Raw genomic sequence first — 134,782 nt, forward strand, 5'->3', positions numbered from 1 at the left:
AGGGGAGCATCCCAAATTGCTGTGTGTGCGCGAAGTCTGAGTAATAACAGTCTGTATCTCAGTAGTCAGGAAAAGTGCACAGCAATTGATTTAACTCTTGAAACATTATTCGCAATCAAATGAAGCCTTACGGAAATAAAGTGTGGAAAATGAAGCCGTCAGCAGGCATACAAACTCGGTTGAAAAAAGGAGTGGGATTGTGTTACTTTTTGGAAGAAGACTAAGGGTGTATTCACACCTGCCTTGTTTGGTTCGATTGAATCGAACTCTAGTTCGTTTCCCCCTTTGGTGCGGACCCTTTGGGCAGGTGTGAATACAGCAATCGAACTCGGGTGCGGACCAAACAACCGAACCGAGACCCAGCTGAAGAGGTGGTCTCGGTACGGTTCCAAACGAACTCTGGTACGGTTCGTTTACGGTGTGAACATGAACCGACCCAATTGCAAGAAAGCACTGCGGCTTTGAGTTAACAGGCTTCCGTAGTCGGAGATTTTGGCATAATGGTTTGTGTTATTGTTGTTCAAGTGCGAAAGAGAATTCCATTCTGGCGCGCTGTCTGGCCACACGATACTGTTGCGCGTCTTTCTGCGCGTCGTGTGTGCGTCATTGGAATGGAATGAATGGAGTGTGTGTGTGCATCAGGACATTCACATACAGAGCGCTCTCTTTAGTCTAATCGCGCATATGCAAAAAAAAAGCTTTTGCAGTTCATATAATGTAACGATAGTTACAATACAAGGATGACGCTGCGTTAAACTGGACAAACTTAATCGCAAGTGTTAACATTGACAGCACTTGTTAGCAGTATATACAATAAGAATCTCATTATTTGAATGTGTGAACATAGCCCCACTCTCTATGAATGAAAACTTTATACCTTATCCGTCTTCTGCGCAGTTTCTTCATATTGCGTTTGTACAGAATAACACAATATTAGTAAAATAACAAATATTGCAGTACAAAATATCTCCATGCTGATCCTTTTTTGCACTTCCTGATTTCCCTACTTGAGAATCCTTGTCCAATGAATGGACGACCTTAGCACACGTGTGGTTTTGTTTACAAATTTTGGTTCACTTGCAAAAAGAGCAGTGTGAAAGCGAACCGTACCAAAAAAAAACAAAAAATATAATTATTTGGTCCGGACCAAAGCAAGTGAACTATCGGACTTTCCTGGTGTGAATACACCCTTAATAACATTACCCTTATTCACAGACGAGAGAGGACCTCAACCTGTCATGAGCCTCGAGAGTCCAAAATCAAAGTGGATCTTGATTTGTCAGGGTCTCCCAAATGGAGTTCATGATGGGAATACAATGATTTGGAAAATTGTGACAGAAATGTGAATGATTATTTTTTTATTGTTTAATTGCATTTGAATAAAATAAATATTGTGTGGGTATGGTTAATAAATAAGTGGGTCATAAACGAGCTTAAATGCTGAAAGCGTTATTTCCTGTACAAGACAAAAGCGAAGAGAAGTTTCAATCATGTTCCAATTGTGAAATTGTGATGCGCGTTCCATCTTGCAAGGAAGATAGATGGTGATGTGAGGGCCCTATGATTTCACGATGTGGCAAACACGGACGGAACTTACTGTTTAATGCGAAATTTTACCAAATTTGTCAAATCTTGGATGAATAAATGAAAAGTAGGTCAGTACACTTAAAGGTGCATTGTGTAATATTTAGGAGGATCTGTAGACAGAAAATGCAATATAATATACATAACTATGTTTTCAGTGGTGTATAAAGACCTTAATTAATGAACCGTTATGTTTTTATTACCTTAGAATGAGTAATTTCTATCTACACGCGGGTCCCCTTAGATTGAAATGCGCCATTTTGCGCCGACAAGTTTCTACAGTGGCGTTTTGTCACTATGTTGTTCTTCATGCAAAGAAGCTAGCTAAAACACTGACACATTGATGAAAAAGTAACAATAATATTCACAATAATGTTTTACTGAATAATAAAGTAAACATAATTTCTTAATTTATCTTTGTAAAGAAACCTCATTTCTTAACTGGCTACTCTCTGCTGTCTCAGACGACGACAACGACATCTGTCAGCTACCGTAACTTTTGATGATTGCAATTCGTAACCTCACCACTAGATGCCGCTAAAAATCACACACTGCACCTTTAAATCAAATTGCGATATAGACTAGTGCCTGTGAATATTAAACCGCAAAAAGACCATTTAAATATGAATCCTGCATGTTCTGCATGTCTCTGTGTGAATGAATGGCGCAGACGCGTGGTTTCATTTACCCCCCCCCACCCCACACACACACACACACACACACACACACACACACACACACACGTGACATGACTATGTTGGTATGTGCCATCCATAGTGTTTACACTGCCTCTGCCTTATAAAGATCAAGATTTGGAAGTTCCTAAATGCACAACATCTACAAAGACATACACAGTTATTTGAAATTTCCAAAAGTGTCAATGCAGCTGCTTCACTGAGTTCAATCTCTCCATCGATTACAATGAAATGTTTAAAGAGACACCTCAGAGGAATACCTGACCTTGAATTGAAGCGACAAGTTCAGATCAACTATTGCTTGATTTCCCAAACTCAATGATTGAGGCAGTACAGTAAGAATGTGCAATGCCTTGGTGTTCTTGGTAGTGAATAAACGCAGCCAATGTATCAAGACGCTTCTATTTAGGTAAACATGGGCAAAAATACCTTTTGAAAACCTTTTACAAACAGAACAACAGATGTCACATACAAAGGAAAAAATATTTTGCATTAAGGAAGCCTTTCATTCAAAAGATGGACAAACAGACTACCTCTTCAAGCTAAGCATGAAGACTGAAGTGAGCGAGATGTTTCATCTTGAAAGAGTAGAAGCACTGCTCTTTGTAGCAACCTCTGTGTACAAGAGCTCTTGATGGAAGGCAGAAAAACCCTGAAGAGATTAGAACAACTAATCTTCCGCTGCTACTTCAAAAATGTTGTTTTTCTGGGTCCTTTGATCTCTCATTTACAGATAATTGAATCAATCTACCATTTCTTTATCCTAAGGGGTAAAAGCATTCTAGAGGTGCACTCCCCACCCCTTGCGTCTGTGTAGACTGATTAATACTGGTCTGCGGCAGACTTTCATTAGCATGCATTTCAGATGGGACTCTAGTGGGGACGATGATACACATGCAGGTAATAGATGATCTGTTATGGTATTAGTTTGAATATTCACAATATATTCCACAGCAAGTAAATTAAAAAAAAATACTGCCAGTGCTTAGTGGTGTTAAAGCCACAAAATACAATGCTGACAGTCAGATAGATGGAAGTGCTACAGGTAGTGACACTTTCCCCCTCCCTATGTTTTTTTTCCTCAGATATGTGATAAGATTGGATAGCAGCATGGCACAGGATGGATCACTTGAGCGAGCCGCTGGATAGCAGTGCAAACTGCTAAACCTGTGCAACCCATTTGACTTCTGTGAATGTTCTACTTTTAAGCCCTATATCTCAAACAGCTGGAAAGACTTGACGTTAAAAACAGAGGGGGAAAACTTGACCTTGCTGGCGAATTTTGCAACATCGATACACTGAACTGAATCAACATTGAACTGACTTGAGCTGAATAACGACAGCATTTTCTTCTTTAGAGTTGCTTAAAGGTGAATTGCATCAGTCAAATTATAATTGAATTTGACTCATATTTGATGAAGTTTGCATCATTGATTGTTATTTTCCCATTTATTACAGTAAAGCTGTATTGAAACATTCTGTATTGTAAAAAGCACTATATAAATTTTATAGTGGGAAAAAGATTCTTTAGATTATTAAACCGTTTTAAATGTACATAAAAAAAAGACTTAATTTATGTACAGTAGGCTATATTTTAATGCAACTCCTTTTAATGCAACTCACTGCACCTCCTAATGTGTGAACTAACTAGGATGGGTTAAATGCAAAGGACAAACTCAGACTATGGGTTACCATACTTGTCCATCACGTCATCATTAATATCTCAGATATCCTAAAAACATAACCCAATACGTAATTATGTAAATAAACCAACTCATGCATGTATGCAAATGCGAGCTATCACCAGAGACCACTTTAATCCAAAGAAAACCCCTAGGAGAAAGTATTTTAACATAAAAAAATACAATACATCACACACTAGAATGTTTTCTAGCAGTGACATAACCACCAGAGACAGACCGTTTGGACATCACCTCTCTGACAAAGGCTTCTCTCCAGAAGAACAGCTTGATAATGTTTGTCCAGCACAAGCAATTCAGAAGGGCCTTCCTGATTATAAAGTTTAAATGAAATGCCACACACCCACCTCACCTGTGAATCAGCACCAGGAGAATGAGGCTTACATTCAGGAGAAAAGAATTGTGCTTACCCTGCATGGCTATGTAATTAGTCACAGCCAATCTTATCCCTGGAGGAACTTCAAGAATAAATTAAACAGTCAAAAAGGCAATGCAATTTTTTGTAATCCACAGCTGTGTGGAGAGATAGATTGAGTTAGAAACAGACATAATATCTTGTGGCATGTAGAAAGAATCCATCTAATGGGGTTCGAACCAGGTGAGATTTACTGGCAAATGGCAGATAAACAAAAATACATAAGGGAAACCGGGGTGGAATCATGCAACTCTTTTTGAGAGGTCTGCAAACAGATGAAGAAAAAGTACTCAGAACCTTTAGCCTGAAAAGACAGCCTTGGACAAAAGGTCTGATCAAGCTAACAATCGTGCCAGGGCACGGTACAAGGCAACCGTGCCTAGTGAGAGTACACCCTAAAATAATTCTTAATAGGCTTCAGTGTTATCACTTATCTGAGTCTACACCGGTGAAAACTCCCACTCTTAAATTATAACCATTCATAATTCATCATCTCCTAGATAAAAAAGATTGCTCTCTTCAATGCCATAACCTGTGAAGATAACACAAAGCTAATTGAAGCCCCACAGGCTTGCACATGAAGGATGCAAATCTATCTGCTGGGCTGGCAATCAGCTCAGAACTGATCTGATATTAAACTAGCATGCCATTAATACTTGCACCTCTTGACCCCTGCCATGCAGCAATCCCAGCAGCATCCCTTTTTATTAATAACAAGAGCCATTTAGGCTCAGCATACTGATCTGCTGTTAAAAACTAGAGGAATACGGGATGACCGCCTGTTCGCCTCTGCCTCTTGACTTAGTGAAGTGAGGGCTAAAAGAAGCTCTGCATGGGTACATGAAGCCGACTATTTCAGTGCATCACTCTGGGCTTGTTCTCAGGGTTTCAATCGGTTGGCCCGATCAAAGCTACAACCAAAGTTTTTCAAACACACCAACTTGACAACTAGAGACTGCCAGTAAATGTCATGGTAGCTTGTATGTTGATAAAAACTCTGAGTGATCCAGCGGCCTCAGTCATGTTCATTCGTTGAAACTCTTTTAACACTTACAGCCAATTCTGGATTCATATTATTACTGGTGTTGTTATTGCTATTACTCCTGGAGTCCTCAAGACCATTGGTTTGGAGAAGAGCCCTTCATCTCCTCAAGCATTCCTTGAGTGCTTCCTTCATTGCACGGCTCGTTCAAGCTGTAGAATTCCCTCTATGTTGACATCCCTGTCTGATCTCCCAGCGCTGCACAAGACCTGACTCAGCTCCCTGAAGATTAAACGGACTAAAAAAAAAAATCAGATCCCCAATATTCTGTTCTTTAGTGGAAAGTGACAGTAGACTTGGTGGACTGCACTGCAGTAAAAGCACTTTTGCATTAATAATGCAAATAAAAGGTGCATTTCATGGATAGAACAAGGCTTATATCTAAAATTGACATGACAAAAGCATTCGTGATTATAAAGTTGTGTTGTAAGTTCAGTTAACCAGCCTTTCCAAAGGTCATCTTAAACAACCAGTGAGCGAGTAATGCTATAGGCATGCAATTAAGATAGAGCGAAATTAATACTAGCTTTAGGGAGATGAGGTGAAAGAAAAGAGCCTGGTCATTTGAAGTCATTAATCTAATGGGATTCTGGGTTCTTCACCGGCTCTATTGAAACATAATCTTGTCCCACTTTCAGAGATTTCTTTTTTTTTAACCATAACACCCAAAAAACTCTCAGCATGAGATCCACCCCAGGCCCAACACTCATTTGCAAATTATCTCAGACATTTATAATGTTCTTGGGACAGAACCAAACTCATCTTTAACTCACAATTCAATGCTAATTGGGTGATGGACTTGGGGACAGAGCCAAATGAATTATGGGCATGTATTTGTCCTGTTTTAAATCAGGAGAAGAAAAGAGAAGCTCAAGAGGTATAATGGCTGTAAAAAATCTTGATTTTACACTTATCACACTACTTGATCTGTGAGTCTTCATACCAATATTTACAACATTGCCTCGGGATGAAGAAAATTATTTTATGCTCATTCATAAAAATGTCTCCAAATGACAAGCCAAGGAGCGTGTTAACTTTGAAAGCTACTTGATAAATCAAGTATCACTGAATTACTTAAGGTACTGAGATAAATTTCATTTGTTATCCAATTTCAACGATTGTTAAACATATTTGACAATTCAATATTTAAATAGCAGAACACATGATGCAATAAGTTCAGTGTTAATATATATATGCTTACGCACTAGGGTTATTTGGAAAGCTGATACATACTTAAATGGATTGTAAGATATGCACATTATCTTGTACATTAATTTTTAAATTAAAAATCTTGATAATATCAATGGACACGTTATGGGTCAACAACCCACAAATATATATTTTCTTAACGCAAGATCAAAAGCTGGTCAAAAACATTCAAACATCCTGCCTACATGCAGACAATTTACTAAAAACACCTACATTCTTTAAATACTATAAATTCAAGAGCATATTCTTCTAACTTTCAGCTAGAGTAGCACGCACTGAATTATCGTTTTAAAGAGATTTTCGACAGGAACACAGCTCTGCACTACAGGCTGACACATGAGATATTCTTCTTGACTAACGTATAAAAGAGAACTGAGCATTGAGTGAAGCCCATGCAAAATTCATTACTGCCCAAAACGAGTCTCCATGGCAGAGCTGCTCAGATTTTCCAATGGACTGCGTAAAAGTACCAATGTAGACTCAATCTGCCCATAAAGTCCTACAGAAAAACATGCATTTAAAAGCAACAAGCATCCCGCTTTGTTTTTGTCCCAGCTCTGTAACTTACTCAGCAACCCAAACTTACACACGCTCACACTGTTACTGCACATTAAGACTGTGAACAGAACAGGAAAGCTCTAGGTTGTTTATGTTTAATGATACTACTAATTATTTAAACACTTTCTGGGCGTATAGATGAAAATCACTGACTACACAAAACTTCCACTAAACTAGAAAACTACACCGCGGTTCAAACAGTCTCTTCTATGACTAAACGCAGTTTTTATACAAACAGTAAAGCTTTGAGAGGGCTGAATGTCATTGTTTTAAGATAAAGCCGTGTTTGTGCAAACTAAAAGGAGTTTAAAATAAAAACATTGATAAGGCGCTTCTCTGGTTTTCTTCAGAACGAGGTTAGCGCGGCTAGCCGTAGCATTTCTTCAGTTCTGAAGAGGCAAAACTGCACTTGTTTGGAAGAATACATAAAACATGACTCACCGATACAGTTTTTTTTTTATACAGCTATCCGTAAGCGATCCTCAAAGGTTTACTAAGTTTAAAAAATGAGAGGTGAACTCAAACTCTCGTTGACAGCATCACTCTCTGAACCGCCATCTTCACTCAGCTATGATGCTGCTGCTGGCTCGAGAGACGCTCTACCTACCGAAAACTCTGGAACAAACCAAATCAGTCCGTCAGATGGGGGGAAACCTGCAGAAACTCACAATTTCGCATGGCATTATCTGAAAGTATTGACACAACTGAAGCTTAAGTTGGATGTGTTAAAATCTTTTAACTGGAATTTTAGAGTGCTTAGAGCAATATATACTGGTTAAAACATTTAAAGAAATAAATACTGTGAATTAAAACCCCCGTACTGTAATCAAATTTGAGAGACTTGTTTCCAACAAAGTGCACCTCCGAACAGATTTTTTCAGGTAGGGGTACAAACAAGGACCGGTGTGAGATTATCGTGCATTATCTTGACACATTTGTTTTTAAATACATTCACCTGAACTGTCAGTACAGTGGTTTGAAAACACTGTATTATACACGTTTAGACAAGCATCATTATATTTGTTTATCAATAAGACAAATCATCAAAAAAGTTTAATTTGGCACCACAACTACTTGCGTGATTGAATATGCAAAGCTTTTAAATACCAGCCCATTTATAAAAGAATCGGGATCCCCGATAGACCACAAAATCACCGCAGTGTCAATATTTAACCTTCTAGCGCCCCCAGGCGATTAAAACCCCCACACTTGCAATTAAACGTATTCATGAAACTATTCGTATCATTATCCATATAAACAAAGTAAACATTTTGTTGTTTTTGTTTGTTTTCTTCAAAAAATATTCAGCAAGAACGCATTTAATTAATCAATTTAGTTAAGACATTTATAGTTTTGCAAAAAAAATCTATTTCAAATAAATGCTGTTCTTCAAAGAATCCTAGAAAAATGTGTTAGTTTTCACAACAATGTAAAGCAGCACTACTGCTTTCAACATTGATAACAAGAAATGTTTCTTGAGCACCAAATCAGCATATTAGAATGATTTCTGAGGTATTATATTTCCATTTCCATTTCCAATTCAGCTTTACCATCACAGGAATTTGAATACATTTTAAAACGTATTCAAATAGAAAAGTAATTTTAAATTATAATATTTCACAATATTATTGTTTTTACTGTTTTTAAACCAATAAATGCAGCTTTGGTGAACACGAAAACTTACCAACCCCAAAATTTTGAATGGTACTATTAATAACGGTTAGAACAACAGACACAGATAAACTATTAGTGTTTTGATTTATCTTTATTAAGTAAACTCTACATTTTTAATATTGCTTTGTTCCAATTTAGTTTTTCTCTTTTCCCCCATTTATTCTAAATTACATCCTCTTGCAATCAAAACAGTTTCATATTTATATGTATTTATATAGATTTTTTTTTTTGTTGTTTTTTTCCAACCAAGCTACACTTGAAGAATACAAAAATATCACAGTACATTTTCTACGCAGTTACTCTCTCCACTAGTGAGTTCCAAAGCTGGGGCCGATGCTGGAAACATGGGAATCTGGCAGTGACGTTTATTGACCACTCAATTACGCTAGGCCGAGGGGAGCAGTTAACCTGTTTTAAAATGAGAACAAAACTAGATTTTGTGGTTCGACTAAATCTTGAAATATGAAATTGCAAGGTCTATTAATGGTATGGGAAATTACTTGTCCAATAGCTGGATTTCGGATATAAAAGAAACCAATTTAAATGAAATTTAAACAGGAAGCCTGAATTGTTTTGGACTTAAGTCACCGCTGACATCTAGAATTAAAGCTGTGTAATCTGGTCCAGCCAGACTTCTCTGTTCCAGCACTCAAGCCACCAACATCTGACCGGAAAAAGGAACTCACAGATCAGTCAGTAATAACATTCTTCCATTCCTCATCCTGCTCTCTGCAGACACGCCATACTATACAAAATATTAAAAACAAAAGATAAAACAAAACACTGAAGAATCCTCACCCGTACTTTGATTATTGTTTCATAATAAATGTCTCTTTTATTCTTTTAACAAAGTTTTGTTTTATTTTCCTCATTTTTACACTGCCATCCACTATCCAACGTTGAAATCCTTAATGACCGGTGGAGGCTCTGTTCTCCAGGGTAGAGGAATGTTGCAGTATGAGTCTGACATTTAGTGGTTTTGTTCAAACTTGAACCAAACATCAACATAGCAAGTGAAAACCTTAGTCCCCTTATCAACCACCTAAATGAACTCAGGGGATCACAAAACATACTAATCAGTGAATGAAAGATGTTAGGACACAGATAAAACATAGATCGCCATTAAGTTACTTGACTGAACACACCAAAAAGTAACAAAAGAAAAAAGGGTCAGACACAACACTGGGATCAACAACTCGACGAAGGAGGGACCCACTGACTGAAGTAATTCACTTGCCCCAGTATCTCTGTACCACTTTCTCATGACTTCTGGGCCTGAAGGACTAAATTTTCAGTCATGTGAGTGGTCTTGTACAGGAAGTTGGCATGGCTACACTTCCTATCAAGGGGAACTGTGTGTCGGATTGAGCTGTGTCAGTGGTCTTTTTGGGGGGGGAAATCAGCAGGAGATTGGGTGTCTCGGTCCCCGCTGGTCTCTAGAGCAGTCATGGTGAGAAGGTGGCCATCTCCAACGAGATCCGCTGCCATAGTTCTTTTGTCTGTTTGCCCCTCTTCAGGTTCTGCAGCACATCGTTGAACTGCATCATGCCAACTGGTGTCAGGCAAAACGCCCCGCGGGCACTTCGGATGATGTTCACAAAGTCGTCATAGTCTGCGGGAGTCAGATGGATCAGCCGGTGGTGGATATACTGGAACAAAACATAATTAGAAATTTAAATGAGCAGGGAGGACATGAATTCTGTCCCAAGGTTATTTTATTTTTGCATTTTAATAGTATTTTTACTATTTTCAAATTTAATTTCAGTTTAGTTTTTTTTTGTTTCCAACAAAAGTTTTGTTAGTTATAGTTTAGTTTTTCTATTATTATGAAATGCAGTTAGCAAGCCTTATATAATGTCATCCGTTTCTAAATGTGAAACATACAAAGCTCCTAAGGGGACATAGTGATGAAAAAATATGAGATGGAAGAAGGAAAAATTATATGTTAATGCTTTTGCATGCACTCACAAAATGTTTGCATTCCCCCAAGAAACTGTGAATACATTTATAATTTTACAAAATACATTTTTATTCTTCAAAGAATCCTGAAAAAAAAAAAAAAAAAAAAAAATGTTTGCAGCTCAAGCAGTTTTCAACACTGATAGTAATAATAATAATAATATTAAATGTTTTTGCGAAAAGGTTTGCGTTAGTATGCAGTTTCTCAGGGGAACGCAAAAAGTTGAGATGGAAGGAAAAATTACATTTCAATGCTTTTGTGGTTCCCCAAAAAGTTGTGTTCTGTCGCAAAAGTTTCTTGGAGGAATGCAAAAGTTGAGAGCAAATCAAAGCACTGAAATATAATTTTTGCTCCTCTCTCATATTTCTTCTTTCACCATGTCCACTTAGGGGCCCTGAAGAATCAGGATATTCAACCAGGGAAAAAGGACAGGTTTTAAAAACAGCTTGTTCAATTTTGATTGAAACTTAAAGATTTATTTATTTTTCATTGGAATGATAATTGTAAAAACAAGGAGCTTGTAAGAGATCAGAGATGGATGAGAGCGAATTTAAAGGAAGATAACTCCAGATTAATAAATTAATATTGTAATATTATTTCAGTGTTTGTATTAGCTTGGAGGACAATCAAAAAGTTGCCTCTTTTTTTTTTTTACAAATAAAGGGAATAGATATAGTGTGCAGATTTCCTGTTTATACTCATGCATTGTTGCTAGGTGGATTGTTTGTTTTTTCAATGGTGTAATGGGCTATTTTTCCTAGCAGAAGCATCAAGCTATTCTACTAGATGAAATAATTCAACTAAATTTAAATCAATATTTCATGTTCATTTATTTATTTAGCAAGTAGATAAATACAAGAATATTTCAATAAATAAACTATAAACATAATGCTTCGTTTTGAGGGTTTTGAGTTTATTTTCTAGCTCTAAATGTGTTTACGTATCTTTCAACAGCATTTCATTACTGTCATGCCTTTTGATCTCCCTGTGGTTAAACATGTGCGACATGACAAATTCATAAATATTCCTGCTACTGGATGGCACTAACCTGAACCCGTTTTAATAAAATGTAAACAGGTTATGAAGCATCATGTCCCCGGATGTTTATTGGGACATGTAGCATATGGAGTGCATTTCCCACCAGCGATGTACGAAATGACTCAGTGACAGTCTGGGTAGGTTTCTGCTTGAGTACAGCCTCTCGGTCCCTCATCTTATTCTCCACGCATGGAGAGAGTGGATTAGAGCTGGCACGGTCTCCCTTTCACATTTACCCAACATTCATTTGCAAAGATTTACAGTGGCAGACATATGGTAGTGTCCCTTGATCTGGGCATTTTAAAATATAAGGCCATGAGAGCGCAATAGCCACTTACGTAGACAACCACGTTGTTTGCCCATGCAACAACTTGAAACCTCTTTGAAATGGCAAAATAAAGACTCTGAGCCTGCTAGCAGGTTACTGCAAGAGCATGTCTGTGTGTGAGAGGGAGAGATAGCATGGGTGCGCTGCTCCTCTAGGAAGCAGCTCTTGGCTTTGGGCTGTCACAGTGTGTTTGATGCTCTCTCATCAGTATGCTCCATCCCGTGAACAGACTCAGGCTTCCCTCTCTAGCTTTAACACTCCAGAATTGTTCATGCACAATTTATATTCAGTGTGGGCGACAATGCCATCACAATCCAGCCTTGGCGCCACTCGAATGCTCTAAAACCCTACTTAAATTCTCTACTTGAAACTAGAAACTAAGTCTAACTAATATAAAAACGAACTTTGAGATGGTTGCACCACATTCAATACAAATGTCAGCTGTAATGGATCAGCTTGTGTTGGAGTGTAATTTTAACCACTTCTGTCAGCGCAAGAATATAAGTTCCTGGATTATCATCATCATCATCAGGGTACAGACTTATTTCAAGATTTCATCCTATTAGGGATGTTATTAGTAATAATGTCAGTGTGATTAGTTCCCCAGGCTGAATCTTAGGGATTTGTGAATCTGTACCTGTAAGTAGGCCTGCTGGCAGCGCTGCACGAGCTGGTGGAAGGCAGGGGTGCGGAGGTGTGCGTGGATATGTGCAGGGTTTAACCTCTGCAGAGCCTCCATAATGATCTCCTGCAGGACAAACGGACTAAGAACACCTTTCGCTGCCCCCACACAAAACTGGTACACGTGGTTCACACCTGAGGAGAGAGGAAGAGGGAGGAGGATAAGGAAACATTCTGAAACTGAATGAATCTCTAATACATTGCATTTAAAAAAAATTAAATTGTCATCATTTACTCGCCCTCATGTCGTTCCAAACCTGTAAGACTTTCGTTCATCTTCAGAACACAAATTAAGATTTTTTTTATGAAATCCGAGAGATTTCTCTCCCTCTATTGACAGCTATGCAACTACCACTTTGACGCTTCAAAAAGTTCATAAACAGATCATAAAACTAACCCATAATAATTGAGTGGTTTAGTCCAAATTATCACAGAAATCTCCCAAATTATATAAAAAATATCTTCATTTCTGTACAGAAGATGATCAAAAAGGGATGATCTTGCAGGTTTGGAACAACATGAGGGTGAGTAAATGACAGAATTTTTTTGTTTGAATTAACCCTTTAAAGTGGCCCTATTAGGGGCCGTTCACATATCACTTCTAAAAACGCGCGGAAGGAGTTCCTTCTTTCCAAAGCGCTTGCGCCCCCGTTGCGTCTGTTGGTGCTATGCAACCACGAACTGCGATCTCCACAACGACGAAGTAGTTTCAGTAATGGATTTCCACCACCGAAAAACGCTTGTTGCAGCTCTGCTACAAGATTTATTTACAGAGAAAAAACAAAAACGTAGTGTTTGGGTGCACCCCATACTTCATGTTGACTGAGCTCTCAATGATGTTAGGGAAAGGGTGAAGTGCAGCTGATTGGTTGCTTCATCACATGACCTGCTGTGCGCTTGTGGCATTCTGACAAGTTGTCACTCTTAAATTTCGTTGCGCCTGTAAATCTCGAGCGCGTCACACCACGTACATTTGAAATAGCGAACTTGAGCGTGCAAAAGACGCGATATGTGAACGGCCCCTTATGCCATTTTAAAGGTTCCTAATTTTGGTTTTCATGCATCAAGATAAAAAAAAAACGTGAATTGTCTCATAATCAGTGTTGGGAAAGTTCACTTTCTACATGAACTAGTTCAAAGTTCAGTTCACACATTTTAAAATGAACTAGTTCAGTTCATAGTTCATACTTCAAAATTTTGAACTAAGTTCACAGTTCCAAAAAATGAACTAGTTCATAGTTCTTTTTTTCCATATGTTGCTGCGAGCTATTTATTTTGTTTTAAATTATTGCCACAGCCCATACAACCACAGACAGCAATTATTTTATCGGCGGGCAAAGTTTGCACAGAAATGTAAGATTTTTCCTCACTGACCTTGTCATAAAACTTGTTTAAATGATCATACAACGCCTCCTCGATGCTTTGTCGACCTCATGCTGCTTTTAGTTTTGATGACGCATGTGGCGGCCGCGGTGCAACACTGGTGGCTTGGGTTGCCAGATTGGGTGTTTTTTTCGCTACATATTAAGGCCCGTTTACGGTGTGTTTTAGCCGGGTTTTGGTCTGGAGGGCTCTATAGAAATCTGGCACCCTATTGAACTAAGTTACTGAGAGAGCGTGCGTTCACAGACACCAGAATGAACGAGTTCACAGTATCGTTCATCAGGCAGTAAATACAGTACGTTCAGTTCACGTTCGCCCAAAATATGAACGAGTTCATGAACTATCGTTCAATGAACGCGTTCAGGCACAACAGTGCTCATAATATACATTGCACATCACCTAATTTCAAAAAAAGTCTGAAAATGATTAGTTCGAAGATTCAAGGCTTGTTCGACTTCATGCAGCTCTGCGCAGACCGATCGGCGGCAGACTTGAAGCAGTGCATGCCGGTTAGAAATTTTGTCCGACTTGATACAACGCCGACGCCACGTGACTGTGACGTATGCCATCAAAGTACCGCGAGAGCGATTCGAGAGTAGCCGGAGAACTCAGCCAGCGCAGCTTCTGAAGAGCGGCTGCTCTGGGCTGCACGAGCTCTGATGACGACACAGCTGTTCCACGATTGGCCGGATTCACCGCATGACAACGATCACGTGCATTTCGTGTTTATTCGGAGGAATTATACAAATCAGTTTTTTTATAACAGTAAACACTCTTTTCATGTAGTCGCGATGTATTGTGTTATGTTTATCAAAATAAAACTGATTAAAAAACGTTGATTCCACTTCATTGATAGTAGCTGTAGGCTTATGTTGAACTTTATTCTTGTTCAAACAAACGCTGTATGAAGCAGTTCATAAAGTATTGAATGAAAATGGCTCTGAAACATCTGTGTATTTGGCAAATATCGCATTTATTTCACTTCAGCTGTGCTAAAGTATACAAACACCACGTGAGCGGTCACTACAGGAACCAGAAAGTGTCCGACTTCACGTCTCCATTTGCAGCTCCTCCCCGCGGCTACTCTCGCCGATCAGTTACATCCAGCCGCAGCCGATGTCGAACACACCTGCAGTCTCTCTAAACTCCTCCTTTCTGTGAGCCTAGTCTGCTTTGATTGGTCTAACGGCCCAGTCTGTTGTGATTGGTCTCTACCGCTTACAGCGCATGTTGGAAACCAAAACGCCTATTACCATATTTTAATTTCAGCTCCGGAGGCTTCTTCAGCACTTGTATACACAAGTAATACGAACTATGGCATTGGGTTTTCCATATCAATTCCAGCACGAGACCTCATTCTTTTGAAGTGCGTGCAAAATGGATTTGCAGCGCTGAAAACAGTCTCGACATGTTGACAACACAAGCCAAACTTTTCTAGGCCTCAGCTAAAACAACAGTGTTCGAGGTCGGATCAAAGTAGACCTTGTTTGTGGGCAGCCAATGAAGACCATAGGCTGGTATTATGCACATTTTTTTACATTGTTATGGATGATGTAATTGCTGACAACACATTTCAGGAGTTCAGATCAATGTCAATAACAACCATTTCAAACAACCATTTCAATAAGCCAACTTCATCGCACCTTTCTGGTTATGTCTAGCTCATCAGTGCATTGCTTTGCTTGTTCTGTTTTTTCCATAAAATAAAATCCAATGAGCCTACAAGTCCCAGACTGAATATGTTGGGATCACAGCTATAGCATCACAGCTCCATAAGTTATCAAAAAAGATAATTTGCATGAATAACTTATTTAATAAATCAAACCCAGATGGGAGGCTTTACAGAGGTCAAGTAATTTTTATTCTTTGTGTGGTGAAATTTAGTGAAATATCACCCACAAGTAAAACACAATCGGTAGAACTGTTAACGCAAACAACTTTGGAAGACTGCATCTTTAGATTATGTCCATAAATTGTGAGGAAAGCGGTTTTATAACTGAACTTATATTTTGTTGCATTTTTGTTGCATTATGTCTGCATTTCCTGTGCACCATTTCCTGGTCCCAAAGTTTTTACTATGAAGGGCCAAAAACTTGCATCATATATCTAACTATATAATAATAATAATCTCTACCTTTCAATGCAAAAATATGTTCAAACAAAAAGATACATTAGAAATAAAGATGTGCTTCAACTTAATTACACTAAGGCTTGTTATTCAGTTTTCTTAGAACTGTAAGCATTACCAAAAATATGCCATTGAATATTCTAATCAATTAACAGCCCTCTATTTTGACTTGCCAAGCTGCATTTCAAGTGTGCTCACATTTAGTATTAAAAAGTCCTTATAATTCAAAATTCCCTATAAATTAATAATTCCCTTTAGGCTAAATTGGCCTGTTTCCCTTACATCTATTGGTGGAGAATGTGGGCAGTTTAATCTAAATTGTAAGTGTATACTAAGTCATTTATCTTTTCCATTGTTGTGGATGATATAGATGTGACGTATGTAGCGCATGGCTTGATTGAATGTATGAATGAATGAATTAATGCAGAGAAAGCTGTTACTCTAATCTAGTCTGCCTCCCTATTTTTAAACTGCAGTAAATTAAGATCTGATCTTAATTTAAGATCTCACACTATACGATAAGGTAAGAATTGAGCATGTTCCTCAATTTCTAGAATGCCTTGTTTATAGCTAAACTGATGCCATTGCATGTTCAGTGTCATTCAAATAGCTATCAGTCACAGAGACCTGAACGAAATTAAGCTGCAGTAATAAAAATTCCTCTGTAAGGATGAATATTCTCCTCACAGAGCGGTAAGATTGAGTGTGTTCCTCGATCTATTTCTAAAGGCCTTATTTATTCATAGCAAGATTGTTTGTCAGTGCGTGTACCATTTCAATTAATGTGCTATATCCTCCCTGTGTTAAACAGCTAAATGCTTGCCTTTGTGAGAGCTTGTGCAACACTGCTTGTCCGAGTGTGATTTGAAGGGGAGTGATTTAAATCTTGATCAAGTAAAGCTTAACATTGCAACTGTGAATCAACAGTGAAGAAACCCTGTTGTTTTACTTGCCCAGAGAAACTTGCACAGAGAGACAATCCGCCGAGATCGCTGTTCCATCAATTACAGCGCAAAACTGTTGTTTGCTTAAAGGGTTAGTTCACCCAAAAATGACAATTCTGTCAGTAATTACTCACCCTCATGTTGTTCCAACCCCGTAAGACTTTCGTTCATCTTCGGAACAGAAATAAAGATATTTTGGATTAAATCTGAGAGCTGTCTCACTCCTCCATAGGCTTCTATTGTAATTGAAATTTGCCGGCCCAGAAAGTAAATAAAAACATTGTTAAAATAATCCAAGTGACTACAGTGGCTCAACCTTAAGTTTATCAAGCGACGAGAATACTTTTTGTGCGCAAAAAAAACAAAAATAACGACTTTATTCAACTATTTGTTTTCTTCTATGTGGGCCTCAAAGTGAGTTCACATAGTGTAACAGCGCAGCGCTACGTCAGAACGTGGGCTCACTATTGGCCGACGCTGGTCATGAGTGTGATGCTGGCCAATAGTGAGCCTACGTTTGCCGGGGACACTAGCGTTTGCTAGTTTGCCGGGGACACTTAACTACTAGATAAAACATTTTAAGACTGAACTGAACACACTTACAGACCGTTTCCAATGACTGGAGCAGATTTTAAACACCGACTGTAAACACCAACTATAAGCAACAGTTTCTGACACAGCGCATTTGGGCATGATCAGTCGTAAGTATCAAATTACATTCGTAATCGGCCTTACAGTCGTTAAAGGACAACTCCGGCGCAAAATGAACCTCGGGTGTAATAACACATTGGTACAGACTAAATCGTTCCCTGAGATTTGTTTTCATGATAATCGAATATAAAGAGTTTTATCTCTAAAAACAGTTTAGCTTATAACGCTAGTATATTGGCCATCGAGTAAGCAAAAAGAGATCGCTAGTTAATACCATTAACAAGGCTCCAATTAGCCCCACACTAACACGGCAGCATAATGAGTGTCCTTGCATGCAAACCGAAGCATTGAGAACTTTGTAAGTGTATAGACAGTTTAATAAGAAGATACTTTACACAGACAGTACAGTTAGCGCATACAGACAGCAGCCATCTTGGAAAACAGTCTCGATCAATCGAACCACGAAGGTGAGCGAACAGTACGTGTAGATATTGAAGATAAGATAAATTATATTTATTTTTTTATTTTCTCTGTTGCGTTCAGTGCTTCTCTTATGCGCTCAGTGCTTTCTTCCGGAAACAACGGACCATATGAGATTCCAAGTCACAGTTCAGCTCACGTATCACCGTGTTCATGGTTTGACTGATCGAGACTGTTTTCCAAGATGGCTGCTGTCTGTATGCGCTAACTGTACTGTCTGTGTAAAGTATCTTCTTATTAAACTGTCTATACACTTACACGAACACTTACCGTGTTCGTGGTTTGACTGATCGAGACTGTTTTCCAAGATGGCTGCTGTCTGTATGCGCTAACTGTACTGTCTGTGTAAAGTATCTTCTTATTAAACTGTCTATACACTTACAAAGTTCTCAATGCTTCGGTTTGCATGTAAGGACACTCATTATGCTGCCGTGTTAGTGTGGGGCTAATTTGAGCCTTGTTAATGGTATTAACTAGCGATCTCTTTTTGCTTACTCGATGCCCAATATACTAGCGTTATAAGCTAAACTGTTTTTAGAGATAAAACTCTTTACATTCGATTATCATGAAAACAAATCTCAGGGAACGATTTAGTCTGTACCAATGTGTTATTACACCCGAGGTTCATTTTGCACCGGAGTTGTCCTTTAAGTGTGTCCCTAGCTTTAACTGACTCGTCCGGGTGAACTGTGCACGTGCAGTGTATAGACGCCATATTATAAACAAACCTTACAGTGTTCCTAAGCTAACCGAAGCAGTTGTGTTTACATTGAAGTCATTTCAAGTTATCATTATTTCTAAATGTATCTTTTAGATCTAAATCACCTTAGGATGAATAAGTCTTGAACTTTGAAAGTTTAAGTAAACTTATTCTACCAAACTTTTTCCTATCACCCTATTAACATTTTTTTTTTAGATTCACAGTTAGTTCTGGCATTTAGAACTGTCATCTAGCTTTAGCATGTCATTAACTATTCTCTGAAGCAGGGGAGTCTTATGAGAAGCCAGGTTATCCCGGTATATTTTTCTGTTGATATGAAAAATCGTGTACATTTAGGAATATAGCAGGTGAATTATGTATATGATGTATATTACGATGTTGATTAACTATATGGCTTTCTCCACTGACATTAAGTTGTTCAAAGCATTTCTAAGGTTACTGATTTTTAGAGGGCAGACTGAGATGGTAAACGGGAACATGGTTTGTGTAACAATAGCAACACATTATTAGCTGTTTGATAACGTAGTCAAGCCAAAGGCTAATAATAGCAATTACCATTACGTGTCCGATGTTGTAGAGATAGATACATAAAACGCATTAACATTCTGATACATCGAATTTGTAGACGACTCAGTATAATTCACTCTTCCACTTCTTCTGAATCAGTTTCTGGTTCAAACATATATGGCTAAATAAAACCAGTACCACTTGCCATTGTGCAGCGTTTACTACAGTAAAGTTGACCGAGTGGATCTCTGAGCTGGTGTGAGTGAATTATTATTTTATAGGCATGAAGAAATGTTTTTCACAGGAAAAATGTTTAAATTTGTCATTTTGGTGATCGAAGATCTTTAACAGAGACAAATGTTGAGCATTCAAAAGCATCCCTGGTAAGTGGTCCAACTGAAGATGTTTGGTGTCAATCCAGATCACATCACTAGCCAACCTGTCTACACTGAGGCCAAGACTTAGTCATCACCACACTTCACTAGTGTACAATCACTGAAACAACACTTAGCTGTTCCCCTGCCTAAGGGGAAGATGTGGATGTCTAGCTCAGAAGCATTACAGACTGCCTCAGACAAAAGACAATTGAACTGTTATTATTTTTAATAATAATCATAATTTTGAGAAGATTCCTGACACATGATTCAAGCCAGAACCACAACCATGTGGAGCTAGTCAAGAACACCAGTTATCTAAGCCATGCCTTCCCAGCGCAGCTGAAATTAAGCAACAAGCATATCACCCACCTTCAAGAGGAGCTGACATGTGCCAAGAGCCGCATAGACAAGCTGCAAGCAAGAAATGAAACTCCAGGACGACTTCAAGCATCAGATCACTGAGTTCCTGAGAGAGCTGATGCACACTCAACGCTGCACAGACTAGCTTGAAATGCCCGACAAAGTGGAGCAAGAAACAAGTTTTGAAGTTTCAAGAAGCTCTTACAGTCGCTGAACGTGACAAACAAGAATTCAAGACTGTCCAGAAGCACCTGGTAAACCAACTCCAGTCTGCTGAATGAAAGCCAAAGCTGATGTTAAAGACAAGAACTCTAAAATCAATGCTCTGGAAGACCCCCTGGAAAGGTACTAGGGGTAGGGCTGCACAATTATGGCCAAAATGATAATCACAATCATTATTTTGATCAATATCGAGATCACGATTAATTATCCCGATTATTTGTTGATTTTAGCCAAAACAAATTTTGTCGTCACATAGGCTAATTATAACTGCTTTCACATCCATATTGTACTACATTCCTGCTAATGTACAAATATGTGCATCAAAATAAAATAGGTCCTCTTATTCACCAAAATTCAGTGCATCTCCTTAAAGAATAAATAAAAATAAATAAAACAATAAATAAAATGTAGCAAAACTTCAACAGGGCACTATTTTCCATTTTAGCCTACATTGTGTAAATATATTTTAGGAAGCAAAATATAAACTTGAATTGTACCTGCATAATGGATATGAATAAAAGTCAAAATATACAATCAATAAAAAACAAATATTCCATAACAGAATGTAACCCAAATGAGAACATTTCAAGGCAGAACTATGCACTATGGGAGCCATTGTTATTTGATGCTTAAGAAACGTAAAACCTGGTTGTGGTACAGAGTCAGTGATTAGTTGTGAAATCTTACTGCATAAATTGAATCTTATTTAATCCTCCATATGAAAGTTTATGTGCTCAAATTATTTCTATTTATTAAACAATAGTTCAAAACATGACGTTTGTAGTACTGATTATTGGAGTCCATTAAATCGAACTTCCATGCCTCTTATATAGTAATTATATATTACTATGTATGTAGTAGGCCATGTACCAATTTACTAATGCTCAGACACACTCAGTTTCTCTCGTGCACTGTCGTGCGCAGACACACTCTGTCTCTCTCGCAGAGTTCGCTTCGCTTTTGTCCAATCCGGCGCCTCATAGTCTACATCTAGAAACTAAGCTGCGCGGTGCAGGGAACAACTCTGATTGGCTCATGGACGCATGTGATCAGACAGTGGTTTACGGAGCGCTAGATTGGCTTTGCAAAAAACAACTTTGATACGGAGCGTTCTGTTAATTGTGCAGCCCTAACTAGGGGTGCAACGGATCGCAGTTGATCCGGGATCCGTACGGACCACTCCCCACGGTTCGGGACGCATGTGATTCACGGATTAATGGCTAAATTTAACCATCATAGAGTGAAAGTTTATAATTTGGAAGCGTTTTGTATTGCCAATTTACACATTCAAACAATTTTAAACACGGAAGAAGAGGCAAAAATCGGGATCGCATATATAGTAATTATTGCAAATCGCAGAGAGGCGTGTTTCAGATTTTCAGAACACCGAATTGATTCCTCTTTCGTGTTTCCTTGCCCTTGAACGGACACATACACACAAAATTATGTCTAAACACCCGTCTCGGTAAGTATTCTCTCGGATATGTCATAAGTGAACAGTTGAGAAAGAAACAGGATGTTTGTCCGTTTTTTTTTCAGTCTGTGCATTCTGTCTTAAAGTGACAGCAAACACCTAATATTCCTACTGTTGTCTCGGTGTCATTAATGTCATTAAAACAACAAAATACAGCTTTAACAAAGATTAAACTATTTAATTTAAATGCCACTGCCACTGTTCCGCTTAATCTGAAAGTATTAACCCCATAACCCCAATCCTTAAGAAGCCAGGCCTCGACAACGCCACTCACAGCAATTATAGACCAATATCAAATCTCGCTTTCGTTGGCAAGCTACTTGAGAAGGTAGTTGTGGCACAACTGCAATCACACTTAGACAAACATAATCTCTTTGAACCCCTTCAATCTGGTTTCCGTAAATATCACAGCACAGAAACAGCTCTTCTAAAAGTACTAAATGACCTCCTCCTGGCTTCTGATTCAGGTGCACATAGTATCCTGGTTCTCCTTGACCTCAGTGCAGCATTTGACACTGTGTGCCACTCTACACTTCTCACGATTGTCTGCAATAGGCATCGCGGGTGCGGCACTTCAGTGGCTGACCTCGTATCTATTTGATAGACAACAATTTGTTAAGATAGGTAACAATCGCTCACGCTCTGTTCCTGTTTCTCATGGTGTGCCCCAAGGCTCTGTACTTGGCCCGGTTCTATTTCTAATCTACTTGCTACCGTTAGACCAGATCATCAGACAGCATGGTCTCAATTTTCATAGCTATGCTGATGATATTCAAATCTACTTCACGATCAATCCGAACTCATCTTTTCCACCCTCTTCAGTTATCTCCTGCCTTCACGAACTTAAAACATGGATGTCCTCTAACTTTTTACAGCTTAATGCTGGTAAAACCGAAATCCTGTTGATTAACCCTAGATCACAGAGCTCACCCAGACATGACATTTTTATTGATATAGATGGTATTGAGATTAGGCCTTCAAAAACTGTACGGAATCTGGGAGTTTTGTTCGACCCCACGCTCTGCTTTCACTCACACATTAGTCAGACTGTCAAATCATGCTTTTTTCACCTGCGGAATATTGTTCGTATTCGCCCCTCTCTTACCTTTATAGATGCGGAAACTGTTATTCATGCTTTTATCACTTCCAGATTGGACTTCTGTCATTCATTATACAGCGGATTACCCACCAAGCAATACACCGCCTTCAAATGGTTCAAAACTCTGCTGCACGTGCCCTCACATAAAATAAAAAATCTGCCCACATCACTCCTATCCTTCACCAACTGCAATGGCTTTAGAGCTGTCGCGATAACCGCAATATTGCGGTACCGCGCTACTGACAGGCCAACCGCAGAGGAATGCAAGTAACCGCAGCAACCGCCAAACTGCGTTTTCTTTTTTCATAAGGCCACCCTTCGTAGTTCGTACCATGTGTATTGAATGTTAAATAAGTTAATAATGATAACAAGACTGTTTATCATGGTGATTTGTACAGAGGCTTCGTGGATTTGGACTTAAGCCTAAACAGACAGAATGAGATCGCCTGAGCGCGTGCGATTACCTGCGACTGTCTTTGAAGTCAAATCATGTATATTTGTGAAAAGGTTGCCGTTTCCAAGGAAAGCGAAATATTTGTCGTATCATCCTTTTAACGTGTAAGGGTATTTACCATGAGCGCTGGCCAGCATTACACAGCGCGAGGAAGCCGTGGGGGGGAAAGCAGCGAGTCACGCATTGGTCTCTATTAAGTGAAGCATTGCTTCAGCTTTGCCCAAAAGTGAAGCAATGCTGGCCAGCTGAGCCTTGAAAAGTGGAGCTCAAAGTTAAAAAAAATAATTAACGCCTTGTTTCATTACATCTATCATTTAAGGAATCAGCTTTTTTTAACGTTTTCGTTGAATGAACGGTTTAATGGCTCACTCAGTCTATGACTCAAAGACAGTCCGTTGGCATAACAATGTAACTGCGCGCTGAGTGACAGTCTTTCAATGCGCAGAGACGCTGTTTAGTTTCGGTTACATTGGTTACATTGTTTTTGTGTATGCTGACCACATCATAACACGTATTTATAGCAACAAATAAATATAAATAAATAAATGGTGGTAATACCGCATATCGCGCTATTGAGCCACTCAAAATTACCGCAAGGGAAATTCCTTCACCGCGACAGCCCTAACTGGCTTCCTGTCATAAACCGCATCCAATTTAAACTGTTAGTTCTAGTATATAAAGCTGTACACGGCCCGGCACCCAAATACCTTGTTGATTTGGTACAGCCATATGTTTCAACTCGGGCCCTTAGGTCTAGCACTGAAAACCTACTCGTGGTACCCTGGGTCAGACTCTCCACGGTGGGCGGTAGGGCTTTTAGTGTTGTTGGCCCTAAGCTGTGGAATAACCTGCCCCCAAATCTTCGTGCGACCGACAACATCCGGACCTTCAAAAAACAACTTAAAACTCATATCTTCAAGCTTGCCAAATAAATCAGTATCCTCATCACTGCTTTCTCTGTTCTTCACTTTTCCAGCTCTATTTGCTACATTCTTCGCCGTAATTGTATATTTTGATAAATAATACAATATGTCTTTCTTTGATTCATGTCAATCAGTGTATGCTTGTTTCCATCTGTTTTGTCTCTCATAAGCAGATGGCCTTTGTATTTGTTTGCTTGTTGTTTGTTTGCTATTTGTATTACATTGTGAAGAGACCTTGGGTTCTTGAAAGGCGCTATAGAAAATAAACATAATATTATTATTAATTTCTACAGTGAACAAAAAGTGTTATTTTACATTTAGGCTTAATTATTAATTTCTGTACCTGAATACTATTCTTAGACTTTGTCTTTGTTATTTAGTATTCATCTCTGCTTGTAATTTTGGTATTTGTTCTTATTTTATTACTGACTGCGGACTTGTTTTTAATAATGTTTGAACTTCATCAGTTAGGCTAGAAGTTTTTTTGATGTGGTATCGAAGAACTTCAAGTGAGCTTTAAGTAATAAATGAAAAGCAAAGTTACATTGATTGATACGTTGATGTTCTCTTTGTTTTCTGTTGTCTTATTTACACTAAATGGATAGTTCCCCCCAAAATGAAAAGTGGCAGCATGTTTACTATTAGGCTACTGTCGCTTTAAGACCTGGACACATCTAATATACAGGAATGACACGCACTCGATTTTCTCTCAAATGTTTGCTTTCACTTTAGACATAACCAACTGTGTTTATGTAAATCTTGTGTGTGCGCAATAAGACTCGAAAGATAACTTAGTCCAGTAACCAGGCGCTGTTTGACAGGCTTTTAGTGCCTGTGCGCTTCGGGTGTATGCATTCAGAAAAGCACATGTTAGAACAGCGCATCAGAACGCGAATGAAATGTTTATCCGGCAAAGCACATGCAAATAATGAACTTTTGTGAATTGCGGTGTCCCATGAGTGTCACTCTACCTCTGCGTTAACAAGTGATGTGAATGTATGTTGCGTCGTGAGATGGAGGCACCAGAACTGCAACTGATAGAATGCACTGTAGCACGATACTACGATATTTTTTCAAAAGCAAATCGTGGAGACATTTTAATCGCCCACGATCAAAAATCGTGATATCGCACACCCCTAGTCCACAGACAACCTGTACATACTAAGTCAAACTATCAGCTACTAAGCGAGACACTGCTTAAAGAGTTTACAGGCATGGAGTCTAAAAATGTACTGTTAACTGTCTAAAAAAAAAAAAAAAAAAAAAGGTCGACAAGAAACTCACATTCTCCATCTTTATTAGTTATGGTCTTTTTTTAACAGTTTTGTCTTGCGTAACTAAATTGAACAGTTAAACAAAGAAGGTAAACTGTATACGAAAGAGTATCATAGCGTTTGCTTTTACAGATATTATTAGTAACAGAAAGGCAAACACTATTCATACGTTCTCATTTACCTTCAGCATTCAGCAAATGTGAATTTATATAATTTAAACAAATCTTTGAATATCTAATAAACATTTAATTTCACAAACCTTGCAGGCTTATTGGAATTTAGTAGTCAGATCTTCTGAAGTGCACATTTGTAGCCTGCCCGTTTGAATTGAATGCGGACAGGAGAGTTCAGCTTCACTGGAGACGCACGCACAAACTGTGAACCCTTGATTTCAAACTATGCTGCGCTATATTTAGTAGCCCGCTATGCCATATTCATGTCATTTTCACTCTGCTGTATGTAATATTAGTGATACCTTGTCTATATGAAAATAATATGATTGTGCACAAACTTAGATTACCGAGTGCCCTATTAGTTACAGTGTTTCCTTTTTATAAAAAAAAATTCAAAATGTCTTTATTTGTGAAAAATACTGTAATATGATTGCAGAATCAAGAAGTTGCAATTTAAAGTCTGTTTAATTTAGAGAATTATATATTTTTAATTCAATTTCAAATTATGCATTTAAATATGAATTAAAATATATAGGCTTTATATATAAACCAGGACCCCGCAAAGCGTATCTTAGAGAGTGCAAATTAGTGCCTGCCTGGCGGAAAAAATACGTTTTAAACGTGCTCATATTTGAGAGAATGTAGTTAATATTTACGTTATTAATGATTTATCATATCCATCCATGACCCACCTGCAATTAATCAGAATATGTTTTTATAACTTGACCCGCCCGATCTGCGGATTATCCGCAGCTCCCGCGGATTTAACCGCGATCCGCGCATCAGTAATACCATGCTCTTTAAATAATCAGCATCGGCCATTAAAAAACTAATATCGGTCAACCACTAGTTTAATGACTATATTGACAACTGATTGTTTAATGCAGTACTGTGTTTTAAATTGTGCAAATAGATAAGTCCATATGCTTGTTCCAGTCTGGATATTCTCGATAGTATATCTCAAAATTGGGAAGATCGCGATTCAAATCATAGATTGTGATTGTTTGTTATAAGATCATGATATTAAATTTGGGGAAGATCGCCCACCCCTACACCTACCACACCAACTGCTGGGAAAAGTCAGGGGACGAGCCATACTTCAAGAAACCCAAAAGACAACTGGAAAAACCTAGCTGGACATCCAAAGGCGATCAACCAATGCATTCAAAAGCATCCAATGTGGGTAATCGATGACGAAACCTACCTAGACACCATTCAGTTAAGCACAGCACTGATGCCCAAGAACAAGAAAATATATAATAAAAGACATGGAACCACTAATGAGGCAACTGAAAGTTTTAAATCAAAAACAAGCTAAACATGGATGAGCACAAAGATGAGTAATGCTCGTTATGACTAGCGATGGAACGGCCAATGATCATCTGGTAAACCTTCATAATGAAGATGATTGTTTCACCTGTTCTACAACAACACATAACAAAGGTGTCTCTCACAGCCAACCACCAACGAAAACCCAGAGGTACCAGAGAAACCCATCCTGGTCACGCATCACTCACAAAGAAACCACTAAATGAGCCCCAAACTCAAGAACCATGTTTATGCAACAGTAACCACAATAAGAACAGAAGGTCAGAAAGTCTGCCACCACCAGAAGGCATCAGAAGAGGAATGCTATGTAGGAGACAAAGTTTTGCACTACAGCTCTACACAGCCATGCCAAAATACCCCCCACTGTCTGCCAAATAACTTCCTGCCTTACAGGACTGACTCCCGTCAGATCATGGATGATCCCTTGTTCAAGGCAAAGATGAAAAAAACCCATCGAAACTAAACCGGGAATCACATGGGTCAAACCTTCAAGAAAAGTGGGGATCAACACAGACTGAAACAGATCTGACCATACATCCATCAGATCATGGATGATCCCTTGTCCAAGGCAAAGATGCAAAAAGTCAAATCGAAACTCACCTGGGAATAAACATGGGTCAAACCTACAAGAAAAGTGGGGATCAACACAGACTGAAACAGATCCTACACTACACTACACTACACTACACTACACTACACTACACTACACTACACTACACTACACTACACTACACTACACTACACTACACTACACTACACTACACTACACTACACTACACTACACTACACTACACTACACTACACTACACTACACTACACTACACTACCATGGAAAACATTCAACAAACATGTTCTTCCCACAGGTAGAAACTAGCTTCAGAAAGGAAACATGTAACTATCCACCCAACAAGTAAAACACCTAACATTAAGCTTTGGTACATGACACCTTAGCTGTGCAACTGTAGTTGTAAGCCATACCAAAAAACACTCAACTGATTTGTTTTGTTTTCGTCTCTTCCTTTATTAGGTAAAATGGCTGTCTACCCCATAAGGGTCAAGGTAATGATATTAAGATTGACGCACCACACCTAATATCTGTAATATCCTAATATCCACCTTAAAATCGAATGTGAGAGAGAGAGAGCTCCATGCACATCCACATTTTTACCACAAATGATGTCACCAGAAAATGAGGTAAACTGTCTCAACCTAGAAAATTTCTCCCAAGACACCATTGCATGAAAAGACCTCCTGCAAATCAACGAACCTGAAAACCAAGGACGCCAACAAATTGCTAACAAATAGTGCTACCGTGCTAATAAATAGAGTTTTCACTATAGTTTGGATATTAATATCTGCTACAGAGTTTATAGTTACGGCCAATTCAAATGAACACTGGATGATTCTTTGTTCGGCTGTAAAAAAATAAGTAATTCTTTCAAAATTCCCTATAAATTATTAATAATCCTTTGAGCTAAATTGACCTGTTTCCAAGCACACAGACTGTTTATATACTAATTTAGCAAAAACATTTTAAGTATTTAACCCAGAATATCCTTTTAAAGGAAGCTTGTGGAGGTCCATGTCATTACCTTCTGATAAGGATACACATCTCAGAGGGGACCATTAGCAATACAAGAATACAAACAAGCCATTTCATAAGATGCCTAACCAAAACATGGCATATTTTCTACTTCTACATTCTCAATTGTAATATTTAATCCCATTAAAACTGGCAACATGCGTGCAATCAGCATGGGATAAAGCTCAGAGTAAGAGGACAGACATCAGGATGTCAATAACTCTGCTGGAGAGTCACCTCTTGTCAGCTGAAGGCAAGGTAAACTGCCAACATATAATTTACAGTCTATTTTTAGCTATTATAGCAGGTAACAGGAAATAAAATGGGATTTTAGAAAACTTGTCTTTCCTAAAAGCCGTATTGCAAAGATAAATGGGCATACCAAGACGTGCAGCCAGGCCCAACAGCCATTTGACGTCTTCTGTGTACGGGGGGCTACGGGAAAAGTTGTTCGGATGATCGTTGTGGGCCCTTCTTCCCAACATCTCCAAGGCCAGCATACCTAAATAAGGACAGGAACATTTCGCCATCAACACTCTGTACTGTACGACACTGTACTGATCAAGAATTGAATTGACACATGCACCCAAACATCCTAATCTCCAGGACTTATGAGTACTGATAGAACGGAAATCATGCCTTAATTAATATTTCTCACTGTGAGAGTTCTTTGTGAGTCCTGCAACATGGACACAACCGACCTCTCCCTCACCTCTCTTGATAATTAATCACCACAATTCAGGACCAGATGGATCCTAATGGGTGCAAAACAGCAACATAAGGACAGGCAAGCCATGCCCTAATGGATCTATGTAATTAGAAATCAGGCGTCCTTACCGACTCTGTAGGCCGAGTGGAGGTAGTGCAGGCCCTGCTGGCTGATTGGTTGACTGTGCTGCTCGTCTTCCACAGGGAATGGTGCACTGACCAGCGAGGCGGGCTGGGACGAGAGTCCTGGAAGAGAAGTCCCCTGAATGGCCTGGATGGTGGCGCCTGAGTGTACTCCTGCTGCTGGGCAAAAAAGGGGAGAGGATGTTCAGGGGTGTCTATGAATTTGCAAACTGTCCAATGCCTTCCCAACAATTTCTGGTAAACTGGTAAGAACTGTTATGAACTTTTGTCTGCACTGAGTTTAAGGTGCACTAAATAACTATGCTTAAACTAAATAACTCAACTATGGTCTATGCTTTCAAGATGGCGCCATTCAGTTGTTTTACTGTTTTTGTTAGTTTGTCCTGTTTTTTGTTTTTCTTATACAATCAGTTTCACCAGGGATGAACTGCTGAACATTCGGCAGGACACACAACCCAATCTTCTACAGGTTTTCGATTATTCTGACGTTTTGCTGAACATTGTAGTTTGAGGAGCAGCAGCGCTGCCCAAGCACTCTAGGACGCACAAGCATGAGCCATAAATCTAGTCAAACTCAGACATCGCGGCTTTAGAACCACGCTGCCTAGTATGCATCTGGCACTTCTCTCCTGAATCAAATAAGGACTTTTAAAACTCTGCAGCTCTGTGTTTCACAGAAACGTGGCTGAATGGAGCCATTCCGTTTTTCTCTTTCATCCTCATAAGTGTTTACATTCCATAGCAAGTGCATGTGAGTGCAGCACTGCAAAAGCTGGCTGATCAGATCACAGAGCAGTAACACCCAGACTCTCTTATTATTAATCTTGGTGACTTTAATCAAGCAAACCTCACCCTTGAACTGCCAAAATACAGACAACACATTACATGCCCTACCAGAGAAAAAAATATTTTGGACCACTGCTACACCACAATAAAGGATGCACATCGGTCCATCCCTAGAGTAGCTTTAGGACTCTCGATCACTGTCTGGTTCATCTTATACCGACCTACAGGCAGAAACTGAAATCAGCTAAACCTATAATAAAGGACTGTTAAAGGATGGACTAAAAAAAGCAGAGCCTGCTTCAACTGCACTGATTGGACTGTTTTTGAAGCTACTGCCACTGATTTGGAAAACTCACAGATTATGTCCAAAACCATACATCAGTTTCTGTGAGGATATGTGCATTCCTACCAGGACTTATTTAACATACAACAATGCCAAACCATGGTTCTCAGCGAAACTCCGACAGCTTCGCCAGGCCTAAGTTGATGCCTGTATGAATGGGGAAAAAATCATGCCATCCCCCAATTCTGTAAGGAATCATTCAGGCCGACAACCTGAATGATTTCTACAGCAGATTTGAAAATCAAAGTCTCACACCCCACACCCATTTTGACAGTCTCTCTGCACAACAATCAACACATCCAGTAACCCCACTCTCCCCTCTTCTGCACTTCAGATCAGTGAAGACTCGGGTCGGGAAACAGGGAAAGCACCAGGCCCAGGCGGTGTCTCACCAGCCTGTGCTGTCCAGCTGGCCTTCATCTTCTCTCAGATCTTCAACAGATCACTGGAGGAAGTCCCTTCCTGCTTCAAATGCTCCACCATCATCCCCATCCCCCCCAAAAAACGAATTCACTACAGACCTGTCGCTCTCACGTCTGTGGTCAAAGTCGATTGAAAGACTGGTGTTGGCACACCTGAAGGAAATCACAGGATTCCCTTATTTAGCAAACAGGTCAGAGGATAATGCACTCAACATGGGACTGCATCACATCCTGCAACATCTGGACAAACCAGGGACTTATGCAAGGATCCTGTTTGTGTATCTCATCTTGGCCTTCAACACCATCATCCCAGCAGTCCTTCAGACTAAGTTAACCCAGCTCTCTGTTCCTAGCTCTATTTGTCAGTGGATCACCAGCTTTCTGACAGATAGGCATCAGCTAGTCAGGCTGGGGAAATTCACATCCAACACCTGCACAATCAGCACAGAGGCTGTACTTCCTTCACCAGCTAGTTCAACCTGCCACCGGTGCTGCTGATGCAGTTTAACTCAGCTGTCATTGAGTCTGTCCTCTGCACTTCCATAACTGTCTGGTTTGGCCCTCAGCTACAAAATCAGACACCAGAAGATGTACTCATCCAGAGTGAGGAAAAGGGCTCAGAAAATCACTCTGGATCCCTCACATCCAAGTCACTTTCTCTTTAAACTGTTGCCGTCCAGTCGGCGCTACAGAGCGCTGAGCGCCAGAACAGCCAGGCTACATCATGAACATGTATAGGGTATACATACAGTTCCACTAGCCCGAACTGAATTTAGAAAACAAGCTTTTCGGTATGCGGCACCCAGTGATTGGAACTTTTTACAAAATGGAAGAAACAATTTGTAAAAAAAACAAAAAAAACAAATTGATGTGTTTTTAATGTTTTTTGTTTTGTTTTGTTTTTTGATAATGTTGTAATGCTCATCTTGGCCAGGTCAATTCTGTAAAAGAGATTTAAATCTCAGAAAGTTTTATCTGGTTAAACAAAAGGGCAAATAAATGAACAGTTAAATGCACCCACTGGGCAATGATAAATATGTGCGCAATACCACTTATATTTATTTTGAAAATTAACCTACCTCTGATTCCATTCCCCGTTAATTCTATTCTATTCTGTTATATATAGCACACCTGACCTGTACATAATTTTTCTATTTTTGTTTATTTATATATTATACTGTATGTATGTATATATATATATAGGCTAGCCTACTTCGTGATAATATTCAGCAAAACAGCTCCCTGGTCATGTTATGTAAATAGCCTAAATCATACGTTATACGTTTATTTTTTTAACATTTTGAATTTTTACCTCAGTATGTTTCTTCTGTGAGATTATTGTGTGCTGTTGCGCTCATTTGTTTTGATTTCTCTACGAAAGAAAGTCTCTCTCACAAGAAGACGACAACTCACTACTCGTACCAGCTCGCTCAGCGCTCAAGGCGCCCCCGCCCGATCGTGATATTACTGACAAATTGCTCATGTTTCTTATTTGTAATTTGCTTTAGTTAAAATTGTCTTCAAGCTACATTAATAAAATGTAATTTTGTACATGTAATATTTGTCACCCATGATTAAATAATATTGATAGACATCTCTCAATTACATCCATTTTTGATTCAGGGAGGCACAATCCAATTCTAAAGTGATTCCTGGTGCATTAAAATGTTTTCTTACGGACTATTCTGTCATGTAAAAACAATTTTGTCTCTTGTCTTGTCCTGTGACAGAAGGCTTTTTATGCTCTAATTCAGAGGAAATTAGTAAATCCACACTAAATCAACTTTTTCTCTGTCGGTGTTGTTGCTGAAGAACACTGAGGCCATTTACATTCCTTATAAATGAGCTATGAACAAAACAAAATATCCATAAAATTGAATAAATTATTCTTCAAGATCAGCAACATTCACACTTGTATGAACTTCATGACACTTGTTTGCAGCACGCAAGATGTGAACTGCCACTCTCTGGTAATGCAGTGAGCAGTAATAGTGACATGATGCAAGCAAAATTGTTAAGGCTAACTGTAAAAGGCTAAGCGAACTAGATAGTAAATGAGTGTCTAACCAATTGTTTCAAAATACCATAATTTTTTGCGTTCCCATTTGCTCCAATGAGATGGCCTTAAATAGTCATTTTATTCTATGTAAGTGCAAATCATTTTAAATGCAGATATTAAATCTGACGAAAGTAGTGTTCATTTCTTGCAAATTGCTGTATATTGTAAAACTGCATTTATTCAGAATTATTTTAAATAACATTAGATATTATGCCGAAAGTTGTGTTCATGTTAAGATGGAATTGAGCTTCTACAACCAAATTGTCCTCACCTGCCACAGTAGTGCTAAGAGGCAGGGCTGCCTCTGCAGTATGGTATGGGTGGACAGCAATCTGAGTCATGGACGGCACTGGAACGCCAGGGAAAGTGACAGCGGTTGCTGCCATAGGAGGATGAGGGCCAGTGGCCACAGAGAATGGGTACTGAGCACCAATAAAAGCAGGGTGCATTCCCTGAGAAGACAAACAGATGCTCTTAAAACCAGCTTGATACGCCTTCCTCGAGTCATATACCTGCCATTGAAAAATTAAAACCACAAAATTAAGTTAAACCAAGAACATAGCTGTAAAGATCATTATACATGTATAAACAAACTGGTATGAGTCTCTCCATTTATATTCTGCCAGGAATGTCATGCTATGCATCAATGACTGCCAAGTAAGCGTCTGCATTAGAGCTTAAATTTAGAATTAATTACCTTTAGTTAAATGCAGACAAATAATACTACAGATTGAAATAAAAATCAATCTGTAGTATTAACACAGGTAATTGAAACCCATAATCATTTCAATAGGAAATGAACAGCGCTCATACCTGTGGGTAGGCTGTCCCAGAGACGGGGAAGACGGCAGGACGGGGGACATGCTGAAGCGGGTGGCCCAGGTACTGCGGGGTGCAGACGGTGGGCAGATGGGTTTGGATGGTGGTGTAGGGATGCAGACCTGCCGTGTGTGCCATGGCTGAGCCCGGCAGCGCATGTGACTGGTATATGGTGGAGCCGACGGAAATGACAGGTACTACGGCGGCTGCCGTCACTGTCGTAGTTACAGCCGAGACACCTGATGAATCCAAGACTCCGGTGTTATCCAGGATACTGCAGCCTCCCTCGGGTGCCGTTCTCCTTGCTCCACCGTTGGCCCCGCAGCGGCCGGAACCCTCTCGTTGGGCCCCTGAACCACCACCCACTGTTTGCTCGTACAGCCAATACCACTGGTGAGCCACCTCGAACAAGACCTCAGGATATACACCGCCTCCCTTTGCAGCCTCCTCAACAGCCATGCAAGCTTTCTCTAGCATCACATTATCCTGAAGAGAGAACAATGCAGAAAAGTGTTGTTTAAAAGCAACAAGCAGATGACTTTTAGAACATTAGATTAAAAATGGATTGTGATCCAGTGGCTATGTATAATGAATGTGGTCTGTGCTGGACAATACCTGCTCCTTGCACTGCACTAGAGCTCTCTGAATCTCGTTGGGGTTCAGGGCATGAGCGTGAGGCAGGCAGCTCAAGGCCAGCTCTGCCGCAGCACGCACCATGTTGGGATCACGTGCTCTTGATGCGCGGTCTGCGAGTGACGCCACCTCCGGAGGAGTAAGGTGCCCGTCCCAGCATTCCACCAGAATGTTGAGGGCAGCACTTCCAATCTCCATGGCCTGGCCTGTGCAAACACGACAGAAGAATTCAAAATCAAACAAAAGGCAGGTTTGCCCACCCATTTGTTAGAATACTCTTGTATTAACTTCATATCCATCCATATCTATCTACTTATTAGAGCTGCACGATTAATTGTTAAAAAGATCCTGATCTCAATTCAAACACTAGAGCTGTGTTTGATTCATCGATACAACGATGTAGTGTCATCACATGGTACTTGGCGATACGAGTATCAATACAGCTGCTTCTGTATCCATTCTGCAGCATGTGCGCAGCAGTGGGCCACGCTTAATTTGAATACAAGAACAGAGTTTTAAACGGCGTGGTAATTTCCTGAAATTAATGAATATAATATAATATAATATAATATAATATATAGGTTAGAACAAGGTTTTAATCTGGCGATCAGAGGAACATAACTGGGGTTGCCTGATATTAAGAGACGTAATCCCCGAGCTTCAAAATCTTCTAAATGTTTTACTTATTTTTCTTAACCTGGTAACCATGTGTACACACTCTGTCTCTGGATAAAAGTGCTGGCTTTCTGAAAACACCGGTAAACTTGCAGTTTAGCAATCTGCAGTTCGATATTCTATTCACAGAAAAGTGTAATACATCAAGTCTGTGTTCATTTATGGGCCTGAGAGAGAGAGAAAGATTGTACATGTATGAATTACCTTGTTCCTCTATTAACAGTGAAGCGCCGGTGAGTTTAAAAAAACGCTTTGAAAACTTCAAAAAGTGCTTCAAAAACAGTGAAGTTACGAACTGCTTGCTGAGAAAGATAATGTAGCTCTTCAGTGCTGAAGCTATTTTATCAATAAAAATTGCAGAGCAGCGTTGAGAAGTTTCTGTGTTGCTGAATGTTTCTGTGCACGCACCGCTCGCGATCTGTCCGAATGTGTGCTTGTGAGCTACAGTGAAGAAAGCGCATTACAGACTGCTTCTAATTTTTCGGAGAGTGTGTTAATTAGTGCAATGATAACCTATCAGCAATGTAAAGATGATTTTATTAAAATATTAGAATGAGTAGGCTACATTACAATATAAATTTATTAGAACGAGTACATTTTTATTTGTGCTTAAAAAACAAGAAAAACTATCAGAATATTGTACGTGGTGGGGAGTGCCCAATGTTAACATGAAACTTACTCCAATACCTATATTGTTATACAGTGCTAGAGAGGCCCTTCACAATGCAGAGGGCAAATGTTCGGTCTTCAAGCTATCAGTTTGCAATGGCCCTATAGTATGCAGTTTAATAAACAGCTGTTATACAAAATTCTCCTGAGGTGAAATTTAGTGCAGACCCGTATTGTGATGTATATCGTAACGTGGCATCTGTATTGTTATATGCATCGCATTGTGACTTTGTTGCTGATACACAGCCCTATCAAACACCCACATGATCTTATTCCTAAATGACAACTATTCGCCTGTGTCTATTAAACCTTTGACAAAATCACACCGGAACATTCAAATCTGCATTGGTGCTGCCGCTGACCCGGAGAGAACAGATGTCATGCATAGGCATGAAACAGCTTCACAAACATCCATCCATATCTACCTATCTATATCCATCAATCCATACATGAGCCTGGAAGATTAATATACTCTAGTATACGTAGTACTATAGTTCTCCATACTGAATTGATACTCTAAAGCCAAGGATATGAATTTTAAAGATTACATTCGCATTTCAAGTGGACAATAAATCATTTTGAAGTTTGTGATCCCTGAAGATTACACAATTATCTCTCACCTGTAATCCAGGATACATGTGAGGAATACGTCCTTGACAGCCAGTTAGGAGACACAAAATTATGGAGGCCGAGGGCATACAGGCCAATCTCAAAGGCACACAGATGCAGGTTGCGGTGAGGCCCCTGGTGGCCTCCACTGGCAGAGGGTTGAGTGAAAATGGAGGTGGAGCTGTTTCCTCCAGCTTTAATCAGCACAGTCTTGGCCAGCTCAAAGTAAAAATGGGCAGCTGCCTCAGATGGCTGGTTGGGCACGTGTGGAGCATGGCATTCAGGCCGGCGGCCTTTATACCTATAAAGAGAGAAAGAGACAGTGTGTGTCATAAACAGCAGATTTAGAGGATCAGAGAATCTGTTCTGATTTTGAACTGAAACAACTTAGTCAATGAACAGGTACTGAAGTAGTTGTGTTTGTTAAGGGCTTAAAAGAGATGCCGATGGACAAGCACCAAAAACCGAGACCAAACCCACATAAGGGGAAATGAGGGCAAAAAGACAGGTTCGTCTCACCTGCTGGTGTCAGTACTCTTGGCTCTGGCTCCTCCTCCAGCTCTGCGTGAGCCACTGGATGACGATGAGCCAAGTGAATCAGATGAAGAGCTGCTAATGCTATCACTGTCCTGGCCTCTCCCCCAGGAAGCAGCTGTCCAACCCCCTCGAAGTGGGCGTCGACTGAGAGTAGGAGAGCTGTCTGAGGTGGTCTCTGGAGCGCTGCTGTCAATGCTTGCCATGCCTGAGAAAACATGTCAGAAAGAACACCTTTTTACACTCAAAATTCTTTATGCATAGTTAAAAATAATAACTTTAATTAATATATGCAAATTAATATATTATATTTGGAAATATACAATTTTTTACAAATAATTAGTGCTGGGCAACGATGAAAAAATTTAAGCGCGATTAATCGCATGATTTTCTTGCGATTAATCGCATTGTTACGCGCAAAATTGAATAATGAATTCTAAAGTAGTGTATTGCGCACTTTTGATTTAAATGTACTGCTACAAAAGTGCAATAACATGTGGTTTGCAAAAACTTTAAACAAATAAGGTGCTTTTATACCAGCAGTATTCCCTTTACACAGTATCAATAAAATATTTCTTGTAAATCTCAACTTAAACATTAATGTAATCAAATCAAATATTTAAACAAAGCTATCTTTTATCTAGCTTGTTAAAAGAGTCCAGTTTTCTTTTTCTTTTTTTTCTCAACAGGTATCTTGTAACAGGGAGCAGCAGAAACAGTCTATGTAGTCAAAGGGTCATGATTACTACAGATCGAGTCGAGTCAGTCGACCAACGTTACTTCTCTGATAGCAGCTTAGGTTTGGTCATGGCATGCCATGGTTTCCCACGAAAGATTAGATTAAACAATGGTAAAGCCCAATTTATACTTCTGCATCGAACTCACGCCGCAGCTGTGTAGCGCGCGTACCCTGACGTGCATCTCTCCAAAAATGTAACGTCAATTCTACGCGTACCGCAAGCGCTGTGATTGCTAGAACCGCTCCCCGGGTTTCACACTCTCCCTCTGCATGTGTAATTGAGCGTCAACGCGGACAACGACGCAGATATATAAATGAAAACCAACGCGTAGTCTATAGCGTAGAGGCTCCGGCGTAGGTCCGACGCAGAAGTATAAATCAGCCTAGAGTGAGGTGAAGTGGTCGAGCACAGGTGCAGCGACAAGCGGGGGCGTTCCTGTGAAACTGTTGCAGTCATGCTCGCCTCACGCAAGCGCCCGCGCGTTGCCGAAGTTGAATTGTCTAACAACTTTTTGTACACGACGCGCAGCACAAATCATTGGAAGAGAGACTGATCCTCGGCCCGCTGTTTGTGAGTTTCCAGAATCTAAATAGTTATCAGGACATCAACAGGAGGGAATTCACATGGCAGAGCATCCCCGCTAAACTAAACGCAGGCCTATCAGGTAAAGTTATGTATAATTTTAATTTAAGTTAAAAAGGCTACAGCTGCGTAGCGCACAGAAGCCGTTGCCATGGTTACTATCCATAGAGCGCCTGTCATTCACTCGCGGAGCGCTGTCTCCCTTTCTGTTCACCTGAGAGAACCTGCCAAAGCCCCTCCACTGCTTGTTTGTGTGGGTTATTTGCTGGCTGACCAACATCCCACCCCTCCTGTGATCATGGTTTGACTGTAGCCCTATGTGTATTCAGAGCCAGTGAGCAACGGACTTTCAAAATAATAATAATTAAAAACTGCGTTAACGCGCGATAAAAAAATTGTCGGCATTAATTAATAAATACGTTAACGCGATAATAACGCGTTAACTTGCCCAGCACTACAAATAATATATTATTAAATAACTATTTAAAAAAAGTGTGTGAATAATGGGTGAATTGATCATCTTTGCAGTGATCTGTGCACTTCATTTTTATGTCACGAGAGGTCATAGGTGCTGCATCAAATAAACTCTTCTGTCTAATTAACAAACACACTGTCTCCTACCAGTGTGTTTCTTTTTCTGTCGTACAGGTGATCCCCAGCAGCGTGTGCCGTATGCCCCGCGGCCCCCCAGTGCCAGACGACTGGGCACTGTGCCTTCAGGCTTGAAGGGTGCAGCTTCGCTTTGCTGCTCACAGGAGGTCGACTGCGCACCCTCTGCAAAAAAAGAAAGAGGGATAAAACTTCTTTTTTTTAACTAGGTCACTTCAAACTCCACAGGGACCCAAGACGATAATATTTAAGCAATGAATTTCCTTCTGAAATCGAAGTGTCTACCCATGACACTTTGTGGATGTAGTTCACCTTGATCTCTGTTGTCAGAGATGCCCTCTCCCGTTGCTGTGCTCTGAACTCCGCCAGCCGCTAAACCTCCCTGCTGCCCTGCCGCTCCCCCGCCGGTCACGCCCTGCACAGCAGCTGATGTTGCTGAAGGGGTGTGCTTTGACACTCCCCCCACGGCTCCGCTGGCACCATGGGTGGCGTGTTTGGATGGGCTCTTTTGGCTGCTGGTAGCTGGTTTGCTAGAGTAAAATGAGCTCAGAGTCTGAGGCTTATGGGTCTGGCTCTCACGGTCAAGGAGTTTGTCCAGAATCTACACAAAGATGAAATCAGAAATGAATACAAGACATTTACTGCATTTCACACGATATCTTGGCTTATGCTTCATTACAAACATTTTATTTGAGAGACTAAGGCCTTGTTTACATCTGGTATTAAAGGGATAGTTCACCCAAAAATGAAAATTAAGTCATTAATTACTCACCCTCATGCTGTACCAACCCCGTAAGACCTTCGTTCATCTTCGGAACACAAATTAAGATATTTTTTATTAAATCTGAGAGGTGGATCACTCCTCCATAGACTGTGTAGTAGAAGAAGAACGTCAGTTCTCACGCATGCTTCCAGGAAATCTCTTGAACTCTCGTCTCAGGCCCACAAGGAAGCAATGGAATAGTCGAATAAAGTCGTTATTTTTGGGGGTTTTCCGCACAAAAAGTATTCTCGTCGCTTGATAAACTTATAGTTGAGCCACTGTAGGCACATGAAATATTTAAACATTTTCTTCAATGACTTTCTGGGCCGTCAAGTTGCACTCCCTTAGGAAGCCTATGTAGCAGTGATCCAGCTCTCAGATTTAATCAAAAATATCTTAATTTGTGTTCCGAACATGAACGAAGGTCTTACGGGGTTGGTACAGCATGAGGGTGAGTAATTAATGACTTAATTTTCATTTTTGGGTGAACTATCCCTTTAAGATGCGTTTTGGTTGATTGGATCACAAACTTGTCCACTTTCAACCACTTCCAGAGGTTGTTGAAAATGCATTTGAGCAGATGGCTTTCGTAGTGTAAAAACTGATGTCGTCAGATGTGTTCGAACAGCCACAAAACTAGAGCTGGGTTTCGATTCAAATTTCAAGAATCGATTCGATTCGATTCCGATTCTCAAGATCTTGAATCGATTATCATTATTCGATTCGATCCGATCGTACCGATTTTCGAGATTTAGATCAGTGTTTTTGTTTTTTTCCAGCTGTTACCTGAATTACAGGACTGTAGTTATGCAACATATTGATACTATTAGGCTATTATAGACATTTAACTGCTTGTTTTGAACTTCATGCATGTGTATTGAATGTTAAACAAGTTCATAATGATAACAAACAAGAATGTTTATCGTGGTGATTTGTAGCCTACAGAGGCTTCGCACAGACAGTGAATGAGAGAGATCGGCAGAGCGCGTGCGGATTACCTGCGTCTGTCTTTGAAGTCATATGCATTCGTGAAAAAGGTTGCCGTGTCAAAGGAAAGCGAAATATTTGTTGTATCATCCTTTTAACGTTCACGTCACGGGTATTTACCATAAATGCGCGTCAGGAGCAGCGCTGGTCACCATTCCACAGCGCGAGGAAGCCGCGGGGAAATAAAATCAGCGAGTCACGCATTGAATCAATGCCATATTGGTCTCTAATAAGTGAAGCATCAGCTTCAGCGTTACCCATGCGACGCATTGCTGCTCAGCTGAGCCTTGAAAAGTGGAACTCAAAGTTAAAAATAATTAACACCTTGTTTCATTACATCTCTTTTAATGAATCAGCTTTTTTGAACGTGTTCGTTGAATGAACGAATGACTCACTCAAAGCCCGTTGTTGTAACAGTGTGCGCGCTGAGTGAAAGCCTTTCAATGCGCATACAGGGATCTCCCAGTCGCGGCAAGTTAAAGTTCACGGGGAAAATGTAAGCCTATTATTAAATCAATCCTCTGAGTTACCTTCTTTAGAGATCTTTAGAAATTAATATGAAAATCGATTCAGAATTGGTGAATCGATTTTTTCAACACAGCCCTACACAAAACATAGCCTACTCTCCACCTACTGACTTAATGAGTAAACATTATGGGAAGTGCACTAGCCAGAAGGGATTCAAACTTTGTTGGCTCGAGACCCAGGTTTGGTTTGAAGATGAAAAACATACCAAGCACAATATTCTCTCAATTATTTCTGATTCTAAGTTAAACCACTTTAGGATTTAATAAAGACTCTTCGAAATTATTTAGCAAGCAATGACGGAGGAACAATCACAGCAGTGTGTGTGTCTAATTATTCCCATATTAATAATCCTCATACATTTGCCAATTATACACATTTGTAAATAAACCCCCCATTAGTAACTTTTAGCTTTGTAGTCAATTAATTTAAGAACTTGCAATTTTAACATTATAATTGTTGTGGTAAGCTTAGAATTGAACTAAAAGTTCAATTCCTTGTGAAGGTGAAATTAGCAACCTTAAAAACACTATGTTTCCAATCATTAGGGGCCTGTTTAAATCTGGTCACTTCATGCGTTTTTACTGATCAGATAGCTATCTGATTTATCAAAGTGATTCCATTTACATCTGGTCATATAAATGTGTTTTCGCAAAACTGATATAAATCCGATCTTCAATTCCTGCGCTATATGCAGATTTAATGGAGTTCACGTCACAGAAAGCAAAAGATATGAGCTGGAATTTATTGATCATCAGCTAATTTCAAAATCAAAGACTGCAATAGGAAAACGGCAACAGCACTGGTAAGATCATTTAGTTTCTTTACTTTTAATGAAGATCATTGTGTGTTAAGCGTCTGCGACTGACTTTCACTTTGATTTGCGATAGTTTGCACGTTGGCTTGATGAAAAGAGTAAACAGCCCCATATAGAGCATTATGTGTTTTGCATTTACATGCATTAATTCATGCATGTCTAAAACAAACTCATTGTGTTTGAATACTAATGTCTGGTTGAAGTTATGCAGGCTATCAACTAAGAAAGCAATATGGAATGACAAAATCACAACTGAAACTTTACAATGCCACCACAGATACATTTATACAACTTATCAAACTAAACTATTTTAGAAGATGTATTGAGCATACATAGTTATTTAAAAAGAAGCTTAACTTAATTCAACGCTGAAAAGCAATTACGTTATCGAAAACAGTTTCTGTGATCCGTGGAGGGTGCACTAATATTTTCAGTGGCGCTTTAACACGAAACTTGTGAATATTCATGTAATCTCCGCCCAGTATCACCAAAATGTCAGACACCATATATTTTAAAACACTGGTTCTGAGCAGCGGTTTCTGCGCAAAGAGTTTAACAATGCTCACAATGCGGATCAAAGATAATTTACGGGCTGGAGTAAGCGTGTTTTCAAGTTTTTATGGACATATTTCATATACTCTAGTGCTCTAAACATGAACCAGCACTGTGTATGCGCATATATTTAATCACGTCTTCTTCAAATGAAATATATGTGCAAATAAGGTATTTATTCAATGTTATCCACATTATATTTCATCAGCAATAGCATTTTTAACTTTTGTAATGATACGTTTGGTCATTGACTTTTAAATGCATCATTATGCAAATTACAAAGACACGAGGAGAGTTCTCAGCATGAGAACCCACAAGTTCTCAGCATCAAGACCCATGACTGGCAGACCAACGTACTATTACATTTCTCTGAAATGGTAGGAAATTAAATTAAATTGAATGTGGAGGATTTTAACTGTGACAAGATGACTGACAGGGCAGTTTTAACGGTGACAGGATAACTCCAAAAGACTTGCCTTTTTAAGCTTGCTTTGGTCATCTTTATAGGTAATCATCAGTGCTAGAGCCAAGTCTCCTTTTTCTCTCCGTGTGCCTTCACATAGCAGAGGATGCTCTGCCTCACTGACCGTTGTCTTCATACCTGATAGAAAAAAAAAAGTTAAAGAAAAGGAGAGACAATTGAAACACAGAATGAAAGAATATCTTCGACAAAACTGCTGGTTGGTTTTTTTTTTTTTTTTCACATAAATTGACTCTCACCAAGAGCTGCAACAGCAGCCTCAAATCCCAGCTCCTCATCACCAGGCATTTCATTGTTACGGTTCCGGCTAGGAGGTCGAGAGCCCGTGGGAGAGACCACTGCAAGAGGCAAGTGATAAGAAAAAAAATATGAAAAATGAGCATGGGGATTTGGGGGCTTTTAAAGAGCATTTTTAAAACTGTTGGATAAGGTCGGTGTGACTTACCAGGGGTGCAGAGCACGTCAAATATGAAGCTTGCCAGCATGAGAGGCAGAACCGGACGATAGTCGCAGAAGTTTCCATCACGGAGCTGCTCTGCTCTGTCCCTTATGGAAGTCATTTCTACAAGACCCAGAGGAATCTTCTTCAGGAGAGCCACTACCTCGGACTCCTGATATGCCAGCTTCACCTAACACAAGAGCACAGTAGTTTAGAATTCTGGGACAAAAAAACACTCCACTGCACATCTTTGAAATCAGGCATGTGACGGCCCATGGGTTTCTTGTTTCTGTCAGGATGTTTGGGTGTGTCTTTGTGTTTGCAGGGTGAACTTCCTGGTGGAGTGGAGCTGAGGCCATCACGCAGATCGGAGTCAGCTGGCCACTGTCTCTAGATGGCATAAAACCCGCCCCTTCCTGATTGTCGCGGGCTGGACTGTTTGTTCTGTTGCTTGTCCCCAGCATGGCGTTCCCTTTTGTTTTTGTTGTGTTCCGTTTGTTTGAATAACTGGCATTATTGCCATATATATATACTCTTTTCTAATGATTTATTATTTGTTAAGTTAATCTATACTTTTGTTAATAAATATTCTTTTTTTGGTATTCCCTTGAGTGTGGTTTCCTCTATTTGTTGTGGCTTTTGAGCTGGGCCATAACAAATTGGGGGCTCGTCCAACTTGGAAATTATGCTGTTAACAGGGTGTAATTTATGTACGTTTTTTTCGGGGTTTCTTTGGGCCGTTAAAACGGTGAGTAGGAGCGCGTTTTTGTAAATTAGTGCCTTGACTGGATGTCTAACTGCGGGAAGAGGACGCGCTAAATGTGGGTTTTCCCAGCTGGTGACGTCTAGTCTGGAATTTTTTTGGGGGGAAACCGGCGTAAGGGAATTAACCAGGTGATGGAGTCGTTGGTGCAAGTTTTTTCTGTCTGCAGAATAGTCCCGGGACAAGGAAGGTAAGTGTTGACCTTTTCTTTTGCGCAAATGTGTAAATTGAGCTAGTTCCCCTGTAGGTATAGCGCATGTTCCTCTTTAGGATTCGTGTGCATCTGAATGTAGTCCGGGGTGAAAGTGGTTGGAGCGGTTGTCTCGGGAGCACGTCCGTTGTTGTGGCGAAGTTGCCAGCTTGCTGGTCGCTTAACCAAACTTCTGGGTTTTAGTGCATAAATACCTGCCACAAGGAACCCCTGAAGACTAGGGTTGAGTTATGTAGATTGGGTTAGGTAGTTTAGAGGGGACGCTCAGTTTATGAGGTTACTTTGGTTTGTGTTGCGCATTAGTTAGGTCAATACTATACGTTCTTTTGTTTACCGGGGACTGATTGCTGTATTGTTCAGGTGTTAATCATGGCAGGTATCGATGATTTTATTGCTGTTCCCTCGGATGAATTTTTGGATCAGTGTACTAGGGATCAGTTGTTAAAGATAGCTGATCATTATAAAATCAGTGTGGGCGACAGGAGGTTAAAAGAAAATGTTAGATCTATTATACGGGCACATTTGTATGACATGGATGTTTTAACGCCTGTACGAAAAGCACATAGTCCTAGTGAGTTGGCTTTGGATGAGTTTTCTCAGAATGTATCTCCTGGTGTAGCTTTAAATTTCGAACAGCAAAAAGAAATATTCTCCCTTGAGTGTGGTTTCCTCTATTTGTTGTGGCTTTTGAGCTGGGCCATAACAGGCATCAAAACATTACAATGTATTTTTAGTTTGTGGTTTGTTATATTGTGTGTTAATAGAAGTGCTCAAATCTCTGGATTTTGTGTACACCTCGTTAAATTATATTACTTAGCATTATTTTTTATATTTATGCATGAATACATACATTTTAATATGAGGAGCTCTTTTCCAAAACGCTATAAATCCATTTCAATAGTTTTCAGGAAAATTACATTTTTTACCTAGACCTGCACATTTTGTGAATATTCAATATATCCTGTAAAAATGTTTTTTTTTGCTCAGTTTGAACATGTTGAACAATGATTATTAAATCGATGATAAATTCAAAGTTAAATTTTTTTTTTAAACGCTATAAATCCATCATTTTTTCCCCAAAAATGGATGGTTTGTCTTTTAAAAACAAAACAAAAAAATAACAACAACACGTTCAAGACGTTTGTAAAGTTTTTGTCATTAAAACGCTCTTGTATGTAGGACTAATTTCTTGCGCATCTAATCCCATGCCTCCGTTGCTAATTCCAAAACGTCATTTTAGAGTTAGTAACGGAGGATTGAGCCACTGATAGCAGACTAAATGCTGGACACACTTAACGACTGGCTGAAACACTCTCTGACTGTTTCCATCGGCTGCAGCAGATTTTACACACCGACTGTGAACACAGACTGAACGTGCTGAACACGCGTTTGGGCATGATCAATCATAACAAAGTATCAAATTACATTCATAACCGCCCTTACAATAAGTGTGTCCTCGGCTTTATGCAGTTATTAATGCAGTTATTAGAGAGAGAGAGAGAGAGAGAGAGAGAGAGAGAGAGAGAGAGAGAGAGAGAGAGAGAGAGAGAGAGAGAGAGAGAGAGAGAGAGAGAGAGAGAGAGAGAGAGAGAGAGAGAGGCATGTGCGTCAATATTATTATTTATTAATTAACTCAATTCGTTTTAATTAGTTCGTTCATGTTTTTTTTTTTCTTCTAATATTGACAGTAGACTAGCCTAATAAATGAAACACAAAGTCCTATTAACAAGTATAGGCCTATCAATAATTATTTATTTGTTATAGCCTATTATCTGCATTAATTACGAAAACCCGTGCAGCAGGACTATCAATGTATTTGGCCTATATTCGGTTTAATTTGATTGATTATAGATAGGACTATATACTTTATTTATTAAAATTAAACTGCATGTTTCCATTGATTGTGAAGTTAGACATCGAAAATGGCAGATCAAGCGCATGGGCTACATGTTTTTTCTTGTTATGAATTGTATTATATTTTCCGTTATGACAGTTGACTACGCGAAGTGATAGGGAACGGTAATATCGTCAAGACCTGCCTGGAACTACTTTAGTCGTGCGTTTCCCTGAAAATAATTGCACACCTTAGAACGTTCCTCAACCAATCAGATTCAAGCATTCAACTGCCCTGTAGTATAATATAAATTAAATAAGTGCAAATGCATGAAATAAATAAAAGCCAAACAAAATAAAACTAAATAGTAAAACTAAATAGTAAAAATACAATAAATATTTCCAATGTCATGTTCCAATATTGTCCACCACATAAAACAAATAATTTAAAGATAACACGCATACAAATACCAGTCCTTAAAGGAGAACTCCGGCGCAAAATGAACCTTTGGTCTAATTACACATTGTTACCTAGTCAACCGTTATCTGAGATTTGTTTTCATGATTATCGAATGTAAATAGTTTTATCTCTACAAACAGTTTAGCCTATAAAGCTAGTATAACGCTAGTATATTGGGCATAGTGTAATGACAAATAAAAATCGCTTGTTAATACCACTAACAAGGCTCAAAATAGCCCCACACTAACACGGTAGCATAATGAGGGTCCCTACCTTCAAACCGAAGCATTGAGAACTTTGTCAGTGTCCAGACAGTTTAATAAGAAGATATTTTAAACATACAGTCAACTTCGCGTATACAGGCAGGAGCCATCTTTGAAATACAGCCCTTACCAGTCGATCTACGAACGCCGATCCAAGCCTGCTGTTCGAGCTCACCTTATCACAACTTATAGCTCGTTCACATTCTCACCAGCGCACTTGGATCGGCGTTCGTAGATCGACTGGTAAAGGCTGTATTTCAAAGATGGCTTCTGCCTGTATACACGAAGTTGACTGTATGTTTAAAATATCTTCTTATTAAACTGTCTGTACACTTACAAAGTTCTCAATGCTTCGGTTTGAAGGTAGGGACCCTCATTATGCTACCGTGTTAGTGTGGGTCTATTTTCAGCCTTGTTAGTGGTATTAACAAGCGATTTTTATTTGTCATTACACTATGCCCAATATACTAGCGTTATACTAGCTTTATAGGCTAAACTGTTTTTAGAGATAAAACTATTTACATTCGATAATCATGAAAACAAATCTCAGATAACGGTTGACTAGGTAACAATGTGTAATTAGACCAAAGGTTCATTTTGCGCCGGAGTTCTCCTTTAAATACAACGTTAAAAATGCATTCAAATCATTTAGTAACACATTTAGGCTAATAGTCATTCAGTGCCGAACCTGAAAAAAGCAATGATAGTAATAACAATATTCAGGTGTTGTAGACATTAAATAAGTGCATTTAGTTTCATATTTGTTAAAATATTATGATGTTATTTTTTTCCCCATCTATGTTGATTATGAAAAGTGAACAGCATGAGTAAGATAGGATGCGCAATATATCGATAGACATGGTCAGACATGATTTTGGTCACTTAATTAAGTTTTGTTTTGTAGAAAGCTTTTCTTTAAAGTGAATTTGTATAAATTGTATCTTAATTTTAATAAAAAAAATGTCATCAACCAATTGCCTGGATTTAATAAATAAGAAGCAAATATACTATATAATCATGACATGGAGGCTCGGGCGCGGTCACTTGCATTGCACGTGAACTGGAGCGCATCTCATCATAAATTAAACGAAACTCAGGGTATGCCTCACAGACATGAGAAATATATCTATATAGAAAGCTTGTAATGTCTTTAAACAAAACAATTAAAAATGAAAATAAATAGGATACTCTCTGATTATGTAATCCATTACATGCATTTCTCCCTATAGGCGTGTTCACACAGAGACATGTTGGATTGCGTAGAACGCTCACCGAATTCTGATTTGTCGAGAGGATGTATCGCGTTTAGGCTAAAAATAGGTTATCTCGGTTTGGAAAGGAACTGCATCTTGCAGTACATTTTAAACAAGGAAATATAGTGATTTGGCATGAAACGTTGATGGAACAGTGAATTGGTTCAGTACACAGCAAAATGACATGACAAACTTTTTTTTTTTAAATGGCGTTTATCGCGTTTTGGAAAAGAGCTCTTCATATAATATAAAACATGTAAATAATTTTATACCACTAAAATACAATAAAGTTAGAATAAAATAAAAACTGATATTACACTTCAAAACCAGACACATCCCTAACCACAAACTATACTGTCTACTAGCAGATCATCAGATTTATGAGATTGACATCTGCTTTACCTCCAGAGCTTTAGTAGAAGCAGGAGGTCTCTGCAGCTCCAGGGAAAACATGCCAGTGTTGAAGGCCAGGTTATGGAGCTCCAGCCTCTCACTCAACACAGTCAGCAGAAAGGCTACTTTAGACAGGGTGTTAGTGGCCACCTGCGTCTGTTTACTGGTCGACACCTTGCTCTTTTTACCCTAAACAAGACAAGGAGATAACCATTTTCAAAGGTGAGCACCGGTATGATTGTATGTCACAGCTGAAACCTCTGGGAAATGAAAAAGACTATTTCGGTACCTTTGTCTGTGGCTGCTCCACCTTCAGGTCAGGCGGATTAGACAGAAGATCTCGAGCAAGTTCAACAGCCAGTCGGCAAGCATCATTACTGTAGCCGTGAGCATAGAGAGCCTCAGCACAGGCAAACAGTACCTGCAACACACCATTATACATTTGAAAACCGTTTAAAGTTCTGTGCAATTCAATTGAAAATTTTTAATTGTGGTCAAGCCATGAAACTATTTTGCAACATTTTCATCATATAATTATAAAGCAGACAGTTCCAGTACTTGATTATGATTGGCTGTGCTGCCTTTAGAGCCATTGTGAAATACTCTATAAACATACACGTGTGACCTCATTAAATCAGTATTACTGCAGCATTGCATCTGTGTGTTCCATGGCAACCATTCTACTAAACACTGCTGAAGAACTACATTGCTTGATGGAAGGATTATTATTTGTTCATAAATTATTCATTGTTTTTCTTGCCGTTTAAAAAAAAAATTTATTAAACCATGCCATTTGTGTGCATGTGTGTATATATACACACAACCCGGCCCAAAAAAAAAGTCACTGTTTGGGTTTAAAAAGGCAAATGCTTAAGAGTCTATGTTTGGATTATTATTGCAGTGATTATTGAGTTTCTAGCATGTTATATGTGTGGCAACAGTTCTTCTAACCCTAATTGATGGAGTGTGTAGCTTTTAATTTCTGTAGGCCATATTCCAGGATTAATACACAAGGAGTCTGACAACAGCCGGTATGATCTGATCTCACCACCATCAAGTCTGTCTGTGATTACATGAATAAACAGAAAAAACTGAGGCAGACTAAATCCAGAAGAACGGCGGCAACATCTGCAAGATGCATGAAGAAACCTACCTACAAAGCTACAGTACTGTGAAAAGTTTTAGACACGTGTAAAAATACTGTAAAGTCAGGATGCTTTCTAAAATAATGGCATAAACCGATTTTATTTATCAATTAACTTCTAACTAAGTTAATCAAATCAATATTTGGTGTGACCACCCTTTGCGTTTAAAACAGCTTTTGTCTTAGCTACACTTTATTGTAGTTTTTAAGGTAGCTTTGTAGGTAGGTTACTTCAACCATCTTGGAGATGTTGCCACAGTTCTTCTGGATTTCTTCATGTAATCACAGAGAGACTCGATGGTGGTGAGATCAGATCATACCGGCTGTTGTCAGACTCCTTGTGCATGCAAAAAACTCACTGGATTATTACAATAATGGCAAAACAAAATTTTGAACGGAAGCTTTTCTAACAGAAGCTATTAGAAGATGCACGGTCACATTTAGCTCTTGTTCAGTGTTAATTTGGAACGCTACTTTTAGGCAGTGCTCCAGTACTTTACAAGGGGGGGGAAATTCACCTCCATCCTGCCCTCCTGTTCCAGAGGTTTAATCCCAGCAAAGATGTCTGGCTCTTCCTCATGGTTGCCGTCTGCAACCCCTCTATCCGCTCCCTCTTCTGAGGCAGCGCTAAGATAGTAGGCTTGATAGTCATCTTCACCCACAGCATCTGCCCCTGCTGCTGCCTCAGCCGCCTGAGGTCCTGGGGCCCCTGAAGCTCCACTTCCATCTCCCTCTCTGCGGCCCCGCTGAGCCTGGCTGGGGAGCGCCGCACAGGGCAGAGCATCGTCTACAGGGTCCTCATCTCCTCCGGTTTCATCCAGGTCTGCCTCCACCTCCACCTCCACCTCTTTCTCCATAGCTACCACTACTGGGGTTGCAATGGAGCTCTCCTTTGAAAAGCAGGCATGGGCATCAGCAGCAGAGGGCATGGCAGCATGTGCCACATGTTTCGTCTCAAAAGCACGCTCTTTTGAAACGTTACCGCTGGTGTATTTGAGTGGCTCACGGAGCAACGGGCTGGGTGAAGGCAGCATCTCGGGAGGAGGAGGAAGGAAATCGAAGGTGTTGCAGGCCTCTGCCCCGAGCGCCAGGCTGGAGCCATCATCCAGACTCAGCTCTGCCATGTCAGGCTCTAGAGAGCTGTCCTCACTGCTGGTTCGCCGCTTTGCGCCAGGGTGTTTCCCACTGACACCACTCGAACTTCCACACGAGCCCTTGTTGCTCTGCGTTAGCTTGGCCTTACTACCAGCTGATGGAGAGGAGCTGTTGGCTTTATACATGCCTTTACCTCCCTCCTGAAGTGAGAGAGAGACCCTGCCACCCAGACAAACCAGAACGCCTCCGCTGTTCACGCCAGACACTCCTTTCCTCTTGCTCACAATGGTCTCCTTAGGGCGGACAGCCACCTCCTGCTGGGGAAGATGTGAGTTACTCCTTGACTTGTGTTCAGAGGAAGAACCTTCTGAGGAGCCACCACGAGTGCCATCTCCTGATTCCCCACCAGTCCCAGCTTTAATGCCCCGCTGCTGCTGCATTGCCCTGGCCCAACAAAAGGAAGCGTTTTTCTTATCTGCGCTGCAATAGGTGATGCCAGGTAAAGGGTAGGCCACTTCCCAGTTGAAGTAGCAGCATTCAACAGCTGGTTTGAAGCCCTGGAAGAGTTTGTCCAGAGACTTGCGGTGCTGCCCTCGTTTCACGATCTCTATTACCTTCAGGTGCCACTGCTTCAGCTGGGCGGCAAGCTCCAAGCGCCTGAGGAGTCGCAAAAGGTGAAAAACATTACCTTACCTAATTTATGAAAAATACAGCCACAAATCTTTGAGCAATTCTAGATCAACATCACAACAAATGAGAATCACTAGTACTTTAGAGCTTAACCAGCTATACAAAATTGCTCACCTCTGGGGACTCATGGTAGGGTCTAACACTGCCAGTCTCCATAAGACAACCATCTCATCACACATACTGGCACATGCATGTGCAGCGACCTCTGTCTGCCCATTACTTCGACCTGTGTGCCCGCTGGCACTGCTGTGAGAGGCGGATGTCCTCACACTGTACCACCAACCAATGATCTTGAAGAACAAAAAGAGCAATAGAGTATCATTAGAATAAAAAAAATATTATTTAAGTGTTGAGTTTAAAATGCACCTCCAATCCAATATTAATACAGTCAACAACTACATATTTAATTTCCTTCTGAAATAAAATAAAATGGTTTGAATGCAGGCACAAATGTGACAAGTGTTTTCAACAGGATGATGCAATTTTTTACACTTGAAACAGTCACCCTGAGGTGTGAAGTGTGGCCGAGTCAGGTTTGGTACCTGTTCATGGGTGAGACACTGTTCGGTGAGTATCTCTAACAGAGGTGCAGCGTTGCTGTCTCTCCTCTTAAACATCTCTCTGACAATGGACAGAAGGTTCCAGATGCCCTCTGGCTCTCTACCTCGCAGGGGCCTCAGCAGACAAGCCCATTCAGCAGCTGCCGGAGGCTCGGTGGACGACAGGTACATGGAGTTCACATCACTAAGAACAACAAGGGACAAAATAGAACAGTTATGTTTGTGGCCCTTGTAATATACTAAGACGGTCTATATAAAAATATGTTTTGATCATTATTAAAATACAAATCAATATTGGATCAAACAAGTCTCACAAAGTAGGCTAGTTTTAAATACATAAATATAGTCTTGAGATAAGGGACAAAACATGTCATACACACAAAAGCCCTATTTATGCTATTATGGAGCGACGATAGTGGAGATCGAGAGAGGACAGGCCTGGACTTTTGTGTTGAGGTTTTTATGTTTTATTATGTGAGAGCAGTCGTCCGTGAGGGGCTGCTGTCTTTTACTTTCGTTTTGTTGTTGATTTATTTTATGTCATTAAAGTCTTTAAATGTTCTCAAATTCAACTGAAAATGCAACTTTTAATGACTTCTGCAGTCTCAAAATGATTCAACTCCCTGAATAGAATCCCTCACAATAGCACAAATCTGCAAAACAGGTGTCGTCTCATGCAAACCTGATGCAACTAATCAAGGGCTTCATTAGTTGCCCCAGGTGTGCTTGAGCCAAAACACATGAAATGCCTGAACTGACTAGGTTAAGTGTCACGTTTGACTGCATGTTAGAAATATGGCTGGTCAACATGCATAAGAATGGTCCAAAATGTTAAGAGAAGATATCATCGCCCTTCACAAACAAGAAACAGGATAAAAAAAGATAGCGAAGGCACTAAATGTTCCTAGAGACACCATTGGAAGCATAGCTTGCAAGTCCAAAATGAAAGGAACAGTGGTTACACTACCTGGACGGGGTATCAAGCTATCAACGGCTGCAACCATGCCGATCTAAGGCGGCATGTTCAGAAAAACCCTAGAGTGATTGCAAAAGACCAGCAGCAAGACTTGGTGGTAACAGGCATAAATCTTGGCATTTTTTATGTATTTATTAAGGCAGCTACAACTAAGGGGAAAAAAACTAAATTGCTCCACTGTACAACGTGGTTAAGGCAGAAAAATATTCAGTTTTGTCAATTCCGTCAGATGTCAACTCCACCAGGTTTTATGGAGTTGACAAGTGCTCACAAAACTTTTTTCTTTTTTTTCATATGGGGATTTATTCTAATATTGTTTCATGATTTTATTTACATATATATTTGGCCTGATATACATGCCTTATATAAACAGCATCTTTACATCTACTGTCACCATGAAATCAAAATTGATGATACTTATTTTTTTATGGAATATTGCCGTTCTTATAAATAATTCTGTACACATCTTTTTTTTTTACTTTCTTTTTTTACAACCTGTCACTCACATGAGATCACAGCAATAGCAAATGGACTGACGTAATGGACTTCATAGAGATTGAACTTGTCCAATGGCATTTCTCACTGTTTAAGCCATGCAAGTCAGGCACAAATAAAATGTACGTAATCGATGCGTTTTAAAGACAGGCTACAGATTCTTTGGATCCACAATGGGAACATTTCTGTTGCTGGAACCTAAAATAAGCTTCTTGTATTCTGTGAGCTACTGAAGACCCATAATGAGACATACTGCACTGCTAAAAAAAAGAAAAACAAACCACTGGAAGGATTGTTTTATTAATTTAAATATTAGTGTAAAAATTAGTTAGTTGTCTTAATTTGTTGTCTTGTCAATCAGTTGTTGTAAACTTCAGTTGAACCTTTGTCAACTCCCTCAGTATTTAACACTGTCAGATGAAGGTTTCTGATCATTTTTAAGAAATATTTTATTCTTTTTCCATTTATTGTGTTAAAATATTAAAACATCAACTGAACTACATGATATAATGTCTGATTTACTTAAGAAAATTGGTTATATACGTTTAAAATTTAAAAGGAGGGTAGAGAATTAAGGAATTTAACCCATTAATTTTTTTTAGAAAATGTATTTTTTCCACTTAGCTCCTTTACTGAACACCATTATTACATAATTGATGACTTTACATCTTTTTGGATGGATCAAATTAAAATAGCATGATTTTTAATGCGTCTGACGGAGTTGACAAATTAAGTTATAAAGTGAATAAATGTACATTTTTAGAAAAGGAACATTTTCAGTTCATTAGCTGAGACCTTAGTCTACAAATAAATAATTGTATAATTAATGTATTAATAAATAATAAAAACTAACTTCTAAAACATGTTTTGTCCCTTATCTCAAGAATCAGTGATATATGTACACACTCTAGCTTGTGAGGTATATTCTTTATTCACACAAATAAAATAAAAAATGTCTGAAAAAGTACCCCCAAAACCCATGTATGCCTGTTTGGGAAACACTGGTTTAGAACACAGATGACAACAGTAAACTGTGCAACACTGTAGATAGTACCAGGCTGGTTGCCTTTACCTAAACACAACCGGTGAGGGGCCACAGAACTTGTGCAAGGTCTTCTTTATGTTGTCACTTAGGGTGGACTCATCTAGATACCAGGTGCTCTGGTCAGACGCTGAAGGGCCAGCAGTAGGATCTGTTGAACCAATCGTTAGAAAAGAAAAATGAGGATTTACAAGGTCTGCATATCTTCAGAGAAAATTAGACATTTAGAAATTCATGAATTGTGGTTTGTAGGTCAATGCATACCCGGGGCTCCACACACGGTGTTAATAGCGGTAGACTGGGAGGAAAGAAGCTCATCCAAAAGACGCTGAGCTGTCGGCAAGATCTGCAGATACAAAAGAGCGAATCACAATAAAGCCAGAAATTAATTTAAACATCAGATGAGAAATTATCTGATAAAAGTTTTTTTATTAATATTTAAGCAATAAAAAAATGTGTTTAATATAATGTTATATACAAGTAACAATATTAGATTATGATGGCATAATACATAGTATAAAACAATAAAACATTAGCATTTACCACATAAATATTATTGGTAATAAATGTTTTCTGCCTCATACTGTACCAAGTATTTACAGAACCACACCGTAGTCATGAACACAGAACAATGATACAAACCGAACTGTGATAAATCTGAGCAGTCACAGCCCAATATGGACAATGAGGCCACTGTGTGCACTTCATCACAGTTATTTAGAGCTGTGCAAAGACACTTTAAAGCTCAGAGAAACCACGGGCAACCAGACCATGTCAATTTATAAGAACAAATAAAAAACCGCATGCCTCACCTGCTGTGGGAGTTCACTGATGAGGTATTGTGCAAACTTCTGGAGTTGATCCCGTTGTAACCTGGACAGGGACTCTGACACAGGTGCTCGAAGACACACAGCAGAAGCCTATAGCCAAACACAAATTACTGATATTTGAAGCTGGCAGACATAACTGAAATTAAGCTCCAGTGCTTTAACCTACTCACTAGTGCAAACTAAACCGGGAGCAGGCTGCTCATTAGCAAACACTCTGTGCATTTCTAATGTATCTGGAGGCTTTGATGCCTTCAGGTGGATGTCCCAGTGTGCCGTCACCTGGTACTCCCTTCTGCTCGTGGTGGACACACATGCTGGAGAACCCCTCATTTGCAATTGGCCCATACATAATATATGAGCTCCAGATAGACATGCTTTGAGCCGATCAGATCTAATTCTCTCTTTAGCTCATAGTGAGATTATTAAAGAGAATGCAGAATGTCCCGTGGGGGAAGCATTGTGAACTACTGCAGTGAAATGTGTTGGCTGTGTCTGGGAGTTAGAAGATGGGGAGAGAGGAGGATGGATGAAGGACAGACTTGGAGAACTAAACTGAGGAGGATAGGGAGGACGGAAACGTTTAGGATTCCTGGACAACACGCGCCAGTATGACTGAGTGCCGAATAAGCCATGTGGCTGAGAGTCTAACTATGGGAGACCACATTCTTCCATACACAATATCAGACTGACCCTTCCGCAGACATTTCACACAAAATGTATTCTAACTTAGGGGGTTTTCAATCGTCTTGATTCCAAAGATCCTCATTATGATGATCTTTTTATGAGGGAGCCCCATCCCTCCTAAAATATAAAATGGATATATATATTTTATTCATTAAAACCTATTTATTAAGTGTGAGAAAGATGCTTAAGTTATAATAGTTAAAATTAACCTAAACATAAGGCCTTTTTAACGCCTTCCTGTAGCTCAAAGAGTAGATCATGGCACTAGTAACTCTAGCACTATGGGTTTAAATCCCAGGGAATGCATGAATTTTAAAATAAATAATGTATAGCTTAAATGTAATAAGTTACTGTGGATAAATGCACCTGCAAAAATGGATAAATATAAATAAAAGGCAGCTTTATGTTTTTTATTGTTATTAAAGGGATAGTTTACCCAAAAAAAAAAATTCTATAATTTACTCACTCTTATGTTGTTCCAAACCTGTATGAATTTCATGCTTCAGTTGAACTATAAAAGAAGATATTTTGAAGAATGTGGGTAACCAAAATTGACAGTAGCCATTGACTTCCATAGCATTTTTGGCTACCGTCAACTGTCTTGTTAGCAACATTCTTAAAAATATATTATTTTGTCTTCAGCAGAAGAAAGATACTCAAACAGGCGTGTAACAATATAAGGTGAGTAAATGACAGAATTTTCACTTTTGGATGAACTATCCCTTTTTTTTTTAAGAAAAAAAGAATTTATATTTATATATATATATATATATATATATATATATATATATATATATATATATATATATATATATATATATATATATATATATATATATATGTATATATATATAAATTAGGGGTGGAACGGTACACAGAAGTCACGGTTCGGTTCATACATCACGGTTCGGTACGATTTCGGTACAATGGAGGGAAAAGCAAAACAAAAATGCAGAACGCATTGTATTTTTTAAATAAGTTTTATTAATAAAGGCATAGAACCAGTTTATTTGTAGTGCACTGGCAATAGTTTAATATAATTAGTTTATTAATTAAATTAATAAAAAGACAAAAAGACCTTGCGATATGTTTGGTAATTGTACCTGAATTAATGTAAAATTATTTTGCTATATTTCAGATCAATATATTTGTTTTCCTTAATTTTAATTAACATTATTAATTAACAATGTAACATTATTCTCATCTGAATTATAAATAATTGATTTCTGTATAAAATAATACTACCATTAAAAACACATTCGATTTTCTTTTTTAATCAATGTAGAATGTGCAAGATTAGTGCTCCGAGGACAAGAAATGAAAACCAATGCAATATGATGAATGTCCAAAAGATGGGACTCACAGACTGTTTTGAAATAGAGTTGGATAAATATGTTTTGCTTTTAAAACAGTGTGTGTGTGTGTGTGTGTGTGTGTGTGTGTGTGTGTGTGTGTGTGTGTGTGTGTGTGTGTGTGTGTGTGTGTGTGTGTGATTTTGGTTGGGTGACAGTTGTAGGTTACAGTTTGGCAAGAGATTACAGTGTGACAAAAGCACAATGTTGTGTTTTATTGCTAGTGTACACAAATATAAGTAAACACTTTGCAGGTTTAATGATCTGTATGAACAAAATGACGGAATATGTTTTTTATGTTTCCACTGTTCGATCGCGCCCGCGCCTCTCTCTCTCTCGCGCGCGCGCGCGCGCGCACACACACACACACACACACACACACACACACACGCATTGCAATCTTGACATCGCAGCCTGTTCATTATGCGGTCACACCAAACGCGAATAGAGCGTCAAATTCGCGTCTATCGCGTCTAGTTCGACGCTAGTCCAAAGCGAATAGGACGCGAGTATAAAGCCAACGTTTGAAGTGAACGCGCGTTCAGAGCTAAGCCGATGGTACAGATTATGTGTCCCTAAAGAACCCGCGTATCTAACAGTAGTTCCGCATTACAATAATTAATTTGCACGTGCGTTTTATTTATTTTTATACCGTGTATTCTCCGTGTAAATTCGTGCACCGAACCGTGACGCCCGTACCGTTTCGGTTCAATACGAATACATGTACCGTTCCACCCCTAATATATATATATATATATATATATATATACACACACACTCACCTAAAGGATTATTAGGACCACCATACTAATACTGTGTTTGACCCCCTTTCGCCTTCAGAACTGCCTTAATTCTACGTGGCATTGATTCAACAAGGTGGTGAAAGCATTCTTTAGAAATGTTGGCCCATATTGATAGGACAGCATCTTGCAGTTGATGGACATTTGTGGGATGAACATCCAGGGCACGAAGCTCCCGTTCCACCACATCCCAAAGATGCTCTATTGGGTTGAGATCTGTGTCTGTGTCTCTGTGTGTGTGTCTCTGTGTGTGTGTGTGTGTGTGTGTGTGTGTGTGTGTGTGTGTGTGTGTGTGTGTGTGTGTGTGTGTGTGTGTGTGTGTGTGTGTGTGTGTGCGCGTGTATGTATATATAGTTAATTATTAGTTCATGCTAACTAATGTAGTTAACAAATGTTAACTAATGAACCTTATTGTAAAGTGTTACCCATTGAATAAATATAAATATTAAAATATAAAGCATTTTTTTCAATTTATTGTATTTGTGCGGCAATAAATATTGACTTTAAACAGTTGTACAGAAAGACTAAGGAAACTAAAACAATTTCAAATTTGGTAAATGTATTCTGTAAACTTTTTTTCAGGGACCTCCTCTGCAGATCTCAAACCCCCCATTCAATCTGACTATTATGGCAGTTTACTTCCTTTTCAAATTCAGGTACTGCAAATTTGTAAATGGCTTTGGGTGCTTGCAATATTCAACTTTAAGTAAATCGCAAATGTGAAAGTCACGAAAACTGGCTAAAAGACAGCATTCCAGCAAAAGGTTACCACATAATTACCCTGGTGGTTACTATTCCAAAGCAGTTTAGGGAAAATTGTGTTCATTTTGGTCAAGATAAGGACCCTTTGTAATGTTTTCAAATCAGGTCAGTTGAAATGTTTTTTAATCCTAGTTGAAACCAGCATAATTAGTATGGTGAGGAGATGTATTCATGCAATTTGAGCTGTGAGGACAGTCTGACAGCTAACTACATGGGGAAAAAACACATAAGCCCACTCAAATAGTTAAAGGGCATAGCGATGATGCAGAATGAGAGGTCTAATGACTGACACACAAAGTTTATCACTGGTGCATGCCTGTCTAGCTTCTCTATGTACAATATCATAAGTAATAAGTAATAATATTATAATATCCAGTAATATCAATAACTGTTTGAGTCTGTATCTTTCTTAATGTCATGTTCTGTTTAGGATTTAGAAATTTCTGCAGGAATGCATTATACTTTGTTATACTTTGTGACAATCTTTGAGATACTGTCGAGTAGGTGGGCTAAATGTCAAGCCTGAAGCATTTGAACTTCAGGCTGCAGGCTGTGATGTGAGAAAGTGATAGGTAACCTCATCAGACACCGGGCTCAACACGCAAAGAGGCAAATGAAGGGATTCTGCAGCAAGATATCAAGTCTTAAGTGTCAATGATTTACTGAAATTCCTGTGTGGCTGATAAATGGTCTCATATCATAGCAGAACTAAGAATATACTGTTTATTCAACTCACAATAGCATAATAGACTCTTAAAGCTGTTTGAAACGCACAGGAATGCACAATGATGGTAAATGCATTCAAATGAAACATTCTCAAAGCTTTTTGCCAATAAACGGTTTAAGATAAGAGACACCTACCCTACAAACATGGGCAAGCGTCATGTTGCAAACACTACCTAAAGAGTTTAATTCCTCCATTTTCCTTCACTTTTCCAAAATTACAATATTAAATTCAAATAAACACAATGGATATCTAGCGACAGCTATAAGAAACTAAACAGGGGAATTGTGTATTTGATATGAACAACAAAACCAAACCATGTGAGAAAAGCTTATGCAAAATAAGTTTGTTATAATTTCCCCCAACGGCAGCAAACAGAAGACAAAGCCCACATGCAAATGCTAAACGCCACCCACGGCCCGGGCCGCCAGGTCTATCTGACTGTGGCAGGCCCTGCTAAGGGGGGTGGGATATCACAGCAGTGCAGATCCTTCCCTCCACCCTCCTGACTCCACAGGGAGGCATCAAACCTAATCAAAAGCTTCTCAGTCCTCTCACGCCCACGGTCACTCCGCACAGATAGAAACCAAGAGAAAGTTCGTACATGTGCTGTACGTGAAATCTTCCCCACAGATACGTCCATCTGAAGCAGGCCATTGTGCGTATTAAAATTCCTGTGTATATGTCATTTTGAGAAACAATGAGAACTGTTGCCTTAAGTAGCTTGTTTTCTTTTAATGCATTCATTTCTTCGAACCTTAAGGGACAATCTTAACTATGCTACAAGCTCTGTATTTCACCCTAGATCAAATTCCAGCCTATACAAGGGTAATCTCTGTCATTGCACTTTACTTAAAAAGAAAAAAAAGAAAGAAATATGGAAAACTACGGAGCCCCCCTAGTCCCACTTTGTCAAAAAAAATTATTATAACTATCTCGTGGCCTCAAGATAAGTATCTCGGTTGAGGTATTGAGGTCACGAGATACTATCTTGAGGCCACGAGATACTATCTTGAGGCCACGAGAAAGTTATCTTGAGGCCACGAGATAGTTATCTTGAGGCCACGAGATAGTTATCTTGAGGCCACGAGATAGTTATAATTTTTTTGGACAAAGTGGGACTAGGGGGGCTCCGTAGTTTTCCGTATTTCTTTCTTTTTTTTCTTTTTTTTTTAAGTCTCGTACTATCTCGTAAGAAACTATCTCGAGGCCACGAGATACTATCTCGAGGCCACGAGATACTATCTCGAGGCCACGAGATACTATCTCGAGGCCACGAGATACTATCTCGAGGCCACGAGATACTATCTTGAGGCCACGAGATACTATCTTGAGGCCACGAGATACTATCTTGAGGCCACGAGATACTATCTTGAGGCCACGAGATACTATCTTGAGGCCACGAGATACTATCTTGAGGCCACGAGATACTTATCTTGAGGCCACGAGATACTTATCTTGAGGCCACGAGATACTATCTTGAGGCCACGAGATACTATCTTGAGGCCACGAGATACTATCTTGAGGCCACGAGATACTATCTTGAGGCCACGAGATACTATCTTGAGGCCACGAGTTACTTATCTTGAGGCCACGAGATAGTTATAATACAATTTTTTGACAAAGTGGGACTAGGGGGGCTCCGTAGAAAACAAATATCGGTGTTGGGGCAGAAACCTTGTATATCAATTTCTTGTCTTTTTTTTTTTTTTTTTTTTACAAATCGTTACTTTGGTCACCCTTTCTGTGGGTTTTGCAAATATTTAACCAATGAAAAGTTAAAAAAAAAAGAGCTTGAGACTAAACCTCATAACTCTATTGGATCCTCAAACTGTTGGTCAAACCTCAAAACTCCACCCGCCTCTATCGTGAATAAAGTGCCGTATGACGTTTTCTCTGCTTGTTTGCAATGCAAAGGGAAATAAAGAACTGGTTCTTTTGAATAAGTACAGCATTTTCTTTACTCAAGAAATTATACATATGGATGGACAGACAGACAGATGCTAATGTTTTATGTATTTGAGGAGCAGAGAAGAGTGTCTTAGGCTAGCATTTGTTGTCAAATTATAGTACTGTGCATAGCACTTTGTCTTTGTAACACACAATTTAAGCTTTATTTTGGTAAAATGTTAATATTACAATGACACATGCAAGTGTCTGACCATATTTAAAGCCACAATATCAACTCTGACAACGCAGTGCTTATTTAAAAAAAAAACAAAAAAAAACGTTTTTTCCATTTCCTGAAAAGTAGCGTTTTTGGAGAAACAAAGTTTCCGCCCAACAGCGACGATATACAATGTATTACGTTTCAGATTTGCTGAAAATTACATTTAACATTGATATTAAATAACTGCTTTTAAAAATTAACTTTGAGTGAGCATTAGCATTATCGATGTGTAAAAATAAAGCATGCACAATTAAATATCCTATTAAAAAAAACTCTAATATCATACAATAAATGATACAGATATACTATGTATCCCAAGCGAGAGGACAATGTGTGCATCTACAAACTCTTACATTGTGAATTCTGAAGAGGCAGAGGGCCACAACGTGGGCACACCATTTGGCTCCTGCTCCACAGGTGCAGCTGCAGGAAGTGATGCGGCAGCGGTCAAACATTACAGCCACATTGTAGGCTCCTTTTGATTGGCCAGCCTGGGGCGACACTACTGTGGCACTGAGGTGGAAACCTGTTTAAGGGAACAAAAGCATGTCAGTCTTTGGTAACGCATTTCAACACAAAACTAGTTCACATTCTCCTCACACTCTGGACAAAAATGCCCTTATTATTGGGGAGTTATTTGTTGTAAAATACTGTTTAATATGAAAACTTGTGCTTTGTTTTTAGAAGGATTATTCTGAAAACATCATATTTGCACCTGGTGCAAGGAAGTATTAAAAAAAATTGGGAAACATTAATGTTTAAAAGGCTGAGGGAGTTTGGTGACTGTAAGACTGAATGATAAAACAGCAATTGAACTGTACACAGACCATACAGGAAATGAAAGACATCTGAGATGGAAAGAGAGAAAGATAGAGTCCAAATGTGTGCGTGGAGTGTGTGTGGAGAGTCGAGTGCAGGGGGTTGGTTGAAAGCTTTTACCACTGGACAGCGGCCAGCGCTCCTCTGGCCAGTAAGAGCAGAGGTGGGGGTAGTGGGTGGTTTCAGCTTATAGCTTCGGTTCCAAATTCAACGGGCCTCCTCAAGCCAACTCTACTACACTGCCTCTTTTTTTCTTTCAGTCTACCTGTCGGTGCCAAAAGTACCCCTCTATTCCTTTATTCCTGACCCACATTCTCCTGTCAGCTGTCCCTGATAAAAAACAAAAGCCCCAAAGGTTTCATAATCTGCATTAAAAACTTTGTATAAAACAGGGTCTTTCTTTAATTAAGAGAACAACTGGCTGGACCAATAAGCACATCATAATTGCAAATGTCACAAGGTGGTGTGACGGCCTGCATACTTGTTTGTGTTATGTCTGTGTTTCAGTGGGGCGGGGCTTCAATCCTGAGCGCGGATGGAGGACACCTGCGGTGGGAGTTTCTCTTCCTGATAAAAGCTTCCGGCTCCCTGCCTTCAGGAGGAACGAGCGAGGGGTTCTCCCTCCTGCGTGCTTTTCCCTTTACATGTTTTGTGTTGTTGCCGGCATTTTGTGTTTATTGTGCTTTTTGTTTGGTAAATAAATTGGTCATCTCTTGATTGAGGTTTTGCGTCCCGCTTCTTTGTCACAACCTCGGAGCCGGGCTGTGACAAATGGGGGCTCGTCCGTTTGTTTATTTTCGCTACGTATTAAGTCGTGCAGTGGCGGGACGGTAGGCCTATTTGTGAATGAAGTGTCGCTGGTGTGATGTCATGATTTTGACCGGTGTGCGGGAAATCAAGGTAAGTAGGTTATTTTAAATTGTCATTGTTATCAAAGGGGTGTGTCTCTGGGAGGCTTAGTGGCGTTACCCTTTTGGGTTTCGTCTGGTTGGGTTGTGTAGTGTTGCGGTGAAAGTGGACAGAGCAGTTGTCTCGGGGGCACTACCGTGGATTTAGGAGAGTCGCCAGTTTCTGTTTGCTTTTCCTTGCCATCGGGCTCTGTGCATAATGGAACCACCATAAGTAGCCGCATGAAGACTAGGGTTGAGTGTATGTAGTAAGTTTGGGGTTGAGTTAGTTAGAGGGACACACCTTTTTTTTATGTTGATAGCCTAGTAATGTGGTAATTTGATTTCCATTAGGCTTACGGAGATTTCACGCACGCGGTTAAAATGTCGGCTGTAGAGGAATTTATTGCATCTCCGTCGGAAGAATTATTAGATCTTTGCACAAAAGAGCAGCTGCTTGGAATAGCTGAACATTATGAGATTGATATCAGTAATAATATGCTTAAAGAGCGGCAGAAAGCTATTGTAAGAAGTAGCTTAATAGAAAAGAGAATTCTGGCAGAAAACCCGTCTGTATCGTTACCTTCACTTTCTATGTCGACTTCAAATTTAACATTTGAACAGCAAAAAGAGTTGCTTAGCATGCAAATTGAGCATGAAAGGTTCAAAGTGAAGGTCGAAATAGATAGGGATTTGGCAGTGGAAAAAATGCGACAGGAAACAATGCAGGCAAAGCTTGATTTGGAATTTAGACTTGAAACGGACAGGGAAGGTGCTGCAGCCGGTACAGATGTGTATGCACGGTCAACTTCTTTTTCAAATAGGGGTGTTTCTGGTTTTGATGTCGTAGGACATTTGCGGCTTGTACCGAAATTTTGCGAAAGAGATCCTGATTCTTTTTTTGTACTTTTTGAACGAATTGCCGATGCGTGTAAATGGCCAGATGCGGCCAGAGCGTTAATGCTTCAGACTGTATTGACAGGTAAAGCACAAGAGGCGTATTCGTCGTTAACTGTGGAGGATAGTCAGGATTATGTGGAAGTCAAGGCAGCAGTATTGAAAGCCTATGAACGTGTTCCAGAATTTTACAGGCAGCAATTTAGAACTTGGAAGAAAAGTGAGAAACAGAGTTATCTGGAGTTTGCTCGTGATTTACAAATGCATTTTTCCCGTTGGTGTTCTGCTGCCGAAGTCAGTGATTTTGAGGGGTTGTACAATTTAATTGTTTTGGAACAATTTAAAAATTCGGTTTCCAGTCACGTTGCAGTCTATGTTAGTGAACAAAAAGCACCAACTGCAACCAAGGCGGCAATGCTTGCAGACGATTATGTGTTAATGCACAAACGCATTTTTGATCAGTACGAGTCCCAGCCAAATTACAGTTTGCCAAATGTTAATGTGTCGGACGAGATTGGGTCGCGCAAGAGTAGAGGATTCCAGTCAGAAAATAGAAATAATAGTTTGCGTGACTCAGATAAATTTTGTCAATATTGCCATAGACGGGGTCATTGGAAAGCTGACTGTTATGTACTTAAATCTAAGCCGACATTTGTTTCAGGTGCTTCGGCTAAAGGTACGGGTTTAGCGGCCCCTGTGCGTTCGTGTGACTCAAGTTCGTCTGATGGGAATACTTTTGGACAAACTAAAACTTTGTGTTCTGCAGTGCTGAATTCGTACCAGCCTTTTGTTAGAACAGGGTTTGTGTCTTTGTTAGGCAGTGGGGTAAAAGTGCCTGTCAAAATTTTAAGAGACACAGGAGCATTTGATTCCTTTATTCTGGCCGATGTGTTGCCCTTTTCTCGGGAGTCAGAATTGGGTAGCTTAGTGCCAGTTCGGGGAATGGGGTTAAATGTTTTGCATGTGCCACTGCATAAAGTGATGCTTGAATGTGATCTGTTTCAGGGTGAGGCCGCACTGGCGGTGCGTCCGGCGTTGCCGATTGAAGGAGTCACCGTTATTCTTGGTAACAAACTAGCAGGTGATCGGATTTGGCCCGATATCCCACCGTTGGGGGCGGTGGAGGAAAAACATTGGTTAGGTCAGGAGCTGGATGAAGGCAGGTTGGATTTTCCTGAAGTTTTTACGGCTTGTGCGGTAACGCGTGCTATGTCGCGCGTAAAAATTGATGAGGAATCTACCGCACTGTCTTGTGCGAATAAGCCTTTGAAAAGAATGTACTTGCCTTTGGCTGATTTCCCTTTGTCTGTATCTTGCAGTGAGTTGGTCTCAGAGCAACAGGGGGATTCCTCTTTATCTGAGCTGTTTCAGCACGTGAAGCCCGACGCTGAGATAGAGGATAGTGTCAGTGGATATTTTCTCCAGAACTCATTGTTAGTGAGAAAGTGGGTGGATCATAAAGGTAAAGTCCTTGGGGAACCGCTTCTTCAGGTTGTGCTGCCATTAAGATTTCGTGAGGCGGTTTTGAAGGTGGCACATAATGAATCTGGGCATGCGGGCGTTAATAAAACTTATGACAGAGTGTTGAGACATTTTTTTTGGCCTCGTGTAAAAAAAGATGTTTCCGCCTATATTAAAACTTGTCATACGTGTCAGCTTACCGATAAACCGAATCAGACGTTAAAACCTGCTCCGTTATTTCCTATTCCTGCAGTAGGCCAGCCGTTTGAACATCTTATAATTGACTGCGTAGGTCCTTTGCCTAGATCGAAATCGGGGGCAAATTATTTACTAACAGTGATGTGTCAGAGTACCCGTTATCCTGCGGCATATCCTTTACGCACGATAACTACTAGGTCTGTGGTTCGTGCACTTTCTCAGTTTATTTCGATTTTCGGCATTCCAAGGGTAGTTCAATCAGATCAAGGATCTAATTTCTCCTCCCATATGTTCAGTCAGGTTTTAAAACAACTTCGTGTTCGTCATGTTCAAGCCTCGGCCTATCATGCGCAGAGTCAGGGGGCGTTAGAACGTTTCCATCAAACGTTAAAATCCCTGTTACGAGCGTATTGCACTGAATTAGGTGGGGACTGGGAGGAAGGTCTTTCCTGGTTAATGCTTTCAGCTAGAGAAGTTACACAGGAGAGCTTGGGGTTTTCCCCGAATGAGCTTGTGTTTGCGCATAAAGTGCGGGGTCCCTTAGGAGCATTGGCAGATGGTTGGAAGGATGTTGAACCTCCTGTAAACTTGATAGATTTTGTTAATGGGTTTCGACATCGCCTTTATACAGCTGGGATGTTAGCGAAAACAAATTTGGCGTCATCTCAGGAGAAAATGAAATCGTGGTATGATCGGCATGCTGAGTTACGCACGTTTAGCCGGGGGGACCAGGTGTTGGCTCTGTTTCCGGTAATTAGTTCTCCATTTCAGGCAAAGTTTGCAGGACCTTATACGATTGTAAAGCAGGTGTCAGAGCAAAATTACATTATTGCAACTCCGGAGCGTAGGAAAAGTACACAGCTTTGTCATGTGAATTTACTAAAGCCATATTTTACTAGTGTACCTCAGCCTTCTGCGTGTAGTGGTCCTCATACAGTAGTTCAAGCTCAGGCGACATGTGTCGCGGTCTCTACAGGTCCAGTTAAAACTGACGGTAGAGACATTGAGGAAACATTGGATGAGGTAGAAGAAATGTCTATAGGTGGTTTTAATAACTCACAGACTTTGGCTGAACTGGAGAAGTTGTTTGCTCATTTGCCGGCGGCACGTGCGGAGCAGTTGACAGAATTAATTAATTGTTTTTCTTGTTTATTTTCTGATTCACCGACGTGCACTCATCTGATAGAACATGACATTGAGGTGGACGCTGAGAAGCCAATAAAGCAGAGATTCTATCGGGTAAATATGGACAAACAAAAGCAAATGGAGGAACAGTTAAAATATATGTTGGAAAATAACATTGCTGAACCTAGTTTTTCTAGCTGGGCTTCTCCCTGTATACTTGTTCCTAAAACGGATGGTACTATGCGTTTTTGCACTGATTTCCGTAAAGTTAATTCTGTTACCAAGCCGGACTCGTTTCCCCTCCCGAGAATGGATGACTGCATCGATCAGGTGGGTGCTGCGAAATTTGTCAGTAAGTTTGATCTCCTTAAAGGCTACTGGCAGGTGCCCTTGTCTAGACGTGCTCGTGAGATTGCTGCGTTTATTACCCCAAAGGGCTTATATTCGTATAAGGTAATGCCGTTTGGGCTTCGTAATTCACCTGCGACCTTTCAGCGTCTCATGAATCACGTTGTAGGTGACATGCAGGGTTGCGCTGTATATCTTGACGATGTAGTCATTTATTCAAACACCTGGGATAGTCACTTGGAACGTATGCGGGAATTGTTTACTCGTTTGGCGGAGGCAAAGCTCACGGTCAATCTCGCAAAGTGTGAGTTTGCGAGGGCGACCGTGACTTATCTTGGCCGAGTAGTTGGGCAGGGGCAGGTGCGTCCGGTGAATGCAAAAATTCAGGCGGTGGAGCAGTTTCCAGTTCCAACAACTAAAAAAGAGCTGATGCGTTTTCTGGGGCTGGTAGGTTATTACAGAGCATTCTGTAGAAACTTTTCTAGCGTTGTAGCACCTCTCACTGATTTGTTGAGGGATAAAGTCAACTTTTTCTGGTCCTCTGTTTGTCAAAGTGCCTTCCAACATGTCAAAACGCTCTTATGTACCGCTCCAGTGTTAGCGGCGCCACGTTTAGACAGATCGTTTAAATTGTATGTGGATGCAAGCCAGGTAGGGGCTGGGGTCCTCATGCAAGAGGATGACTGTGGTATTGAGAGGCCGGTTAGTTTCTTTTCAAAGAAATTTAATCGTTACCAGGGGAATTATTCTGTGATCGAAAAGGAGACGCTTGCTCTGATTTTGGCTCTAAAACATTTTGATGTTTATGTTAGTGGTAGTGCTCCTGTGGTGGTCTTTACCGATCATAATCCGTTGACTTTCTTAAATTCTTTACAGTGTCCGAACCAAAGATTGATTCGATGGTCATTGTTTTTGCAGTCCTATTGCTTGGACGTTCGCTATGTGAAGGGAGTGGACAATATAATTGCGGACGCGCTGTCTAGGGCGCCGCTAGGGTAATTGTTTGGTACTTATAGTCGTTTGCCTCTTCTGGATTCTTTAAATTGCCTTTTAGGTATATCGACTGCTGAACCAGAAGTGGGACTGAAAGATGCGGATGATTGGAATAGTAATGGCTAGTTAAGTATTCATTTATTTATCCTGGAATGTTGGTAGGGGGTGGGATAATTGTTTTGAGTTTAAGTGGGAGTAATATTTATTGTTGTCGGGTTTCCTTCTGGGGTTCCCCTTTTTATGGGGGGGGAGTGTGACGGCCTGCATACTTGTTTGTGTTATGTCTGTGTTTCAGTGGGGCGGGGCTTCAATCCTGAGCGCGGATGGAGGACACCTGCGGTGGGAGTTTCTCTTCCTGATAAAAGCTTCCGGCTCCCTGCCTTCAGGAGGAACGAGCGAGGGGTTCTCCCTCCTGCGTGCTTTTCCCTTTACATGTTTTGTGTTGTTGCCGGCATTTTGTGTTTATTGTGCTTTTTGTTTGGTAAATAAATTGGTCATCTCTTGATTGAGGTTTTGCGTCCCGCTTCTTTGTCACAACCTCGGAGCCGGGCTGTGACAGTTGTCATTAGTTACACATCATTAAAGAATATAATGTTAGTATTAGTGATATTGTTACAGTCATGGTAAACCGAATCTCTGATTAAACTGATAATTTACCTCACATGAACCACATATTAAGTGATTGAATGGGTCTAGCTGACTCATATCCCAGTGGGCAATGCAGAAATGTTTGTTGAATAGACTAATAGGTCAGTAACAACCAAGAAGTTTGGGCATGACATGAGGGCATTGGGCATGAGGTTAAACACAGTGCAATGGGAAGAGTTTTGGAAACACTTCCCTTTTAGGTGCAGCTGTTCTATGTCAGACCGCTCTGGCTACACTTTGGTGGAGTGACTGAAAACGTTTGATTAGGTCTTGACGGGCAGTTAGGAGGTCAGTGTGGTGGGTTGTCACTGATTGGCCAGGGCAGTTACAGGATTTTTTTATGGTATTTTCAGAATCATATAATTGATAATAAATCCCCCTAACAATCTGCTACCACACTGTAAACAAAAAAGCAGTGAGCGAAACTCGCATAAATCAGAAGAACCAAACACACAGAGGGGTCAAAATGCAACTAAAAACCTAAAGTATGCTTCTGAGGAACAAGCTAGTTGGGTTTTTCCCTCTAGAAAGTTACGATGTTTAAACAGCAAGATCACTATATTAAAGCTACGGACACATTGGTAACTCTTTAAAATAAGGTTTCATTAGTTAACGTGAAATGAGAATAAACAAGACTTCTACAGCATTTATTAATCAAAATGATTTATAATTTCAACATTTACTAATAAATTATTAAAATCAATAGTTGTGGTTGTTAACATTAGTTAAATGCACTGTGAACTAACATGAACAAACATTGACTGTATTTTTATTAACTAACATTTACAAAGATTTATAAATACTGTAACAAATGTTTGTTCATTGTTAGTTCATGTTAGTTAATACATTAACTAATGTTAACCAATGAAACCTTATTGTAAAGTGTTACCGACACAACTTACTTGGAAGTATCTGACTCATTATTAATTACACATTTCTAACCTTGAGCCCCCCCAAAATGGATAAGTTTGCATTGACAAATTTGAAAATTTCAAGTTAAACTGTGCAAACTTTCCTAGTTAAAGATGGCAACACATCTAACTCCACCACGTCCGTGTTTTTATAAGGTGACCAATATATTGCAATATAAAATGTAACTGCTTTGTCTCAATGTTCATTATCAAACAAACGCAGATCTCAAAATTACCTATACCTACTGATATACATAACCGTTCAAAAGGTTTGGGTCAATATGATTTTTTTTTTATATGGAAATGTGCACTTTTATTCAGCAAGCATGGATTAAATAGAGATTTATAATATTACAAAATATTTCTACTTCAAATAAATGCTGTTCTTTTTTACTTTTTATTAATCAAAGAATCCTGTAAAAATGTATCAGTTTCCACAAAAATATTGAAGCAGCACAGAAAAGTTATCGGAGCACCAAATCAGTATAAGAATGATTTCTGAAGGATCTTGTGACACCGAAGACTAAAGTAATGGCTGCTAAAAAAAAAAATCACCTTTGCCCTCACATGAATAAATTGCATTTTAAAATATATTTTTTAATATTTCACAGTATTACTGTATTTTGATCAAATAAATACAGCCTTGGTGAGCATAAGAGACTTCTTTCAAAAATTCATTTGATTTATCACTAATCCTGAAAGAGTTTAAAGGTTTGTTTTAGCCTTTTGAAAAGTTGTCTGAATTCTACGGGCAGTCTAAACACTGTGAATCAGGCAGGCAGACCCCTGAAGGGTGTGTGTGTGTGCGTGTGCAAAGGCTAGGTCAGATTTGGGCCAGCTGCATCATGATTTCCCTCTGCTGCTGTATGGCCCACTGCCTCCAACAACAGCATTCATTCACACAGCCTGAACCACTTACACATACACTCAGCCTTATGTCCCATGCCTCTGGTTCTCTCTCAGGCTATTTGAAGACTTGGCATTGAACATGTACAGAGCCAAAGATGACTCTAAACACAAGGATGGCTTATTTAGGGTGCGATTTTAAGATTTGTATCCTATAAAAAACATTTAAGATATACACTCACCGGCCACTTTATTAGGTACACCTGTCCAACTGCTCGTTAACACTTAATTTCTAAGCAGCCAATCACATGGCGGCAACTCAGTGCATTTAGGCATGTAGACATGGTCAAGACAATCTCCTGCAGTTCAAACCGAGCATCAGTATGGGGAAGAAAGGTGATTTGAGTGACTTTGAACGTGGCATGATTGTTGGTGCCAGAAGGGCTGGTCTGAGTATTTCAGAAACTGCTAATCTACTGGGATTTTCACGCACAACCATCTCTAGGGTTTACAGAGAATGGTCCGAAAAAGAAAAAACATCCAGTGAGCGGCAGTTCTGTGGGCGGAAATGCCTTGTTGATGCCAGAGGTCAGAGGAGAATGGCCAGACTGGTTCGAGCTGATAGAAGGGCAACAGTGACTGAAATAACCACTCGTTACAACCGAGGTATGCAGCAAAGCATTTGTGAAGCCACAACACGCACAACCTTGAGGCGGATGGGCTACAACAGCAGAAGACTCCACCAGGTACCACTCATCTCCACTACAAATAGGAAAAAGAGGCTACAATTTGCAAGAGCTCACCAAAATTGAACAGTTGAAGACTGGAAAAATGTTGCCTGGTCTGATGAGTCTCGATTTCTGTTGAGACATTCAGATGTTAGAGTCAGAATTTGGCGTAAACAGAATGAGAACATGGATCCATCATGCCTTGTTACCACTGTGCAGGCTGGTGGTGGTGTAATGGTGTGGGGGATGTTTTCCTGGCACACTTTAGGCCCCTTAGTGCCAATTGGGCATCGTTTAAATGCCACGGCCTACCTGAGCATTGTTTCTGACCATGTCCATCCCTTTATGGCCACCATGTACCCATCCTCTGATGGCTACTTCCACCATGTCACAAAGCTCTAATCATTTCAAATTGGTTTCTTGAACATGACAATGAGTTCACTGTACTAAAATGGCCTCCACAGTCACCAGATCTCAACCCAATAGAGCATCTTTGGGATGTGGTGGAACGGGAGATTCGCATCATGGATGTGCAGCCGACAAATCTGCGGCAACTGTGTGATGCCATGATGTCAATATGGACCAAACTCCCTGAGGAATGCTTCCAGCACCTTGTTGAATCTATGCCACGAAGAATTGAGGCAGTTCTGAAGGCAAAAGGGGGTCCAACCCGTTACTAGCATGGGGTACCTAATAAAGTGGCCGGTGAGTGTATGTGAGAAGTGTTCAGTGCAGCAAAGCAATTCACCTAAAGCCACTTTCCGAACATTTTGGTCAAAAACCCACCACTCGTGACACAATAAATACTTAAATGTCTTTGATTTCTCACCTATCTGCAGAGGGTCTTTAACAGCTCTCACTCTATAGAGCTGCTCACCACGCTGGAACTCATCAGGGCTGCCATTGGCCAAACAAGAGTATAATCTGCACAAACAGAAAGGAGAAGGAAATTAAACCGAGCATTCAGCAGGTCATACTCTATATCTTAATAGGCATTCTGGTAATCTGGTTAAGCATAAAGGTAAAGCACAAGTATTTAAAATAATACACTGCCCGGTCAAATGCTTAAGAGTCTATGACTGGATCATTATTGCAGTGAATATTATGTTTTTAGCTTGTTATATGTTTGGCAACAGTTCTTCTAACACTATTTGATGGAGTGTTTAGCTTTTCATTTCTTAAACAACCATGTAGGAAGACATATCATGGCCATATTCCAGGATGACAAAGCCAATATTCATCAGGCTCAAATTGTGAAAGTATGGTTTGGAGGGAGCATGAAGAATCATTTTCACACATGAATTGGCACCTCTGAGCCCAGACCTCAAATTCTTTGAAAGTATTTGGGATGTATTGGAGCAGACTTTACAGAGTGCATGACTCTTCTTGCGTTGTCAATACAAGATCTTGACCAAAAATTGATGCACCTCTTAATGGAAATAAATGTTGTGATGTTATTTCCATAGACTCTTAATCATTTGCCTATTTAAATCCAAACAGTGACTTTTTTTGGACCGGCCAGTGTTTATTAGCAGTTACAAGGTCTGTGGGCTTTTACCTGATGTCCTCTTCGTTCTCTGGAAAGCTCCAGTAGGCAATCCGCAATTGGAGCTGCTCAGGAACGGGAGGATAGACCTTTTCCACCACTTCGAACGGAATATGGAATGCCACCTGCTTGGCTGATAGCTCCACCAGAGGGATGACTTGTCCATCTAAGAAAGGAAGTGACATCTGAGTTACAGTTTCTGCTTCAGATAAACTACATACTCAAAAAATTAATGACATCGATGGCTATTTAGCAGCAATCTGAAGGCCTGTTCACACAAAGACAAATATTCAGTGTGAAAGTTCTGTGCAATAAAAATTTTAATTTGAAAGAACAGCTGTTAAAGCGTCTGTTCAGACCGACACAAACAGCCACACACGTTTAATTCAGTGCTACTTGCCATTTATTTGTAATAATTAGTGAAATTTACTAGCAATTTCTGAGTGAAAATAGTTTCAAAGTAGGCTAAATCCTACACCAATTTTTTTTGTGTGTGGTCACATGCGTAGAGCTGTTGCTGTTATGTAAAACTATGATTTGGTGGTGGTCACGAAAAGAATATTTTGCTAAGCGACAGTGAATAGCTGAGGATGAACCCAGAACCAGACCAATCTGACCAAATTCTCATGCCGAACATTCGTGTTGGCATGAACAGGCCTTGAGACGGCTAGATCAGTAGGTTGATAAAATCACTACATTCCGGTCACAGCCACTCTGCATTAAACAATCAAAACTACTTGGCATCTCTGTCGAATAGTTGAACAATAGTCACACAGATGGCTGCAGTTCAAATGACTTATTTTGAAATGGAGTGAACAGGACTGAGAAGTGAGGTTCAAGACCTCAGGCAACCTATTTTGTTCCTAAACCAGACGGTTCATATACACTCAACAAGGCTAAATAGAGAGAAAACTGGAGAGTTGCCAACAGGGACTAAATGCTGTCCGCTGAGAAAGGGTGGGGGGTATCCTGCAGGGTCCTGGTTTCAAGTCACTAATTTCCTCCAGACAATGATAAGAGTCGCCAGGCATTAATAATGAAAAATACTCAGACTAAAAAAAACACTCCTTTAAGAGCAACTGAATATCTGTGCCTACAGCCTAAAGTGAACTCAACCACAGGTTTCAGAGGCAGCACATATAATAAAACTTTTCTTATATTGAGCTGCAAGGCAGTAGTGACATACTTATCTCATAAGATAATAGCAAGATCCATCTGAAATAAACACCAACATCAGGTCATTATCATAACAGAGCTTTAGGCAATGGCACTGTAATCCACTGTACTCGGTCACCTTAGAGCCGCATCTCACATTACATTCACACAGACAATGCACTGGTTTGCTGTCACTATACAACTGCCACATGAAGCCAAAGCATGCTACTACATTTTTTTTTTTAAATGTAATATATTGTAACCACTGCATGTTGTGCCTGAAAATAACATTTAGACCTGATTATACTAGTATAAATGGTACAAAAGCCTCAACTGTCTTACTGTTTTTATATAAGGGTTACTACATAATAAAAACATTAAGGACACAAACTTGCACTAAATAACTTGTAAATTAAGTGCATTAATCGATTTTTCTGTGACTCTTCTGTGGTTACATGTAGAAAGTAAATCTTTTTGAGTGAGTCATTAAATCATTCAGTAAACTGATTTGTTCAAAAACACTGATTCATTCAAGAAACTTCACAAAACAAAACAAGTGAAGTTACCCTATTTAAGGGTGTCCCACTGGGTCATCAAAGTTCTACCCAAACGTCTTCATGCCCACTTGAAAACTTGGGCCAAATACTGAACATATTTGATAAGCAGACAAATGCAAATATCACAATTTTGGGCCTATGAGTAAATCATTGAATCATTCATTCAACCAATTCATTCCAACAAGCTGATTCATTCAGGAATGAAATAAGTGATTGTCTTTGTGTTTTTGAACGAATCAGCAGATTGACAGATTCAATGACTTGCTCAGATTCATTCTGGAATGTAGAATTCATTCTGGAGCAAAAGTAGTGAACTGGCAGTAGTGTAACCTACAATGTAAGTTATTTACAGTAATCTAAACCAGTGGTTCTCAACTCCAGTCCTCGGGACCCACTGCTCTGCATATTGTGTATGTCTCCCTTATTTAACACACCTGATTCAGATCCTCAGCTCGTTAGGATAGACTCTATGGCTGCGTTTACAGGTCGCATGTTAATGCCAAGTGTAAACGCAGCCATACTGCGTTTACACTTGGCATTAACATGCGACCTGTATCTGGATATTGTCCACATACACATTGAAAAGACAAGTGTAAACGCACATATGATCGGAATGTTATCCGATCAGCGTGTCCCGGTTCGGAGGTAGTCGAGGACGCATTGTGATCAGATCTCAGTGTAATGTAAACGCAATCCAGCCATCGTGTCTGCATTCACAGGTGAACGTAATTTAAATCCCCGCCTAGTCTCCCCGCGTGACTGTCAGAAAGTAATGGCCAGACGCAGTTTAGACACGAAATTAAACTTATTTGAACAATAAACGTCAATCTTTAAAACAGTTTATTTATGTGTGTCATTTTTCATTTTAATTGTGCAACATTATCTGAACGAGGCGATCGCCTGTACACTCACAGTCAGTCATGAGATCTTAATGAAGAGCTGCACTTGCCAGAGGAATAATCGGAATCGGAATTTTTTAATGTTTTAAATGTTGAATGTTTTTATTGTTTCAGCATGTTTAGCAATCTCCCATTTCTGTCAATATAGTCATTGCACGCAACCTTAAACCCAGATGATCGATGATGTGACTTGTTTAACATGATCAACCCAGTTATTTTTGTAAGATCAACTCTGGAAGTATTCCTTCTTTCAAAAAATATAATTTGATCTAATTAATGGAGATTGCATATGAAAGTAAAGTTAGTGAGTGAAAGCAATTGGGATGTTGTTTAACTTGTATCATCTTATACTATTAATCTGGTGTCGTGCCACAGACCTGATTTAAATATTATGCGGGAAACGGAAATCCGATCGGTTATCCAGATACAGAGGCTGCTTAATGTGAACAAATATAAACGCACCATGTCCTGATTGGCTAATGATCCGATCTGCTTGATGAAGTGTAAACGCAGCCTTTGAACTGAACTGAGTGTGTCAGATAAGAGAGACATATAAAATATGCAGAGCAGCGGGTCCCGAGGACTGGAGTTGAGAACCACTGATCTAAACGAATGCATTCTAAAAAGGAAACAAGCTCCTCAATTTCAAAGGTTTTCTAACACAGGAATCATTTATCTGATTCCTCGTGAAGGAAAATCAGCAGGACTGTCCATTTCCACAAAGTGTGACCATGTTATTAAAAAAGGGCCAAGTTACACTCACAGTTTTATCTAGGGTTAAATCAATCACCCTTAACCAAAAAGCACAACTGTCAATGTCAAGTACTGTCAAAAATGATGCTATGATATTACCTTCAGGAAAAAAAGAGGATGCAAAATTATTGACAACATGCAACTTAACATTTTACCATTACTCTGTCTACCTACAACCTGGTGTTTCGGCTATTAAGCAAAGCACTGAAACGTGTCATGGTCAAATAGAAGCAAACCAAACCATTACCAGCCACCCACATAATCTAAAACCAACCGCCAAAAGATGAAACGCTAAACTACTTTGGAGATGAATTACCCAGACCACAAGTAGATACAAGAATACATTATAGACAGACAGTGGGAGTCATAGAGACAACAACTTCACAGGGGACAGGTGACTCATTAAAGGTGCTGCCAACAAACAGCTGCTCAGCAACAATGTGAATAAGTGTGAGCGAGATCCCAATGAATCAGGTGGCAACCTCATAGCCAATCTTGTCTGACTTAACCATGGTGACCAACAGAAAAGGAGTTAACACAGGCTACGAGACAGCTTTGTCTTTTGTGAGGCAGTGAATAGGTGAGACAGTCTCTCATGAGCAGTCTGCCGTCTCACTGCTCCAAACCCTACCGCCTGCTGCCCAACAACCAGAGAACAAAGACACCCAGCTCACAGAGTGCTATATAAACAGCTACGTCTGAGTGATTGTGTTCCCTCAGTTCCAGTGCCAAGAAAACGGGCACGTGATATACCTCTGATTTACTTTTAGAACAGATTATGATAAAACAGGGGGATTTGGTGTCTAATACTGGGCTGTGCAAGATCAGCAGCATTATGCAGATTGATCAAATGTGGCTTTTTTTGTTTAACCACAATCCTCTGCTCTGAGGCAGTGACCTGCACAAGACAAAGATCTTTTTACAGCCCTCTGCTGCTCAACTCCACCCAACCCCCCACAACACTCACTCACTCTCAATCTAAACACCACACAGGCCTTCCTTTCCAAACCCCCTTAACTTATCCAACAAATGCTACATGCTCCACTCACAGATCTGCACCAGTCCAGCACAGATCTCTCCCTTCACGACTGACAACTCTCAGGACACATGCACAGCATGGGGCGCTTGGTGGGATGGAGTTTCAGCAGTTTAAAGAATTTGCAGTAATACAGAGTGACTGACCAAATGCAACTCAAAGTTGTTTCAAACATGATTTTAACACATCACAGTTGTGCTGCAATATCAAAGATCTAGATTTACTGCTAGAAAAATAAGCTATGGGATACTGTAAAACATTTGTATAGAGACAAATCTGAGTTAAACCAGAAATAAAAAGAAATGCATAAATTCATAACAATTGGACATTGCTTTTTCTAGTCAATATAATAAAGGGACAGTTCATCCAAATATAAATTGTCATCTTTTACTTACCCTCATGTTGTTTCAAGCCTGTATGACTTTCTTCTGCGGAACACAAAAGAAGATATTTTGAAGAATGTTGGGGTTCAAACAACCCATTGACTTTCATGGTATGGGGGAAAAAATACATTTTTGAAAATATCTTATTTTAGTTCACAAAACAACTTAAGTCATACAGGGTTGGAAAGACATCAGGATGAGCAAATGACTTTTTTTTTTTTGGGGGGGGGGGGGGGGGACTATCCCTTTTAAAGGGTTAGTTTAACCAAAAACGAAAATTCTGTCATCATTTACTCACCCTCATGTCGTTCCAAAACTGTAAGACTTTCGTTCATCTTCGGATCTCAAATATATTTTTAATGATGATTTCTGTCCCTCTATTGAGAGCTACGCAACTACCACTTTGACGCTTCAAAATGTTCATAGAGAGAGTTTGCAAAACTAATCTATATTAATTGAGTGGTTTAGTCCAAATTTTCTGAAGAGACACAATGGCTTTATACACTAAACAGATTTATTCTGTTTAGTGTATAAACACATTTAACACATAAACACATTCATCAACGCACACATCTAACATAAACGGAAGCTCAAGCATGTCCTAATGAGGCACATTCTCGTGTTACGCAGCACGTTTGAGCTTCCATAAGTGGTTTGTTCTTCTCACGCATCAAGCAGGTTAGTTGAAATTCTGTTTATGTTTGCTGATCAATGTTTATATGTGAACAAAAGCCTAAATTCAATCTGTTCATCATATAAAGTGATCGTGTCTCTTCAGAAAATTTGGACTAAACCACTCAATTCATATGAATTAGTTTTACAATCGCTTTGTGAACATTTTGAAGCATCCAAATAGTAGTTGTGTAGATGTCAATGAACAAACAGAAATGTCTCAGATTTGATTAAAAATATCTTCAGTTGGGTTACAAAGATGAACGACAGTCTTACAGGTTTGGGACAACATTTGAGCGCAAGTAAATGACAATTTTCATTTGTGGGTGAACTATCCCTTTAAGTTTACTATTGTCCTCTGACATTTAACTTACCTGTGATCTTCAAGTCAAATTTCACTCACATTGAAAACAATTAAAAATACAAGATTTTTTTAGGACTCCTTTTAAGAAATTATAACAGAAAAAAACACATTGAATATTGCTGTAAAAATACAAATTTAGTAAATAAAATGTTTAAAGACTTAATTTTTTTTTCTGCTTAATTAAAATCACTTTAGGTATTTAATAATATCTTATATATTATTTTTGTTATAAAAAACTGCTGTATTACTCTGTAATTTGTTAACAGATGATCTGCATCTTAAAGAAACATTTTTACATGCATATTTAATTCACAAATAAATCTCCATAGTGTCTGAAAGTCACTATGGTCTCACTTTGCAAAATCATTGCAACAAATCAATTCATCTCAACATGCAAAACAATGTGCTGTGGTACTACAGGTGTATGAAAGTAGTGTAGTGGCTTTAGTTGCTATGCTATAAGATGAAAGATAAAATTATATCAGAGGAGCATTTTACCTCACTGCACCCTATCATAGAGAACAGTATTTATATTTGATTAATATATTTAAGATGCTAAACATGTTACAAGCCAACGTTTAAATAAGGCCATAACTGACCTTCAAAAAAATAAATTTAACACAAAGATGGGAAACTTACTATAATAATATACAAAATGTATTCTTATATTCTTGACAATGCCTAACTCCACTAGTGATATTTAATGTGTATTCTTTATCAAAAAATTAGTCACAAATATCTCCAAGACATACAAAGGTTAATTAAATTGTCCAAATAGGGCCATGTTTGGAGGCAGTTTCACTTGTTAGTTCTGAACATGCAGGTCACGTGACAGTCTTACTCTTATCCATAAGTTAAGAATACATCCTAAGGTCAAAAGTGCAGCCATGCCAAGGAACGGTGTGCTCACGTTACAATGACAGCACATAAAGCATTTCACAGCACACAAAGACAATATTCCATTACCTTTAATCTTCACAGTGGGTGAATTTGGGCCGGCAGACTGTTTCCTCCATCCTCTCCAGTTCTGGCAGAGGCTTTCCGCCTCTGATATGAATGAGCACAGGGAGTCCTCCTCAAAACGGTCCGAATCTTCAAAGGAGAACCTCTCTCCGTCTTCCCACTCAGCGAACATCAGTTCCATCACATCCGCTGTGTGGAGACCTGAAAGCTCCAAATGAACGTGCCTCTGAGCTTCTGTTGTTTTGAGAAAGTGACACTCGCTCAGGGGGAGGGGAAACTCACACTCAACCCAAACACCCTGCGAAGTCCCTCAAGAAAGCCTGTGTTTCTTAAAAATGTAGGCTATATATAGGTTGTCAGATGGAGCACTTGCACATCACTGCGGTGCAGTTAAGTGGAGTTAATCCATGCTTTTAGACCCCAGTTGCTGGAGACGCTTAGGGGTCTTGTTCTTGAAAAAAGTGACAACCCATAGCTAAAGATTTAATAAACCAATATACGTATGACTTTTCCCCATATATAAGTGGTGTCTTACATCGTCAAGTGTTATGTATTACTCCAGATATGTATTACTGTACCTTTGTCGAGGTTTAAATCTTATGAAATAAGATTTTAAAATCAATAAGCCCCTCTTTAGTGTAGTATTCAAACTACATAGCAAATAATGTTATTTGACAGCATGAACTGTAGTGACTCACTTACATGTTAGCAGAGTTCTTGTCGTTTTAGCAAGCAGGAGTTCTTTTCACTCAAATGTTAATTTAAACCCCCTCTCCTCTGTGCGTCCTATCAGCTGAGCCTCGAGTCCCACAACAGCTCTACGGCTAACAAAACAAGAGAGCGGTGAAGAAAAACAGGTCCCCAAGTACACCTAGTGACCCTTTGCAGGGATATTTCTCTTAAATAAGGCCATATCACCGTAGTAAACCTGTGTTAACCCAAAACAACCCAGGTACGGTTGTTTTTATTTCGATCGAGGTAGCTCTGCTAACTCCGATAGGCTAACGTTAGTCGATTAGCCTGCTAGCGTCCCCGCTAACCCGAAATCCCAAACACTTCAAAAACTGTCAAAATAAGCGCTGACACGACCTGTGCTTATTTGTCCCTACACATAATCAGACGGAATAACACTGTTTTAATGTTTTGGCACAAAAGCCTTGGTCCCTAATCCGAGTCTTGTCGATCCACTGATTAACGTTACCCAAAACAAACGACCGGTCAGTGCTTTTATCTCAGCATTTTGCCTCAACGTGGGTTTAAAAAAAAATCAGACAACTAAAATTCAGATTTGACCCCTCGACCGAGACAGATGTCCATCTGTGGAAAACACATTTGTCTTTATGCCACTTCTAGCTGCCTCATATGTCTTCTCCTTTGTGTGTAAAAGCTTGTCATTCGCTTGTCTGCATGTGCCACCGGCCGGTTCTTTTCTAGTCCTCCGTTTCAAAGCAGCCAGTGCTCTCTGGATCCAAAATGTCTTTAAAAGCTGACAATTTGGAGTCGAGATCCCCCTGTTCTTTCTGTCCTGTCCCCCTCTCCTCTGCTCTGCTCGGGAAGATGAAGATGGCTCTCCAGCATCAGCTGATCCGCACTTCCGCTCCACATTAAAGCCAGACAAACACTAGTCTCTCATTACAGAATTTAGCATTGCATAATAAATTATACGGCAGTTATTTGTTCGTTAGTATGTAAGTTTAACACTAAATCATAAATCATTTATAATGCATTTCAACTGTTTGGTTTACCTTAATTATTCAGTATCAACAAATGAATAGGCTAGTATTGTGCAACAGATTGTCATGGTCCGATTGTGTCAGTCTTGGACTGAGCGATTTAGGACATGAGCTTACATTCAAAATCAAATACATTTATAACAATGAACGAAAGCTTGATAGTGACTTTGGTAGAGCTTCTTTTAGCAATGCACAATTCATTTTGCTGTGTTGGTATCACACAAATAGTGGATTTTTATCATTTTCAGAGCCAGTAGCCCATCCATTCCAGCTTAATTTGTGGATTTTGGTGCCACCCAAATTGCAGGATAATATGATTACAATTTACAACATACTACAAGTCCACTGATGTTTTTTATTATAATATTTTTTTATACAAAAATTAGGCTGCTTAGGCTTTTTAAAATGAATAAAGCGTGGCAGCATGTAACAGACAAATAATTCTGATTCTATTATATTTATCTTGAAATAAGCAATTGTTTGACTCTTTTAAAATTAGGTGACATTATTAAGATAAGTCATACTATCTTTATTTTACAAAGGATTGTGACATTTACCTTTATTACAAAGGATTTTATTATTTGATGTCTAAAGTAATGGACATTGGGTTTCAATATTTCTTCAAAACTGCTGGAAGTAATATTAGATTTTTTTTAAATTATTATTAAAATTAAGTCAGATTATCTTCAGACTATGATTAATAAAGGTTGCCAACTATATTCTATTCTTAAAACCATTTAGAAGTATGCTGGAAAACGGTTTGTTCTTTTGAATATTTTGTTTTGTTTTTGTTAGTTATTCAGTAATTTCTTTCAAGATAAAACAACTTAATCTACAACAAATTTATATACATATACTTATTTGGATGTTGCAGAATCAATGTTTATTGAAATAGACTTTGATAATAAATATTTTAATGACTCATTTATTTCATTCATTATCATTTCTAGTAGAAATAAAGCATGATCATATTGTTGTGTTCCTGCAACATAGGGTGTGAAAGAGTTAATTTCACCATTAACAATTATAATACATATTCAAAACCCTTTCATATAGAAGAAGAAGAAGTTTTATTTATATAGCGCCTTTCTGTAGCTCAAGGTCGCTTTACATTGTACATTACAATACATTTACACACCCGCACACATATTACAATAAGGACACATATAGTCATCCAAAATACATTTTAAATAGATATGTTTTTAGCTGAGTCTTGAATGTAGCCACAGATGAGATATTTCGAAGTGTAAGGGGTAGTGAATTCCATAATTTAGGAGCATTAACACTAAATGACCTTCCACCTACAGTAGACAACCGGAAATGAGGGATGGACAATAACCCAAGTTCAGCTGAAGGGACCGGGCAGGGCGTTAAGAGTAAAGTAGATCAGACAGATATGGAGGTGCAAGACCATGTAATGCCTTAAACGTAGAAGTAATACCTTAAAGTGAATACGTGATGCCACGGGTAGCCAGTGAAGGTCATGAAGCAGAGGAGTAATGTGAGCAGAACGCCTGGTGGAGGTGAGAACTCTTGCTGCTGAGTTTTGAACATACTGCAATCTTGCAATAAGTTTTTTGGACAGGCCAAGAAATAGAGCTTTGCAATAATCCGACGTGATGTGTTTAATGCATGAATTAAGGTTTCAGCATCCTCTAAAGTGAGAGAAGATCGAAGATACGTGCATTACGAAGATGGAAAAAAGAGTTTTTAACAAGAGAAGAAATATGAGAGCCAAAATATAGAGTTGAGTCGATTAAGACACCAAGGTTACTAATAGATGACGAAGGCTTAACATGAACTCCATCAATATCAAAGGACAGGCCCATCCTTTTGATGAGGCAGCAGAGCCAATCACTAATATCTCAGTTTTTTTTATTATTTAATTTGAGGAAATTCAGGTACATCCAATGCTTGATGTCTCTGATACATGCAGTGAGTGAGTCAGGCAGGGATGGCCTATCGGATCTGGTGGTAAATTTGAATATCATCAGCATAGCAATGAAATTGAAGTTCATGCCTGCGTATGATGTCACCAAGTGGATATATATAGATGATGAACAATAGTGGGCCAAGAACTGAACCTTGAGGAACACCCTGTGTAAGCAAAGCAGTGGCAGATTTATACCCTTATGGTGATATAGTACTTTCTGTCGCTGATGTAAGAAATGAGTCAGGAAATGATGCCAGTGATGCCGATATCAGAAAGCCGAGAGATCAGTATTTCATGGAAGACTATGTCAAATGCAGCGCTTAGATTGAGAAGCATAAAGATGTTTTTTAACCCTGAATCCACGGACAAAAGAATGTCGTTAACCACCTGAAGAAGAGCCGTTTCAGTGCTATGAGATGGGCGAAATCCTGACTGAAAAGGTTAAAAAAGACCATCTAATTATGATCGCAATTGCGAAGCCACAACCTTTTCAAGGATTTTGCTTAAGAATGTTAAATTAGATATTGGCCTGTAATTGCCCATGTTTAGATGGTCAAGGCATATTTTTTAAGAATGGGGGTCACCACAGCCATTAATAATTCTGCTGGGACAATGGCGGAAGCCAAACTACAGTTTATCATATGTGTTGTGAAGGGTGCAACCTCGAGGACACACATCTTAAGCAAAACAGTAGGTGTAGGATCAAGCCGGCAGGATGTGGAATTATAATGTTTATTTTTTAATCAGCCTGTTCCAATGTTAATGCAGTCAATGTAAATTTTAAACATTTAATATAAACACAATTTAAGATACATTATTAATATCATGATGCCTTAACATTACACTATGCATTTTGATTTGCTTGTTTTTGCTTTCCCATCATCATTCTCAGAACAAGAAAATAAAGTGCAGAGAAGGACATGCATTTAAATCTGTTTAACCCATTGTTTCAATGTTATGTTTGGTACATTTGGTGTCTAATCATTTGAATATTCACAGTTTTTCTAAATTTGGCATACTAACCTATAAATATTTACATAATTACATCAAAGTTTCTGTTTGGGATTGATGAAAAACATACTGTTCATAAAGTATCAAGAACCAAAACATCTAAATAATTTTAACAGTGGACTACATGGAATTGTACTTTAGGTATGCTTTGCCATTAAACTTGAATAATTACAAAAGTGGTCTTCTCCATCTCTCTTTCTGTCTATGCCGATTTCAGCAATTCTTGAGAAACAATGAATTTGTACACCTATATCTTTTTATGTAAATAAATACAAAAACCTGAACACTGCAGGAAGCAAATGTAACAACATCACTCAAGCCCCTTTAACACAACTTCCATGTAATATAATGACTGACATAATTTACTTTTCAGCTGCAGATTCTGACCATATGTGAAATAAATATGAAAAAAGATAGTTTTAGGTTTTAAAGTGTGTTTCCCTGGATATTAGTCTTTTGTATTGTAATTTTTACCTAATATAACATACTACAAAGCCCCTAAGGCTAAGGTGGTGAAAAAAATATGAGATAGGAGGAATAATTATATGTCAATACATTTAAATTCGCTCACAACACTTTTGGGTTCGTTTGCAAAAGTATTGCGTTTCCCCGAGAAACTTTGCGTTTTCCACCCACATCATAGTATTTACAGCACCTGTTTTGTACAAATGCAAAAGTTTTTCAAGTGAACGCAAAAGCATTTATATAGTTCTTTGCTATATATCATCTCATATTTTGTTAATCACCATGTCGCCAAGTCATCCAGCCGATTAACAGTCCAATGCTTCATTTCACTGATATCTCTTCAGTAGGGGCTTTTGAAAAATGTTATATGTATAAATAAACTGACACAGTTTTTTTTGCATCCCACCTGAAAAACTCAATAATGATAGTCGTACCCTATACCTTCAATAAGAGTACAAATAACCAACATACATGTGGAATGTTGATAAATCTTTACATATATATGCATGGTGCTCCTTACCTTAATGAACTCCAGCTCAACAAAATATGTTTAAGTGCAATATGTGAACTGACTTAAGAATCCAGAAAAGCCAGACTAGAACACAGACCTCCCACAGATGCTCCACTTTGTTGGCATGCAGATTAGTGCAAAATGACATATTTACAAAGGCTTATCTGTCAAAGACCTTTCAGTCCTGGAAAACTCCACTCACTTAATGCAGCTGTCCCTCAAAAACATACATTTGTGGCTTTACGTTCTTGTGCATGTTCACGAACGTTTCAAGTGTACAGAAATGGAACTGAAATGGTATGTGGTAAAATGTGCAACGCAAAAACCGGAATCAAACCTGCTTTAAACCTAATGGTCAGCTGGTGATCCCTTCCTACATAATATATATTTATACAATGCAATAAGTGGCTTTAATGCCAACACTGTAACATCACGCTTTGGCAGGGCTGTGGGTGACTTTCTCAATCCACTTCAGGAACCGGCCGACCCGTGTGTATACACCAGGATAGGTGGGGTCGCCACAACCATGACCCCAGGAGATGATTCCTGTGAGCATCCAGTGCCCACCATCGCCCTGGCACACCAGGGGACCCCCACTGTCACCCTGACAACTGTCCACACGCCGATGGTTCGACAAACTCCCGGCACACAACATGCGGCTGGTGAAGCGACTGCCGTAGCGTTTTTTACACTTCCAAGAGGGCAGTAATGGAACCCAGGCTTGCAGTAGTGTTCGGGAATACTCAGAGTCTAATACAAGAAGAGAAAAAATAAGCATCTCCAAACCTTAAAAAAAAAAAACATTTCAATGTATGTAAATAAATAAAATATACAGTACTATTCAAAGGTTTGGGGTCAGTAAGATGTACTACTTTTACATTCTTTTATTTAGCAAGGACGCATTAAATTGATTAAAAGTGACAGTAAATACATTTATGCCTACTAGTTCTGTCATGAAACTATAGATGGCGCAGGCTGATGGGTCCTTAACGCAAGCTGATGATATTTACAGCATTAAGTACTTGGCACAAGCTGATTGGTTCATGTCGCATCTGCACTGCAGCCAATAAGCTTGCTGCTCAACATTTAAATGGCATTTAAAGTTTGTCTAAAACTCTCCACCTTCCCCAGCTCCACCTGTATAGATCTGCTATGGGTACTTGATATGTGCTATTTGTGCAGCAGAAGTATGTCTTACATTCTCAGCAGTGTGTCGTGTATATATTGGCAGTAGCAAGTTCCTTTACTTGCTCTGCAGCAGCAATAATCAACAGCAGCAATTCAGCAGCAGCAGCGTAGCAGATTTATTCCGCCAAGACCAAATACATTAACATTGTCATATCCATTACCATGCTAAAAATCTTTTGAGAGTTGTCATGATAGAAATAATGTTACAAAAGATTTTCCTTTTGAAAGACTGTTCTTTTGAGCTTTCTATTCAGCAAAAAATTCAGGAAAAAAATGCATCACGGTTTCCAACAAAAATATTAAGCCGTTTTTAACTGTTTTCAACATCGATAATAATTAGAAATATTTGTTGAGCAGCAAATCAGCATATTAGAATGATTTCCGATGGATCATGTGACACTGACACTGAAGATTGGAGCAATGGCTGCTGAAAATTAATTTCAGTTTCAGTTTCGATTTAATTTCAAATCCTATTACATTTTTAAAATATATATTAAAATAGAAAAATGTTTTTTATATTTGACAATATTTTACTGTATATTTTATTTAGCCTAAAAAATGCAGTCTTGGTGGGCATAAGACATAAAAATAAATAAAAAAAGTCTTACCAACCCCAAACTTTTGAATGTTACTGTATTTTAATTGTCATATTATAATATTTACACATGTAAATATTTGTTTGCAAAAATAGTTTTTTATCTAAATTTTCCTTATTCTATTTAATATAGCCTACTGTTTATAAATAATTCATATTCATATTGTTTTTTTACCCAGCATTATTAGCATAGGTCTTCGATTCTAAAGAAAGCAATTACTCATCATCTGTGTGTTCAAATCACTTTGCATATGTTTAAGTTTGCAGTACCTGTAATTCCCCAGCCGGTAATAACACAGGCGATGGGCCTCTTGCCGCTCTTGTTGCTGTGAGCCGGAAGGCAAACTGCATTAGTGTGCGGGTTAAAGGCCACACAGTTCCCATCTGTCCCCTTCAACTTCAGTAAGGCAATATCATACTCCCAGCCCTGGCTGTTATACTTCCTGTGGATTACGATGCGCTCAGGAGAGAGAGTGCGCTCAAAGTCGTCCCTCTCCTCTGTGTGGTAGTCGCCGAGCCGCAGCACGTAACGGGAGGGGTCAGAACCAAACCTGAAAAAAGAGATGTTCATGCACAGCATGTTTATTTATTGCCAATATGTCATGAATGGCATCAATTGTTACAGTGTAAAGTGGTTATCATTCTATGGAGAGCCACTAGATGTCAGTAGAGTCTCTCTCTCACCTCTTGAAGCAATGAGCTGCAGTAATGACCCAACAGGAATTGATGAGAGTCGCCCCACAAAGTGGATGTGTGCCTTTCGATTGAGACCTCAGCCACAAAGATACTTGCCACGGCCAGTCCCCACTACATGACAGTTACACATGGTTAAAAACACATGTGCCAAGAAAAGTACTCTTTGTGTTCATGTTGGTTTCATATGGTTAACACTTTGACACCATTTATAAAAATGTAAATTAAAATTGAAATTGAATGTGGTGTAATCACCAAAACAAAACATTTTCAGTGACCTTGAACTTACAATTGTACGCATCTTAATCATTGTTTTTAAAGTTTAATATATATACGGTATATATTGATCACAAATTAAGTAAAACAGTAACATTTTGAAATACGAAATTTAAAATAACTGATTTATATTTTACATATATTTTGGCAAAGCTGAATTATCAGCATCATTACTCCAGTCTTCAGTGTCACATGATCCTTCTAACAGAATCATTCTAACATGCTGATTTGTTACAAACATTTCTTTATATTGTCAATGTTGAAAACACTGCTGCTTAATATTTTTGCGGAAACTGTGATAATTTTTTCAGGATTCTTTTTAATGAATAGACAGTTCAAAAGAACAGCATTTATTTGACAGAAATCTTTTGTAACATTATAAATGTCTTTACTGTCACTTTTGATTTTTAATAAATAAAAGTAAACTTTTTAAAGGTAGTGTACTTTGAATTAATTATTAGATAAGGACCAAAGAATTACACCATTTTAGAACAGCCAGAATCCACCTTCATTTTCATGATATGGAAAAGAGTGGGCAGCACATTCTTCAAAATCTCTTCTTTTTTTTGTTCCAGGGAAGAAATACAGGTTTGGAAGTACATGAGGGTGGGTAAATGATGAAAGAATTAAAAATGTTGGTGACCTATACCTTTAAATCTAAAACAGATTTGCTGTTTAATATCAAACACATGATTATACAGTAAATTTAGTCACTTTCATGTAACTGTAAATATACAAGCATTATATGTTGTTCTCTAGTGACCACAGTGCAATATAAGACAATAACAATGGCAGCTGGCCAATAAACAATAAATACAGAGATTCATAAAAACAATGCAGATGTTACAATGTTAGCAAATAATATGAAGCCAGACGTCCATTACCGTAGAGACTTGTCTCCTCCAATGATCCTTCTCCTGCGCCTCTGTGTGTTGGGTCTCAAACCACATTCCTGTTTGCTCATGCCGCTGTACTTTACAGGTTCAGTGGTGTAATCACAGATGACCCCTGCGTCCTCACTGTTCCTGCAATCATGGCCGTCCGGGCCTACAGCTGAACACTCACCCAACGAAGCCTCTGTTCCAACGCACTTTACGTTATCCAGATGGATGGGTCCCTGGCCCTCGCCGAAATAAGCCATGGAGCGGGCCTTCGAGACCCCACTGATATTGAAAAGGGGAAAGAGGAACAAGTAAGTGTCTGAAGATTTTGAGATGATCTTTGATCACATGAAACATGCTTACATGAATCCTAGCTGTCTGCAGACCACTCCAGCATTGATGTCATTCCAACCGTCATCACACACGCTGCCCCACTGGCCATTAATAAACACCTCTACGCGGCCCTCCTTACGGCTCTCACCATCCACCAGCCTCACCAGGGGACCTGGAACCACAGCATAGCTAGAAACAGCACAGAAAATATGGGCCTCTATAGACTTGAACAAGCGGTGAATATGTGAGAATAAAATGAATATATAATTAGTTACAATGTAAATCCATTCTTGATGTTATGCAAAATCATATCCCCCACGTGGGGTACAAAGCCATTTCATTGGCTAAGAATGTTTTTACGGGCACTCTTGTTATACAGCCCTACAATATGGTGTCAATATGGTGCCTGAAATGACAGAAAATAGCTTTTTTTTAATAATTCTTTTAAAATCACATTATGTTAACGAAGATTTGATGTCAGAGCAACAAATCACTTTCTGATGATTTCAATATTTTTTACTCCATGTTCTAACCATGTTCTTCAAGATACAATGTTTTTTTATAAGCATATATAAATATGCAAACATGCCATATTATAAAATATGATATTTCCTAGTAGCCTATCCAATTTGGTTTGGAGGGCTCTTAAAAGTGTAAAATGTTTCTTCTTGTGTAACATCTGGTTAGGATTTTATGTTACTCTTGATGACGATAAAGCTAATAAAAGTGTTTACATGGAGTTTACGCACCTGCGGCAGGAGCCACTTCAGGAATTTCATTGTTATGTCCTTCTCTTTCACAGCGTATGCCCACATCTTCACTGTGGGAGCAATCATGCTGCCCCCACTGACCATGAGCACAGTCCAGCAGAGAGCTCTCGCCCCCTTCACATTTCACCTCATCCAGCAAGATCAACCCTGTACCCTCCCCATACATCCCATCTGGAGCCACCTCAGCACGCCCTCTGTTGGACAAATAGCGGTATTGCAGCAACAGATCAGACGGCTAAATGAGAACACTTAGACCAGGGATGGGCAACTTCAGTCCTGGAGGGCCACTGTCCTACAGAGTTTAGCTTCAACCCTAATTAAACACACCTGAACAAGCTAATCAAGGTCTTCAGGATTACTAGAAAGTTACAGGCAGGTGATTTTTTCAGGGTTGGAGCTAAACTCTGTAGGACAGTGGCCCTCCAGGACTGAAGTTGCCCATCCCTGACTTAGACAGTCATACATTCCTGGTTTCCTGAGACCTAAAGATCTCAAATCAAACTTGAAAACATCTAATATGCAAAAATGTGCTGCTTTTAGTTACTTCAAAGTAGCACATCATATGCTTACATACATTTACATTAGGAATATGTTATCAATCAGCTTACCGATAACCCAGCTGTCGACATACCACCTGGGCGTGACGTCCAGTCCAGTTGTCATCACATACGGTGCCCCATTCTCCAGCGTAATAAACCTCAAGGCGTCCTTCCCATGGGCTATCAGCTCCTACTAGACGCAACACTCCATCTACATCAGCATTAGCATGGATATGTTTAATCTATGCACTTATACAGACAGATGAAATGGTGATAAAAGTAAAAGGGGCAGGACTTTTGGTCCCTATAGTACTTTCAATGTGTTATCATACGGGCAGGGATGTTGTCTGACACAGTTCATGTCATCTTCACCTGTAAATGGGTTACAAGACACTCCAGCGTCCTCCATGTGGTCACAGTTGTGCCGGCCCCAGGGCGCATGAGGACATTCCTCAAGAGACAGTTCATTTCCTGTGCAGTGCACGCCATCCAGTACGATAGGCCCAGTGCCCTGCCCAAAGTGTGCCCATGTCCACGCCTTTGGTACACCACTAAAAATAAACAAATGCCTGTGATTCTTTCCTATGCCAAAACAGTCAAGAAACACATTCCTTTTCAAAAGTTTGGGGTCAGTACTTTTTTTTTTTTAATGAATACATTAAATCAATCAAAAATGACAGTAAAGACATTTAAATTTCACAAAATAAAAGTATTTCAAAATTTTGTTTGAACTTTCTATTCATCAAAGAATCCTGAAAAAAATGTATCATGGTTTCCACAAGAACATTGAGCAGCAAAACTGTTTTCAACATTGATAATAATAAGAAATTGGGTACCAAATCAGAATGATTTTTAAATGATCATGCGACACTGAAAACTGGAGTAACCACCAAGTTCCCCCATTCACACAAAGAACAATAACTATAAAGACAACTATAACAAAACCTTGTTCTGTTTATTATGCACATGCTGCAGTTTTATTGTCTGACGCTTTAAATCCTCAAGCTCTTTAAAGCGTGATGGATTCTGATTGGCTTGAAAAAATCTATATTGTTATAGTTATAGTGTGGGCTCTGCTATTATTTGATTTTTAAAACTTTACATTTATTATCGTTATAGTTCTTGTCCTTTGTGTGAACGGGCCTTAATGGATGCTCAAAATTCAGCTTTGCCAGCCAAGAATAAATTAAACTATAAGTATATTACAATAAATAATAGTTACTTAAAGTCTAATACTATTACAATTCTATGACACAATTGTTGTAATTTTGATTAAATAAATGCAGCATTGGTGAAAGAAAAGATACAGAGGTACCATAGTTCAGTTACATAACTTTGTATTGATACTTACAGTGCATAGGCATTCAAGATAATCATTATTGATGTATATAATGTACAATAAGAGGATAGTGAGAAGTGTAGTAGAAAGTGAACACAGCAAAGTATTTGAGTCTGTGTGTGCGTGTGTATAGAAAACAGAACAGAAAAAAATGTGTTAGATGGATAGTGAAGGGTAAAATCAGTTGCTTTCGATCCCACTGCAGATTCATGGAGTGAATCCCTGCACCCCATCAATCATTCATACACTCCTTCCATTCATCTATATTAATAAAGTTCACTCACTGTGCTAGCGCGTAAAAAAGGACTGTCCTTTTAAGCAGCACTCAGACTTGTGCATGACATCATCAGTGTCTCCCAGCTCAAAGCAAAAAATTATTTATAAATATTATCTAAACAGAAAAGAGCTCAGTAAAATCCTGATGATGTCCTTACTTTCAAAAGCTTTCATGCAACATTAGAAGAACTTGCAATATATCCTCGTACTCACGCTTTTAAAATAAGGTTGTTGATTTTTTCAAATGGAAAGCAACAAGGCAGATCGTGGAAATTTCTTTGTTTGTTTTTTATTTTTTACTAAATTAATTTTTTAGGGCTGTCAAAGTTAACATGTTAACTTAAGATATTTAACAATTATATTTTCCTTTTTATCTACGGTATGAAGGTATGAGGTATAGGTTTAAAGGTATGAAGTCAAAGTCAAAGTATCTTTATTTGTCTCCCCAAGGAGAAATTAGTTTTGGATAGAGAGATTGCTACATGAAGATTTCAACAAAGACAAAGCACAGGTATAGGGTTAAAACAGTTAAAAAAAAAAAAAAAAAAAAAATACAATCCAATCTCTGTCAACTTAATAGAAAATAAATATTTTCCAGATAATATTATATTTTATTTTAATATATATATATAAATGATTTAATTGGAAGTATTATATTTAAGTTGTATTTCTTAAAAAAAAAACACTCAGTATAGTACAAATGGGATTTTATTCATGAAGTCATATTTGGGGGCATCAAAAAGGATACAAATGATGACATATTACTTACCCCAACCCCAACTGTCTGCAAACCACTTCAGCATCAATATCATCCCATTGGTCATCACAGATAGTACCCCACCTCCCATTATGGTACACCTCCACACGCCCCTCAAAATCCTCAAGGCCTCCCACGAGCCTCAGGGGGGCACCATTACCTAAGCAAAACGATCAACCGATAATTCATTTACTGCAGCAGAGAATGATTAGGACAAAATAATCAGTGAAACATTTCACACTATCTTGAGAGCAGAAGCTTAAAACTATGATGCTATATGCATCAGTAGAGGTACTTTAACAAGATATATGTCTCCCACATATGGCATAATGCTTAGTAGCATGTATGTGTGCGTGATACATGATGGGGATGTGTAAGAACCCTTGGCAAAGCCTCAGAGATCTCAGATTGCTTTCTCCTTCCTAATGTTTCTGTGTGAATAATTCACAGCTCTCGCTAAATATACCTGACCTTGTTCTAGCAAACTGTCCCATTACAACAGGCACACGGTTTATGACTCTGCTTCTGTCTGTCATGAATTCTGTCTTCATTTAGCTCCACAGAAGGCCTTTCCACACTAAAACACTGATGCAAATATATCTTACAGGAGTATGATCAGCAGATCCAGGAAGCTCAGCTATTGCTTTATGAACTGTGAATCTGAGAAATTTAATTGACAGCATGTGACAAAGATAATGTTTCCTAACTTGCATTTGTTCTCTCTCTATATCTACATCTATATAGGCCCTATATATCTATATCTATGTCTATACGTACATCTATATTTATATACCTTTCAAAAGTTGAAGTAAATTAAAGTGAAAGAAAATGAATACTTTTTTTCATGCATTAAATGGATCAAATTTGAAAGTATATACAGAATACCCCACTCAAATGAAAAAAAACGAACTTACCCTCTGGAACAGCACACACCACTCCGGCCTCATTGCCATGGTTACAGTCGCCGGAGACATATTTCCGGCTCCGGCACTTCAGCAGAGAATCTTCATTGCCATGGCAGCCAAGACGTTCAAAGTGGAAGAGACCAGATCCAGGTCCAAAGTAAGAGTGCCGAAGCGCAGTGCCGATTTCACTGTTGGGGAGTTAGCAGGTAATTAAATGAGAGCACATACTGAGCGTTAATCAGTACAGAGCCTCTAGCTGATAATGAATAGAGTTTGCAGCTTATACCCGAGCCTCAGTTGTCTACAGATCACACTGGCATCTCGATCAGTCAGGTGAATGTCACACACTGCTCCCCAACGGCCATTCAGGTAAACCTCAAGACGTCCACTTTTATTAGACGAAGCCCCCACCAACCGAGCCTCACCTGGAGAAATAGGTGCAGAATCTAACACATTCAGAGATTTTGATATGTAACAAAACATTTAACTTTCCCTTGAATATCTATATAGTTTGGTCAATAATAAAATAAAGTCAATTATAATAATAATTTTAATAATAATAAGTAATACAATTAAGTTGTTTCTCTGATGTCAGTTAATGGTCACATGGCATGCAGGTAAACAAATAAAATATTGAATCTTTCTTAGTAAGTGTTTTATTTTTATTGATTTATTTGAATCCTACATTTTTATGATTTAATTACTTAATATCTTTTCATTAAACTCACAAACCCCCTGCAGTTCCTTCAAGAAACCCAGTTTGGGAAACCCTGACGTGATGTAATATGTAATGCACTTCATATTGTTGATAAAGAATTGAATATATTTTCTTTCTCTCTGTATTTTTATATCAATATGGTACAAGATTATCACGTTCAGTTCAATGTGACAATGTGAAATCTTTGTGTTTGTGTGGACTATTTGCCTGTTTCCCGGTCTGGATTATCTGTGTTTTTGTCTTTTTGGTCCTTTTGGTCACTTGGATTCTCTCTCTACCTCGCCCCTACGCACCCGTTACTATATATATATATATATATATGCTTATCAAATGCTTATTATGTTTTGAGAAATCCAATTCTCCATTTCCTTATTGTTGCAGATACTGTCTTCTTTCTATTCAGTGGAGAGCAGACATCCTGAAATATAATTAGCTTTTACCTCCGTGTCTTCTTTCTCCTTGACTAGAGGACAACTTAAGTAAAAGTGGCACAGCTTACCCCACTATCACCCATTTACATCTACAGACTCTGTGAATCAACTCTCTATAATTAGTACAGAATGATCACATTAGAGACACTGTGTCTTGCTAATTATCATCTTGCTGCCACACGCCATGCTCACAGACATGAATTTAAATACACACTAATTGTTTGAGTCTGTAACCGTGTTTAATGTTATTACACTGAAAAGAAAAGGAGGAGAAAGGCAGACAGAAATAATCAGGACTAATCAGGCTCAGGACTGAACCTCAGACACAGGCAGGTGATGATGACAGACCAGCACAAAGAGATCCAGAGAGGCAGTGAACAGACACTTTCTGAATAGGAGTAATAGAGTAACAAATACACACGAGGGACGTGAGTCTGATTGATTATTAGACAATAAATGCATAGACAGGGGAAGATGAATAGAGTATAATAAAAAGAGAGGACAGAGAGAATCCTTGACTGTTGGCTGTGTGCTGACTGCCATAATAAACGTCACTCGATTTCTGTACAACAACACCTACGCTAATATGACAGCTATGACACAAATACTCACCAGGACACATTCACTTAATAAACACACACAGCACGGTATAGTAAGAACTTTTCAATGTCAAATGTAGCAAGACTAGAGCCACCTGCAACAAGCCCCAAATGTTCTTTTATTTTCGGCATTTTTTAATATTCTAGTTGTTTCTCTTATTTACTGTATGTATGTACAGCAGCTATTTGAATTGTGATGACAACTGATTTAATATGGAATGAGTGTATTCCAATAATCCATTTGTATGTAAAGGACTCAAAAAGGAAACTTAGATACAAATTAGCTGGTGCTTCAATCTCTATGTACAATGCATTTTGTTTATGCTTTTGTTTTAAACCTTTTAAACCTAAAATAAATAAATAAACCTGTAAATTAATGAATATATAAATAAACATGTAAATAAACCTATACATACATACATACATACAGTTAGGCACGTGTTGATCATAACGGTAATTAATTTGAGAATAATAAAGATGAATCAGAATTAGCTCACACGTTTGTCAGATATACCAGTCTGTGGGTACACTTTAATATGTCTAGAACATATGTGCATAATTTACCTAATTATAACTTAGCTGGTCAAAGTATATCTCTGATGTCTAAAATGTTCCATGGGAAAGTCATGCTAGACTGATATAATATCTGTAACGATAACCAGCCTGCTCTACATTTTGAAGAAACAACCTGATTAAACATTTTTGCATAGTAACACTTATCATTTTCAAGCTTCCGATCAGAAATAGTTTTGCACATGTGTTGGTTGGTTTGTAAATGGCTTTTGTCACTTTTACACTAGGGTCTGTCCACACAAAATGTTTTTTTGCATTCCACTGCTCTGCTTTTCCATTGTTTTTCTATCTAAACATGCGCTGGATTGACATGTTTGACCGTTGCACTCCTGTCTTCTGAAAACACATTGCTCAAGTTAAATGAAGTTCAACTTTTAAAAATGCATCTCAAGAGCATGATTTTTTTTACATTCCACTGACCTGCGTCTCGCTTTTTTTTTCTTTTTTTTTGCGTGAATGGTCCCTTACTCTTCCTCAAAACTCAAGGTACAAAAATATATTAAAAAAACAATAAAGCTTTTGTTTAAAAAAAACAACAACAACAAGGAATGCTCACCCTGGTGGCAGTCGCAGTAGGCCCATCCGATTGCTCCTGACTTCTGCCTGAAAAAGCACCAGGGGTTGGATGCACGGTCAGGATTTCTACAGTGGTTGTGGTCACCCAGCCCACGATCAGGGTACTGCAGCATGTAGTCGGGAAAGTCAGTCCATTTTAGACAGGAAGAGCCAGAGTCTGTCTGAGACACAGATCCATTGTAATAACCCAGCTCAGTGAAGCCCTCAGAGCAGGACAGAGGTCCTATGGGAAACATGCACACAATTTAAAGTTAAATTCAACATTCAAACTTGAATAATGCCATTGATGGAGCATAAAATAATATTTTAATGCAGTGGCAAATAAAGCTCAACTCATTTTAAAATCCTTGGCATGAAAAAAATGTGCATGACCTAAATTGATAGGACCTTGTGTTATGTCAAAGCAGCAGTGTTGCAAACCTAAGGTGGTCTTATTAGCTTTCTTATCTTGTAACTTTTTTTCTATGAGTGAAAACCCCTACAGTCCTTCTTCTGGGTGCAGAGGGTGAGGAACAGCAGTGTGAGATACTAATGATGGCTTACAGCTCTGCTGGAACAGCAAGACCTGTGAGGACCCACTATGAGGAGTCACAGATTCAGACCTTACATGCCCTGTAGTGATGTGTTATACAATGTGTGTGTGTGTGTGTGTGTGTGTGTGTGTGTGTGTGCAACTGTGCTTGCTTGCATCAGTTAGTCACAATCAGGAACCTTCTTTTTCCAAAAGATTCTAATCAAAACCATTAAAGTAAAAACAAATATTGAGCATTGTTGTGATCAAATTATGTGATCTATTCTAGACAAGTCTCATGTGAGAGAGCATTCTCTAAAATATTTACTGTGTAGCAGGCAGCCAGAAACAACAATTTAATTTCATGCTTTAGTGTGGGTTGTTAAATTAATTTGTGAGCATTTAAACAATCATTTAATACAGCAATCCATAATTTATTAGTTATCTTAAGCAGTTCCCTATTCGCTGCCGGTCTGTTCTCTAATGCTTTTCTGGAAATGTGACTAGAATGGGAGAAAGTCCTGGGCTTTGTGCCCACAGTCCAAATGCAAGCTTAACTAGAGTCTTGACGTATTTTCAGAAAAGAGACAGACGTTAAATCCACCCACCACAAGAGAAGGATGTTTAAAAAGTAGTAGTCACTTCATTGGGTGCTTTGGGGCATAACACATATCATTTCAGATTATATCAAACATTTGTTTAGGCAAGTAACAATAGTTTCACTAAAGGGAAACTTATCCACTACAAATAAATGTCAGAATCGTTTGGAAGCTTGTTTTCGCCACAGAATAAAACATTGTAAAAGATAATTGCAACTATTTATATCACAATTTTACATCTCCGAAGATATAAAGTCAGAATTGCATGATATAAAAGTCGCAATTGAGTGTTATAAAGTGAGAATTGCAAGATATAAACACAATTGTGAGATATAATTCTGACTTATATATTATAATTATAATTCCGTTTATATATCACAATTGCGACTTTATTTCATGCAATTCTGACTTTATATCTCCCAATTGCGTGTTATAAAGTCAGAATTGCGAGATATAAACATGCAATTCTGAGAAAAAAAGTCAGAATTGCGAGTTTATTTCTCGCAATTGCGACTTTATATCACGAGATTCTGACTTTATAACACACAATTGCGACTTTATATCATACAATTTTGAAATTGTCAGAATTGCGACATGTAAAATCGCAATTGTGAGAAAAAAAGTTAGAATTGTGAGATACAAAGTCACAATTAACTTTTTTATTTTTTATTCTGTGGTGGAAACAAGCTTCCATAGAATCGAACAGTTCTGAAAAAAAAAAAAAAAAACTCCTGAGAATTTATGGTCCTGTTGTGCAGGATCAAACAGAGGACATTGTGCCCTAGTCTCTCTTTAGAAGCAGGTGCTAAACCCTTAGGGAGAGAGAGAGATGAGACAATCTCATACTCTGAGTATTATGGGCCAAAACGCTAGCAGACGTTACGCCAGAAAAGTATTTACACCTGTATGCGTATACAAATCTACACCCAGCGGACACATAGCCTAACCCTGCTGCTTGTGTAGATTACTTTAGACTATTGAGCTGAGACAAGTGCACTTAAAGACTGATGGCCAAGATAAGCATATTAGAGCTAAAGCATCACTGAAACTTTATTACGTCGTCCTCTTCTAACATTATTCCAAATATAACTGTAAACAAAGTACTGAAAAAACCTCACACAGTATCATTCCATATCTTATTAAAAACATGTTTCATCAGGGAACAGTATTAGATTTCCAATGTGAGCCATTTTTAAACGTCCAGTCCATCCATTATGATTATCTCAATTTAGGCAGAGGCAACAGAGGATGACATGGCTATCTGACATCTCACCGAACAAAAAAAAAAACTTTCCATAATCTAATGATAAAATATTGATAATTATTTGTTTGATGTTATGGCTGCTGATAAACATGTAATGCAATATAATATAATGAAATGTAATTAATATAATTTAATATAACCATTATCAATTTAATATCTATACATTCATACATTCATTTGATAATGGTTATATTATATTAAATTATATATATATATATATATACTGTATATACCAGATATATAACCAATAAATGAAAAAAATATAATATCAGTCAATAACTGGTACCAATATACAGGTCCTTCTCAAAAAATTAGCATATTGTGATAAAGTTCATTATTTTCCATAATGTAATGATAAAAATTAAACTTTCATATATTTTAGATTCATTGCACACCAACTGAAATATTTCAGGTCTTTTATTGTTTTAATACTGATGATTTTGGCATACAGCTCATGAAAACCCAAAATTCCTGTCTCAAAAAGGAATCACAAAAAATTCCTGTCTAGCATATTTCATCCGACCAATAAAAGAAGTGTTTTTAATACAAAAAAAAGAGTCAACCTTCAAATAATTATGTTCAGTTATGCACTCAATAGTCAATACTTGGTCGGGAATCCTTTTGCAGAAATGACTGCTTCAATGCGGCGTGGCATGGAGGCAATCAGCCTGTGGCACTGCTGAGGTGTTATGGAGGCCCAGGATGCTTCGATAGCGGCTTTAAGCTCATCCAGAGTGTTGGGTCTTGCGTCTCTCAACTTTCTCTTCACAATATCCCACAGATTCTCTATGGGGTTCAGGTCAGGAGAGTTGGCAGGCCAATTGAGCACAGTAATACCATGGTCAGTAAACTATTTACCAGTGGTTTTGGCACTGTGAGCAGGTGCCAGGTCGTGCTGAAAAATGAAATCTTCATCTCCATAAAGCTTTTCAGCAGATGGAAGCATGAAGTGCTCCAAAATCTCCTGTAAGCTAGCTGCATTGACCCTGCCCTTGATAAAACACAGTGCACCAACACCAGCAGCTGACATGGCACCCCAGACCATCACTGACTGTGGGTACTTGACACTGGACTTCAGGCATTTTGGCATTTCCTTCTCCCCAGTCTTCCTCCAGACTCTGGCACCTTGATTTTCGAATGACATGCAAAACTGAGCAACAGTCCAGTGCTGCTTCTCTGTAGCCCAGGTCAGGCGCTCTTGCCGCTGTTTCTGGTTCAAAAGTGGCTTGACCTGGGGAATGCGGCACCTGTAGCCCATTTCCTGCAAACGCCTGTGCACGGTGGCTCTGGATGTTTCTACTCCAGACTCAGTCCACTGCTTCCGCAGGTCCCCCAAGGTCTGGAATCGGTCCTTCTCTACAATCTTCCTCAGGGTCCGGTCACCTCTTCTCGTTGTGCAGCGTTTTTTGCCACACTTTTTCCTTCCCACAGACTTCCCTGAGGTGCCTTGATACAGCACTCTGGGAACAGCCTATTTGTTCAGAAATTTCTTACTGTCTTACCCTCTTGCTTGAGGGTGTCAATGATGGCCTTCTGGACAGCAGTCAGGTCGGCAGTCTTACCCATGATTGCGGTTTTGAGTAATGAAACAGGCTGAGAGTTTTTAAAAGCCTCAGGAATCTTTTGCAGGTGTTTAGAGTTAATTAGTTGATTCAGATGATTAGGTTAATAGCTTGTTTAGAGACCCTTTTCATGATATGCTAATTTTTTGAGACAGGAATTTTGGGTTTTCATGAGCTGTATGCCAAAATCATCAGTATTAAAACAATAAAAGACCTGAAATATTTCAGTTGGTGTGCAATGAATCTAAAATATATGAAAGTTTCATTTTTATCATTACATTATGGAAAATAATGAACTTTATCACAATATGCAAATTTTTTGAGAAGGACCTGTATAATGTGCATTTCAGTATCATAAATATGTGCATTGCAAGTCGATGATAAAACACCATACACTGTGTTATATAGTACAGTATATGAGCAAAAAAATTTATCTATGGAAAAGAGATTTGATTGTTGATGTTTCCAATTTAAAAATATTTTTGACATTATAAATATGTGCACATTGGCCGGTTAATAGTTCAAGAGTCTGAAATCTTTTCTTGAACACACTCACGTCTCGTCTCGTGAGAGCTCAGGTTCCACGCTGTATGTCGGTCTGTACATACAGTAAAGCAATTTGCTGAAATAGCATCAGGGTTGAGTTCCAGTCATATTTATCATGGTGTTACAGTTATAGAGCACGATAAAGACCACCAACAAGACTCCTGGTGGTATCATAAGAGACTAAATATAAGTGGTTTAACAGCAGAGGCTGCTGGCCTGTGTAAAATAAGTCTACAGATGAGGCAATCATAGAGGAATCTCACACTGCCCCAGCATGAACTGGGAGTAGGTTGACGGTTCTGTGGAAGGTTGAGTATATTTCAGCATCCTGCCCTAGGGATGTCAGCGCACAAACCTGTCCAGACTTGGAAGGCAAGGAAAGCAATAAAGTTCACAGAATATGAATATGACACGTGTAATATGCAAAAACAGTGGGACATTCAGTCTCAAATTAGCGACTCCTCAAAGCCCATTAATGCCACAGTTGCTTCAAATCCATTCACTGTCATCAGTAAGTGTTTGTGCTTTACTCATATTACAAGCACATTGAATATTGTGTTTCTCTCCATGGCAATCTTGTCTGAGAAGCGATTGTTGTGGTTGAGTATTTCTTTAACTCTGCCGTAGGGAAACATCGACAAATTTATCTCTTGGCAGTCAAGTATTTTTGCATCGGTTAATGTTGTATTGCAGTGCCAAGCAGGGATGTGGTTCTTGGCACTGAAAGAGATGCTCTTTACGAGAACAAAATACAGTGACATTTCAGCTGCAACCAATGAGTGTGTGCCTGAATTAGGTGGCATAATTTAATTTCCCAAGCAAATGTTCTCACAAACAAAAATTTAACCTTTAAGAAATAGTGAAAAATATAGACTTGTAAATGCATGTGAGTGCCTACCTGAGCTCTGCAGGGTATTTAGGTACACAACGCTCTGTCTTGCCTATGAAGACAAAACAACAACAGTAAGTTTACTTCTTTCTTTCAATAGAAAAATAAAAAGTAACAAGGACATGTAGTTTTTTTGGACATGTTCTGTACCATATTCTTTGAATTACCTTGCGAAATGAATGGGTAATCATTTGGTATTCATTTTGGTATTGGTATTTTGTTTAATATATTCAAAAGTATCATGGTATTCCAATCTGATACCTTCACGGTACCACACTCTTAAAAATAAAGGGGGGTTTGATGCGATGCCATAGATAGAAGAACCATTTTTTGGTTCTCAAAAAACCTTTCAGTGAAGAGTTCTTAAAATAGCCTCTTTTTTTTTCTTAGATCATTTTAATAATCTAAAGGACTTTTCCACTAAAAATAACCTTTTGTGCAATGGAAATGTGCCTTGGATGTTAAAGATCTTCATGGAACCATAGATGTCAATAAAAAAAAACTTTTTTTTATGTGCATGACACTTTTATAAGGACATGATCAATAAATGAAGTGAATAATAATAATGCTAGACATGAATTAAGACTTGAACACATACAGCCTTATTTGTAGTTTATATAATTGTATTTGTTTTGTTTGAGTTATGTGTTGTTTTGATCCCAAAAACCAGCTGCCAGCCTTAGTCAGAGGTTTTCTTTTCACCCTAGAGGAAGGCTATTAAAGGTATCCGTTGCTTTACGACAGGAAAATGTCACAAAGACATGAGTTAATAGTGTGGAGCAGTTATGCTTTAGCAGTACTTCAGCTGAGATCAAAGAACACTTTCATGGCCATCAAGCTGCTACTGTGTGAGCTGGGTGATGAAGGGAATGAGCATCACACTTTAGTTTTCTCTCATCCTCATTCCTCACTAAACTGCAAGCAAACGATGGGACAGGACGCTTGCAGTAGAGGGTGTAAGTACAAATAAGATGCAAGTTTCTCAAACCTTCAGACTTGAGGAACAACTAGACAAAAAATAACAGCAAGCATACGGTAACTGTCCTATTGTCCTAAGAAACTGTTTTGTCTCAAGATGCACACCAGTATTTTTTCTAAGGCATGTTTACAAAAGCTATTTAAATGTTCTAATTAAACTAAGGCCTAATCCTGGCTTGGTCAAAGCCCTGTCTAGGCCTTCATATAAAATATTAAACAGTAAACATATATAACTGAACATTTGCTCTAAATGTTTTAGTTTAGATGTTCTTGAAAATGCCGCAATGCCTGACTCCAATACCAAAACCTAAATGACCCGAAGACAATAGAAGGGTTAAGCTTTGGTTGTGTGATGTGCTCAGCTTGCACAGGATATGTACAGCTTAAGTATATTCTCCCAAGTAATTATGTTCTGTTTTTATTATTATGTTCATGAATGTTTTGTTTATTCATATATCCCTGGTTAAACATCTTAACAGTGTGGCTTTCAAGTATGTTGACTGGTTTTAGTGAAGTTTTTGACACTTTTCAGCTTGTCAGGCCACAGCAGACCAGCTGAAGATCATCTTAAACCATCTGAAACCAGCAAACCCACTTAGACTGGTTTAATGTTTTATTTTACAGTTGTATTTTATTTCATGTTACATTTGTTACATGTAGGCTACTTACTGTAGAAATAGCAGTAAATTATGCATAATTGCATGCAACTAACTCTAAATCAAACTCTATTCCTAACTCTATAGCAAGTGCATGGTGTTCATTAATATCCCCAGTAATTAAATGTAGGCTATACTTAAACTGTAACAAGAACATATTAAAATAGTTTTTTTTTTAATTAAGTAGGGACATTATGATAATAAAAAAAACAATATAGGCCTAAACAAAATAAAAACTTATAACGCAACATATTATGGAAACAAATGGCATAAGGGACGTGTATAGCCTATGCATGCACGGCTGTCGTTATCTCGTGTTTGTTATTTAGATACTTTAAATAGATTAAATGTATTCGGGGCAAAGTACACCTCAGCTACAAAAAAAAACGAACAAAGACTGCATAATTCCTTCTGTAACAATCACACACTTTCACGTGATAGCTACACGGCGTTAATGTCACAGTGACGACGTCAAAAAGAGTCATAATAATATGCAGGATCAAAATTGTAAACCTTTCGGGTGTCGACTTCCATTCTAACTACTTATTTAACAGAAGAAAAATGTACAATCTCATTTTACAGACTAGTAAAAAAAAAAACATTACTGTACACGTATTTAGGCTAGCCTGAAAAACAGCTTTTTGTCGCCGTCTGAACTCCTCTCTACTAAAACTAAAGGAACGCGTCAATAAATAAATCACAGTCAGTTTGACTGTTTGTGAGCTGACTAAGAACTTATTAGTCATAGCAAACTGAGTTTACATACCTCGCCGTAGACACCGACAGAGAAGCGAAATACAACAGCGATAGAGAGGATCCCAGTGATATCCATCCTGTCATTGACCATACATCCAGCACAACTGTCCCATCATCGCTCTCCGCGGGCATACAGGGAAAGTGGGACGCCTTCCCGCCTCAAAATGTTTATAAATGTATGTTCCAGAAGAAGAAACATTGAAAATGATCAGATAGAACAAAACAATATTGTGTAAACTTCTAAAAGTCCACCGACACGACTGTCACCCCTCCCGTGTGTAGGTCTGACTGAGGTTTGCGTTCACTGAGGTGAAGAAAGAAGACGCCGCTCCTGCAGCCTTCAGTACTAGCCTACAGATGATTATAGGACATAAACATTTATGGAGCACAGTGCAGTGAGGCTATGGCAAGCCGTTTTAACAATTATTCCTATTAGCCTACTAGTACTTGGCTTTAATTAGTAATCCAATGGTGACTATCTTTCGCAATTTCACTAGAAACTAATCAGTAGACCTGCTTGCCAATAGGCCTCGCTGACTTTTATTTGGTAGACAAAGATTAAATAAATTAAATAATATATAAAATATTTAAATTGCTTTGCTGTGATTTAATAAACAAATAACATTGATAGATTATGCTAAACAACTTGAGCACCATATGGAAGAAAAGATATGTCGATATAATCAAGCTTCTGTCTCATCGTGACTTAGTTTAAAAGATTGTCAGTCTACTTGTGACAAAGTATTAATGACACTTTAATGAGAAAGAAAAATCTCTTGACAGTTACAGGACCAACCTGATCTCGTGAGAAAATATAGGCCTAACTATTTTATGAGGCGGCGATTTCATATGAATTTCATACACTGTAAAAAAAATAAAACTAAAAAAAGCCATGAAATTTAGGGTAAAAACCCACAACAGCTCTTGCCAGAAACTTAGGCTACAGTAAAAAATATTGTAGCAACAGATTTAACTTAAATTTACAGTAAATTTACCAACCTATAATAATATCTGTTTTGTGCCTTTGTACACTGACAGCAACAAAACCAGGTGGTGATGAGAAATTCACACGATGAATCAAAGATCATCACAAGCTGAGAAAGTAAATACTAATAGTCTATATAAAAGGCACACAGTGTCATTCACACGAATAGTAAACACCATCATGCACATATGACACTAAAGAAATGGAATAAACATTAATGTAACATAAAAACCTAATGTACTGATTGGAAAAAACTAAGAAGAATAGTTCTACATCATCAAATGTATGAAAATACATCAAATGTGAAGTGTCACGTATGGAATTCTGGCAATGTCAATTTACATTTCTTTTCCTATCTTTTACTATTAAAATCACATTTTTTTTACAGTGTACATTGCGATTCATACAGAAATGTAAGATTTTTAGAAAAAAGTATCATCAGTGGGACTTAAGCAGATTGTACAAAAATGTAACCAGATTGTACAAATTTATCCTAATTAGCCTGCACCAATTCACCAAACCGTAAAATCATTACAGGATATATTTTCATTCAGGAAATTTAAACCATGTTCATATATAAAAATATTCAAGTTATCTGCATAGAATGTGTTTTTGGAATGGATTTTTGAATAAGTCAGCAGACCCTTGAACAGCACCCCCGAAAATGCGCCTAAAGGTTAAAAACAGAAAACACAGGCCTTTTGCGGTCACATGGCAAATATGAAACAGACAGACAAGGAATTCCTGTTCTTTTCCATAACTCCTGAAGCCTTCTTAACAAAGGGCAAAGGGCTTGTGTTGATAAGGTGGCTATTATTAACCACTTGGAAAAAATGATCTTTTAAATCTCCTGGGTTTTAAATATATTAAAAACAAGAGCCTCAATACACACAGGTGGTTGAGCTCCCCATGTCTTGCATTGTTCACCTGTGTACGCAAGCACTTGAATAGACCTCATTCCACATTGTTCACCATTCATACAGCTTCAATAGAAGTTAGCAATACCTGAATCACTTACTCATAATTGAATAAAGATCAAAGGCTCCCTTTAACCACACCACAATAACACATGTTATTCATATTCTACTATACTTAAATTCATTCATCTGTAGGACCAGTTTACTTGTGTCGGGATTTAAGTTGGTCTTTTACACATACAGATAAAATAACATTTGTTTCTTGCCAAACACTAAAATTACATCATTACTTAAAATGTAAGTATTTGTACATTTGATCAAAGCTAAAAAAAAACAAAAGTCATTTTATCAGGTATCAATGAGCTAAAAAACAAAACAAAAAACAAATGATAATAGTTGGTTTGCTCTTATCTGATGCCCAGAGGTGTGGCTGCATTGCTTGGCATTCTGCCACACTCTGTTCTGAGGGTTTTAATCTGGTTTATACTTAAGGAACTGGAGACTGCATGGATTACTGTATATAACATCAAATGCCTAGTAAATTTAACAGGTTGAGGTAATCATTACTTTGTACTATTTCAAATAAAATCTGAGGGGCATTTACATTGGTAACACCATTCTGCAGAGCTGTAGCTGTTTCAGTCTTAGATCTAAATGTATTTTGGGCTGTTCATTGTTGCTTGATTAAAGTTCGTCCAGTTGACAGCTGTTCAACAGCAGCAGATTTACAATGCCGTGATTGAGTAAGGTTTAGTCTAACAGCAGACAGCATTTCCTTTGGGGTCTAAACACATTACGCTGCAGACAACTGTAGATAATCAGTCCAAGGAAATGGTGGGCAGTGTTATCACAGGATGGCCATGGTTAAATTGGCTAAACCAATTCATGGTCACAAAGTTGAACAAAGTTTAAAATCAATCAAAACATGAAATCTATCATTTGAATAGAAAGTGAATTATTTTTTAGTTAATACGTTTACAAATGAGTTACTTCAATCTTTATTGCAGAGCTTTAATGGTCAAAACCAATACACTTTGTCATGGCATGCAATGTAACATGATCCGGCACTGAGTACTTCTCCCTTGATCTCCATTTTCTGATAATTGAAAATGGCTGAGACTAATTATGTTGTGGACAGCACGAAACAGGAAGAAAAATTGTAAAACAAATAAATCTTCTGGTTTCACAGGTCACAGCTCAGTTATGCAGGGGAGATTTCAAAAAGCAATACCAAAAAGCAATACAATAACATTCAGATTATCTGAGGAAGTAATGTTGGTATGGTCAAACATTAATAACACAAATTACTCAGAAAAATAATTAAAGGGGGCATTTCACCCAAAAAAATTAAAAGTCTATCAACATTTACTCACCCTCATACCAAACCTGTACGACTTTCTTCTGTTGTGCACAAAAGATGACATGAGGGTCAGTAAATGGAGACAGATTTGCATTTTTGGTTGAACTATCCCTTTAAGTATGTGAAGAGAACTGAGCTTCTTCTTTTGTACTGTTAAAATGGGACGACCTAGTGCAGTGAGTAAAATGTAGTAATCACCAAAAGTACCTTCAAAACCTTATGAATGCAGCCCATTTGCTTGGCGAGCATCCCAGTGACAGCTTCATTGCCGTTTTTTAGAAAACCTTTCCACACCCCGTTCTCATCAAATGGCTGGCACAGTAATGCACTCAGACTAAAGTCCCCATCTATACAGCTCAGATAATAAAAGTGTCAATTCTGTGACTAATCTGTGTTACTGGTCCTAAATCTCACTGGCCAGGTTGGGAAATCGTTTTAATAAGTTGTTGGCTTCCTTAGGCAAAAGTCGACCCTGAGTTCCCTGCTGTCCTTTGGCCTTGGTCTGCGCCTGTAAGAAACGAAATTAGAAAATGTTAATAAAATAAAATAAAAAGGACTATTGCATGCATTTTAATGACTATTCCTCCTCAACAAAGGCTTTAAGATAATTAATTCTAGCTAACATTCAAGCTGTAGATTAGAGGGTAGATGCTAGCAGAAATATTATCTCGCTAGATGCGTGAGGACGCCAAAAACACGGAAACGAGCAAGGTAAAAAAAACAAACCCTAAAGGTCTAGCAGGAAACTGCATGAAAACTGGGAAACGTGTTCGCCATGACCAGGAAATGGCAGAGAAAATCTAGTTCTTCGTTCATCCCAATTAGCCATTCCCATATATTCATCAAAACCATGTTAATTCAGGCCATTAAATTGTTGTCAGCTATCAGTAGGGTGTTTTACGGAGGATTTCCTGAGGATTGTGAGTTACATGCCTGCAATACCTTTTCAACACATGTGTAGAAGGATGAGACTTCTTTAGAGCAGAGTGCATTGTTAAAGTCGTTCTGTTTCCAGCAAACCATCAGCAACGACATCTCCGTAACGCAGGTGGCCTCTGTAACAAAGAGATTATATCACCATGTAAGGGTTGTTTAGCAAAACAATGCATTACAACAGGCCTTCGATGTTGCCTTAAAAAAGGGCCAACTACCAACACGTGTATTTCCTGTCCCATTTAGGAAAGCAAAAATAATTTTTAGTGCATGCATGTCATTTTGGTTTAGCCAATCAGATCATGTTTTTTTTAATATGGAGACTGAGTGAGACCAAGTTACTTATAATTGCTAAATGTATATGCTTAGAAAGATTTAAAGGGGTCCTATTATGCCCTTTTACGAAGTCTTGATTTTGTTTTTGGGGTGTACTTGAATATATTTCATGCGTGATTGTTAAAAAAAAAACGCATTATTTTTCACATATTTTACATTATTACAGCTCCTCTCTCCCCAGTCTGGTTGAATGCGCTGTTTTCGATGAAGCCCCTCCTTACGAAATCCGAAATGTGCTGTGATTGGTTAGCTGGGCCAGTGTGTTGTGATTGGCAGTGCGTGTTCGCGAAATGTCACACCCCTTTCTAACCGCGAGCTCTACTCAGATGTAAATATTAACGATGGGGTCAATTTCAAAACATTTCAAGCTCTATTCAGACCCTGACAATGTTAATGAACAACATGATTGTGCTGAACGGATTTCAAAACAATTTCACAGGACGTTTCAGAGTGGTATGTTTTTTTGTGTCATTTTCTTATAGATACAATGTTATCCACCATTTAATAATTTTTGTCGGAAAACTATGTTAATACAAACAGTAATCGATCACAAAATCATGGATAATTTTCCTAAGAGGTGGTGAACAGTCTTAAAAAAGCTAAAGTAAACACTACATCAATACTGTAACGTTAGTTAGCACTCTAGCGGAGGCAAAGCATTGCCCTTCGTCTACATCATAGCTATCATAGCAACTACAAAAAGCTTTTAATTGGAACTGTTAATAGAAAAACACAACTACAAATAATAATACAAGTTGTGATCCATACACAACAGATTGTCCCAACAAAATGTTTGTTGGAACTTGGGATAGTCTGCATTGTACTCTCTTCTGGAGGCTGTTCTCCATAAAATGAGCAGAGCACAGAAAAATGTTATGGTTATAATGTTCAGGAAAAGTGTTAAAAATAAATTAACCTCTCTAAGTTCGTCAGCCTTAGGACAAACTTTTTCCGGGGTGTAAAAAACAGCGACAAAACTCTTCCTCTTCTCTAAAGCAGGCAGCCCAACATGGCCTCACGTCACCACCTTTGTTGCGTGTTTCTGGTGGCAGGGTTTATGTAAATTTTAGGGTTTGTGATGTCACCAACCCAGGAAGAAGTTTGTTGTGGTCCCTACCAGCTATTTGTTGTAGTCCTTAAAAAGCGATTTGTGTAAAGGAAAATATCTCCCTATGCATTGAACTTTGAGCGTCGTAACTTTGCAGATGTTTTTATGCTCAAACAGCAACATTACACACTAACTAAACACTTACTAAAGTTTATTAAATAATCCAGGACCCCTTTAAATGATACAAAACACTTTTTACTTGAACTACAGCTGATTTAAGTTGATATTAAAATATTTAATGATTCATATTAAGTAAATGTATGAATAACTTCTATATTTTTATTCATATTTTAAGATGAACATCTGGACTCAAAACTACTGGACTGAACTGAAACTTTATTTCTTAATCACCATTATTACCATACAACATTATATACTGCCCCCACAATTAAAACTACAGAGCTTTTATAATTAAACTAAGCATTTAAATATCTTACTATGACATATTGGGAGATATAGCGTGACACAACTGATATTTATATACATTTTATGAAAGTAGTCTGCTACACTCACTGCTATACAAAATATTGTTGATATGGGATATTTTTTTCCCTCTTCAAACGTGTGCTCCATATTCTCACTATCACTATATGGGAGATAAAGTCTGATGTATCAAATATGATACAAGATAGTAGCCTACACATAAGTTATGCAAACTTGTTTTAAAATATTTTGTATAAAGGGTAAATAACTGTTCCATTTAAAAAAATAGATTATTATTTTTATTATTTCATATGTATTTACAAGTATTATTCACAACAAGTATTAACTTCGACAAAGGATAAATGAATAACGTTTCATGCAAGCGAATAAACAAAACGCGAGAAGATGACCGTCATATCCGTTTAGAGCACATCCATTGAACTAATGGACTAACAGAATTAGACTAACATGGATCTAAGAGGATCTTTATGTACACATGTTAAATGAAAAAGTCCTAACCTCCTTTCTTCGGCTTGCGGTTAGCGACCTCATTCTTAAGAGCCAGAGGTTTGACGGCTTTCATTGCGGGTTTCCCATTCTGCCTGCTCAACAGTCTAGCAACCTTCTCTTGAATCGCAGATCCACTCATGGCCGTTCTATAATGTCTCCTCTCAAAACGGTTAAAACGTTAAATTCAAAATAAGACTGAAATGTAGCCTATCAATATAACAGTACTAATGATAAACTTAAATGCCGACTACTTCTTACTTTTCGTCCTTACTGTCTATGTGTGTAAGTCGCCATTTTGTGTCGGAAAGCGTTCTCGACTTGTTTTCATGGTTACCGCTGCTGACACTGTCGTAAAAGTATCATGAGCTTCTTTTCATGGCTGTCATATGGCTGTCATACAACCACAGATTGTTCACTGTTCAGACATTATTTGGATGGACATAAAGTTATGTCAACCGCGAAAATAATAAATTAATTTAATAAATAAAATTCAAATATTATGAGCAATTTTTATTGGGAGCAATTTATATCTGTTGATTTTTGTAACATTTGAAAAACTAATTTAATCAATACACTAATCCATGGCAAATTACACTGGGGAATGCAGGTAAGTGGTGAAATCTAGTGCAATTTAGAGTTGTTTCTAAGGTGTTCTGGCTTGTTCACCTGGAATTTGGATTAGGGTTCAACCTGGGTTCAACCCATGAATCGAAGTAATTAAATTTAAGGATTAACTCTCCTTTTAACAAGAACTGGACATGTGCTTAATTGTAAACATCAGGACAGGATGCCTTTAGGTGAGGCAGGTTTTCCAATAAAAGTTTTACTCAGGATATAATTACTTATGACAGCAGGGTCCTGTGAGAGCACAAGACAACCCAACAAACTTGATTTTTACTTTTAAATGACTAAGTTAAACCCTAGTGTTCTTAATATAACAATAGTTATATCTTTAAATTCCCAGTACTCTCTAATCAACAATTAAATCAATTTCAAATAAGTACTTTTTAAACAAAATCCCTATTTCTCTATTTTCTCTATTTAAGACAAACCAAAGTTTTCCTTTCATGCCCAGAAAACAGGGCATTCAGATTTTATATTAAGTTGATTCAGAAACGTTTTCACATGGATTTGACCTAATGTAACACCACAAAAATGCTTCCTGATCCTGTTAATTGCGACTTACATGAAAAGTACTTCACTCTCAATTAATGAGGCCTATCAAACAGAAACTCCCTTCATATGCAGCTTATAAACATGCAGAGACAAAGTTTCAGTGACCATGTTGTTTTTTGCTCTTCCTTGCAGTAAAATCAGACCACAATGGTTTTTTTTTTTTTTTTTGGATTGGCTAACTATAAATCATGCCATCGTGGAGAGATTAGATACGATTTGTGTGGCAAGGTTTCTATCCAAATGTAAATAATTCAGATTACATTGAATATGAAGATATAAGGCAAATATTTTCTCACTAATTTGTTTTTTTGTTTTAACTAAATCTATTTGGATAATTTTTCACCTGTCTTTCCCCACCACGTTTCCTTCAGGGTACTTAAACAGACGATGAACTGGTCCATGCATTCCATTAAATGGCAGCTTGTACTCAGATCTGTTCTGGTATTCAGACTGTGTCTCTGCTTGTTTGTATCAGGGCTACCTACTACTAGTTTTCAGCCAGCTGGAACAACTATCAGAACCATAAACCAGTTATTAAAATTTTTGCACATACACTTATTGGGAAGTATTTCTGGAATGTTCAGAACTGTTTATAAGTAAATTCCATTTCAGAATTTCATATTAGCAAAGTTTAACTCCATGGTAAGTTACAAATGATGAGCTAAAGACAAGTTAAAACATGCGTGGACTGTAGAAAATGAGTTATCATTTAACATTTTTATTAAATCAAATTGCAGCGCAGTGCATGTAAGTGTAGCTCCAAGCTGATTTCAGCCGTAATGTTTTTTTGTCTGTATCGGGTTTTCATGTGCCAGCAGAATAGGTTGACATGGACAATACATAAGAAACAAAGACTGCCCCTCCATGAACTCTGACCTCTCCTGCTCCTGTTTGCTTGGCTGAGCTAAATTCAATGGCCTTACACAGTTTTTCCAATGAAGTTTTTTCTTCTTCTTTTTGGTGAGGTTGGGTTTTCTCTGCTCTCAATTATAAATCATTCCCCGAAACAATCTATTTCAAACTTCATTCAACAAGCCTGACAACGTAGCTTTTTTCTTTCTTAGAACTATAGCTATTGGACGAGTTGGTTTTGTATCAGGACTTTAGTGCCTTTTGCTCTTTAAGGAAAATCCCTCTCATCGAATTGCCTTTAGAAAAAGTTAGTGAGTTAGTCTATAAATGTATGATGTGGAAGAAGTATTTTTTTGCACCATGAAATACTTTTGTAAAATCTAAACTGTAAATGTACAAATGGGGCCCTTTTAAAACTAAAAGGATAATCTGTGACCACATGAATCTGTTTTCAAATTTCCATTTGAATCTTTCTCTACTTGTCTCAACCAAGAATTCAATTTAAACATTTGTCTCACATTACCATGTTTCCCTTTCTATTTTCCTCTTTTTAGTCAGCTGTGCTTGCCCAACGAGTTGCATACACTGAACAAACATACCAGACCAACTGAGGTCATGACATTCTGCTCGCTCATTGTTGCACTGAGTATTTGTGCCGGTACCTACTGCTTGGTAAGGTGACCCTGTAACCTGTAAGAATGCAGCTAGATCTCCTTTGAGACCCAGCTCTTTCATCACATGATCCCACCAAAAATCTTAACTACCACATTAGTTATAACATATTGGCATGTTTGAAGAAGGACTCTTGTGATTCTTTAATCCAAGCCTATGAGTCAAGTCAAAGTGATAATGTAACACATTTTTCTCATATATCCAGTGATAATATGAAAAAGAATATCAAGGTTACTGTGGGATTCTTGCTATTAAAGTTTCATGGCTATAATTCGATAATAATCCCTCACTCTAATTTTAGAATGAGTTTAATGGTTGTCAGCGGCTGTGCAACGTGATGAAGAATGGAATTAGGCTTAATATAATATCATTAAACTCTGCATAACTTACAGTCAGGGGAAAAGGAATTAACAAACACTTTAAGGCTTAAGTTTCATTTGCCCATAGAGGAATAAAGCGAAGTTAAGTAATCATTTTCTACTTTATAGAATTTTGATTTAAAAAAACTGTGACCCACGTGTAATAGTTTACTAAATAAGTCTGATAATATTTTTATCTGTCTTTCTCCTAATTATTTCCTGATTTATTTCAATTTCTCTTAGTTAATGTGCCAGGTTCCTGTGACCGTTATGCTCAGTTTTGGTTTCATTTTCATTGTGATTCAGTTTTGCCTGCCTTAGTTAAACTTAAATAAACTATTATTTTGATCTTCGTCATCCTTCTTCATCTTCGGACCCATAGCGTGACAGTTCCTCCAGCCTGCTGTTAATTCTTAATTTATTATAATCAGATTTTATATATTTATCCCTACCTTTTTTTAGTCAAATGGGTTTCATAAATATAGTCTTCTATAGTCAATGTTATGATAATGGGAGACATCCCCGGGGGAGTAGAAGCCTCCTGACTGTGTGAATATGATGAATTTTTGATGAGATGTCATGGTGAGGGCCTTTTTCCTCAGATGGCACATAGTGGCACAGACACGGGGGTTCTCTGTCCAGACCCCCTGTAGAACACATGACACCCCATCTGCCAAAAACAGGACATTCAGAGGCTCATAGACATGCACTCAAACACGATATGAAAACTGCATGTGAACACACTGATATTACTCAAATACACTAAATAAAGAGGGCTGTTTAGCATCTCTGAGATATTAATTCAACTTTCTCTCTTGCAAATGTGTGTTCTTATTGTCCCTATGATTCATTAATTTAATTATCCCCTGCATTTAATTTCACACTTGAACAGTAAACAGACTTTGTGAGACAATATGTGGCTGAGAAGATATTGAGGGTTTGTCCATGGGGAATAGACAAAAATGACAAAGGACAAAAGCGTGTCTGTGTTAGTAATAGATAGAGAGAGAGAAACAGAAAGGAGAGACAGTCTGGTCTCTCTGAGGACTGTCTGGAATTGTGAATTGATTAATGCAAGGCAGATCCATTAGCTAATGAAGTCTGTCTGGTCAACAGTGCATTCTGTAGAGCAATTACTTCACCTCTGTCATGCATCTTTTAACTTTGTTCCTTCATGGTATTGTATCAGTGATTGGTATTATTTATTTGTTTTAATTAATTATTTAATTATTGCTATTGGATATCATTATGGCCAAAAGCCTGTAATATGTAAGACTTTACATGAACTTCTAATATTATGAGAAGAGAAAGCAGGTTGATGCAAATGTGTTTATAAATGTGACATTAAATATCACATACGTAAATATAGCAAACTTCTGTAAATGGGGTGTCAGCCGTTCAAGGATGGCTGTAATTGTGTTCCCCACATGATTGCTTTAATTTTGTACTATGATGATAGTCTGATGATGGGTAACTTAAGTGTTGTTGTGATGTATTAGTTTGTGTAAATTTTGTTAGAGGAAGAACTTTTTGACCTTTTCTTCTATATATCTCTATATTTCTATACTTCTATATTTATATACATTACTACATTTTTATGTTTTTAAAACAGGTCTCTTCTGCTCACCAAGGCTGGATTTATTTGATCAAAACACAGTAAAGACAGTTATCTTGTGAAATATTATTACAATTTAAAATAACTTTTCTTTTTAAATATATTTTTATTTTAAAATGTATTTTATTCTATGGCAAAGCTGATTTTTCAACAGCCATTACTCCAGCCTTTAGAAATCATTCTAATATAATGATTTGCTGCTCAATAAACATTTCTTGTTATTAGCAAGGCTGAAAACAGTTGTGCTTAACATTTTTGTGGAAACTGATTACTTTTTTGAAATCTTTAATGAATAGAAAGTTCAAAGGAACAGCATTTATTTAAAATAGAAAACTGGCCCTAAACTTTAAATGGTTTTATATATACAGTCAATATTCACAATATTGTCCTATGGAGATGTGTTGTTCTTGAACTGGCCAATAGTGGTTAAACAGCACAAGGAGACGAGTGAATGGTCAGAATGGATGTTTATAGTGACATTTGACTTTTTGCCCTAACCCTTGATCTCCTGACTCAGATTTATTAGCAGGAAAGGTCTCAGTAGGAGTGTCAGTAGACCCTTTGTTTAAGCAGATGTGAACCTTATTTTCTGCCGTCATGTTTTGTCTGTTTGGTTTCGGGTTAGAGGCCGAAATAAGAGCAGTATCAAATCATTCACTGGGCACAAACATGTGTCTGTAGAGGCCTTTGACACTAATGATATTCCAGTGCATTGAATGCCAACATCATGAGGCCCGAGTTTCATCAATGCATGTTTAGTGAAATAATAATAATTTCAGAAATATATACTATATATAATGTTATAAATATAATTTTTATCATTTAAAACACATGATGTGATATGATTGGCTGAGAGCATTTTCCAGCCATGCATGTTCTGATGCTGCCTTCACGTGCTATCAGAAATTTACTTCCCACTTCTGAAGTCGTGATTACGAGCTCATCCCATTCAGATTTGGACTTGAGAGGGTGTTCATGGCTAAAATGTTTAACTAGGAAACTGGTATTTACGATAATTCCGCTAGCCTTGCACGTGAAGGCAGCATACAGGGATAGCCGCAGGTTAGAGCCGGAATGTTCCTCAATGTTTCTGAATGAAAAATATAACGCGTCAAAATGCATTTAACGCACCTCAGACTGTATACATCATCTTATTGCATGTTTGGTGACGAACAAGATAGGGCAACGACTGACTTCGTGATGAAGTCTATTAGAATAATGCACTGCAGTTATAATGCCCCTAAAATTTAATTAAGTCTTAAGATATGCCCTTGGCCTTGTATGGGGTTTTGTCTTATATAATGATAATATCACACAAGAGTGCTGTTTTCCCGAGTAGGCCTATCTGCACGATTGCAAATGTGATATTGCTTACAATAGTTCAATAAAGTTAATAAGTTAATTTTGTGTTACATTTAGACACTGTTTTATTGTTATATTGTCTTTGCTCAATTTCGCCAACGAAAATAGTCCAAAGAAAGCCACTGCAGAACTGTTGTGCATCTCTTGTGCGAAGTGTGGATCCGTGCACACTGGAGCTGTGTCCCAATTCAGGGGCTGCATCCTCCGAAGGCAGCATTTGAAGGCCGATTGCGTCACAATGGCGCAACGAAGGCTGTCCCAGTCCAAAATTGTCATGAGTTTGGTGGGAATAAAATAAACCACTTAACCCTCTGGGGTTCTTCGTTTTCCAGTCACACTCAGGACCTTCGCGGTCAAAAGTGACCGGACCCCTGAAATCAATGTTTATTTTTTTTCAGTAAAATCAATGAAATTTATTTTTGTTCAATAATATTTTTTCTCTTTTTTGTTGGTGTTTTGAGAGAATTTTATGAAAATAATTAATATTTATGCAATAATTATGATCAATTTTTTCCCATTGAATATAATAGAAAATTTATATATATATATTATTTTTATTATTTTTTAATTATTGCTGTATTTCAGGTTAAAGTGGATCCTTGGCCTATAGAAAACATTTTTTTAAATCACATTGGAGCCATCTGGTGGATGTAGTGAGCATAATTATCATGCAATATCATATTTTAACCACTAGATGGATTTACGGCCTCTGTAGAAAGGCTTGTGAATTCTAGTTGTTTTTGCACATATTTGCCTATTTTTTTCAGGTTGTGGATTTTAATTTATAATAAGTGATTCTCAAAGACTATTTTTGTCAAGTTTTTTGTTTGTTTGTTTGTTTTATTTTATTTTTTAAAAAATAAAATAAAAATTATATTATTTTCACATAGACATGAAAATCACTATCCAAACTTAAATGGTTGTAAGTCAAGAATGCTTTGGAATATAGACCTATGGTTGGTATTGTTTTAAAGAAGACATTTGCCAGATTATTGTAGAAGTGAAATAAATTATGAAAGTGAAACAGAAAAAAAGTTATGTAAGTTTGAGTTAATGAAAATGAACAATGTAAAAATTTAATTATTTATATTTTCTATAAAATATATATATTACAAAATATATTTTAATCTAAAACTGCAAGAAAATGAAAGCCAAAAATCTTAAGAAGTTGTGTTCCAAATTTTAGGTTGATATCTCAAAAAATAAGCTTTCAGTCAAGATTTTATTTTGGCGCATACCAAACGTCTCTGGTTACTTACGTAACCTATGTTCTCTGAATAGGGAACGAGACGCTGCGGAAAACGCAGTGGAATATCCTCTGGATGTGCCGATTGTCTGAAGCCCTATAGAATCACGCCAATCCATTGGCTGATGGCGCTCGCGCAAAGCTGGCTCCGCCCCGACGCTCTTACGTCGTAGCATGATGTACGCGCGCGCGCCATCTTCTCCTCAGATTTCTCTGCCGAAAAGAAAAACTGTCGGCAGCGCGAGGAGCTTGGCAGCGAACGCAGCGTCTCGTTCCCTATTCAGAGAACATAGGTTACGTAAGTAACCAGAGACGTTCTCTTTCATAGGTTCACTCAACGCTGCGGAAAACGCAGTGGGAACGAAATACCAAACTCGCCAAGCTAAGCGCTGCCATAACCGGTACCAGACCAAATAATAACAACCATGATAGGTTCAAGCAGATAGAACCTGGGAACCTGGAGTCATGTCAAGATCCAAATTATAGAACCTCACAAAGGTGTGCGGAGAGGACCAACCTGCCGCCACACAAATGTCTTCCAAGAGGGCCCCTCTAAAGAGAGCTTGAGAGGAAGCCACACTTCTGGTGGAATGCGCTCTGATGCTAAGAGGTGAAGGCAAACCACGCACCTCATAAGCCAGCGAAATAGCGTCCGTTACCCAGTGGGAAATCCTCTGCTTTGATGCTGCAAGCCCGCGGCGGCCAGCACCAAAACATACCAAGAGCTGGTTTGATTTCCTCCAACCGCTTGAGCGATCTACATACAACTTCAAAGAACGGACCGGGCAGAGCAAGTTAAGTTTCCTTTCTTCCTCAGAGGCAAAAGGAGGAGGGTGGAAAGCATTAAGGTTAACAACCTGAGAGCGGAACGCCGTGGAAAGAACCTTGGGTACATACCCCGACCTCGGCCTCAAGGTAACCCTAACCAGGCCAGGAGCGAAGTCCAAGCATGACTCACTAATAGAGAGAGCCTGCAAATCCCCTATCCGCTTCAGTGAAGATAAAGCTAACAAAAGAGCAACCTTAAGAGTCAGAATCCGCTCAGGAGCTGACTCCAAGGGCTCGAAGGGAGCCTCTGTCAAACCCTCCAGGACGACTGACAGGTCCCACGAGGGAACACTAGGGGGGCGAGCCGGTTTCAGGCGCCTAACCCCACGCATGAAGGCCGAAACTAACCTCAGTTTCCCCAAGGGAATCTCATCCGATTCTCTATGAGCAGCAATAGCTGCGACATACACTCTGAGAGTGGTAGCGGCCGCTCCGGAAGCAAACTTTTCCTGCAGGAATTCCAGCACTGAGCCTACTGGGCAGCTAACTGGGTTCCTATCATGTGCTAAGCACCACGCCTCGAACACCCTCCACTTGGAGGAATATAGCCTCCTCGTCGAAGGGGCTCTAGCATTCGCAATAGTCTCCTGAACGTCGGTTGGGAGATCAAAGCTTAAAGCTAACGGCCTCTGATAGGCCAAACGTACAGCTTCCAAATGTCGGGGCGAGGATGCCATATCCTGCCCTGAAGCTGGGAAAGCAGGTCCTCCCTGACCGGTATCTCCCAGGGGGAGGATTCCAACAGAGGGATCAGCTCCGAAAACCATGGCTGGGACGGCCAGAATGGGGCTACCAGAAGGAGGCGGACTCCGCTCTCCCTCACTCTGGACAGAACCGCCTGGATCAGCTTGATGGGCGGGAAGGCATAGAGTTTCTGCATCGGCCAAGGGTGGGCGAACGCATCTATCCCCAATGGAGCTGGAGGGCTCAGAGAGAACCAAAGCGGGCATTGGGACGACTCCTGAGATGCAAAGAGGTCCACTTCCGCTTTTCCGAACACCTCCCAGATCAGGGCCACCGACTGGCGGTTCAACATCCATTCCCCAGACCTGAGCTTCTGCCTCGACAGAAAATCTGCTGCGAGGTTCAGAATCCCTGGGACATGAACTGCTCTCAGAGAGAGGAACTTGTCCTGGGACCACAGGAGAAGGTGACGCGCATGCCTGTCTAGGGTGCGCGATCGTGAACCCCCCTGTCTGTTTACATGGGACACTACTGCCATATTGTCCGTTCTGACAATGACATGGTGTCCTTCGAGGAAAGGGAGAAAGTGGCAAAGAGCCAGGAAGACAGCCCTCAGCTCCAAGCTGTTTATGTGCCACGAGAGGGTCTCGCCAGTCCAAACCCCACACGCTGGCCTGCCCTCGAAAACCGCTCCCCAGCCGGTCAGAGAGGCATCCGTCGTAACCATCTGGCGACGGAATACCGCACCCATACCGACTCCTTTCTGAAGGAAGAGGGGGTCCCGCCAGATTGACAGGGCGCGAAAGCAACTGCGCGACACCTTCAATAGGCGAAAGGCTGGCCCCGTGGGCCGAGCCCCTGAGAGCTTCATCCACCACAGAAAAGGTCTCATGTGGAGCAGCCCCAGAGGTAGCACAGGGGAGGCCGCGGCCATAAGGCCCAGAAGTCTGCGGCAGGTGCTCACGGAAACATGCTGGCCTAGTGCGAAACGGGACAGACATGTCACCAGACTGGAAATCCGTGCAGGAGCCAAACGGGCCTGCATAAGAACGGAGTCCATGCATACCCCCAAGAAAACCGTGTTCTGAGCTGGAGTAAGAACGCTCTTCTCCGTATTCAGCCTCAAACCGAGAGACTGAATATGACGGAGGACAATGTCCCTGTGGTGAGTCACCAACTCTCTGGAGTGGGCTAAAAGGAGCCAATCGTCCAGGTAGTTGAGTATATGGATGCCCTGGAGCCGCAGCGGGGCCAGAGCAGCATCCATACACTTTGTGAACGTCCTTGGCGCTAGAGCGAGGCCAAAGGGGAGGACCCTGTACTGGTACGCTTTCCCTCCAAAGGCGAACCTGAGGAACTTCCTGTGTCGCCGTACGACCTGGATGTGGAAATAAGCATCCTTGAGGTCTACCGTCACGAACCAGTCCCCCCGCCGGATATGAGATATGATGGCCTTCAGCGTCAACATTTTGAATTTTCCTTTGTAAAGAGAGAAATTCAACCGGCGAAGATCTAGTATCGGCCGCAGGCCGCCCCCCTTCTTCGGGACCAGGAAGTAACGGCTGTAGAAGCCCTGTTCGACTTCCCCCGAAGGAATCTCTTCTATCGCCCCCTTCAGCAGAAGGGATGAAATCTCCTGCTGTAGTACAGAAGCCTGAGCGGCGCTGTCGACTACAGTAGGAAAGACCCCGTTGAAGCAGGGGGGGTTGCGACAAAACTGAAGCGTGTAGCCGAGCCGAACTGTGCGAAGGATCCAAGGCGATACCCCTGGTAAACGCTCCCATTCTTGAACGAAATGTGATAGAGGCAGAGGAGTGTTGCAGTGCAAGGGACATACCTGAGGTAGGGTGTCGCGCTGGTTTCCATGGGGAGGCGCGGTTGACCGTGGAGGAGAGCGCTTGGCGTCCTGACACGTATTGGGGGGTACCACCACCTGGATAGAAGTAACTGGGTCCGCCTGCTCCAGAGGAAAAAGAACTGTGCCTCTGAGGAAGCGATTGGCGGGTGTAACGTGCACCGGGAGCGAGGGGAGAAAGCAAGATGCGTCTCCTTCCTCCTGCGCCGGACTGGGTGAAGAGAGTGAAACAGGACCTGCACTTCGAAACACGCTGGGTGGCGAAGGTGACAGGGTTGGATGAGGAGAGCCGGCTGGAGGAGGGCAGAAACGCTTGCGCGGTCTGTCCCAACCTCGTAGATCTGATGAGGCTCTCCTCCTCCTGCCCTGCGGGTCAGGAACGGCTCGAGGAGGCTGGAGCGGCCGATTTGTTGGACCGCTTCAGCTGAAGGCGCTTGTGAGGGCGCTGGCGAGGAAATGGACGACCTCGGGCTCCCCAGACAGTAGTTGGTGGGTGGCGAGCCGGGTCACTCCTGCTAGTAGGGAACTCAGCCCTATGAGCAGAGCGTTCTCGGGTTTGAGAAGGGGGAGGGTTGGAGTCACTGGGCCCTCTGACCCTCCTGGGCATAAACTGCCTGAACGCGGCCGACTGAGACTTAGCGGCGCGGAACTTGTCAACCACCGTGTTGACCGCCTCCCCGAAAAGACCTGAGTGGGAGATAGGGGCATCCAGGAGGAAACTCTTATCCTTGTCTCGGATCTCCGTGAGATTCAACCAGAGGTGGCGCTCTGCAGCAACCGAGCCCGCCATAGAGCGACCTACAGCCCGAGCAGTGTGCTTGGTGGCTCTTAGGGCCAGATCTGTGGCTTTGCGAAGCTCTTTGACAGCTTCGGGCGTCAGTCCCTCTCCTTCATCCATGTCCTTCAAGACGTCCGCTTGGTAGGCTTGAAGGATGGCCATGGTATGCAGGGCCATGCCTGCCTGACCAGCCGCCATGTAAGACTTCCCAATAAGGGAGGAAGTAGTCCTACAAGCCTTGGAAGGAAGAAGGGGACGCGCCTTCCAAGACGGTGCAGACGACGGGGCGAGGTGGTTAGCCAGCGTGTCCTCGACCGCTGGAATAGCGGAATAACCCTGCTCCACAAAACCAACAAGGTTGGTGAAGTCAGCGGCTGCCGCATTAGTTAGGCGTGCGGAGAATGGCTGCTTCCAGGATCTGGAGATCTCGTGATGCAGATCGCTGAAAAAGGGCAGCTTTCTTCGCTCTGGCCTAGAATTAGGGCCACGTAGGAACCTCTCGTCGAGTTTGGACGATTGAGACTCGCGGGGCTCATCAGGCCAGTCAATAGAGAGCTTCTCTGTAGCGCGCGACAGCACCTCAATAAGCTCAGTGTAGGCCGGAGTAGGCCGCGCGTCCTGGCCGCTAGGCGGGATAACGTCATCAGCCAAAGCAGGCCCGAAATCCTCGGAGTCGGAGGCTGCAGTGTAAATAACGTCATCCAGACCGAAAGAAACCGATTCGCGGGCTCCCGGGCTGGGACATAAATAATCATGCGCGAATTCAACCGCGCCGCGTGCGTGCTCGGGAGAGGGAGGGAGAGAAAGGGCGAGGCCCGTCTGCTCATACTCAATATCCTCGAGCTCAACATCCGAACCCCAGGCCGCGGATCCACGAGAGGCCTCAGCAGTCTCGGGAGCGCGACGGGGGGAAACGAATGTCTCCTTCTCAAAAACCGCGAGTCTAGAGCGGAGGGTTTTGAGAAGGAGATTGTCACAAAATTTACATTTCGACAATCCTAATACAGCCTCACGCGCATGCGAAAAACCCATACATTTAACACACTTACTGTGAGGGTCGTCGTTCGAGATAAAACGAACGCATGGCGGAGAGCAGCGTCGATAATCCATGACACTTCACTGTAAGGAGAACAGAGTTCCACTTATACCAGTCGCTGAAGTGTCGAGACGAAAGCTGAAGTTGAATTGAAGAATTCGGGCTCAGAAAAACCGCACGAAGGGCGAGATGTGACCGCTTCGTGAAGGCAGAGAAATCTGAGGAGAAGATGGCGCGCGCGCGTACATCATGCTACGACGTAAGAGCGTCGGGGCGGAGCCAGCTTTGCGCGAGCGCCATCAGCCAATGGATTGGCGTGATTCTATAGGGCTTCAGACAATCGGCACATCCAGAGGATATCCCACTGCGTTTTCCGCAGCGTTGAGTGAACCTATGAAAGAGAACTTTTTCACTAGATGGAAAGCCAAGCTTCCTTACTGACCATATAAGGGCGCCTCCATTTTCATAAATGTTTTGAGTGATCTGAACCATGTATTTCCATAATTTTCATACAATTTATGAAGTAGACATCCTATTCAGAAGTAGTATGGGTGGTTTGACAGTATTTGATTTGAATTCAACCTCTAATAAACGCATAAAAAGAGCACATGTGCTGCAATAGGCCTGGAGGTTACTAAGGAAGAATTCCATCGTTTGATCTTACACTGTGTGTGTGTGTGTGTGTGTGTGCATGTGTTCAAGAGAGAGAGACATAGTGTGTGACCTTTGCATTTTGGACCCAATGTCTCCCCTTTATTTGATTCATTGATTTTATTTCACATATTCTCACATTTCTCTGTTACAGTTTCACCAGTCTCATATTTCCCTATGTGTGTGCGTGTGTGTGTGTATTTTGCAACCTTGATTGTTTACAGTCTCATGCGTTCATTGCTGTGCGCTTTATTTCTTACATTGATGAATAATTGCTTTTATTTCACACGTTTCCCAAAATTAGCTTTTGCAATGACACGCGTTCATTTGTGTACATGCGTGTGTTTTTGTGTGTATAAGTGTGTGTGTGTGTGTGTGAGTGTATTTGTCTGTTTTGCACTCTTGATGTTTTAGAGATTCCCCCCTTCACTGTTGTGTACTTTTTTCCTGCATCGTGGCTGATTTGTAGATTGTACGCACAAATAAACTCTGTATTTTCATATTTTTGCCAATTTCCCATTCATTTCCTATGGGCGGTCATTTATGACCGAAGGTCCTGAGTGTGACTATTTTTTTTATGACCACTTAGACTTTTCAAATCCTGTCCCCAATTTGTTTGTGTGTTCGTATACCAAGTACCATAAAAGTCACCAAGTTTCGTACCATTCCGACGAAGCTACGATTTTTAACATTTTTTTATTTAAAAAAATCCGGTCAGAAATGACCGAAGTACCCCAGAGGGTTAAGAGTATAGTGGGTCATTCAGAGGCTGATTTAACAAAAAATCCACATTCAGACCAAAATATCTGACTTTCTGTTGGTCGGAGCTAATGACTGTTAAATAGAAAGTTGTCCGGCTTGATGAGAACAATACACGTACCGAGTTTTGTGACTGTAGGTAGAACTAACCCCCCCACTTTTGTCAAAAGGTGGCGCTACTGAGCCCCTCCACCACGCCCGTTTCTGAGATTTCGCACGTTTACTGGCTAATATCTTTTACGTGCATGTTGAGTTTCATGCAATTTGAAGCATGATAAGAGCCTCAAAAGCATCCAAAAAGAATATTAAAGTTTAATGCGTTGCCATGGCAACAGTATTTAAGATATCAATAATCCTTTCACAGGTCTACAATCTGTTGTGTCTTGCCATTATTCTGACAAAGTCTGAAGTAAAAGGTTTTCAAAAGGTATTTTTGACCATGTTTACCTAAATAGAAGCGTCTTGATACATTGGCTGCGTTTATTCACTACCAAGAACACCAAGGCATTGCACATTCTTAATGTACTGCCTCAATCATTGAGTTTGGGCAATCAAGCAATAGTTGATCTGAACTTGTCGCTTCAATTCAAGGTCAGGTATTCCTCTGAGGTGTCTCTTTAAACATGTCATTGTAATTGATGGAGAGATTGAACTCAGTGAGGCAGCTGCATTGACACATTTGGAGATTTCAAATAACTGTCTTTGTAGTTGTTGTGCATTTAACTTCCAAATCTTGATCTTTGCCCTTTTTTTCTGCATTAGTGTCTGTTAGGGCTAGGTATTGGGGGTGTAACTGTTCTCGGTAAAAAAAAAATCGAACCGTACCGTTCTCCACCCGCGTTATATTATGTTAAGACAGTAGATCAGAACTGTGCCACTACGTTCAAGAGACCAACAGACTGTCACGAATTGCGTGGAAGCAAAGGCGGTAGTCGGATCTAAATGCAGCAGTAGACTTTAATAATGCAGACTTGGGTAAACTCAGAACAGACAAGACACTCGTGGTAGGTAAATACATTCAATAACTGACAAAGACAGGGCCGAAACACAGGGCTTAAATAATCAGAGACAAACAAACAGACAGGATAACAAGGGGGCGTGGATAACAAGAAACACCTGGGATAACTAATGAACAAGACAGGGAACCACTAAACATGACAGGACACAAAACCACATCACGACATAACCCCCCCCCCCCCTTAAGGGCGGCTCCAGAAGCCCAATAAAACAAACAAAAAAGTCCAGGAGGGCGGTCTTGGGGGAGGGATGGGGGGCCAGGCCCATGCAGGGGAACGGGACCTGGACCTAGGCAAGGCGGGCCTGGGCCGCAGAGCGTGGGCGGACCAGACTGGGCCGGTGACCAGGGCGGAGCAGGACGAGGCGAAGGCCAGGGCGGAGCAGGACGAGGCGAAGGCCAGGGCGAAGCAGGACGAGGCGAAGGCCAGGGTGGTGAAGCCCCTGCAGACGACCATGGCGGCGCAGCCTTCATGGTCTCTTCACGGGACCCTTGGCCCCCCCCCCAAAAAATACTTGGGAGAACCTATGGGGACAACCTCCGGGCTGGCAACGGACTCTGGGACAGTCTCATGGAGCTTGAGAGACATTGGCAGGGCGTGGCGCAGAGGCGGAGCCGGCAGGGCGAGGCGCAGAGGCGGGGCCGGCAGGGCGAGGCGCAGAGGCGGGGCCGGCAGGGCGAGGCGCAGAGGCGGGGCCGGCAGGGCGAGGCGCAGAGGCGGGGCCGGCAGGGCGAGGCGCAGAGGCGGGGCCGGCAGGGCGAGGAGTCTGGGAATGCCCACCGGAGCCTGGCGAACCAAACGAGTCCTCCTTCTCCTCCTGCGACGGCGAGTCACTGGGCTTGATACTCTCACTTGGCTAGATTCACTCACTTGGTTAGATTCGGCACTTGACTCACTTGTCTCTGCATTTGACTCACTTGACTCGGCTCTTGACTCACTTGACTTGGCACTTGACTCACTCGATTCACTTGATTCACTTGACACGGCACTTGATTCAATAGACTTGGCACTTGACTCACTTGATTCGGCACTCGACTCACTTGATTCGGCACTCGGCTCACTCGGCTCACTTGACTCAGCACTCGGCTCACTTGACTCGGCACTTGGCTCACTTGACTCGGCACTCGGCTCACTTGACTCGGCACTCGGCTCACTTGACTCGGGACTTGACTCACTTGACTCGGGACTTGACTCACTTGACTCGGGACTTGACTCACTTGACTCGTGAACCGCGGGCTCAGAAGACAGAAACTCAGGCATGTCGGTCTCGGCGGGAAGAAGCTCAGGCATGTCGTGAAAAGCAGGCTCGACTTGGCTCACGTGAAGCGCGGGTTCGGCTGGACAGACGTGAATTGCAGGCTTGTGGAGCGCGGTCTCGGCAGGGCTGAAGTGAAGCGCGGGCTCGACTGGGCAGACGTGAATTGCAGGCTTGTGGAGCGCAGACGCGACCGGGTAGGACGGAAACGTGGATATGGAGCCGTCCACGAAGCAAGCCTCAGCAATGTACCGGTCCAGAGTCCAATCGGTAATGTCACTCGGCATCCATCGAGCGATTCGGTAATCCAGCCCGCTCCGAAACAGGCCTATGAGCTGAATTTCATCGAGCGTTCCTAGATGGCAAATGGAGAGGAAGTCATTAGCGTAGCTTCGGACGGACTGGTTCTCTTGAAACATTACCGAGAGATATTCTCTCAGGGCCCGGTTGCTGACAACTATGGGAGAGACTGCTGGAGCGACTGCTGGATCCATTTTGCGGTGAGTTCTTCTGCTAACTGCTAGATCCTGGGAGGTCAGTTATTCTGTCACGAATTGCGTGGAAGGAAAGGCGGTAGTCGGATCTAAATGCAGCAGTAGACTTTAATAATGCAGACTTGGGTAAACTCAGAACAGACAAGACACTCGTGGTACGTAAATACATTCAATAACTGACAAAGACAGGGCCGAAACACAGGGCTTAAATAATCAGAGACAAACGAGCAGACAGGATAACAAGGGGGCGTGGATAACAAGAAACACCTGGGATAACTAATGAACAAGACAGGGAACCACTAAACATGACAGGACACAAAACCACATCACGACACAGACATGAATGGCTACATTTCTCACTACTGTAAAACACATTGTAAATAGAAACATTCGACGTTCTCCAGAGCTCAAACACAAAAAAACACAGGAGTGTTTGCCAAATCTGTTTCGCCAGTATGATATTATTATATTACAGACTCAACTGAGGGTGCTCTTGCATTAGTTTGAGAGTGCTTATATTTAAATTTGACTTTGATGTTTTCTACCCATGTTTTAATTTTGTAACAAAAAATTATTTGTGATCAAACATTAATTGGCAGTACCACTGCGGACCCTTGTGCTAAACTGATCTGGGGTGCTTCTTATTTGTGCATCCTCGTGTCTCAGCTCCACCCCCTGTAGGATGCGAGGGAAGGCTGCAAGGAAAGAAAAGGAGGACGGAGGAATCGAATGAAAGCTTTTTTATACATTGGAATACTTGATCACTCGAGCGTCACTTCACAGCGTCATCAGCAGCGCTCAAAGGATCTGCCCTTATGTTGTTGAAGTTTGGTTATTTAAGAAATTCATAATAAATAATAATAAAGATACCCTGTTGAAATATGTGTGATGTGTGGTTTATATAAACTGCAAAGGTAAAGTATAAATTAAAATTATTATGACCGATGTGAAGGGGGAGGAGAATTGATACGTGCGTCACGTTTAGTCGAAAAAACACTTCCGCAAAGGATACATCCGTGTATCCTCACTCATAACTCCTCAGGAAGCCTCCTCACTCCTCAACTCGCTGTGCAATTAGAGAATTGAGATGTCCTTCAAGATGGCTAAGCTCGATCGGTTTCCGGGTCTTAGGATGGAGGACGGAGGAGAGAGGAGACGAGGAGGGATATTGAGAAGCACCCCAGAATTAAGGTTTCATTTGTCATCAGAAGTAGGTAGAAAGCATGCAGTGTTTGTACCCTGCTGAAGTGGGGCCAATATCTGATTGGATGGAGGATGTTCCATGTTAATTTGCATAACTTAATTAACTTTTTATCTCTTTGTACATTGACTTGCTTATTTAACGGTTTGTGATTAATCTGTAAAAATATGGTGATATGAAGGGGCTGTTACTTAATTGGAATTCTGATTGAACTGTTTATTTCATTGGTCTAGTTCACTGTTTCCCAAATACGTGGTTTGTGAGGGAACTGCAGGTAGTTTGTGAGTCGATGAAAAGCTAATTAAACGGAATGTAAAATGATAATAAATGTGGCTGCAGAATTAATCATAATAAAATTCAGACAGGCTATAGCTGCGATTTAATAGTCTGTTGCGCTGCATGTTTCAGAGTGAAGAGCAACACTGTGTTGCACGCGTTCAGGTGTTTTTGCTTTTCAGAGCACCCCAGTTCGACACAGAAAAATGCTGCTTCTCACCAACTCCATCCCTGTGTGTGCAGTGAGTTTAACGTGCATTTAGGGAACGCAATATGCACTATAGGTTTCCTTTATTTACATGTTCGCATTTTGCACAATTTCCGACATTTCTGTGGAGAGAAGTTTGCAGCATATGTTCATGGTGAACATGCGAATGTGTATTGAATTTTTGTAGACTGAGAGAGAAAAAAATCACGTTGATCGCCCCCTGGAGGAGAAAGAAAGAAAGAAAGACGAGGCTGAGCTGTCCTTTGCCACACCGACAGACAGAACAGAAGCAGGGAAAAAGAAAAATGAAAGAAAAATAAACGAGGCAATTTTATTTAAAAGTATAAAGGAACAACCGTCAGAGGCGAGCCATGAAGTGTATTAGTGAAGATAAAGCAAAAGCTTACAGCACCTGGTACTTACAGCAACGGTACTGCCAAAGGTGACGCCTCACCTGAAAGTGCTGTCGGACGCACCGTTCCCGGAAGCTCCTGCGCTGCCAACATCCCTCCCACCGCCAGACCGGCCTCAGGTCCAGTACCAGCACGTTCATCACGAGGCTGGAAAAAGGCGTGGTGAGAAGCTGAGGTAAGTTGTCATAAGCACTTTCACCTGTTGGCTGTAGAAAGCAAATAGCACACACGTCATATCAATACTCATTACATGTGTATTTTATATTTCCCCCGGGGGGAGGTTTGTGTTAGTAAGCGTGAACGCTCTCTGGCGGGCACGGGACTTACATTCATAACCTGCTTTCTTGACCGTGTAACAGAGCGGGCAGATAGTGGGCACAGACCTGTGGACACATTTCTTATATTCAACACTCGAGTGGCTTTTCTGCGCTTTATGAGAGTGTGCTCTGTGGGTGACACGATATTTGAAGTGCTTGTGTGTAGGGGTGAACACTGGGGCGTGGGCACTTTCACTACACTTAAAACACTGACAACGTGAACCGGACCAGACATAATACTCTTTTTGAGATTTCTCTGGGTCGCCGTAAAAACGGCGTTTGTGTGCAGGCGAGAGGGTGGACAAACCGGCTCGTTGGCTGCTAAATGAACCACTGCAGTAGCCTGTTTGAAGGGGACTGACAGGGAAATAAGCTTTGACGGCGGTCCGGCCGTGGCGGGACACGCGCGTCTTTTCTCTCTCTTTGTTAGGAGGACTTCGTGTGCTCAGACTTCAGCGTGATCTTCTGCCGAGGCCCCCTGGGGGGCGGCGGTCTGTGACGGCTGTCTGAGCGCGACCTAGGGCGGCCGCCCTGACGTCGCTGCGAAGGCTGTTTTTTTTAGTTGGCGCGAGCAGATAAGAGAGAGAGCGTCATCACAGTTTTCGTGTGCGTGTCGGCATTGTCTGCAGGCGTGCGTGTTATAACAGGCTCTCTACTGCAGTATAGACATTACCAGCCGCTCGAACTAGGAGGAGCTAGAAAATGTTTGAGAAAAAGAGGGGGTTTGTCAGGCCTCGGCGGGACAAAAAACCACACTCTCTCCTTCTTTCGCCGGTGATGCATGTGCTCGGGGGCGCGCGCTCGCTTTCTGTACGGAGAGGAGAGCTGCATACATTTTTTCTGCTGCGAGAGCCGGGATCGAACACAGGTCTCTGGCGCGAAAGCTTAGAGTTTAGCCACTGAGCCACGGGGGAAACTACATAAGCTTAAGTAGCGCGAGCAGATAACTAAGAGCGCGCGTGCCGCGGTAGCTTCCTTGTAACATAAAGGAAGCTAGCCGCGGTTTGAACAGCAGTCCATAGCGTGTCCCTCGACCTCATCCTCAGACGCGACGGCAGTGAGGCTCGTGAGCGGCAGCTGCGCGTCGGTGAAGGGAGGCGGGGAAGGTGAAAAAGCGAGGCTCGAGGGAGGCTTTCCGGCGAGCGCGTCGCTGTGGCTACAGGCTCCGGCTGCCTTTGGGAACGGCGCTTATCACTGCGCGGTCCCAAAAAGGGCGGAGTGACTGCTTCTATGGGGGGCGTGGTAGCTTCCTTGTAACGTAAAGGAAGCTAGCCGCGGTTAGAACAGCAGTCCCTTGTGGCGTGTCCCTCAACCTCATCCTCAGACACGACGGCAGTGAGGCTGGTGAGCGGCAGCTGCGCGTCGGTGAAGAGAGACGGGGACGGGCTCGAGGGAGGTTCTCCGCCGAGCGCGTCGCAGTGGCCACAGGTTCCGGCTGTCTCCGGGGCCCTACACGAGCCGCAGGAAATGCGAGGCATCTTTAAAAAGACACTCGCGCTCTTTTAGGAGAAGCTAGAAGAGAATACAAGAGAGTAAAAGGATACGTCGCCGGATAGCGTAGCTCGCACGGATGGCTGAAGGTGGCGAAGGTTCGCTGTTCGATGGCGGCGGCGGCTTCTCTCTGATCCAGCGATGCGGAGAGCTCGCTGAAGAGTCGAAAAATCAGGGAAGTCAGCCTACAGCCCCTTCTTTTATACGCTAAGCCACGCCCATTCTGGCGGGCTGTGACGCTATGAAGGCGCGAGCGCCCTTCATTGGGCGTGACGTCACGCGGGGCTCACTGGTAGGCTGCAGCAGATGCCAGCAGGGCAGCCAATGAGCACGCAAGATGGCCTGCTCTAGGTCTGCTAGCTGCTGCACTGCGTTGACAATGAATAGAAAATTAAGGATAATTTTTTGGCTTCAATATCTCGAGAAGATGAATCTTTCCCATAGCGTAAGCTAAACTTACGCAATACGAGAGAACCTCTCGTAAGAGAACTTTAAAAGTGTGGTGGATTTGGAGTTGGAAAAGAGGAGAACTGTGTAAATAACTACTCGGTTACTATCGTAACCTCAGTTCCCTGAGATAGGGAACGAGTATTGCGTAGCTATACGCAGTGGGGAAACTCCCTTTCCTCGATTTACTGAAGCCTATATGTAAAACGCATTTGCAGCTGCACAGCCAGCCCCCTGAGCGTCTGACCCGCTCATAGGCTGTGCTGCAGCAACTGCACATCCAATGGCGCGGGCGAATCTGACGCACGACCAATAAGCTAGCCCAACATCAGACCCCGTCGAGGGGGCGTGCCCCGCCTATATAGACCCCCGAATTCACCATTATAGCAGGTTTATACGACCGAAGCGACAACTTCACCAGTTACCATAGTGCGGCCGGCTACGCAATACTCGTTCCCTATCTCAGGGAACTGAGGTTACGATAGTAACCGAGTAGTTCCCTTTCGAACGGTCACTTCGTATTGCGTAGCTATACGCAGTGGGGACACCATGCAAAACGCCGCACCCTGAGTAACTGGTTGTCCTGCCACTCAGGACCCCTGAGCTAACAGAACAAGCCAGAACCCAATAACATATGCATATACATGTATATATAACAGACCAGACACAGTCGGGTCTGAATAATATACATAATAAAGTCAGTCACCACTAACAGAATATACTAACAAAACCAGACCCCGTCGGGATTATTAGTATAACTTTATTACCGGCCGAAGCGGGTTTATATAATATGTATGTGATTATGCACAGTAATTTTTGTAGACAAGACCAGCCACTGTCAGGTCTCAATCATACCGAAAGCACCTTCGCCTGCAGGGAAGGTACCTCCATATTATAGAACTTCATAAATGTGGAAGGCGAGGACCAGCCGGCCGCATCACAAATATCTTGAATGGGAAAACCAGAAGACCAAGCCCACGACGAGGCCATACCTCTGGTCGAATGGGCCTTGACACCTATGGGGCAAACCTGACCCACTGCGGTGTAAGCCAAAGAGATGGCATCCACTATCCATCTAGACAGTCTTTGCTTAGTGACTGGATCACCCTTAGATCGGCCCCCAAAGCAGACAAACAGCTGTTCTGATTGTTAAAAGACGCAGAACGCTCCAAATAGATTCTCAACGCCCTGACAGGGCAGAGAAGATTAACCTCCCCATCCTCAGCAGAAGGGGGAAGGGCTAATAGCGTAATAACTTGTGCTCTAAACGGCGTTGAGAGCACCTTGGGCACATAACCATGCCTGGGCTTGAGAATGACTCTGGAGTCATCCAATCCAAACTCCAAACATGCAGGACTCACTGAGAGGGCCTGCAGATCTCCCACTCGCTTGATAGATGCCAATGCCAACAGGAGAGCAGTCTTTAGCGAAAGTGGTTTTAGATCAATCGACTGGAGCGGCTCAAAAGGTGGTCCCCTCAGGGCCCTAAGGACCGTGGAGAGGTCCCAAGGCGGCACCGAAGGGGGCCTGGAGGGGTTAATCCTCCTAGCACCCTTGAGAAACTTTACCACCAGGTCATTCCTTCCCAGTGATTGGCCAGCCACCAGAGCATGGTGCGCTGCGATGGCTGCCACATACACTTTGAGCGTGGACGGGGTGCGGCCCGCGTCCAGTAGCTCCTGCAGGAAGGCGAGCACCACTGAAACCTCACATGACTCTGGGTCAATACGATTTCTCGAGCACCAGCTGGAAAAACCCGACCACTTTAAAGCATAGAGGCGCCGAGTAGACGGGGCCCTTGCTTCA

The 134,782-nt window shown here is 40.0% G+C and overlaps 3 protein-coding genes across 12 annotated transcripts; all 3 read right to left on the reverse strand.

Moving 5' to 3' along the window:
- Positions 1–9,854: 9,854 nt before the first annotated feature.
- Positions 9,855–81,091, reverse strand: zswim8 (zinc finger, SWIM-type containing 8). 10 transcript variants are annotated; one of them, XM_056256313.1, is made up of 27 exons: positions 80,554–81,091; positions 78,564–78,596; positions 73,781–73,934; positions 73,052–73,146; positions 62,715–62,887; positions 55,852–55,959; positions 55,304–55,385; positions 55,070–55,190; positions 52,509–52,710; positions 52,081–52,256; positions 50,700–51,933; positions 49,327–49,458; positions 49,047–49,226; positions 43,868–44,051; positions 43,662–43,760; positions 43,418–43,542; positions 39,610–39,898; positions 39,310–39,462; positions 37,352–37,574; positions 36,844–37,133; positions 34,862–35,085; positions 34,241–34,732; positions 33,699–33,879; positions 29,803–29,976; positions 29,348–29,467; positions 12,841–13,019; positions 9,855–10,526 (listed from the first exon to the last, which is right to left on the reverse strand). In XM_056256313.1, the coding sequence occupies exons 1-27, from the start codon at positions 80,729–80,731 to the stop codon at positions 10,323–10,325; spliced, it is 5,805 nt and encodes a 1,934-aa protein (XP_056112288.1). In that variant the 5' UTR covers positions 80,732–81,091; the 3' UTR covers positions 9,855–10,322. The 10 variants fall into 10 exon arrangements, 9 of the variants coding, with proteins under 9 accessions (XP_056112288.1, XP_056112285.1, XP_056112284.1 ...); XM_056256310.1 differs by having other exon boundaries at positions 29,803–29,970; positions 33,699–33,939; XM_056256309.1 differs by having other exon boundaries at positions 29,803–29,973; positions 33,699–33,939.
- Positions 81,092–86,109: 5,018 nt separating this feature from the next.
- On the reverse strand, positions 86,110–105,753 carry si:ch211-51a6.2 (neurotrypsin). The gene is made up of 14 exons (XM_056256317.1): positions 105,424–105,753; positions 103,033–103,075; positions 97,633–97,875; positions 95,042–95,180; positions 94,765–94,943; positions 93,863–94,010; positions 91,851–92,029; positions 91,548–91,689; positions 90,919–91,133; positions 90,200–90,341; positions 89,840–90,118; positions 88,671–88,793; positions 88,257–88,537; positions 86,110–86,953 (listed from the first exon to the last, which is right to left on the reverse strand). The coding sequence occupies exons 1-14, from the start codon at positions 105,502–105,504 to the stop codon at positions 86,634–86,636; spliced, it is 2,514 nt and encodes an 837-aa protein (XP_056112292.1). The 5' UTR covers positions 105,505–105,753; the 3' UTR covers positions 86,110–86,633.
- Positions 105,754–108,729: 2,976 nt separating this feature from the next.
- On the reverse strand, positions 108,730–112,289 carry chchd1 (coiled-coil-helix-coiled-coil-helix domain containing 1). The gene is made up of 3 exons (XM_056256319.1): positions 111,995–112,289; positions 109,618–109,730; positions 108,730–109,183 (listed from the first exon to the last, which is right to left on the reverse strand). The coding sequence occupies exons 1-3, from the start codon at positions 112,122–112,124 to the stop codon at positions 109,079–109,081; spliced, it is 348 nt and encodes a 115-aa protein (XP_056112294.1). The 5' UTR covers positions 112,125–112,289; the 3' UTR covers positions 108,730–109,078.
- Between the last annotated feature and the right edge of the window lie 22,493 nt (positions 112,290–134,782).

This window comes from Rhinichthys klamathensis, unplaced genomic scaffold (genome assembly GCF_029890125.1).
Source record: "Rhinichthys klamathensis goyatoka isolate OS25496 unplaced genomic scaffold, OSU_Roscu_1.1 h1tg000126l_1, whole genome shotgun sequence".
Lineage (NCBI taxonomy): Eukaryota > Metazoa > Chordata > Actinopteri > Cypriniformes > Leuciscidae > Rhinichthys > Rhinichthys klamathensis.

Excerpts from the sequence above, each read along its gene's own strand:
- zswim8 (XM_056256308.1), bottom strand. The coding sequence starts at position 80,731 with ATGGAACTGATGTTCGCTGAGTGGGAAGACGGAGAGAGGTTCTCCTTT. Across the intron at positions 52,257-52,508 it reads AGTGTCTCACCCATGAACAG|ATCATTGGTTGGTGGTACAG; the intron begins GTACCAAACCTG and ends TTGTTCTTCAAG. Across the intron at positions 13,020-29,347 it reads GGGCCTGGCTGCACGTCTTG|GTGTGAACCACGTGTACCAG; the intron begins GTATGCCCATTT and ends CTCTCTCCTCAG.
- si:ch211-51a6.2 (XM_056256317.1), bottom strand. The coding sequence starts at position 105,504 with ATGGTCAATGACAGGATGGATATCACTGGGATCCTCTCTATCGCTGTT. Across the intron at positions 88,794-89,839 it reads GGAGGAGACAAGTCTCTACG|TGGGGACTGGCCGTGGCAAG; the intron begins GTAATGGACGTC and ends ACTGTCATGTAG. Across the intron at positions 86,954-88,256 it reads TACCGGCTGGGGAATTACAG|ACTCTGAGTATTCCCGAACA; the intron begins GTACTGCAAACT and ends TTCTTGTATTAG.
- chchd1 (XM_056256319.1), bottom strand. The coding sequence starts at position 112,124 with ATGAGTGGATCTGCGATTCAAGAGAAGGTTGCTAGACTGTTGAGCAGG. Across the intron at positions 109,731-111,994 it reads CCGCAAGCCGAAGAAAGGAG|AGGCCACCTGCGTTACGGAG; the intron begins GTTAGGACTTTT and ends TCTTTGTTACAG. Across the intron at positions 109,184-109,617 it reads TCTACACATGTGTTGAAAAG|GCGCAGACCAAGGCCAAAGG; the intron begins GTATTGCAGGCA and ends CGTTTCTTACAG.